This window comes from Rhinolophus ferrumequinum, chromosome 25, assembly GCF_004115265.2.
Source record: "Rhinolophus ferrumequinum isolate MPI-CBG mRhiFer1 chromosome 25, mRhiFer1_v1.p, whole genome shotgun sequence".
NCBI classification, from domain to species: Eukaryota; Metazoa; Chordata; class Mammalia; order Chiroptera; family Rhinolophidae; genus Rhinolophus; species Rhinolophus ferrumequinum.
The window spans coordinates 18,938,701-19,080,858 of record NC_046308.1 but is presented as its reverse complement, the minus strand read 5'-3'; the positions used below and the strand labels follow the sequence as shown (position 1 = coordinate 19,080,858).

Genomic DNA, 142,158 nt, shown 5'->3' with positions numbered 1-142,158 from the left:
TCTTGGGACTCATATTTTTTGTGTACATATATCAATATGTACCATTTTCCTGAAAATAAGACCTAGCCGGACAATCAGCTTTACTGCGTCTTTTGGAGCAAAAATTACTATAAGACCCGGTCTTATATTATAAAAATGGGATCAAACTAAACACACCATTTTGCAGCTTGACTTCTTTTTCACTTAATCTTTCTTTACCACTAACATTGAGTCACCTCAGTCATTTTAACATCAACAGAAATTTCTATGATTTCAATCCACCTGTTTAGTTAACCACTCCCCTATTTTTCTTCTTCTTTTAATTCCAAACAATGCTCCAATGACTTTGTGTGTGTGCGTGTGTACACGCGCGTGTGCACACCTGATTCTAGAGAGATTTTTCTAGAAGCAGTAGCTTGGCCATTTTGATAGCTATATTAATTTTCTAGGGCTGCTGTTAACAGATTAGCACAAACTGAGTAGCTGCAAACAACAGAAATCTATTTGCTCAAAATTCTGGAGACTAAAACTCTAACATCAAGGTTTCAGCAGGGCCCCCCTCCCTTTGAAGTCTTTAAGGAAGAATCCTTCTGTGCCTCTTTCCTTGCTTCTGTTGGTTGCTGGCAATCTGGCATTTCTTGGCCTGTGACAGCATAACTCCAATATCTGTCTTTGTCTTCATATGACTATGACTTCCCTGTGTCCTAACATTGCTTTCTTAAAAGGACAACAGTTATTGGATTAAGGCCCACCTCAATCCAGTATGACCTCATCTTAATTGAATTACATCCCCAAACACCCTATTTCCAAATAAGGTCACCTTCTGAGGTTCCAATGGACATGAAATTCAGTGAGATACTATTTAATCCCATACAATAAAAGAGGGTTATTATTATTTTAACCTTCAGCCCTTATTGAAACACACACATACACACACCCCACTAGCACAGAAATGCTGATGACAAATAATGGGACATCTTAACTATAGACTGGCTTATGGATACACTTGCTTGCTGGTTGGGCTGTCAGAATGTGTCCCGCCTGAGGCAGGTGACCAACTAAGCTCATCCTGATTTTAATGCCTTGAGCAGGTATTATAGAATAATATAGAATAACTGCAAAAATGTCCCTTGCTTTATTGTTTTTTACCAGCACATAGCTCTCGAATCATTGGGAAAAGTGTAATGTCAATGACGATCTTCAACCCCTGGGTTATCCTGTTTGACGCTGAAATCATTCCTAAAAGTCTTAGGATAGTCTCTACTTCGATTCAGGTGTTGATCTGACCCCTAGAGCTGTACCACCTTTGGCAGGTCATAATTTCCCTAGGCTTTGACTTAATCTTCATGAAAATATGCCTCAGGTAGGACAAACTGGGTAATTCCTAGGGTCCCTCCTTTCTCTGCATGGGTTTCCTGACCTGACTCTTCCCCATCAGTTCCCTCCAATCATGCCAGGGCTGTGGGTGAAAGATGGCGGATAGGTGAGTCACCTATCCTTCCCAAGCCGGTTACAGGACAGAACTGCTGTACGCCGGCTCAGCACTTCCCAGTGCTTTCCTCGGCTGCTTCCAACCACGTTGTGTGTTTCCCAAGGTCCCTTACAGCCATCAGCCCTAACAAGGAGCACATCAACAGCCTCCAAGCTCTTCTCCCTGCCTGCAATCTCATTGCCCAAGAGCTGCGAGAATGATGTTCTTGTAACAAGACAGGGAAAGGTTGTTGCTTCACAATTGTTCAGTAGCAACTCATTGTAATTTTGGTAAAATCCAAATTATTCACTGACTCACCAGGTCCCAAATGACCTGGTCCCCTTTACTTCCTACCTTCAAACCCCCTCCGCTACTCTGGCCTTTTAGTTCCTCAAACATCGCAAGTGCTTTCCCCACTTTGTGCCGTCAAACTTGATGCTTCCTTTGCTTTGCCTCCAACTCCCAACTTAAGTGACTCAACTTGATCACCAGTTACCTCTTCCAAGGCTTCCCCTGACTACCCTGTCACTCCCGGTTGTTCTCTCCTTGTGGTTTCCCCAGAACCCTTGGCCCAGTCTGTATGTCTGACGGCATTTAGTGTCACTGGGGGGAGTTCTAACCCCATGTTGTTTACCAGCACGTGCCCAGCACCTACCTAGCTCAGTCCTCACATAGTGGCCACCCATGTTTGTTGAATTAATGACCAGAATATGTCCGCACAACCCCTCTTCCTCACATTCCTCCTGTTCCACAGCCTTCTAGCAGAATCTTCTGGCTCTCTGGTTCCTTAACCATCCCCCACACCTCTGCCAGAAGTCACCTCCATGTGCCATGATCTGTGACTGTGTTCAATTTAACTCCTTTAATACTCACAAAACCCCCATCTTTATGGGGGTTCTATTATCACCATACTTCTATTATCACCATACTTCTATTATCACCATTTTACAGACCAGGAAACTGAGGCTCAGCAAGGTCAAGTGCCTCGCCGTTGGTTCCCACAGCGAGGGAATGAGGATTCAAACCCAAGTGAGCACCATGATAAGCCAGACTCATTAGACAGCAGAACTATAGCAGAAGACTCAGAGTTCTGGTCCAAATTAATCTCTGCAGCCCAGAGAGGTATGGCAGTTTTACCCAAAGACAGTAGGCAGCGTGGAGACTACACTCTGGGGCATGGTGTGGCCCAAGACCCTCAGGCCAGGGTTTTCCCCAGCTGAGGCCAAGCCACTGAGCTCCCCTCTGTGTGATTTAAGAATGGAAGTATCGGTTTAGAAGCCAAAGTTGAAGCTAACATCGCCAACTCTAGCAAATGTTTTGAAAACCAAAATTCTTTGGAAGTTAATGGAAAACCCCAAATCATAGAATCTGCCCTTCAGATGTTTGCAGAAGACTCTGAAATGGTCTCAAATAAGTCACATGTGAAGATCAGGTAGAGTTAACAAAGCACCCAACGCAGAAGCATGTCTCAAGGACAATTTACATTTATTTGCTGATGACTCTGACTAAACATACTTCAAACATAGCAGAAGTTAGAGTCTGTCAGGTGAAGCCATTTCTTGCCAACAGCTAAAGGTGGTCCATGGAGAGTGAGGTGGGCCTCATCTTCAAGCTGAGGCCCTGGCTCTGGGCAAACAGCTGGTGGGTGGACCTGGTCCTTCTGGCCTGGATGAGGGCCTCCGAGAAACTACTGGTTCTCATACTTATGCTTGATGTGTTTCCACAGCTTCTGCATGTTAAAGACATGAGCCACAAACTTTTAGTTTTGCCTCTCACATTTCACAACTATACCCCCATTGCCCTGGTCTCTAAAACAAGCTTGAGAGAAACGTATACCACATCCTGACAGTTGTGGTGGGTAAACTGCAAGCAACACGAGGCTTGACACACATTACTAACATTTATAAAATGCTTTGATCATCTTACTTTTACAGGAAATTGCGGGAATTGCCTAAAAGCACAAATTATTAAGGTACAGAGCCTTGAAATCTCTTCAACTCCCAGGTATTAATCAAGAGGTCCTAAATGCATAATCCCTAAACATTTCTCACTGAACCACTTTTTACTTCCTCAGACCTGATCCTTGGGTCAGGCACCAGCTGGATTCTCCTAAAAGCTGAGAAGATGGGAGGGTCATGACAATGTAAGTAGATGCCTTTCCCAAACACTGGGAATGGCCAATGGAAATGCTTGCAGGAGATGGAACAGTGGCAGCACTTTCCTAGGAGCAGCAAGTTGCCCTGGCACAGGAAGTAGTGCATTAGTAGAGACAGAGTCTGCCTGGGCTGTAGAGTCAGACGGCTATGATTAAAAACATGAGTGTGGGGCCCGCCCGGTGGCTTAGGCAGTCAGAACTCCATGCTCCTAACTCCAAAGGCTGCCGGTTCGATTCCCACGTGGGCCAGTGGGCTCTCAACCACAAGGTTGCCAGTTCAATTCCTCGAGTCCCGCAAGGGATGGTGGGCAGCGCCCCCTGCAACTAGTAGCAACGGCAACTGGACCTGGAGCTGAGCTGCGCCCTCCACAACTAAGACTGAAAGGACAACTTGAAGCTGAACAGCACCCTCCACAACTAAGACTGAAAGGACAACTTGAAGCTGAACAGCACCCTCCACAGCTAAGATTGAAGGGACAAACAACTTGACTTGGAAAAAAGTCCTGGAAGTACACACTGTTCCCCAATAAAATCCTGTTCCCTTTCCCCAATAAAATCTTAAAAAAAAAAAAAAAAATGAGTGAATGGTGGAACAGGGCTGTCTGTACAAGACCTTCCAGTATGAAACACAATTTAATGCTATAAAGCATGCACAGCACCTAGCACAGTGCTGTGCTAGGCTCACAACAGTCTAAAAGATGCTGTTATTCCTCCTTTATGCTTCCACTTTCTCCTAAGGAATGGAACAAATGCTATTTTCTGAGTACCACTTAGCAGGGACTGTGGTGTCTTAACTATACCACAAATAATCCTCACAATAACACCGAAGTGGTTACTATTATTGTCATCTCTCTTTCACAGGTCAAAGTGAAGCTCAGAGAGGTTAAGAAACTTGCCAACTTAATCTCACGGTTATTAAGCGACAAGGCCCAGTATCATGGCCGTGCTTCCTATTTCCCACTTCCCTGGGCTTCGCAGCAGCGGAGAACCCTAGCCTGCCAGGTGGGAGAACTGGGACCACTCATTCCTTCTTGGGAATCAAAGAGCAAGGGCTTTGGAGTACTGGTGCCATTCAATTTGGAGTACTGTATTCCCATCCAAGGCCGACTTCACAGCCCCCACGCTCACCCATAATTAATAGCATGCTCCCCGCGTGGAAAGCCTTGGGAATCGAAATTGCTAACTGAAAAGGCCAGCCACAATATGTAAGGAGATGTCCTTTTCGCGACCGTTGCCCGCTCAAATCTGCCCTTGAAACCCTCAGAAAGTGGGGGCCCCTGTTCCAGCCCTGACTTGTCACTGACTTCCTGGTGGCAAGGACTTACAGCCCTGGTTAAGTCCTCTGCTCTTACTAGGCTTTAGGTTTTGCTTCTGCAAATGGAAAAGTGAGTATGTGGGAGATTGCAAAATTTACAACCCCGGCAAAAATGGGATCTATTGACCTCGTTTAACGTTTTAGGATTCACACCCGGCGGAGAGGACAGATGGTAGTCCACAGACAGAAGACGCCCAGGGTTTACCCCCGCTTCCTGAAGGTATACTGAGTCCCGTCCCACCTCCACTCCCTCTGACACCCCTTTGGCGAGCCCAAGGTCAGGGATGGCCTAGGCCCTCACCCCCTGGTTGAGGTGTTCGTAGATCGCGTCCGCGCCTTGATCGAAGGCGCGCTCGAAGAACAGGGCGCCCACGGCGATGGTAAGGGCGAAGGTGGAGGTTCTGCGGAATAGCAGGGAGTACAACCTCCCAGTCAAAGTCGGGGCCACCATGTTTCTTCACTGCCAAAGTCGCGCCGCCGCGTCTGCGCCGCGGCCGCCCTTCTCCAAAGGCCCTTAACGCGCAACACTTTATGGGATTTGTAGTTCCCCTGAATTTCGGTGCTAGTCGTTTTGAATCACAGAGGTAACTGATGGTTTGCGCGAGAGCAAAGTCTCATAAGATTCAAATCAGGGCAGCCCAAATTGTTTGGTAAGATTTATTACACAGTTTTACTCGCTAATCATTTCTTGGTGCTGATTAAATATTTGGAACTACACCACCCAAAAGCCCTCGCGCTCCCCTGCGCCTCACTGCCGCGCCACCTCAGTTTTAATTCCCAAAGGTTTCTGGGAAGCGCGGACTGATGCCCAAGGTCGGACTACGAATCCCAGCGAGCAGTTCGCGACGCAAGGGTGCAGGAGGAGGAGCTCAGAGCCGTCGGGCCCCACGGAGCCAGGTACCGTCTTTGGCGGGATGTTGAGGGGCGAGTCTTAGTCTGCTTCCCCAACCACGGGAGGACTTGGGCTCTTCCTTCTAAGTACGCGCGCCCCTTGGCGTGCTGCATCATTTAACGGGATGGGGAGTGGATTGAGAGACGAGGTGGCCTGGGCGTCCGGGTCCCCAGCTTGTCTCTCCTTGTCTCCTCTGTCGGCCCCAAGTCCAGGCCTAGAGTTGGAGCCTGTAGCAAAAGTGGAGTCCTGGGGTCTGAACCCCTTAGCCGGGTTTCAAGGGAAAGGAAGTTCTGCCCGTGCTTCCTATTTCCCACTTCCCTGGGCTTCGCAGCCGAGAACCCTAGCCTGCGAGGTGGGAGAACTGGGACCACTCATTTCTTTTTGGGAATAGAAAGAGCAAGGGCTTTGGAGTACTGGTGCCATTCAACAAATGTTTTCTGAGCGCCTCCTCTGGGCTATGTGCTGGGGATCCAGCAGTGACCAAGTCCCTGCTCTCATGGAGCGCTCATTCTACTGTGTGGATGGATGGGGAAGTGCAGTAACGACAAATAAGTACTTAATGCTTTGATGAGCAGAAGACAGATTGATTGGGGAAGGGATGATGGTGCTATTTTAGCTAGTGCTTAGGGTGACACTTAACCAGAGACCTGAGTGAATAGTAACAGGTGAAACAGGAAAACGTTGGTGCAAACACCTCGAGGCCGCTGCAGTCCTGAGATGTTTGAGGGAAAGAAGTAGACTATGAAGAGGTGGGCTTGGATCAGCTCATATCTGGCCTTGTAACCTATGGTAAGGAGTCTTATTTATTTATTTCTCATTGCACTAGGAAGTCACTGAAGGGTTCTAGGCTGGGATGTGACATGCTCTAATTTACATTTTAATGTCACTCTGGCTGCTTTCTGGAAAACAGATTGAAGAGGGGAAGTTATTGTCGTGGGTCAGTAGAGGCAGGGTGGTAATTTAGATTAGGGTGTGGGTTAGAGTAGTGATCAGATTTGGGGGTATTTGGGGAGGTAGGACAGACAGAACAAGCTGACAGATGCATGTAGGGTGTGCAAAAAAGGGGAATCAAGCACTAAATTTTGACCTTAACAATTTAAAATCAATGGGGATGATACTAAGTTCAGTTTGGCCACTTTAAGCTTGAGCTGCCCTTTAGACATCAAGTGGAAGATGCCTGAAGGCAACTGGGGATTTGGATCTGGAGTTGGGAGGGGAGATCTGAGCCTGAGATAAAAGTCTTTGGCATAGGTGTGGCTTTGAAAACCAGGGACTGGATTCGAGACCTGGATCTGCTTCTGACTTGTAAAACTAACAGTAATGCCTGGTTAGGGAACTGGGAGAAAAAATGTGAAATGTTCTACAGGATGAGTTATCCTTACTGTGGTTATTTTCTATTTGCAAAGTATCCTAGAAGCCCCTTGGGGCAGTAAGTTGTGAAGCGCTTCTGGGAAAGAATACTTATGTCTTGCTAACAATAAATCTGGCTGATGGAAAGTTTAGAGGCAAGAGGAATTATGAAGTGTGATCAAACAATACAGTGAATGTTTAAATTAAAAAAAAATTATTACAGTAAAAGACACGTTGCCATTAATCCCCCTCAAAACACTCCCCTCGCTTTGAACACACTTATCCCATTGTTCCTGCCACTTTCTGAAGCAGTTCTGGAAGTCTTCCGTGGGTGTCTCTAGTTGTGCTGCTGTGGCCGCCTCCATGTCCTGAATCAATTCAAAACGTTTACCTTTCATGGTCATTTTGATTTTGGGGAAGAGCCAGAAGTCGCAAGGTGCCAGATCCGTTGAATAAGGTGGATGAGGACACACCGTAATGTTTTTATTTGGCAGAAATTGCCGTACCAGAAGCGATGTATGACCCAGAGCATTGTCATAATGGAGGATGACACCGTTGGCCCATTTTATGTTAATGCATTGTTCGTGATCCATGATTTAGGGCACGCTTCAAAACACCCCTTCTCTCAACTGTAGCTCACACCTGACTGACTGCACATAACAAGTTGAAACTTGTCACACACTGTTACTAAGGTTCCAGGCACCGCTGTGCTTCCTGTGTTAAAGATCCCTGCCTTTCTGTTGGATGGCACTCGGCAGCAGCATTCACCGTATTTGGTGATCACACCTTGTATTTTAGGTGGGTTGGGTGGGGAAGAACACAGGGAGTTAAGGTGTGGCTTGTTTTATTTGGTTTTATTTTTTGTCTTTTTAGTTCATTCTTTTTGGAGCAACAATTTTTGAAAACCTAACTTTTTGTAAGCTATCAAATTCAACTTAGAAATTATTTTATGCATAAATCTATAAAAATAAGAAAAATGACCTTACCTTTTCTTTTGATTAATGTTTGAACTCCAGTTGAACAAACAATTCCTACTCATTCAGCCCTATTTACAGCTTAATTACATTCCCTTACACATTTAATTCCACTTATGAATGTAATATATTTTATTTTCTTTTTAAGTACTTCAGACACATGACCTAATAAGCATAATTTCCCCAGAATAGTTAAACAGTTACTAGAAAATTTAATAAATTAAACCTATAAACATAATTAATTTTAATTTCTTGTAAACAGTTCGGTACTTTTAATAGACAGTCAGATTCTCTTATGTCACTGGTTCTCAGTCTGGTGAGCTAAAGAAATACATCTCTGATGTGAAATTAGGATGTAGGGGGCACCCTTAGTATCTCATAGCACCCCAGGTGATTCTAATATGTAGCCAGTGTTTCCAACCGTTGCTAACCTCTCAACTTAAAATCAGAAGTCAGTAATATCTATTACAGACATATATTTTATCAATTACCTAACCATATCTTTTAAGTTTTATATTTTAAATTAGAATCACAATGTTTATCTGTCATATTCTCAACATATTAAATTGTTCTCAATGTCACAGATACATTTTTTTTCCACAGATGCTTTTAAATACCAAGTATACACTGATGATTACTAAACTGAGGACAGGAACATGAATGCAATGAGTTTGATTTATTCTACCCCCTCTATTTTCGATTCTAAACTTTCCTGAAGTGTGACATGACACTGAGCCAGTAAGAAAACAGTTTTATTCACTCTAATGAATTGCATTTAGCTTTCCAATCAAGTTGGGGTCACCATTTCAGCAAGTTGAGGTTATTCATAATCAGACCAATTTGTGACTGGGACGCAAATCGGGGACTGTGTCTACCCAGAATGACTGTCCCCAGCAGAGGCTGCCGACGGGGTGCAGGGAATGGAGAGGTCGATGAGCAGAAGCTCATTCCCCCAGACTTTCATTTCTTAGCAGGTGCCTGCTAGCGGGTGCTAGATTCACTGGTTAAAATGCAGATTTCTGGGCCCCCGTCCTGATATGCTGGGTCAGAATCCTGAGATCTGACCCAGGAGACTTCATTGTTAATAAGCCTTGCACAGGGAATCATGGAAATTTTTGAGCAGGAGTTGTTTTAAGAGGGTTGCTGCCCAGCGTTGGGTGAACTGGGGAGGCTGGTCCAGGTGCGAGGGTGGTGGGGTCAGATGATATTTGAAGCCCAGACGGGTGGTGGGGAGAAGAAGGGGGAGGCACAGGCGGTTCTGAGTCTGGGTATCTGGTTCAGGAGCCTCCTTCAGACTATTTTTACCTTTCCTATTTGGAAACTCTAGCCTCCTGGGACCTGTAACTATCTGATCAGAAACTGTGTCTCTAGCCTGCAGCTCCCTGGAGCCCGATTCGGGTTCAGCCGACCTTCACTGGGCTGGGTCTGCTCCGAATCAGGGCACACCCTATCCACCTTCAGCCGGGGACTGAGGGAAACGTCTGCGTTACATACCTTTCAACACCAGCCCTAGCTGGTTCATCCTGGTGGAGCAGGTCACTGGAACCATCCGTGGCAGCTCCTAAGGGAGAAGGAATAGGATTTATCCCTACCCGACAAATTTCCCACTTTTTTGAAGGGAGTTTTTTGGAAAATTTAAAAACAATACATGCTAAATGTAGAAACTTGTGAAAATGTATGTTATTATGCAGACATAAGCACAGTAAATATTTTGTGTCTGCTCGTGTGTGTGTGTGTGTGTGTGTGTGTGTGTTGGGGCAGGAGGTTATTTCTCCTTAAAAAAGTGGTATCAAATTGTACATACTGTTGTGATAACAGGCTGTTTTTATTTAGCAATATGGAGTAGGAAGTGTTTCCTTTGACTTGATTTTTAATGGCAGTGTGGTACTCCATTAACCAGATATGGCTCACGCCCTCCCTCCTCGTGCTCCTGGCCAGCTGTGGGCTCCCACTGCCCATAGCTTTTTTTAGAGTAAGATGAGGATAACAGGCTTTGTGCAGCATGTCATTGAACCCCCACCGCCACCCAACTTGGGACCTTCAGCAGCCTGCAGGCGTGGGGGGAGTAATGGATACCTGTTCTTACCAGTGGGACATCTGGATTTCAGCTGTAGGACAAGCTACATTGCAGTGACCACCTTGGTACTTAGATCATCTCTGATCATTCCCTTGGATGCAGGTGCCCCTCCTGGGTGCTCCCTTCCACCGAGCTTGTTGCCTAGTACCGTCACTGGGGGCGCATCTGTCAGCCACCCCCAGCAAATCCTCAGGGCACCTTCTTGTGAGAGGAGGGACCCTGTGAGGTGTGAACCCTGGTCTGGCAGAGCGGAAGTGCTCAACAAATGCCTGGCTGATGAATGAATGAGTGAAATGTAGATTGTGAAACTCTAGGCTAGTGCATGGGTGAGTGGGGTAGGGGGTCCCCTTGATTTGACTCAGGAGCATGTTGGGATATGGGGCACTTTGTACCGGTGGCCATCACATACCGTAGTGATTGAGTTCTTTCGTGTGTTCCACTGTTAGCGAGTGTTCGTTAGCTATTGCTGTAACAAATTACCCCAAAACTTAGCAACTTCACACAATAAACATTTCATGTAGCTTCTGAAGTCGGGAATTTGGGAGTGGCTTAGCTGGGTGCTTCTGGCTCAGAACCTCCCACAAGGCTGCAGTCAAGCTGTCAGCCGGGGCTACACCCATCTGAAGGCTTGAGTGGGGCTGGAGGGTCCACTTCTAGCTTATTCACATGTCTGTCTGCAGGAGGTTTCCTTGCCCCCTGGGCCTCCCCACAGGGCTGCTCACAGTATGGCAGCTGGCTTCCCCCAGAGCAAGTGATTAGAGAAAGGGAGACACCAGGATGGAGGCCACTTGACCTTGGAAGTAATATACTGTCACCTCTGCTCTCTTCTCTTAGTCACACAGACCAACCCTATACAGCTTGGAAGGGAACGACACCAGGTACAAACTCAGGAGGTGGGATCCCTGAGGGCCGCAGAGGCTGGCTGCCACATCCACAAATTGAGCCCCATTGGCATGTCTGGCACTGTGCTAAGCACGTCACGTACGTGATTTAATCCTCACGGCAATCTTATGAATTAATATTACCCTCACCTTCCAATGAGGTTCAGAGGGTAGGTGGTTTGCTGAGAGTTTCACAGGCTGAAAGTGGCAGGGATGGGATTCAGACCTGGGTTGAATGACTCGAGTAGGGATTGGCTTGAGTGGTCTGTGTGACTTTGACTAGCTCTCACCCTCTCTGTTCTTCAGTCCATCATCTGGTTTAGACCGGTGTTTCTCCCAGTGTGGTCTGTGGACTGCATCAGAGCCTCCCTAGATCCGGGCCCTCTCCCAGACCTGCTGAGTTAGAAATCGCCGTGGATGGGGCCGCACTGCCTTATACTGCTAGGAGATTGATGTCTCTCATTGAAAGGGGTGGGGCATATGAACAAGGTCTGGCTGAGAAAGCTGGGTGGTTGCTGCCAAACACCGGGGCATCTGAGGGAGACCCCTAACATACTGGGTCTCCTACCAGGGAAAACATCTGACTCTTCTTGGCACTTCTGTTGGAGGTGGGTCCTGAGCGAGCAGTCTGTGGGCTACCCCCCCAGGGCAGACTTGATGCCACCGACTCCAGACGGCCTGCCTGTGTGGCACTGGGACAGTGCCATGCTCCTAGTGGGTGTGCAATAAAGCCGTTCTCTGAGTGTGCGGTTTGCTGTTTACCTGGGGTCTGGCGTTGCCATAATTAGAAGAAATGACAGGTGAGCTCGAGGGCAGCATGTGGTGAGCTCAAGTCCTGGATAATTACCGTGTGCATCCCAGCCCCCGGCCACAGCCAAGCTGTTGGCTTATTTTAGCCTTGTGCCAAAGCTAGCGCTGTACCAGAGATGCACACAACGAAAGAAACCAAGAATATCAAGGAAGCCCACATGTCTGCCCCACGATGGCCTCACCGCGGAGCAGTGGGGTGGGGAGGGAAAGGGTTCTGGGGTCAGCCGTGTCCCAGTGTGTGCCGGCTCTGGCCAGCCTTGGCTGCAAGACCTCGAACTCTCGTGGAGCCTGTGTTCTAGTGGGGAAGCAGGCACGTGTGACAGTAAATCAGCGTATGAGGAGGTAAGATAACCGTGGCAAACAGAGCTGGTTGTAAGGGGGTGGGAATGGCTGCAGTTTTAAATCAGGTGGTCAGGGGGTGCTCACGGGAGGGGGGGTGAGGGAGGGAGCCTCCTGGACAATAATAGGAACAGCAGTAACAGCCTCCGTTTGAGCACCGCCTGTTTTCTGGTACAGCTTCATGTACTGCTACCACCTTGGTAAAACCACAGCAGCTGCGAGACTCCTGTTTTATAGCTAAGGACAGACTCAGGGAGATGAAATAACTTTCCAGAGGTCATCCAGCTGTTCAGTGGCAGAGCTGGGATTTGAACCCAGATCTATGTGACCCCCAGAGGGTTGTCTCACTAGCCTCGCCCACTGCCCCTTGGCCCCAAGGAGTCACCCTGTCGCCTGGTGAAGCTCCAGGGAGCCAGCAGATGCTTTTGCAACCATGGACCTGGTCCCTGGGACTGGGTGGGGGGCACCACCTGTGCTCTGGACAGGACTTTGCTCACACGCTACCGAGTGCACCAGCCTCAAAGGATGAGGATAAATCACAGCAGAGAGCCCGCTTAGTCAGCAGCCCGGGCTGGTATCTGGGCATCATCGGAGATGTCCAGCTGTCCCCACCCCCCTTCCCTGACCTCCAACTGAGGCTGCCAAGTGCAGTGCAGTGGTGCAGGCTGTGCCTTGTGAAGGATGCCTGGCTGAGGGGTGAGGCTGAGTGAAATGTGCTCTGCTGCCAAGTTGTGTGTCTGGTGGGCGCTGTATCTGTCCAGAGGGTGCTGTACCTTGGCCTAATGTGCACTAAGGCACTGGAGCCGGAGGCCCAGAAGTTCACATGTGGGTGATGCCTGGGTGAGGGCACCTCGCTGAAGCCCAGCTCCTGCCCAGGAAGGGGCCTCTGCCTCCATGGGGAAGACCTGTGAGGTAGGCAGCAGGCGCTGGTCTCCTGGATTCCATGTGCTCCCCTAGCCCCATCCCTAGGCAGTGGGGGGCTCTGCAGAGCTGCTGTGCAGGGCAGGGGTCCTGGCCCACCGTGGGGGCGGAGGTTGCAGTCCCACCTCTGCCTTACGCTGTGTACTTCAGAAACTCACTTCCCTTCTCCTGGGCTCACTCTCCTCATCTGTCATACGGACCAGCTGACCCCAAAGGTCACTTGAGCCAGTGGCATTCTGGTCCTTGTTCTGAGCCTGTGTTTTGTGAAATGCGGGCTTTTCAAAAGCCAGTAACAGTGATGGAGATGATAGCCAACTCTTCTTGAGGGTCTCCTATGGGCCAGGCTCTGGCTACATAAAGTGAGTGCAGATGATCTGATTCTCGCTGCCACCCCTGAGGTGGACACTGCCGTTATCCCAGTTTGCATAGGAAGAAACTGAGGCCAGAAGTTAATCTCCCAAGATCTCAGCATTAGAAAGCAGGAACACCTGGATTTAAACCCACATGGTCTGGAGAGGCCCTTAGAGACCACCTGGTCCAGCTGCCTGCCTGCTGTTTCACACATGGGTAAACTGAGGCCTACAGAAGGCAAGTGACGGAGCCACAGCCTCACCTGGCAGAGTTGGGACTAGAATGCAGGGTCTCTTAACCCATCTTGGATGGCTGAGCACTTCTGTGCCAGTTGGGGGATGGCCGGGGTGGGCACAGGAAGGCATAGGTGGGCAGTACTGCCACTGTGGCCCTCAGCTAAGGTGGGTTTTCACGTTTGGGTGTGTGTTTTCATGTTTTCCCCTCCTGCACATGCACGTGGTGTGGAGGGGGAAAACGTGAAAACACACACACACCTTGTCACAGCATAGCCCCAAGGGGCTTGTCCCTTGGATCAGTGTTGCTGGGCGGGTCTTGATTTCCTGGTGGGTCGATGGGAGGCTTTCTCGGCAGACCTGAGCCCCAGGTACCATGAGACCTATTCTGCCCTTCCTAGATAGGTGACCTGGAGCACCTCACATCACCTCTCTGGGCTCAGTTTCCTCGTTCGTAAATAGTAAGCCCAGCTCAGCTGCTTTCTGGCAGTGTGACCTTGGCTAAGTCACTTCACTTCTTGGAGCCTGAATGCCCTCATCTGAAAAGATGTAATAGGTTCTACTTCACAGGTTATCCTGAGGATTAAATGAGATGATGCGTTATAAAGCTTTTAACCTAGTCGTAGTACATAGTGCACAATAAATCAAGTAATGGGTAGCATTCATTGAGCACTTGCTCAATGCCAGACATTATTAGTGTCATTTGTATTGTTATTACTCTTTTATTACTAATTCACTTGGATTAGCACAGTTCTGCCCAAACCATCGGGCAACCAGTGAGACCCACCACCTCATATTCCTACAGCGAAGGCAGATGCCTAAAGAGGGGAAGTGACTTGCCTAAGGCGACACAGCTGGCTGCTCAGTGCCCCGCGTGCTTTTGTCCAGCCACGGCTGCTGCAGCGCCACTGTTTCATCTCAGTCTCCCAGAAGGACGCCCCTCCTTTTGCCCCTCCCCTCACCATTACTCTCCAGAGCCAGCAGCTCCTCGGAGCTTCAAGCCTCGTGAATGGCTTGGTTAAGCTCTCAACCGTTAAACGTTCATCTCTTACAATTTCAGTCCAATTCCTATAAGTTTATTGGCAAGACAGGGTGTATTAGAGCTGCCAAATGTAATATATCAAGTCCGTGTGTCTGGGATGTGGTTTCTCAGCAGTAATGGGAGAAAAGAGAGGTTTTATATGTTTTCATTTTGAATGACTGTCTGTTCCTAATCCCATTATAGCCCTTGACTTAATGGCTGCTGTCCCCGTCTGCCGCAGGAGCGGCGGCTTTCTCCATCAGCCCGCATGGCTGCCTGATTGTCCGGGGGGCTTGTTTGTCTCCATGTCTGTTCCTAATCTCTTCTTTCCAAGATGCCTCCCCCCTCATCCGTCTGCCTCTGGGTCAGGTCCCAGGTTTATCTTTCTTTGCCACATCCTAGGAGCCTGGAGTTTGTGCTGCTCGCCTGGGCTGCTACCTCATGACCTTGGGGAAGTCACTTGTCTTTTTCCTCTGAGCCTCAGGAACCTGCTCTGTGAAGTAAAGGGGCAGTGTATAGGTCCAGAAGGGCGAGGTGCTGGTCTGGGCTCAGCCTTTGCTGAGATCCTACTTGATGGCCCCGAGCAGACCCGGTCCTGCTCGGTCTTGTGGCACCGAACTGGGAGACGCAAGCGTTAGCCATGAGAGTCATAGAATCACCACCCACCTTGGGCTACAGATCTTCTGGGTTTGGAGTGGCAGCTGGGGTCACCATGGCTGAAAGGTCTTAAGGTTCTTATGACCCTGAAACATTCTCATTTCCCTGTGATTAGCTGGGGATCTGCCACCTGAGAGTTTCGCTAATCTCCTTGGGAAGCTGTTTGCATTTCTACCTGGGTCTCTGGCTTCTCTAAGCATTGAGCTAGCTGTGGAAGCAAGGATACTCAGCAGCCGGATTTCAGGGCACCTGCATCTACCTTCTGCTTATCAGCTGTGTGACCTTGGGCAAGTCACTTCCTCTCTCTCAACCTCAGTCATCTCATAAGAAAAGTGGGAATTTATTTATTTATTCAACAAATATTTGGTTGCCTGCTATGTACCACACAACACTTTGGGCGCTAGAGCTTCAGCAATAAACAAAAATAACCTGGCCTCGTGGATTTATCTTTCTTTTGGGGAAAAGATAGTAAACATAACAAATAACTTACTATTTCCAAAGGTGATAAAAATGAAGCAGGGGAAGGCTAAGTGGAGGGTGGTGGATTCTGCAATTTAAAATAAAGAGGTCACAGTAGATTACTGAGGAGGTATTTATTTGAGCAAAGATCGAAGGAGTCAAGTGAGCAAGTGAGGCATGTATTGGGAAGGGCATCCAGGTAGAGGGAACAGCAGGGAAAGGCCAGGACGTGGGCATGTGCCTGGCGTGTGCGAAAGCAGAAAGGGGGCCTGTGGGGCCCGCATGGAGAGAACAGGAGAGGAGGGGGTCAGAGGTGTGGCGGAGGGTGGCGGCTGGCCAGGGGGTGTGACGTGGTGGTTCTCCAGCCTGGCTGCATATGAAAATTTCCTGGGGAGTTTTCAAAAATACTGATGGCTGGGCCTCACCCACTGGGGTTCTGCTTTAACTGGCTTGGGGTGGAGGCTGGGCATCAACATTGTTAAAAGATCCCCCTGAAATGAGGCCTCTTAGGCAATAATCATGAGCCAGGGTAGTTCCTCACAGGCTGTGACCTTTAAACGCGGTGGTGCGTGTACAGAAAGCCTTCCTCACACAGCACAGGCCTGGCCCTCAGGCAGCACTCAGTCGGGGAGCTGTGCCATGGGCTCTGGTGTGTGCTGTTTCCTCCATGCTCAGCCCGAGTGTTTTTGTGGCTTCCCAGGCATCGGCAGCACCCGGCGCACGTGGCCATGGGGAAGCGTTACTTCTGCGACTACTGTGACCGCTCCTTCCAGGACAACCTTCACAACCGCAAGAAGCACCTGAATGGGCTGCAGCACCTCAAAGCCAAGAAGTCCTGGTACGACATGTTCCGAGGTGGGTGCCCACCAGTTGAGCCCCCAGGCTGATGGAGAACTGCTCTCCAGTCTTATCATCAGACAAGGAAGCACCGTGGGCCGGCGACATCTCTGGTTGTGCTGGGCTCTTTGAGGAGCAAAAGAGAGGCAGCCTGGCCCCTAGGGCCAATGGGCCTTCAGAAGGTTAGGCTGGAATGGGAGCTCCTTTCCCCAGCAATCTTACTGAGGGCCCCGTTCTCAGACCCCCATGCCAGGTGCTGGGGATACCATGGCCAGGAAGAAGGCCTCTCCAAGGAGGTGACGTTTGAGCCCACAGCTGAAAGATAGGGAAAAGCCAGTCACACCATTCTGGGCAGAGAGCGTGTAAAAGACGGCAGCCACGAGCATAGCACCAGGTGCTCTCAGAGCAGAAGGGGGGGTATGGCTGGACACAGCGGGACAGGAGAATGGGAGGGGCTGAGGCTGGTGACAGGCAGGGGCCAGCTTGTGCAGGCCTGCCTGGGGAGGCCACAGTGAGGGGGGTGGGTTGTCCCAAGGGCAGAGCCGCCTGTGAAGGGCTTTAGGCAGTGGCCAGCATGACTAGAGCGACATTTGACAGTGATGACTGACGGTATCTGATGACTGACTGATGACTGACTGCGTGAGCAGTGGGGTGCAGTGCATGGCTGTTGAATGACTGGATGGATGGATGGACGAACAGATGGATGGATAGATGGCCAGCCAAATAACTGAACTTCCCGAAAGGCTTCTCAGTGAAGGTGCTACTGGAGCCAATGAGCTCAGGCCGTCAGCGTTTAGCCCAGGGCCTGGCACCCTGAGGCACTCACTACAGTGGCGCTCTCGGCAACGCTGTCATTAGACATACACACTGAGCAGTGGTGAGGGACGCCAGGAGGTGGCCAGCTAGGAGCCAGCTCAAATGGAGAGGGAGTATGGCAGCCGGGTGAGGGTGGACCAGGAGCTCCTGGGATGAGCCAGGGCAGGGCCCATGCTCCGTGAGTTGGGGAGCAGGATTCCAGGACAGGGCCCAAAGCCTGGAAGGAAGGAGCTGAGTCCCAGCTGAGAAGGAAGGAGAAGGGGAGACAAAGTTCCCTGGTCTGTGACTCAGAATTCACAGGAAGGGAGTGAGCATTTATTGAGTGCCTGCTGCATGCCAGGGGCCTTCCATGCTTTGTCATTTGCTTTTTGCAGTAATTCTCTAAGGCAGTGGATCTTGACCCTTGTTAGGATCAGCTGGAGACCTGAAAATAAAAAAACGTTGATCCCCTGGGGCTGGGGCCTCAGCATGGTATTTTCACAGCTCTCCCAGACTCCCCATTTCAGATGAGGAAGCTGAGGCTCAGAGGCTTGGGTGAGGGAGGGTGGCCAGGCTGCTCAGCAGGCCAGGCATGGCTGTGGTTGTGAGGGGCTGGGTGTGGGGGCAGCAGGGTCTCCTGGGGGCCTCAGAGGCCTCTGGCCCTTGGGTCAGCCAGAGGCGCCCTGTCCCCCAAATTCAGCATAGAACTTGGCCTCACGTTCACCCTGGTGTTTGCTCCTAGCCCCAGACTGTTAGCCCAGAGCAGCCGGGTCCTCGGCTCCAGGGCTGATGAGCAGAGGCTGTTGCGTTATTTGTAGAAAAGATGGAACAGGAGAGCCCCTTCTCAGGGCTCCTGTATTCCCAGTGTCTTCTCACATCCACAGGCACATCCAGCCCTTTGAACAGCTCTATGAGGGAACCTGGGCAGGCCAGGTGTCCCCACTTACAGGTGGTGAAATCCAAAGCAGTGAATCACCTCGCTCAGGGTGGCGTACGAGCTCTTTCCGCTTCCCCCAGGGCTCCCGCTTACCCAAGCAAACGCACACCACGGACTTTGGCGCGGCACATGGTACCTCAGCCTGAGCTAGGACTCAGCACTTGGTCTGCTCCCAGCTTCATGGCCTTGGAAAAGTCTGTTAGCCCTCAGAGGGGCTGCCCCTCCCTCTGCCATGGTCAGGACAAGTACAGGCCCTGGAGCTAAGCTGCCTGGGTGTCAGGCCCAAGGTGTCACTCACAGTGTGGCCCTAATTTCATCCTGTGTAAAACAGCCATAACAGCAGTACCCACCTCCTCTGCGTATGACAGGGGCTCAGTAATCTCATGATAACAATATGGCAGGTAAGTCTTCACTAAACAGGAATGATGCCTATGGGGCCGCAAAAGGATTGGCCTCAGGCCTTTTGTCTCATGGGCCTATTCATGCAACCAATGCTTAGTAAGCACTTCGCGTGTCCTCAGCTCCCAGATAGGCTCTGAAGATTTACAGGTGAATGAAAAGGGCCTCTCCTAAGGGACCTCACGCCCAGTGAGAGCAGTGTGTTCTGCTCTAGAACCGCTGTCCTGCCCAGGCCTTCATGCCCTCCCAGCTTAGGCTACACTGACCACGCAGGTTCTGTACCCTCTGCAGGCATGCCCTTCCTGCTGTCCTTCCCACCCTCGCCTGGCCCTCCCCTCTTAACTCAGCAGAGTCCTCTAGGATGCCCTCCCCACGCCCTGGGGCGGTCAGGTCATTTGGCCTCATGCTAGCTGTTTACCCCGTTTATATCCGCGTGGATTAGTGTGACTGTCGGACTGGAAGGAAGTACCAGGTCTGACTTGTTTTCCACTAAATCCTCATCCTGGCGTAGTGCCTGGCACCCAGGATGTGCTCAGTAAATGTTTGTTAGATGAATGTCTAAATGAATGAGCAAACAGACATAGGGCACCAGGGCAGCTGTTAATTTGGGGAGATGAAGCGAGAAGGACCAATGGGGTCAGCCCACAGGGAGCCTTGAACGCCAGGCAGAGGGCGTCTTTGTGCAGGGCCTGGGCCAGGGGCTCGGAGTCACTGAGGACCTGTGAACAATTCTCATGTTCTGCCTCGCAGGCAAATCACAGCGCAACCGGAGAAAGATGGGCTTGGGCATCCGTGTACTTTGAAAGCTTCCCGGGGATTCCGCCATGTATCTGTGGAGAACCACCGGCCAGATGCTGGGCAGCCTGAAACTCTTCTCCCACAGTGGGCCTCCCAGCCAGGGGCCCCTAGTGTAGGACTCATGCTCAGCCCCGCTGCCAGCCTCAGCTGGCCTACCCCCAAGGGGGCCCTGGGCGGTGTCTCCACCAGCTCACCTCCCCTGGGAAGATCTGTGCCATCAGCTGGCTGGGCTGAATGTGACAAGCCCAGTGCTGACAGATGAGCCCCTCCCCACCGTGCTGGCCCCACCCATACTGCCAGGCCCCCCTGGAGTGAGTCCTCTGATAACCACCTCCTGACCCCAGCAGCCCACCCCTACCCCATCTACCAGCTCCCCTGGGGAAGGGAGGAGTCCCCATTGGAATTGGCCACTTCACCACCAGGAAATCAGCAGCCACACAGGAAAGGGCGGGGGCCTTAGCCTCACATACCAGGGTTCAGACCTGGTCCTGTGCCGTTTCCTGACCGATGCCCTCTCCCCTGCCTGAACCTGTTTTCCCCTCTGCACAATGGGGATGTTAGCACTGTACAGTGGGTTTGTGAGGAGGAATTGAAAGCAGAACTGCTACCATTTCTTGAGTTTCCACTACAGAGGGTCTCAGTCCTGGTTGCATGGTAGCGTCACCTGGGAACATGATGCTGAGGTCACTCGCAACCCCACTTTCCCGGCAATTCTAATGTGCCATCAGCTCTAGGAACCACTGGCCTCCTCTACCCATTGCTCTCCAGCCATTATCTGTTTTCACAGCAGCCTTACTAGGTGACAGTTCTCCTCCCATTTTACACATGTGGAAACTGAGACTTAGAGAAATTCACTGCTAGCCTATGGTCATGTGTACGTGCACTCTGAAGCCCATGGTCTTTCCTGTACCCCAGTGGCCTCTAGCAAAGGCAGTAGATGAATGGGGAAAGTGCCCAGTCCAGGCCTGGCCTCTCCTTCCTCCAGTGTGACCTCAGGGTCTCTGGGTCAGGCCCTGCTTTCCTCATATGTCTTACTCACTTACAGATTTTGACTGATTAATTCCTTGTCCACCAAGAAACACAAAATTTACACCATAAATATATGATGAGAATAAAGGTAGAAAAAATCAGAGGAAACCAGGGTTAAGGTTCGTATCCAGAAAAGTTGTTGCCAAGTCCTGTTGAGGCCGGCTGCTGGTGTTGTGCTGAGAGCCCGGAGCTGGTATAAGGAGGGGAACGGAGAGCAGCATTTCACAACGTTGGCTGTGGAGCGATGCTTGGGCCCTGGGGTTTACTGGTGAGCTTCCTGGGCACCGGGAATTTTTTTTACAGCTTTTTGTTTTGAAATAATTATAGATTTATAGGAAGTTACAAAGACAGTGCAGAGAAGTCTTGTGGTACCAGGATTATTAAAATAAAAACAACAACAAAAAACTCTCTAGGTGATTCCATTGTGAGAAGTTCACAAGCTCTGACCTAAAAGCTGGTTCTTGCCTTTGACTGGGTCTGGGTGGGTGGGAGGGTTGAGATCCCCTGAAGCTTGGATCCCTCTGCCCAGCGTCCCTCTCTGTAGCCGTTCCCTCTTACCCCCCTTTATGGATGGGGAGCGCTTTCCTTCCTGATCTCAAGAAGTACCTGTGTGCAGCTCAAGTCTGAAGCCAGTCCCTCCTTCCTCTTACAGATGCAGCTGCCATCTTGCTAGATGAACAGAACAAGCGGCCCTGCAGGAAGTTTCTCCTGACAGGTAAAGTGTTCTCCTCAGTTCAGCACACACACACACACCCCCAACCCCCACCAGGGACCACCATGCCCAGTCCAGCCTGCCTGGACCACTCCAGAGGCTCTCCCCCACCTTTGCCACTATCCTGAACCCACTTTCTGGCTTTGGTGCATCAGCCAACCGAGCAGTTGGGGCCTTCCTGGGCTTGTGCCTTAGGACTTCCGGGGGCTGGTACTCAGCTCTGCAGACATAGAATGTAATTTTATCGGCTCACCCAGAACAGGGAAGCGCTGGGAGATTGCAAGTAAATCCAAAATAGTGCTGGGTGTAATAGACTGGCTGATTAAGTTAGCCTGAGAGCCGACCTTCGCTGCACCCTCCCTCCCAGCAGGCAGGGCTGGAGACAGTAACAGGTCTGACGATGGCAAGAAGGTTCAGATTTAGAACCAGGGATGCTGGAGGTTGTTTGACTGCTAATAAAGAGGCACGTAGTTCAAAGAGGTAAAACCTCAGTAAATGAAGAAACCAAAGGCAGATGAAAATAAGGGTAGGGAAAATAAGACAAAGCTCGGAGAATTAGTCTCCTCCATGCTCGCTTTGAGGTCCTATGTGCTTTCTAAGGGTTTGGCCCTAAGCTTCCTAGCAGCAAAGGCAAAAATAAAAACTAGGATGATTAGTGTGTAACACTCTTGTTGGCCTAGGGAGGCTGGGTGAATGGCTGCATTCCCCCAGGAGTTGGTGCTGCCCCTCGAATGGGCAGCAGGCCTGCGGATCAGGGCTTTTCCCAAGCACCTCGCCTTGATGTGAACACACCCCTGGTGGGTTACACTGGCTTCGGACACCTTTAGTCTCCCGTTATTTTGAGACACATTTTGGTCTCCTCGGTTGAGATTCAGAAAGTCACCCTGGACTTTGATACCCCCATGAATGGTACAAAACTGCCGTTAAAGCCATGTTGGGGAGCACTGTAAGCCAAGTGAGCAGACGAGCCACCAGGCAGAGGGCACGGCACGTGGAGAGAGGAAGCATGACCCTTTTGAAGACCCACTGGTAGCAGCTTGCTGAGGCTGGGGAATGGGGGCTGCGGCCGGGGGTGGGGGTGGTAACAGGAGTCGAGCCTGCAGAGGCCGTGTAACCCAGTCACGAAAGGCTTCAGTGGGATTTGGTCTCCAGCCAGGGAAGGGTTGTGAGCAGGCCGTGATGGACCAGACAGGTTGCTCGCGCCGCTCATGTGGGTGGGGCCAGAGAGAGTCAAGTTTTTCTCCAGGGAGGGGTTTGCTACTCTAGTCCCTAAAGCCCTGCCTCTAAAACTCCACGGACCCCTGCTCAGGGTGCCCCTTAGCCCACGGTGGGAGCCCTTCCAGACGGGCAAGTAACTCTGTCTTCCTATTGCAGGCCAGTGTGACTTTGGTCCCAACTGCAGATTTTCCCACATGTCAGAGCGAGACCTGCAGGAGTTGAGTATCCAGGTGGAAGGTGTGTTTTGGTGGGGACCCTGGGCTAGGGTCGGGGGTACTGTGGGGAGTGTGTGCAGGATCTGAGGCTGGGGAAGCTGTGCTGAGCCTCCTCCCCTCCTCGTCTTTCATGGCCACCCTGTGGGACAGGCTGAGGGCTGGCTGCCCAGGGTGATGGGGTGGGTGTCAGAAACTGCCTCCAAACCGCCCAGGCCTGAGTGGAGAAGGAGCAGGGGAGCGCCCATCTGAGTCCCCTGCTGAGTTTAAAGTGACATAGTGACATGCATGGGCTCCTGCCCAGAAATCCGGAGGGTGTACCCCAGCCCCACCTGGCCCCTGCTGCTAGCCTGGCATTCACTCACATTGCGCTGCCCCCCACCCTCAATCAGGCAATATATATTGAGCCCCTACTTGGCATCAGGCAGATCCCCTACTGTGCTCTGGGGACAAGGGTATGAAGAGAGCACCTTGCCTGCCCTGGGATTCGAGGGAAAAGCAAGTTCACCTTCCCCTGGAATCTGGCATGTCTGCCTTTGGGAAGTTCACTTCTCCCTTCTCCAATTAGAGAACAAGGCAGTTCCCACTTAAATGGTCTTTATTGGTCTTCTCATGCAGCCTCGCATTGAACAGATGGAGAAATTGAGGCTAGCAGTCAGGCAGAAGGGTTTCACGTGAGCCCTAGCAGGTTAGAGGCTGACTCCAGCCTCCCCGGGTGCTGGCTGCTCTCACTCTTCCCTCTGTCCAGCTCTTCACCAGCCTGGCTCTCAGGGAATGGTTGGTGTGTGGTGGCGAAAGCATCGGCCAATGGGCCCGGAGCTGGCGATGGCATGTAGTGCAGACAGGGATGGCAGAGGCCTGAGGGGGCTGGGAGCAGAGGCGTGCCCTCAGCTGGCAGCTCAGTCAGTTCTGCCACACCCCCGTGACCTTGCCACACAGCAGTGTTCTGACCTGTCCAACGTGACCACTTTTGAAGATGAAGCAAGATGATGCCGGTGCAGTGCTAGCCCAGGGCCTGCTCCAGAGTAAGCCCTGGTCCACGATTGTTTTCCTTGGGCCCTGGGCCACATCCTAACTGCCCCCTTCCAACAAGACTCTGACCCCTCTCACACCTAGCTTGTTTGAACTCCATCCGTTGCTCGGTTTTAGTTCAACGAGCAAAGATTTTTATAGAACATTTTATGAGAAGAAAAATCAGAAAAGCCGAGGCTTCTTCCCCTGCTCAGGGTCAGAGACCTGGCAAGTGGTAGAGCCAGGATTCAAATCCTGCTCTGCCCTCTTCTGCAGCCTACACAGCGCCCCTGTACCCCAGATTTGGACCCCTCCTGAGGACCAAGCTCTCTACAAGCATTCTTCTGTGTCCAGCTCCAAAAAGCTTGGGAGGCAGCCAGTGCTTTATCTCCATTTGATGGGGAAACAGAGTGAAGCCCAGAGGGCGGGCCTGGGGAGATGGCGGCATGGTGGGAACAGGCCCTCCCAGGAAGGTTTTAGCTGTGTTGTAGGGGACTTCAGGCGGGTGTGAACGTGCCCCTCACTTGCCTCTGTCTCCCTGTCCCCACAGAGGAGAGGCGGGCCAGGGAGTGGCCACTAGACATCCCTGAGCTCCCCGAGGGCCATCTGGAGGACTGGCTGGAGAAGAGAGCCAAGCGACTGAGCTCAGCCCCAAGCAGCAGGTACAGGCCCCATGGGTCCCCTCCTCTCGTGCCCTCTGGGAGCAAGACCCTAGCCAGCCTGCCCTGACCTGAGGCTGAACAGTCTCCATGAACTGCCCAGGCACCAGACAGAGACTCCTTGCTCCTCAGCAGAGCTCCCCAAGGGAGACTACATGGGGGGCTCTTGGGTATCCAGGTGCTGGCCAGAGGCTGAGGGGCACTCATTTGAGATTCGATTCCTAGGCCTCATCCCCCTGCCTAGTGACTCCTCCCTTATTGGAGTCTGTGCTGGCTGAAGGGGAGGCCCAGGCAACTTGACTCCACGTGACCAACTCCATTACCGGGGGAGGAGCCAGATGTGGTTATTTAGCCCCAGTGTACCAGTCATTGCTGTGTCCCCTTCTAGGGTCCTGCCAGGTGGGCAGAGTTACCTGACCCTGCTGAAAGGGAAATGAGGTTCAAAGAGGGTGTGACTTGCCCAAGGGCACATGGCTAGGAAGAGAGAGCTGGGATTTAACAGGGTTGTGAAAACTGGCCTGTTGTTGTTGTCCCACTGCCTCCTTGAGGAGGGGGTCTGCTGCCTGGACCCAGCACTCAGGTGCTCAGAAGTGGACAAGGCACCCTTCACTTCTTGTATGGGGTGCACCCTGGGTCGGGGGCCCTCAAGTATGTGCTACGTGCTATCCCAGGTCCTCCACTTCAGGCAGCGCTCCCGGACTCTTCTACCAGGTATTAGAGGAGAGAGGGGCCAGAGGATGTGCTTGTGAGCTGCCTGTGACTGTACAAGTTGGCCCACCCTGGGCTGCCTTGCTTCAGACCTGATTATGTTGCTGTGTGGCCTCATGGGACAGTGGCCTGGCCTGGGCTAAGGAGCACGGAGGGACAGTCTGGGGGGTGAAGCCTTCCCTCAGGTTCCCGCCAGAAGGGAAAGGCCAAGCTTCTTGCCTACTCTGCGCCCCTGTGAAGAGAGTTTGTTAAGCTATTTTACAATTAACTGTCATTGTTTTTTGACCTTCGTTTTAAATCTGTGCCCCATTTTTGTCCCCCCCACCTTGAAAATATATATAGTACAGAAATGACTCAAATATTGGAGTGTGACATCCTTTTCTCCCGGTCCTGTCTGACGTGGTTGTGGTTTTGGTCGTGGGGGCACCACTCCTTGGGGCCGGCCATCGTCATCCCAGGATCCATCTCATGCACCTCAGGCTTCTTCAGCTGGTTGGAGGCCACCCAGAGAGCTCTGGGGTTTTCTCCGCTTCCTGCTCCTCCCCACACTGTTCCTTGGAACAGCCACCTGTGGGTCCCAGCCGCGCTCTGCGCTCACTAAGCCATGCTGCCCGGGCCACTCACCTCCCCGCCGTTCCTGGAATAGAGCCTGCAGCTGGGGAGCACCCTAGGCCCTAGGGAATCTTCACTTTCCCCCATGCCCCTCTCCCTCTGGCCACCCAACTTGGCCCCTTCCTGGGGACCTACTTTCCTGGCAACCACTTGTTCTCTGTGCCCGCCCTCCATCCACCTGCTTCCTGAGGGCTCAGAGCCAAAATGAATTACTCTCTGGGAAGAGCAAGCCTGTCCAGCCCTGAGAAAAAGGGGTCGTTGGGAGGGAGGTGAACATTTAGTACTGCTTTTGCCATTGCTTCCATCTTCCTCAGCCCTCTCCCACAGGCTGGTCATGTGAAAAACGACACCCGTATCCCGAGCCCAAGAGCTTTGGGCTCTGCTGCAGGGTGGCGGAAGGTAGATTTGATCCCCTGGCTGCCTCACTCTGTTCCCCAAGTCTCCTACCCGGAGGCAGCCCTTGTGGTGACAGTCACTCTGCCCTTCCTTCCTCCGTCTGGCTCTCCTCAGTGGCCACAGCCGCCTGTCCTAGTCACCCACCTGCATTCCGCTCCCCCAGTTTGTCCACACAACAGCCACAACCAGCTTCTAAAACACACCCTGGCCTGGTCTTTGCTTAAACCCTCCTAGGCGTCCTCTGTCTCAGGTGGAACTTCCCTGCCACCTCCCCAGCCCATGGGGGTCACCTTCTCACCTCTGCCGTCTGGCCTCTGTGTCAGTCCCACTGGACCCTGGGGGGCTTCTTAGCTGTAGTGGGTATTTCAGAGTTTGGGGCACTTTGTGCATGTTATTTCCTCAGCCTAGCTGCCTGGCCCCTCTGCCTGGCAAAGTCACACTCATCCTTCAAGCTTAGCTAAGATCTTCTCTTCCAGCCCTCTGGCCTCCCCCTCACAGCCCTGAGCTCTCATTGTCATTTGGGCCGGGTGCCGGCCCAGGACATGTGGACTGCATGAGAGAACATTTGGGGGAGCAGCGTCTCTGGCCTGGAGAACTACTTCCTGGGTATTAGTGCTGTGGGCCGCTTGTGGGGGCCAGTCTAGTGGCCCCTCTTCCTCTCTGGGTATCTGTTTCCTCCCCTGGGAAGGGCGCAGGTGGCTGACTGGCCTGCCTGGGGCCACCCAGACCTGACGGCTCTAACCCCACAGGCTGAACAGAGCCCTCGAGGCGAGCCAGGCCACCCCTCCTGTAAGAAGGGAAATGGAGGCTTCGTGGGAGCCCAGCCTGGCACACTGTGCCATCCGCTTTAGCAGACTGACCCTGAGGGAGGTGCCAAGAGCAGCAGGTGGAAGGAGAGTGAGGCTGGCCTCAGCCCCACAACTAATCCCCCCATGAGGCCAGTGCTTGTCCCTGCTCTCCACTGTTGGCTCTTCAGATGGTGACTTTATCCCCTTAGTCTCCCCCTTTACAACCTTCTCTGGGCCGGCGCTGCCTTGCAGCCCGGGTGCCGCCCTAAGACTTTCCTCCTCATCAGGACCATGACTCGAAAAACAAGATTGCTTGGTGCTCCTGTCCTGTGTGGGGGGCAAACAGGCCATGAGAGAAGCCACAGGCAGAGTCATGCCACATGAGCAACGCAGTGTCCCTGTCTGCTCTGTACGGGGCGAGAGGGGTGTGGCCCCGCGTTTCTGGGGCCCAGGGAATGTGCCAGTGTCTATGAGCACATATGGGGGTACCCTTCTGGCAAGAGAGAGGCCTCGGGCGTGCAGGGGCTCTGAGTCCCAGACACCCAGGAATCTGCCCCGTCTTCTAGAGGAAGGGTCTGAGGCTCGTGGGAAGGGGCTCCCCAGGATCCTACAGTCTGGAGAGTTGCACTCACCCCGACACTGGGGAGCCCAGGCTTGGCTGACAGCCAGGGCTCTCCCAGCAACTGCGGAGCTTCCCCACTCCCACCCTTCTCTGCGGCTGGTGGAGTTTATGAAATCTCCCCAGCACCATAAATCAGCTGGGAGCTGCTTCCTGCGCTTTCCAGCGGGCAGCCAGCAGCCGAGCAGGGATTTCCCTGTCCTCTCGCAACAGGAGGCCCCAGAGGCTGTGCCTGGGGCTGCCTGAGTCCTCAAACAGGCTCTCTGTATCCAGTCGGGCCCTGAGAGGAGCAGACTGGGTAGGTTCAGGGAGGCAAACTCGGGGGACTCCTGCCTCCAGCCCCCCAGCCCCATCTCAGAGGCCTGAGGCCTTTCCAAACCTCTCACAGAGGGCTGGCCGCTGGACCCCTGAGCCTGCCAGGGGTTGCCAGGGCCTCACCTTCACTGAAAGCTGGGCCTGGGCGTGGGGTGGGCTGGGGTGCAGTGGGAACTGAAGCGGGGTGGGGGCTGTGTGTTTCTGGAGCCCATGTGTAGATTACATTCCAGCCCCTCATATCTCCTGTCCCCAGATTATGTCACTTGGGCATGTGATTGATTCCATACACCTCATCTATGAAATGGGGTTTGCATGGCTGGAGTCGGGGTCAAGTCCAGAAGGAGTGTAATATGGAGCAGTTGGTGGGGAGAGGCTGTCTCTGCACCTCAGCTCCCTTAGGACAGGGCGGCCCCAGGCTGGGCACCCACTTCATATAGGCCCTGGCTTCCCACCTGGGCTGGTGGACCTTAAGGGGAAGGAGAGTGAGTAGCATGAGAAATGAGGCTTTTAAAAAAATGTAGACAATGTTTCTTTCGGATTTCAAAGGCTTGCGTGCTTGTAAATCTTTTTGAAAAGTATAAAGAAGTAAAAAATCACCCATAATTGCACCACTCAAAATAGAACCACTGTTAACATTTTGCTGTGTCTTCCAGGTTTTTTTTATGCATTTTTATATGTTATATATCTTTAAACAAAAATAGTATCATGCTATATACATTATTTTATAAGCTGCTTTTTCTCCGTACTCACACAGTACATCATGACATCTTTCCTCATCAGTGCATATAAGTCTGCCTTAATTTTTACACAGGCTGCATAGCATTCCCTGCTGTGGACGTGCATATATAGTTAATCAATCCCCCACAGATGGACACTTAGGTTATTTCTATTTCTTGTAGCTCAATCTCTGCCCACAACCCCGCTATTTCCTTGGGCTCATTCCTAGAGGTGAGGTTGTTGGCTCAAAGGGTCTGCATGTTTTTGAGGCTCTGCCTTCCAGAAAGGTTGCTGACCCTCCCTACAGCTGGGTGGCAGGGAGGGTGAACTGGAGGAGTACCCCAGTCTGGGCCTGGGCTGGGCCTCACTCTAATTCTCTGCCCTTCTTCTCTCTAGGGCCGAACCAATCAGAGCCACTGTCTTCCAGTACCCTGTGGGCTGGCCACCAGTCCAGGAGCTGCCTCCATCTCTGCGAGCACCCCCACCTGGGGGGTGGTCCCTGCAACCCAGCGTCCAGTGGGGCTGAGCCTCTCGTCCCCACCTGACCCTGACCTGGTCAGCTCCCACATCAGCCACAGTAAAGTAAGGCCTTTACTGGGGATGCTGAGGCCTCCTCCTGCTGTGCCCCATGGAACCTCTGAAACTATCAGCTCAGCCTGGCCTGGCCTTCCTGAGGTCCAGGAATTCCTCCACCAGGTTCAGCCCTGGTCCTGGCTCTGTGCCAGTCAGCTCCACCCTCCCTCCCTCATTGGACATCTTGATAAGACCAGGGAGAAAACTTCCTTCTGGATGTTTATAAAGCAAGTCTGTCACTATGGTGGTATGGCTGCGTTTCCCCCTTGCTGGGCGCCCTCAGCTCTGTGCTCTGGCCCCTGGTCAGAGGACCGGCAGAACTGGAATAAGATGAGGTCTTCTCCAGGGCGACGCTGCTTGCTGCCCTTCTCCCTTGGGGATCGGCAAAGGGTGGCTGTGACCATCATCCAGGTGAGAAGTGGCTCCAGATCGGGGGCGAGGAGCTCAAGGACTTGGTCTGCCATCGCAGCCCCCATGTCTGCTCGTGCTGAGCTGGTGCCTACGCGTGAGATGGCACAGCTGGGACAGGGATGGGAGCTGGGTCTCCTGCCTGGATGGTACAGAGAAATGGGGGGGACCCAGGAGGACAGGCTCGGGCTTGAGAGAGTGGCCTGGCTGAGCCTTCTGGGACTGACACGAGCTCCTCCCAGGCTTTTGCCCTGGAAGAGGCCCTTGGGCAGTGGGAAGATCACATAGGCTGCTCAGGAGATTTGAGGTCTCCAGGCCCCAGCTTTGCATCCTTCAACTGTACTCGAGTTCTAGAGGCTATGCTGGGGTGGTAGTGGGTGGTGTGGCCCTCAGGCCACTGGGCCTCTGATGGAGAGGGGCCCAGAGGATGAGGGGACTGCAGGGCCACCTCAGTTGCTCCATCCACCATGAGCTTCTGCCCTTCCTGAAAATCCTATGATGGGGGAACTGAGGCCAAATCTGGGGGCACTTGGAGCCTCAAGCTCCTCATCTGTGAAATGGGCTGGTTCTCTGGCCCTAGCGGGTATGTAGAGGAGGGCTGGATTTGAGTCTAAGGAGCATCAGAGGACGGGACCCAGCAGAAGGCCAGGGGCCTTCTCAGGCCATGCCAGAGAGTAGTGCCCAGGGGACCCCAGCCTCATGCCCTTTACCACCCTGCCCACAGCCCAAACCTCAAGGAACAGGATCGAGCTGGCTGTGTGGCCCTGAGCACAGGGTACTCCTTCCTGCCTAAGGAATCACAGTAGCTACTGGACCCTGTACAAATTCCTCCTTAATTTCCCAGGAGCCCCCAGACAGCGGAAAGAGTTAGTGCTACATACAGACCAGGGTGGGCACGGGCAGGGTGCAGGTGGTGCTGGGGCTTGTCAGAGCCACCACCGGGCCCTCCATAGCCAGGCCACAGCTCCATGCAAGGCCAATGGGCAGGTGGGGAGCGGCCGCTGGACGTCCAGGTCCTGAAGTACACGCGGTGGTGACGGCCCCAGGAGCCGGCTGAGGGGGAGGACTGCAGGCAGTGGTGGGTGTGGAAGGGGCCCCCCACACAGCAGGCGCCTGACGAAGTGCCCAGGTGGTGCCTATTTCATGCCGCTGCGCAGCACCTGGTTGGCCGCGATGAGCATGACGCTAATGATGAAGGCGATGGCGAAGGCGCAAATCAGACTCTTGCGCACGCACGTCTGGCGGATCTGCTGGTTGGAGCAGGCTGTGGCCGCCCACCAGGGAGCACCAGAGAGAGAGACAGAAGGGGACAGCGGAGCGCTGGAATCAGGAGCCGCCTGCACTTCTGCACATGGGCTGTCCCCCGGGGCGCACAGGGATACTAGGCTTGGGGCAGGCAAGGAGGGCCCAGCCCCCCTCTGCAAACCCCTGGTTCCTCCCCTGCTCAAGCAGTTGGCCCTCCCGGGGGTCCCAGGGATCTGTCACTCACTCTCCACGTCCACGGGGCACTCCTCAGCCGTGCCCAGGTGGCTCTCCTCCTCGGTCATAATAATGTTCTCGATGTCCTTCATGGACAGGTGCTCACAGAAGGTGTCGTAGAGTAGCCGCTTCAACTCGTCCACCGTCAGCTTCTGCATGTCGCACTTGGGTTGGGGGAGGAGATACACTGCTCTGGCCACCCGCACCGGCACAGTCCTCGCCCTGCACCTGCAGCTACTCAAGCCAGCGACAGGCCTCCGGAAACCACTCGCTCCATTCCTCGAAAGCTTGGCCAACACCAGCCTCCCCCAGGGAGCCCATGGCCCTCTGAGAGACAAGACGTCCAGTGGGTCATCCCCCCTTTACAGACTGGGCCTGGCTATTCACTCGCCCCAGTACCGCCGTCCACAGTGTACACAGCCCTGGGGCCCAACAAGCCATGGCGTACCTTCCAGAAGACGGTGTCAAAGTCAGTGCCGAGGAACCTCTCTGGGATCCCCGAGGTGGAGAGCTTGGGTCCCAGGAGGGTGACAAACTCCTCAAAGTCCACTTGGCCATCACCTAGAGTGGGCACAGGTCCAGTCAGCAGGGTCGATCTGCAACTAGGCAGGGTCCTGGCCCATCTTGGGCCACTGTAACCTCAGGCACGTCCCCTCCCTCTCTGAGCCTTGAGTGAATTTCATGGGCACCAGGCATGTGCCATGCTCCAGGCTGACACTGACGCTACCAAGTGTGATGAGGCCCCACTGACAGGTGGAGGTGGAGTGCAGCAGGTGGGCGCTGAGCACGTGGGGGACCTGCACATTTCCCTCAGAACCCTCCATGGCTTTGGGAAGCCATGCTGGGCATTCTGCTGCCGTCTCAGAGCAGGTGTGGGGCCTAACGTCCATACCGCACAGACAGGAAACAGCTCAGGAGGGGAGACGACCTGTCCAGGCTGCCACCTGCTCCCTGGGTGGAGAGGAGACGGGGGCACGGGGCTGAGAGGAGGGGACTGGGCATCACTGGTCCTTCTTAGGAGTTTTTCCCTAATAAAATGCCAGGCAGCAAATACAACAGTGTTTTTTTCATTTGGGGTGGTGAGACCTGGGATAGTTAGTATATCCTTCTTTCTTACTTTTTTGTGCTTTAAAATTTTCTCAGAATACAGAGCAAGAGGGGCAAAGTCTCTGTGGCTCGGGCTGTCACATGCTGGCCTCGATTCTCCAGGCTGAGAAACTGGGCCAGACCTGGCTGCAAACTGGCATGGGCTTGGCGGTGGCTGGGACTGGGGGAGGAGAGGTCCCCAGTGGACTCAGCCTTAGTGGCTCAGGCCCCAGACCTGGCCCCCCCACCCGATGAAAGATGAGGAAACAAGCAGGGGGCACACTCACCATCCATGTCTAGCCGCTGGATGATAACTTCCAGCTCCACCTCGTTGGGCATGTAGCCCAGGGAGCGCATGGCCGTACCCAGCTCCTGCTTGGAGATGAAGCCATTGCCGTCGCGGTCAAAGACTTTGAAGGCCTCTCGGATCTCTGTGGGGGAAGAAGCGCAGGTTGGGACTTCACTCCTGTTCCCAACACCCTGCTTCCCAGACCCCCAGGATCACTGAACTCAGCCTGAGCCCAGCATTGAGAATCCACTAGAGCCTGCAGGTCTGGTCAGAAACAACTGGCAGATGGCCCAAGAGCCTGCCATCGGGCTGCATCTGGGAGCTCAGGGCAGAGTGGACAGCAGAGGTGTGCCCAGGCATGCGGCAGTGACGGGACCGTCCCCAGGGTCTCTGTCTCTGAGCTCCCGCGGCCTCTCCAGGATTACTCACAATGACCCCGTGTGGTGAGGACCATGGGTCCCACTGTGCAGGGGAGGACGCCAGGCAGCCGGTGGCCTCTGTGAGTTGCCAAAGGCTTCCCTGCCCACCCCACACTCCCAACCCCACTCTCCCTGGTCCCCATCCCTCGCTGCCTCCCCCGGCTCAGCTCTCAGCTCTCAGCTCTCAGCTCGTTAACACTGGCCAACATTCTAATGGCAGCCACGTGAGGCAGCCCTGCCCAGGCTAATGGGCTGACAGCTTAGCACAGACTGCTCTGGGAGCCCAAGGTTTCGGGCAAGACGGAGGCCTGACGGAAGGGCCCCAGCAAACCCAGCTGGCTCAGATGTGGGGGTTGCTCCCTCTGCCCCATTATATGGAGGGGGAGACAGGCCTGAAGATGTGGGTGACTCGGGTGGGGAGCCTGGAAACCAGCAACCCAATGAATGACCTTGGGCCAGCCTCAGACTTACCCAACAGGAAAGTGGGCAGTCATGATGTCAAGATAAGAAGGGTTTCACCAAGGACATCCAGGAACTATTGAGGGTTCTAACCTCTCCCAGCTCACCTGTGCTCTCCCTCTGTTTCTCTGCCTGCTGTCCCTTCATTTGTAGCCCATGAAGGGCCCTAAGGAGCGCTTTCCTTTGAGAGAGAGTGAATCTGAATCCCCTCAAACCCCCTGCTCCAGCTCGCTGGGGTCTCCTTGTTCAGTTCACCTGCCAGCCTCCTGGCCTTTGCCTGAGCTGTTTCTCTGAATGAGACTTCAGCAGGCAGAGGGGAGCTCATGGAAGTAGAGACAGATGAGATGTGCCCATGCTGCAGACCTGGAAAATGAGGCCCAGAGAGGCTAGGTGGCCAGCCCAGGGTCAGGGTAGGGTGAGGGCTATTTCTGGTGAGTGCAGGAGTTAGGTGAGGGCTATTTCTGGTGAGTGCAGGAGTTAGGTGAGGGCTATTTCTGGTGAGTGCAGGAGTTAGGCTGGCCTGGGACTGGCCTTAGGGGTCTGTGAACCCCTGAAACTGATTGTGGGATCCTGCACCTTGGAATCATTCCCTGGTCTTGCTGGTCCCATTATAGCCCAGAGTAGGTGGCCATGAGTCCCAGGCCACACAGCAAGATGGCTTGAGCTGAGGCCCCAAACTTCTTCAGATGCTTCCCACCTGGTATCTGCACTCAAGGCTTAGAGGTTAGACTAGCTGACACGCAGGCCAAGAAAGAGACAGCGGGCCACCCCTGAGTTGCCCCCAGACCCTCTGACTCTGGACCTTTCCTCTGCCCACCCCAGGCAGGACCTGAGAATCTGTAGGAGAGCACCTAGGATGGGCCATCTGGACCAGGCCCAGGGGCTTCTGAAATCTGAGAACTTCAGGAAAAAACCCACTCAGACTTTTCCTGGGCCACTGAGGAGTGGTGAGCTCCCCATCCCCAGAGGTGTGTAAGCAGAAGCCTGACAGTTATAGAGGCTGCTGAGGGACTTCCAGTCACCCAAGAGTTTCTGGTAGAGATGAAGGCACTGGCCATGCAACCAGGCACACCGCTGCCACCCCCACACTCACACAGGTCTCTGGCTGGCACTGCTGCCTTCCTGACCCAGCCACAGGCTCTGCCCACCTCGGATGTCCTAACTCCAGCCCTAGGATCCCTTTCAGTCCTGTGGGCACCGGGGTGGCTCCAGCTCCAGGCCTTTGAACATGTGGCTCCGTTGCCTGGAATGTCCTTCCTTCACGACTGCACACTGATCCACCCCCAGCTCCCAGCACGGACTCATCGCCTCCCTGGTACTCTCTGCGCCCCAGGCTGACTCTGGTCCTCCTCTGGGCTCCCACAGACCCCACTCTTCCCCTATCCTTGCACTGATGACACTGGATTGTGAACTACACGTGCCATGAGAGCAGGGACCCGGTCGGTCTTGTTCGTGGCTGTGTCCCCGTTACCTGGAACAGTGCCTGTCATTCAAGCGTAAACATTTGCTATAGAAATGGTTAAATGAATGACTGAATTGGGGAACCCACCCACCTGGCGCACACAGAGAAAGGAGCTGAGCAGAAGTTCATGCGCCACTTGGTCTGAGGTCATCACTCAGAGATCTCAAGGTGGGATGACAGGACCCCCAGTGGGGCTGCCGTGGGTGCTGGCCCCTCTCACCCTGGCAGGGGCCAAGTGTGGCTCCCAGAGCCCAGGGCTGCTTCAATTGGACGCCCTGACCCCTCTGGAAGCTCCAAGGAAACGCGCTGGGCTGGACTCAACCGAAGAGCAAGTGAATCTTAGGGTCTGAGGGCAGGCGACAGACCCGGAGGTAGCCCAGGGCGCCATGACCAGTTCTCAGCAATACTAACCTCCCAAGACCACTAGATAAATCTAAAGACTGCTACGTCCACCTCCCCGTGTCCCTTCAGCCACCTTCGCCAGCACAGCCAGATCACACCTCAGCCCGCCTCTGTGCCTTTGGCTGTGCCAAGAGCCCTGCTCCAGCCCCAGCTGACTCCTGGGGCCAAATTCAAGGACCACCTTCTTGGCAAGAGAGTCAGCTCTAAGAGTCACACAGACTCAGGTTCAAATCCCAGCTCTCCTACATCCTGCTTAGATGACCTTGAGCTGGTGTTTGCTCACCTGTACAATGGCCCTGCGGGGATGACTAAATACGAGAATCAAGGACGTAAGTGCTCGGCGGCGACGGGCTTGGCTCAGAGCAGGGCACTATAAATCAGAACATCACAACAGCAGAGCCGAAAGGAAAGAGGGGACAGGCTGAGCTCTGGACACCAGACCGGCCTTCCTGTTGGCTGGTGCCAGCCAGGACCTGGGGGCCAGGGCTTGGAGTCTGGCTCTGCCGCTCAGCAGCTGAATGAGCTGGACAAGGCAGTTCCCTCTCTGAGCCTCAAATGCCTATCTGTGAAATGGGAATGTGACTTCTGCCCCCATCCCTGAGGACTGGACCCTGCTGGGGGCTCCCTGAGGAGGATGGGTGTCAGACTTCCCTGTTGTCACTGCCGCCATCAGCACATCCCAGCTGGGTGCATTTCCCCGAAAGCCTTGCTCTGTTCCCGCTCCATGAGGCCGGGGGAAGCCTGCCGTGCTCCATCTTGGCATGGGGACTCCTGGCCCAAGAAAGGGCTGGCAGGGCTTCAGGATTTCCAGGCCGACACTGTCCCCCACCTGCCACATCCAGCTTGACACCCCTAATCCCCTCCCTCGCCTGTGGAGCTATGTCAGGGCCTGAGTCCCAACAGGCCCCAAGGGACGCCAGCACTATCTCAGGGAGCACGTGGGATGGAGGTCCCTGCGGGGGTTCGGCAGTGTCTTCCTGGCATTGGTCCCTTGCCTCATCACTTCAGCCTCCCTGAGTTTCTGGCCTGCACAGAGGCAGCTGCTGGGCTTGCAGGAAAGAGGGTCAGGAAGCGGAACTCCCCTGCCCCTCATAACCTGAATGCCCCTATTTGGCCATTCTCAATGCAGGCTCCAGTGGCCAACTGAGCAGGCCAGGTGCCAGCCCCAGAACCATATGCTGGTGGCTGTCTGTCTGTCTGGCTGTCTTATTCCTCCTTCTCTGGCCAGAGAGGGCAAAACTGGGGTTTGCGGCCGCCCCTATTCCCACCCTCAGGTGCTCACATCACCGATGTCACTGCGGACAGCCTGAGTGCTCCTGCAGGCCTGGGGGTCTCTGCTGGGTGTGTAGTATATATTGGGGAGGAGGTACAGAGAGAATCTGGGAGAGCATCTCATGGGGAGTTGGTGGTCCCAAGGCCCAGCCACGTTTACCCTACCAACTGCCTCCCAGGCACAGGATCCCAGCTGCCTCTGCTGGACCTTCAGGCCCCTTCCACCCAGCCCCTCCCCCAGCCTGCCTTTCTGGCCAGGCCCCCTTCACACCCTGCGTCCCTGCCTCGTGAGCCTTCACCGATCCCTCTACACTCCAGGCCCTTACCCCTGCAAGGCCCCCCACTTTGACCTCCCCTGCTGCTGTATAGGGTCTCTGAACCCCCACTGCGTGCCAGGCCCCGTAGTGAGAACTTACATTGAATCCTTGGTCACCAGCAGCCCTGGGGAGGGGCAATGCCAACCCCCTTTTACAGATGGAGAAACCAAGGCAAGAGACGCAAATGATTGCCCAAGGTTACTCCATGAAATGAGGGTGCAGATACTCTAACCCAGTGATGCCTGGCTGGGAAGCCCTCACCTTAACCCCAAGCTCTCCATCTCCCTTCCTGGTCCTCCCCCGCCTTGGACTAACCGCCCCCTGGATTTCTGCGTCAGGCACGTATTGTCTGCAGCATTTCATCCCAAGCTGCCAGGCTCCCTCTTCTCGGCACATGTGGCTCCCCCACTGATGGGCATCCTCCCAGCAAAGGGCCTGGGTGTTACCCAGACTTCCCCGGGGCAGAAGCACTAATGGGGCACTGGGGAGATGGAGGCGGCGAGGGGATATCTGTGCCAGGAATGGTCACTCTGTCCAAGCAGCCCTGGCATTCAGGGTTCACTGGGGCCTGCAGAGACTTGGTCTAGAAGGAGGGCTTTCAGGGTGCCTGCAGTCAAGGAGATCAGTCACAGAGGACTTTTTGCCCTCCTCTGTAGCTGTCCGCGGGCCAGGAGATGGGCCCGGGCCACTGAGGCATCTGCCTGCTCCATGACCCCCACCTGCCCATCCCAAGGAGGGCCCTGCCCTTCAGATGCCCCATGTGCCAGGCCCCTCTGCTCCTCAGGGCCCAGGAGAAGGGGACGGGAGAGAAACAGGGAATGCATTTAGTGTGGCTGGTGACTAACGCTCCTGGGCTCCTGCCAGTGTGTCTGCCGGGCAGCCCACAGGGAGCCTGCAGCCTCCTTGCCCCTGCACTGTCCACCCTGTGCCCCACTCACCCCTGCATCCTGAGTCCTCTCAGCTTCTCCCCTTCCTCGGGTCTGCATTTCAGGGCTGGGGGATGGGGAGAGGTGGGACCCAGTTAGGCCAGAAGCAGGGCTGCCAGGGTCATGGTGGGGTGCTGGGAGCAAAAGAAGGGAATGAGGTAGATGCTGCCTGTGATTTGGGGGACAATATTAACCCCTGCCTGAGTGGCCAGGAGGAAGGAATGAATGACACTGTGGAATGGGGCACTGGCAGGAGATGTGGGGTGGCCTGGGGCAGAAGGAACAACATTAGGGAAGAAAGCCTATGCCTCATCCCTGCCCTCTTAACTCCATCATACACCCTTTTTTCTTCCCAGGTCCTGGGTGAGGCTCCGGTTCCAGGGCTTCCGCCCAGACAGAGCAGGGGGTTGGATTTTGGAGTTCAAGGCCAGAGACCCGGAGGTAGCACCCATCCATCTGTTCTGCCCACATCAAACACCAGACCCCATCCCCAGGGCTCTCCAGGCCTCTGGGAGCTTTTGGGGGGATTTGGTGAGGAGCAGGTAGCTCAGAGCCTATGGCGCAGTGGAGAGGGATTAGCTGCCTTCTCCCTCTTCATGTTCCCCCTGACCCAGTCTGACTCCCCCAAGATCTGCCCCCTCCAGATCTTGAGTATAAGGAAGGACCTCTCTCCACGCCTTCCCCTGTGCTTCCACCATCATCCCTAACTGCGCTGGTGTCTCAGCTGCGTCCCCCCCAGGCCCTGATGAGCCCCAGATCTCAGAGGCTCCTGGACAAACGATACCAGAAAAGAGGCCCAGCTTCTGGGTGATCTCAGCCTCTCACCCAACAGCAGACAAACAGATCCCAGGGGGCCAAGACTCCCACCAGCCCAGAGCCCCCAAATCCACTCCATATGGGTCCCCAGGAGGTCTGGAGGGAAGCCTGAGCTTCTGCCCCCATTCCAGTATGGAAAGAGCTCCCAGGTCCCAGGGGGTCTCACTGTTCCCCAGAATCCTCCAACCAGCCCCTGCCCTCTGCTCCAACCGATCTTCCCTAGCCCACTGCCTAAGGTCCCCAGGTCCCCATTCGTGTGCAAAGGCAGACGGACTGGGGGTGGGGGCAGGTTTGGGTCTCTGCCTCTCTGCCTTTCCTTTCCAGGCTTGGCTACCACGACCAAGCCTCTGAATCTGGCCACTTGTTGTCGCCACCACCTCCCGGGCCGCCTTCGGGCGCTCTGGGCTGGGGGTCTCCGCAGGGCTGTGAGAGACTGTGAGGAAGGGGCTAAGGCCGCAAGAAGGGATGGGGGCAGCCCCGCAGGCGGCAAGAGCAGGGTAGTCGCCCTCTCCCCTTCTCCCGCTGCCCGAACAGATTGGATTTTAAAAGCGACACGAGCGGAATGTCAATGCGAGCGCAGAGCTGCTGGCGGGCGCCGCGGAGGGGATCAGGACGCGGATGCTCCGGCCGGTAGGCGCAGGGGCGCACCTCGGACCCCCACCCCAACCTGTCGCGTTGCCGCACCGTCACCGCGGACTGCGCGGCCCCGTGACCCCGCTGCGGGACCCAGCAAGTTTCCGCAGCGCTAGGGACCAGGCGGGCAGGGGCAGGGCCAGCCCCCGCCTTGGCGACCCCCACCGCGGCGCCCAGCGGTGCGAGCTGGTCCGGCCTGCCTACCAGCGGCTCGCTGGAGCGCCCACCTGGCAGCAGGCACCTGCGGACAGCCCCGCACCCCCCTGCGCCCCTAGCCCGCGCTTCACCTGGGCGCACAGGTAGGGCCAGCGGGCGGGGGTCTCGGCGGGGCACTCACCCTCTAGTTCATCCTCAGGGATGTCCACGGGGCGCTGCTCCGACAGCAGGTTGGGCACGGTGTAGATGCCCCGGTACATCAACGCCGCCGTCACCGGGTGGAACGGCATCTTGGAGGCTCCGCGCCCGCCCGCCCGCCGCAAACTTTGAGGTCGGTGCTCATGGGCCGGCGGCGGCCGGGGGGCGGCTGGAGCGGGTGGGGCGCGCGGCTGCGGAGGGCAGCCCGGCGGCGAGGCGGGTGGTACCCGTCCGGGGGCCTAGCGCCCCCGCGCCCCAGGCCGCGGGTCCATGCCGCCCCCTCCCTCGTCGGGCTCCCGGCCGGAGCCCCGCAGGGGTGGCGGGGGCGGCGCCACTCGGGCCTCTCCGCTCTGGCCGCTGTGCGCTGTGCCCGCTGCGCCCGCTCCTTGGTGCCCCGCGCGCTAATCGCTGCTCGCCGCCCGCTTGTCCGCTCGCCGGCGCGGCCCCCCGGCCCGCCGCTCCGGCTCTCGCCGCCTCCCCGGCTCGTTCGCTCGCTCGCTCTGTGCCGCGCTGGCTGCGCTCCCCGCCTCCCCCGCCCGCCCCCTCCGCGCTCCCCGCCCCCCCTCGCCCGCCCCTTCCCGCCGCCGGCCCCTACGGGGCCTCCCCAAGCCCGCCGGGGGCTCCTGCTCCCCTTAGCCCCAGGTTCCCCTTTCCCCCTGCTGAGGATCACTCGCCCTCCACCCAAGTCCGCAACCACCAGGACCAAGGTGGGGGTGGGGCCCTTTCTTTCTGCTTCTTAGCCCCCCCCAACAACCCTCGAACTGAGAGCAGGGAACTGAGAACCAGAGACCTGGCAGTGAGGTGAGGTCGGCCCTAGGCGTCTGGGTCTTCCAGGAGAATCACACGGTGTTGGTGCCAGGAGAGGCTCCAAGTTGGGGAAACTGAGGCTGAGAGAGGAGGGCGTTGACCAAGGTCATGAGGCAGGGGCGGCAGGCAGGAGCTGGGCCAGGGCTGGGGTAGTCCCCCCTGTCCTGTAACTGGGACCTTCTAGCTGACCTTGACTCCCAAAGTAGAGCTCCTGTCCTGTCTCCTTCCCAAGCCCCCACCCCTCAGCCTGTAGAGAGGAAGCCAGGGTCTGTCTCATGGCCCAGGGGGCATTGAGGGACAGTTGACTGGGTGTCTGCAGGGGCTCGTGCGAGGGCCTGTCGGTTCATATGGCTGGGCTACGTAGGTTAGACCTAATGTGTATGCAGGGCTCACCCAGGACCCAGAGCAGGCGTGCAGGTCTGAGTGAGGGGGCAGGTGTTTGTGGGAACAGCGTGTGTGTGCATATACGTAACTGTTATCCATGAGGGTGCGTACAAGTGTTTGCAAGTCTACGTGAAGATGGACGCAGGTCAAGAGTGTGTAGACACCTGTATGTGCCAAGGTTGTGAGCTGGCAAGGAAGAGGAGGTCAGGAGCTGGTTGGCAGAAGCCCGGGCGGGGGGCTGGGGGGAGCAGTGTGCAGACCTTGGGCTGGACGTGGCATGGGCATGTGTGCACAGATATGTATGCATATTTATGGAGGAGGGGATGACCCTCTGGCTTTGCTGTGGCCCCAGCTGTGGGCCCTGCCCCTGGAGGCCCCATTGGAAACACCTCCCTGTCCCCTTTGGTCCAATCAGTCAATGGCCCCAGCAGGAAAGCTGATTGCCACAGCTTTGCCCGTCCCTGCCCTTCCCAAACTGATTACATTTTTCTGCTTGTTTCTGCTTTTGTTGCTGATTAATCACAGCCCTGTCTTGGGGCCTGGGGAGAGGGGGCTCAGGGAGAGATGCCAGCCCTGGCTGAGCTGGGCCGGGCTGGCCCTGGGTCCCAGCACGTCTCAGGCATGTCTCTGGAAGCATCCAGAGGAGCCAGGAAGGATCCCAGCTATTTGTCTTCCCGGTCTCTGTGGGCCAGCTGGTGACCATTAGGACCTGGGCTGGCGTTATGAGAGACCTCAGGGAAGTCCAAACCTGAAGCCCTCCTCATCTACCTGTCCCCTTGTCTGACATTCCACCCGTGGAGCTGAACGCTTGGAGCTCCCTCAGATCTTCTGATGAAGCAGAGGACGGGGGATGAAAGCATTCAGAACTCGGAGCCAGGCCCACCTGGGGCTCCTGCATCTACCACCTCCTTGCAGTGGGACCCTAATCACCTCCCTTAATTTCTTGGGGCCTCATTTTCCCCGCTGTGAAGTGAGGATGGCAAAGCTACCTCCCAGACAGCGGTGAGGATGAAGTGATGTGACATATGAGAGGTGCCTGACAGTGCCTCCCTGTACCTCTTGGGAATTTCCTATTAGCATGAAAATCCCCCCGAGGAATATGAATTAATAATAATTAAGCCGCTGTGTATTGATTGAGAGCGTGAGCCACAGCAGCTCACTCCTGTGGCGTTCACTGAATGGCCAGGCTGCACCAGCGCAGGCCAGTTGGTTCTAAATCAGGACCCCCGCGCCGAGGGAGGGTGGGCTGGAGCCTGATGAGGGGCTGGTGGGAAACCTAGCTTCTGGGGACTCTCCACGAGGCTGCCACAAAGCACGGTGGTACTCGCCTGACGGAACGGCAGCTTCTACTACATCCTCTGCGACTCCCAGCCCAGGTGGGGAATTTTCAAAGGATGGGGCCGAAACAGTCCCTGAGATAAAATCAAACAAAAATCAAGTGGGTGAGTCTACCTTGCATGGCCAGACCCTGCACGTCTGACATGGGCCCACCCCCAGACCTGGGCCTTGGTCTGTGGCCAAAGGGTCAGGCTGCTCCCTGGGGCAGAATCCACTGGGCCAAAGGGACAGGACACTCTGGGGATTATAGCCCCAATGCTGCAGTGCACCCTGCTCCTTGTACCATCCCTGACGCCTCAGTCCCCTGGTGACTCAGGTCAGTCCCTCTCCCTTGGTGCAAAGCCAAGGCCCACAGAGCTGGCTGTGGGCCCAGGGGGCTTCCACTTGCCACCAGCTACACCTGCTCCCCTTCTCAGGTGGGTGCATGGGCTACACTTGAGCAGTGCATGTAACCTGCTGAGTTTCCCAAATCTCTGAAGGCAGTTTGGCCTTGCCCTCATTCATGGACAAGGGCACTGAAGGGATCAAGTTGAGTAATGCAGACGTATGAGGCAGAGCTGGACGTTCAAGCCCAAGGTGAGAAGTGGGTGGGGACAGGGGCAGGGGCTCCAGGGGCCAAGCTCTGAGCCATGCTGATCTCTCCCTGCCCTTCCAGGCTCAGAGGAATGCTGCCTCCTCTGGGAACTATTGTCAACCTCCTTGGCCCTCCACTGCTGTGCACCTAAGGTCACTGAGCAGCCCTGAGGGCCAGGTCCTGGGAACAAGCCAGGTCAGGAGTCAAAGGATGAGGTGGAGCTGCTCAAATCTGGGTCTCACAGAATAAGCACCAGAGAGCTGGGCAGCATGGCTGAGGCTGCAGCTCACTGTCGGCTGAAGGGCGATGGAGGCCAGGCTTGAAAAGTCTCTGACATGGGTGTGTGGGGGGGGGCAGTGCCATGTGCAATAAGCGTTCTGCATGGAGAACCCATGTGACCTTGGATGGCTAAGCTCACCTTTCTGAGCCTCAGCTTACTTACTAAATAGGAACACATCAGATTTTGCATCTGAGTGCTCAGTGCATGGAACATGGTGGCTCTTACTACAAGTAAAGAGAACTTCAGGAGGATGAGGAGCCACGTGGGCATAAGCTCAGAAGTGAGAGGCCCACCCTCAGCTCTGGAGGGCAGGGTCTAGATCTGCATTCCCTCAGATCCTGTACCTGGCACAGGGCTGGGCTGAGCTTGGGAAGGGGACCGGGGCTGGATGAGCATCTGCTTGATGAATGAATGAGAAAAGGAATGAATGAACTGATGAACGATGCCCACCTGCCCACCCTCCCTTCGGCATTGCGGCCCCATCCTCTTCTCTGCACTTCACAGGGGAGCAGATGGCATGATCGCAGGGTGTGAATTATGTCTATCGCTCCCCCATCTGGGGAAGGGGCTGCCACCATCACACTGCACTCCACGGGGTGTCACTGGGAGATTTGTAGGCCCCTCCCCAGAAAGGTCTCCACGGACCTCACCCACTAGTACTTGGTTCAGGGTACTGGAGACACCGGGGGAGGTAACCCACCTGTGACTCTGGGAGAATCCACCAAGTGGCAGCGAAGCAGGGGGAAAGAAGTAGGGACCACCCTATGCAGAGGCTGGACTCCTCTCTCCCAGAGACTGGAGCCCTCTCCTGTCAAAACCAATATGCTTCCCACCACCCTCCTTGGCGGAGGAGACCGCTCCTCAGAGGCCAGCATTCTCTCCCAACTCGTGTTCAGCACCAGGGAGAGCTCCTGGCAGAACCCAGGGTCCTGCAGAGTAGGGTGAAGTTATTGGGGACCCAGAGAGCCTGACAAGGCAATTAATGAACCCATTATCCAGAGGAGAAAATCAAAGTGAAGGGAGGGCAAGCACCAAGTTCAAGGTCATGCCAGGATTGTTGACCACAGCCCCGCCCAAGCTGGGGGTGCTGCTGAGGAAGCAGGAGGTGCATGGGATGGGGGAGGGGGACCCCGAGAGGGCAGAGGCTCTGGCCTCTACTCCTTGGCTAGGGAACAATATTGTTCCAAGAACCCACTGGGGACAGTGTCTGGAGGTGAATAAAATATTCATCGTCTGGGCAAACTCACACAGTCACTTGATGAATAATGGAATTTATAGACTTGCAGAAGCAGACCCAGCCGGGCTGGTGTGTGGGCCGGAACCCAGAGGCCACTGTCTGCTCTGATCACACCCTGCCCTGGGGACCCCTTCTGAGCCTTCAGATACCCAGCTGTCACAGTGACGGGGTACACAGAACAGAGCAGAATGAGAATCCATGAGAGGGAAATGGGATGAAGGGGACAGGTCCTTGGATTTGTTGCTCCTTGAGAAGCAACTTGGTGATGGAGAAAGAGCACTGGACTTGTAGTCCAGTATGGCTGGGATGAACCCTGACTTGTTACCAGCTCTGTGTCCTTAGGGTGGCACCTGTCTTGCCTCAGTTTCCTCCCCTGTAAAATGGGGTTGATGCTGCTACCACACAGCCAGGGTTGCCGCGAGGATCTGATGAGATGACGAAGGTGACAGTGCCAGGTGCGACTGTTCCTGGCTCACACACACAGTGCTGACACATGTTGCTGAGACTGGACCTTCACAGTCTCTGTCTCTGGCCCCCAGACTCCGCGGAGCCCAGGAATGGTCTAGAAGGCAGAGAGAGGGAGGCATGGCCACAGGAGCAGAGAAGCTTCTAATCTTCAGGGTAGGGTTTGTCAACAAGTGCAAAAACCTGGCCTAGGAGAGACAGATACAGGCACTCACCCAGGCCTTCCCACCCCAGACAGTCTGCTCCCACTGTGCTGGGCTGGAGCCTAGGCAGGGGCATTTTTCAAAAGCATCCCAGGAGCTTCCAAGATGCAGCCAGTGTTAGAACCACTGCTTCAGAGGAAGAAAGTCTGGTGGGGGAAACTGAGTCTGGCCAGGATGAGAGGAATTTAGGTATGTCCCACCCAGAAAATGACAGAGATCCCTGTGCCTGGTTCCCTCTGGGCCTCAGTCTGCCCCTCTGGGAAGTGGGCGCCTACCCCGGGTCATGGCCAGGCTGCTGGCTGGGAGGGAGATCATGGGTACTGCGGGCCCAGCCCCTGCTCCAGTCTCACTTGCTGAGTGACAGCTGTGACAGCTGGCAGGAGAAAAGGTGCAAGGCAGCTCCTAATTGCTCTGGGATCCCAGATCCCTACCTCAGTCTGTTGCCTCTGACTAGACGCTCCACCAACCTGCCTGGGGCAGCTGCTCCCCCAGAAAAGGCCCCATCTCCAGGCAGCCTCTGGTGGTAGTGGTGAGGGGGGAGTTGCCTCTCCCTGCAGGTTCTCTCCACCTTGGGAGCAGGCTGAGGCTGGGACCCTGAAGACCCGCAGGGGCCGGCCCCCCATGCCCCCATCTCTCTGTGTGACACACCGGGCTGTGTGTAAGCTTCCCCTTGAACAAGGCGCTGCACAGGTGCTGAAATGTACAGACCCTGCTGGCACGAGCGTGTCCCCTGGGGTCAGATCCAAGCAAGAAACCATATGACCTCGAGCAAGTCATTGGACTCAGAATTGTGGTGCCTCACCTGGGAATAAGGGCACCTGTTTCTCAGGGTGAGCACGGAAAGAGAAAGGCATAGAAGGTGATGACCCCTGAGTCCAGGGCAGAACACAAACGTTCACTGTCTCTGTTCTAGCTGTGCCTCAAAGGGGCTACAGACCTCGAAGCCCTTTGCACACCCCTTGGGCTGAATTTTCAGGTTGGTGCCTGCTTCTGTCTCCAGTTGCCCTGACCCCTCCTGCCAACACTCAAATTCTCTCAGGAGAACCAAATGATTTACCTGGCTTCTGTTATCTAGCCCAACACTTACCCTTTCCCATATGTGAGCTGATGCTTTCACCTGCTGCCACGTGGCCTGGGTGCAACCTGTGTTTGCACACCTCCAGAGACGGGGAGCTCACCACCCCTCCAGAGGCAGAGCCAGCATTTGCCTATTCTCTGGGTTCTGGCTTTGTGCTCCAATATCTCCCCTGCTCTGAGACAAGGCACTGAGGGCCCCCAAAAGGGGCCCCTACATGTCACCTGGGATATAGACAATACTGACCATTGATGAGCAGCTCGTCAGAGTGGCACCCCCTCTTCCACATTGTGTAAATATGGCACCTCGAGCCTATGGGCAGAGAATGCTGTGGTGGTAGAGAGAGGGGGTTGGGGAAGTGGAGGCCAGCCTTTCGGATGAGGGCCTATGGCCCCTTGTCTCAGGGCTCATCTGCACAGATTAGCCTGGCACTGAGAGACTGGGACGTGGGATGGGTGCGTCTTGACGAGGGGACCGTGGGGGAGGCCCAGACTAGAGGTGCTGCCCAGGGAAGGACTGGTCTTGCAGGAGCTCCTCCTTCCCCGGCTGCCACCAGTTCTGTAGGGACCTGGGCTATGATCCTTTGGTGTCCCCATGTTGGGGCACGGGGCTGGGGCAGAGCATTAGGATGCCAGGAGGGGTAGGTGGAGGGTCTTCCTTCGGAGGCTCTGTCCTCCAGGGCTGCGCTCGGCCTGCAGCCCTTGCCTCGGCCGGCCCCCAACCCCAGGGCCTGCTAATGGGCCCCTTTGGCCCACAGTGTCCCAGTTGTGTCGAGCCTAAGTGATGATAAAATCGACAGCAGTTTAATTGGTAATTTTAATCCTGGACAGAGCAGTAATGGCGTTACTAATTGGATCGTTAGAGATTTGTGCTTTATGGCTGTGTAATTAGAGGAGCTGTGGGGGGCCGGGGTGAACTGGGGGGCCATGTGGGGCCAGGGGCAGGGAGCAGGAGGCAGGGTCCCTTCCATGCTGGGGCTGGGTCACCACTGGGACCTCCTGCACTTCTGCCGCTCCTGCCAAGCAGAGCCCTGGGGGCAACTGAATGAGGGGGTCGCTGCCAGGGATCTACACGTGCCCATCCCAGACCTGGGGTCCCATCATGCCAGAAGGAGGAGGCCTTGAGAGCACTCTTTGAAGGGACCCTAACACCCAGTTTTCTGTAGAACAGGGTGGAGGGGCTCCCACAAGCCCAGCGCCTCCGTGTCCTCGTAGCACGTCCCCTGTGCTCACATGGACTCACACGGCCCTGTGCACCCTCACCTGTGAGCTCACTGTGTGCAGTGATGCCCGACCTGTACAAGCAGAAACAAAACCCTGTGCCCTGCAACTCCTGGCCCCCAGGACTCTGGATAACCACAGAGTGTCCTCATTTTAGAACAGGAAGGGGTCTTAGGTCCTCTCAACCTGCTCACTTCTCAGAGGGGGAAACTGAAGCCCAAGGAGAGGAGGGCACATTTTTGTGTGTGCTCCATGCTGGTCTCGTGTGTGTGAGGCTCACCGGCCCTGAACACCAGCATTTGGTGGCTTCTCTTCACACACACAGCTGCCATTCTGAACCCATGAGAAGGGTGCATGGGCTGTCCAACTGGAGCACGGCCAGGGCTGAGGTGGGCCCAGCCCCCACCCCAGGTATGCAGGGCAGACGTTGGTGCCTTGGGGAGGGGAGGCAGGTCGAGCGTCTTTTGGATTGAATTCACAAAAGGCAGGAAGTAAGCTTGGCACTCGACAAAATATTTGCTGGATTAATTAATGAAGGAAAGAAAGGAAGAAAAAGCACGGGGGTTGGGGGTACAGACCATGGACATTGGGCCTCTGTCACATGTCGCGCCCATTGGTCCCCCTAACCTACCTCTAGTTGCTCTCCTAAACTCAAGCATGGCCCCCTCACAGCCTTCCGATGGCATCTACCTTATCTAAGGGAGAGCCAAAGTCAAGGGGCCCAAAACACTGCCCTTCTTACCTCTCTACTCTCATCTTTCCCCCTTGCCCACCTGCACTGTCTACCTCATTTGGCCCCCTCCTACTCTTGGCAGAGACCCAGACACACTCCTGCCTCAGGGCCTTTGCACTTTCTGTGTGTCTGCCAGAAAATCTCTCCCCCTAAACATCTTAGGTCTTTACTCAAAAGTGACCTTCCCAATGGGCCTTTCCTGGCTACCCTAGCTTAAAAAATAAAAAAATAAAAAATCCCACAAAAAGACAAACGCTGCCTATTCTCTTACTGCCATGCTTTATTGTCCTGGCTTGCACTTAACCACAACCTAACGCATTGTGGAATCTTCTTTCTTGCCTGGTGCTGGATTTTGTTTATTGCTGCACCCCTATGTTGTGACATACAGTAGATGTTCATATATAGTTGTTGAATGAATGAATGAATGAATGAATGAATGAATGAACGAATGAACGAACGAACGAACGAACTGGAGGCTCCCTACAGAGGTTCCCATGGCAGGTGAGAGCAAGTTGTGGGATGGAGGGGGCAGGGGGATAATGTGGGGCTGGGACTCCCCTGGCTATGAGCCCTTCCCTCTGGCCAATCAGGCGCCTGCCCCCCAGGAGTAGCTCAGTCAGGAGACAGTTCCCCAGTGACTTACATCAGCAAATAACAGACAGGTAGGGATGAGGAGATAAAAATCTCTGTCCTCCTGCCAAATGCTCATCTTGGGTGCCCTCCACCTGTGGGGCCATCACCTGACCTACACTCCCCTTTAGCCAGGTCACCCTGTAGCCTGAACGGCCTCTGTCATGCCCCTCCCACAAGAAGTGGCTACTGGGGACAGGGCTTTGGGACTTCAAGGAGACCCTTGCACTGCTGGTCCCAGCTCCCAGTTCACAGGCAGGAGACAGTGCTTGAAATCCCACAATCAGCTCTGAGGTGGGTCGCACGCAGGGTCCAGAGTTCTCAGCAATGCCCTGTCCACCCACCTGGCCGCCTGCCTCAGTCTTGTCAGGTGATGTATGGCCCACTGGCCCTGCCAGGAAGCAGCAGATGGATGGGCAGTACTGAGGGGTGGGCTCAGAGCCAGAAGCCAGGAACAGGGAGGGGGAGGTGCCTGGCTCTGGAGAAAGCCATTCCCGGAAGGCCGCCCTCCCTGACCGAAGGCAGGACAGGGAGTACTGGAGTTGTCTCAGGCATGGCTCCCACACGGTGGCCCGTAGTGTGCGGAAGTACAAGGAGCTGGAGGGCTCTGGCTCCTCATGGCATCTCCCCAGGCTTTAGTTTCCTCATCTGTAAAATGGCAATGAAGCACCCACTGGGAGGGGGCAGAAAGGATCAACTGCGAGAATGCCCGCCAAGCACAGCCCCAACTCTGGGGTGCTCCAACCACCAACACTTTGAGGCCTGATACTGAGCTAGGGAAGGGCTTCCCCTAAAACCCTGCTTCCTCTCCCTGCATCTCCCCACTCGACCTCCTCCTTCATCTTCCCTCTCTTGGCCTTTGGGAGAATCGCACAGCCAGAGATGGACAAAACCTTGGCAAATTCCTAGTTTGACCTCCCTCCCATTTTCCAGATGGGAACACGGAGGTCTTGGTAGAGGAAGGAGCTGCCGAAAGTCAGGGGGCAGGGTTTGGGAGACCCCTTTTGGTGATTCCTGAAGGAAGCCCTCTCCCCATCATGGACCCAAGTGGGTGGGGGATGAGGGGCTGGTCAGCTGCCCAGAAGGTGGGGAAGGACAGGCAGGACAGCGTGGGTACAGGGAAGGGGCCAGGCGGGGGGGGGGGGGTGAGGCAGTTCCTGTGACCGAGTCAGGATGCGCCAGACGCCTCCGTGAGCTCTGTCTGCGTCCAAGGAGACCAGGACACTGGGCGGATGGGACGGCGTGTCCTTGCTGGCTGGGCCTGGAGGAGGAATGGGGAGTGGGGGGAAGTCATTATGGAAACCAGGGCTGCCTGCAGGGCTGGGAGGCATCTCCCAGCATCTGTTCACCTGCCCCGCTTCCCAGAAAAGCCCAGACCCCACGTGGGGCTCCCAATGGCTGTGGGCTCATGACACAGATATATGCAGACAGGTCTGATGGACCCATGGGGGTATGCGGGTGTGCAAGGATGCACGTGGGCATGTCAGTGCAGGCGTGCACCTGTGGCCAGGTGTGCATGCACACATATGTGCCGGGGTGCAAATGCACATGCAGGGGTCTGAACACCTGAGACCCAAGAACCCAGGGCCCAGGTAGAGCTGGTGCCCAGTCGGGGCAGATGCGTTGTGGACACATACATTTTGTGTGTGCAGTGCACTTTGTATGTGTGGGCCTCTCCACACACACAGGGGTAGATGAGATGTGCACATATATGGGGGCGTGTGGGGAGAGACACGTACTCACTGAGCACCCACCAAACCCTGCACAAACTTGGCCTCAGCTTCAGTTAAAAAAACCAGGGTCAGCCCCACATTGTCAGAGGGGGAAACCGAGGGCGGAAGCCTGCCTAGGCTGCCGGGGTTCATGCCTGGAAATTCAGGAGAAAGACCCCTGCCTTCACAGGGTGGGGCTCAGAACAAGAAAATGTCCCACCAAGCGGGGAGACGTGTCTGACCCTGTTGAAAGGCTCTGGATCACGGGCTGGGAACTACTCTGGAGGGTAAGTCTTGCTTTGGACTTGTTCTGAATAGAAGCAGGGCATAGCCCTGGCATCCCAGGATTGAATGGGCCTTTGGGGTCACTTGGCGCAGCCCCCACTTCATATGGCCCTCCTGCTAACTCAGGGCGGATGTCTAGGACCCTTGCAGAGAAGGGAGAGTCTCACACCCTCCCTGAGCCTCTGTTTCCTCAGCTGTAGAATAGAGCCCCGACCCCACCCCGACTCCTCTCAGGTCCCTGTTGAACGGCTGGGGACCCAAGGTCACCTCAGGGACAAGGCTGTGGTCTCTGCCATGCTCTCTGGCGAGTCTGGGAGGGAACGTGAGCCCGGGGGTGGGGGAAAGAGGGGACTGAAGGGATCTGAGGCAGGGAGACAGGCCTTCTAGTTCAGTTAGTGAAGGGATTTGTCATTTTAATGATGTGATATTTCTTGCCTGGCTCCTGTCCGTGGCAGCACGAAGGGACAGCTGCCTCCCTGAATGAGACAGTGCCTGTGCAGACTCCCATGCCCAGCCAGGCTGAGGCTGGGGACATGGCCTGGATGCCGGGGTCCCAGGGACCCTTGGCTCTCACACAACCTTACCTCCAGCCCAGCTCTGCCTCTCCCTCCCTGCGTGACCTTGGGCAAGTCCTTTCTCATTGCCAGGGCTCGGTTTCCTCATCTATAATGTGGGCCTAACATACCCCCTGGCTTCCGGTACTGACCATGGTCGGTTCCAGTCTTTCTCACCCCTCCCTTTCACTGCCTCTTCCAGTGTCACCCCAACACGGCCCTCTCTTCTGCTCCTCAATTTCTGCAGAGCCTCAGCAGGCCACCCTCTTCTGGCAGCTGCAGGGTCTTTTGGAAGTGCCAAGTTGGCGCCTCAATCCACTCACCCAAACTGGCCTCGCCCCACTCCTCAGCCTCCCATCCTGCCCCCTGCCCCCTCCTGTCTCCATGCCTCAGTCATCCTGACTTGTCTCAGCTTGCAGCTTCGTGAGCGTTCCTTGCCCTTTCTCACGTCTAAACCTTTGTATAAGCTGCTCCTCTGAACTTACTTAGACCCATCACTTGGGTCCCTCGGATCTGGTTGGAGGCCTCCTCTGGCTCTCAGAGCCACCCTCTATTCGCCCTGTGACCACATTTGTCACACTGGGGGAGGAGGTGGGGGTGACAGCTGGTTTCCTAGTCTGTCTTGCTTGATCTGTGTTCCAGTACGTAGTAGGCCCTTGACGTGTTTGTTGAATGACTGAATGAGGGACTGCAGAGCCGACCCTACAGCGGAGCAGCGAGGATGTGGGTGGCGATTGCAGCGAGGGTGGCCCAGCAGGCTGCCCATCCATCAGCCTGGCACTGCGCCTGACCAGATGGAGCTGAGCCCCCAGGGAGGGCAGAAGAGGAAAAGATCCATCACCCAACAGTGGGCCCGCATGTGTGTGGGCGTGTCGCACCTGCCCCCCATGGGATTCTCATCCATCATGCTGTCCGTGGGACACTGAGATGGGGTGAGCAGGCGACAGCCCCTCTGCCAGACTCTGTGAGGCTGGAACCTTCAGGAAGTCTGCAGCTCTCTAATGCGCAGGGGAAATTGCGGCCTGCAGGCGGGTGGCAGAAGTTAAAAGAGAGGATGCGGGGACCAGACCAAGCAGCATTTGAGTAACTGTTCTGGGACTCACTTGTGTGACCCTGGGTGAGTCTCTCGCCTCTGGGAGACAATGTCTTCATCTGAGGGGACACTGCTGTGTCCCCTCACCCAGAAGAGGAGAAGATTCACAGATTTGAGGCTCATGCCTGCCTCGCACCCTCGCGCGGCTCCTCAGGCTGGCGTAGGAGGAGGAGACAGCGGTGGCTTCAAGTGGCAGGACCAGCAGATTCAGGCAGGACTGGCTAATTGTCTGGGTCGTCATGGGGGAAGGAGACATTGATGGACGCTCCTCCCAGCCAGAGGAGATGAGGAAGATGGCGGCTGAGTGATGACCAGGCACTGCTGTGATTACAGCTCAGCTGTCCCAACCATCTGGCCAGGGGGACATCATGCCCCAGACTCTCTCCCAGCCCCCACGCTGTTTGCTGGGAAGTCACCGCCTCCCTTCTCCTCCGCCTCAGCATTTTAATTATAAAAACAAATGCATTCTGAGCCATCATTTCACCTGAATTGCACCACAGCCTAGCAAGGGGGGTAAGATTCTCAGGCACAGATGGGGAAACTGAGACCCATTAATTCACTCAGTAAATCGGTACTGAGCACCTACTCTGTGCCAAGCTCTGTGCCGGGCACGGAAGAATTCAACAAGAAGGCTTTGGCCACCTGCTTGCCCAGGTATTCTGGGAGTTACAGGGAGTTACGGGGCGTTACAGGACTGAGTTTTACAGCCAACATGCTACATAAAGGAGACGTGACGGGACATCATCCCCTTGGGTGGTCCGTGCTCCCTGGCAGTTAGGGACACTCGGTGCCGGGCACAGTGCCGAGTACTTTAAGTGCATTGTCTCATCTACTCATCCAAAGCAGACATCAGTGACCCCCATTTTCGGTTTCAAACACTAGAGCCAAAAGGTGATGTGACTTGCTTGGGGATCCCCAGCTGGGAAGAGGCAGAGCCCACACCTGTACCCAGGACATGTGCTCTTGCCATCCTGCCAGGGCCACACGGCCCCACCAGGCACACATTGCCCTGCCAGGAACAGGCTCAATGAGGAGCTGCCAAGGAGTGGGGGCGTGTGAATGAAGGAGCACTTCACCCCAACAGCACCAAGCCCAACCCAATGTCCCTAATCCCTCCCCTGCTGGGGATGGAGGCCAGGCCTGGAAGCCACCCCGCCAGCCCCTCCCACACCTGCCATGCCCAGGGGCTTGTTCCCACTGCTGAGCCCCCACAGAGGGCCCATGGCCACACCCCGGTAACGTGAGGGCAGGACTTCTGTCCAGACTGCTTTGAGCTGCTCTTTTCTGAAGCCGAGGAGCAGAATGAGCCCAGGCTGAGGGGTAGGATGGGGTTTAAACCCCAACTCCGAGAAGTCACTTGGCCTTTCTGAGCCTCAGTCTCCATCTGCCTCACGTGGGAGCAATGGTGACTGCACAGGGTTCTCATGGGGCCTCATGATGCCATTGAATAACGACCTAAGTGGGAGCCGTGGCCGTGAACTGGGGCTGGTGTGAACAGTGGTGAATGTGGCCCTCCTGGGACTGCTGAGGATTAATGAGACAGACTCAGCACGCAAGGCCAGTACGGATCACCATTGTTCGTGTTTTCATCCTCCTTGGTGCCTGGCCGGAGCAGGTGCTCAGCAGATGTAGTGGCCGTGACCCCAGGCAGACAGGATCGGTGCTGGGGTAAAGGGTCGGGACCTGCCCTCCTGAGCCAGGCAGTTCGGCTGGATGGGCCGGGAGGAGCTGGAGAGCTCAGGGTGGCGGCTGTGGGTGGCCTATGCTGACCTACTCAGTGGAGCAGAGCCGGCTCTAATGAAGTGGGCTATCCTCAGGCTGGCACTGATTTCACGTCTGGGTGGCCACCTCCCAGCCAGTAAATGTCACTGGAGAGAGCAGCTGTGGCACCTCGAATGGACCCAGTTTTGGGTAAGGCAGGCAGCCTGCCAGAGAGACCAGAATGCCTGTGGAATGCTGATGCCGGCCTCGGACTCCAGACACCCTAGACTCCCCACCAAGTCCAGAGGGGCTGTGCCCAGCCAGCTGCAGCTGTCTCCCACTTGGGAGCATTTGCAACCATTTGTGCCCAGCCCTTCTCTTGCTGTCAATCCACAAGCGTCCAAACACCAAACCCCAGTACTGGGAGGGTTCCCCTGCGATGGCCACATCCTGCCTCTCTCTTCATGGTGTGGGGCGAGGGGGGCAGGGGTGCACTTCAGGGTGGTCTAGAGAGGGGCCCAGAGGCCCAGGGTGCAAGAGTGGGAGGTAGAGCTGTGGGAGAACCCCTTCTGGTCTACGATGGCCCCTCCTTCCCTGAGCTGTCTCCTCTGATAACCGAGTTAGGATAAGTTAAGAGTAAATAGCTATAACCGCACAGCGGCAGGCCTCATTTAATAAACTCTCGCTGCAGTGCGCACTGTCTCAGAACCTGGAATCCGTGATCCCATTCAACCCCTATGATGACCCTGCGGTCAGTGGGAAGTGAGTCCATCGTGCAAGAGAGTAATGTGAGAGTCGAGTGCAGGCTCTTTCCCCTGAGCAGCACTGCGGGTGGCCCCCACTCATTCCAGCTGTGCTGTGCCACTCACAATCCTCAGGGGACCCTCTCTCTGCCCAGCTCCCCACCCCTGAGGAGATGGGTGCCCTGCATTTTCCTCCCCTTCCCTGTCCCGTGGGATTATCAGGAGGTGGGAGGTGGGGTGGCAGGTGGTGGTGGGGGTATCACTCTCCCACGGCTCATCTTGGACTCTCGGCTCCCCTCAGCTTCCAGGCGATGGGATTGGGAGGGAGGGAGAGGCACTTGTGTCCATTTCGGGTCTGCACTTGGGGCGAGCTAAGCCTCTTCAAGTGCATTGAGAGACTAGAAGGCAAGTGGGGCAGAGGGCAGGAGTGACTGCTCACTCTTCCCTCCATTACCCCCACTTTCTCTCCTAGGACCTCAGTCTCCAGATCCAAGACCTGAAAACCAAGACCTGCCCAACCCACACTCGTGCTAAACAATATTTCCTGGGTGCGATCACCCTAAGTGGCATTGATTAGCTACTGCCCCACAGGAGGTAAGGTGGCTGATGCCAGTCCAGCTGCCAGAGGGTTGGGAGCAGTGCCCTTGGGGCAGGCACACAGCAGCCACTGAGTCAGGCCCACCTGTAACGCTGTGACTTCCACATGGTGACTTTGGGGGCCCTCCAGCCCTCCAGCCCCATGGGAGCCATCTCTGAGTTTCTGTATCTCCCGGCCCCTTTCCTTCCTCAAAGTGGGCTGTCTCCCCAACCCCCACCCCACAGCTGCCTTCCTGGGCCTCTCCACCCCACACCCAGCATGAATCGGTCACAGCAGAACTTGGCAAACTTGGCAAACCGGGCCCTGGGTTTGAGCTGAGGTGAGGGCTGTCCCTGAAACCTGGTGGCTTCCCGGAGTTGGGGGAAGCTCACAAGCCGGCCTTGTGAGGGGAAGATGCTTGACCCACCTGGGAGCTGGCCCTGCTTTCCCTTCTCAGAGTTTCCGGGACCTTCCTACGTGGGGCGGGGAGCCCTGGAATCCCCAGCCACTCTCCCCCTTCGATGGGAAAGAGGAGGGAGGAGAGAGAAGCCGTATTAGTAAAATAATAGGGTACTGCAGCGAACTCCTCTCCTAGGCGTGTGCAGCTCGGAATAGCAATGTGCTTTCTCAAGGCAAACGGAACTCCCCAGGTGTTGATGCAAATTCACTCCAGTTAAGATGAAAGAAGGCTCTTTCTCTCCTTGCTGGCTAATGTGAAGGACTTAATAGATTCAGCCTCAGGAACTATTGTTGGGAGGGGACGGCCGGGGACAATGGGGAGTGGGCAACGAAGGGAAGTCTCCTGTGGGTTTTAGGGCAGGACAACTGTCACAGCAAGCCTGACGACGGTGCAGCACATGCCATCCCATCCTCCACCTGGGCTGACAGGAGCCGGGCCTGATACTCGGAGGAGGCAGCGGGAAGCCCAGGGTGGTCATGCTAACCCCCTGCCCTGTTGCCCACTGCCCTTCACATCAACTTGGGGGCTGGCACCACAATTGCCACTCCACAATTTGTGCCAGAGGCATGTGGGACTAGAAGGGACAGGGTGAAGCTAGCTGTCTGTGCTGGCACCTGTTGTGTCTGGCCACCCCTGTGGGATACTGGGTGAGTCACTCCCCTTTCAGTTCCCGGGAGGGTGAAACTGGTTTTACAGGCCCTGGGAGACCAGCCTGAGGAATTTCTTTAGAAACATGACATTCAAAGACTGTTGGAACCGGAAGGTCCCCTCAGAGGTCCTCTGGTCCAAACCTTACCCTTTACAGCTGAGGACATGGAAGCCCAGAGTGAAGGTACTTCCTCAAGGCCACACAGCTTCAGCGAGCTGCAGGCAGAGAGCTGGAGGGACAGGAACCCATGCCTGAGCGTCTCTCTGCGGGACAGAGTCCAGGTGGCTCTGCTAGCCACAGAGGCCCTTCCTCCCACGGCGGTGGGAGCCTTTCTCTAGCCTGGGACCCCTGCCCTTCCCAGAATTATCCTCCACTGAAAATTACACAGGGCGCAAGCTGGGCCATTGCCGGGTAGAGTGGGGGGACCCCATGCATGGGCTGCAGCAAGTGTGTGCTGGGGGCCCTAGGAAGCTGTCTCGGGGCTCAGCTGGGGACAAAGGCAGACATCAGGGAGATCCAGGGGAAGGGTGGGTAGCAATGAGGCTGTCCCCACTGGTCCACTTCACTAGTCTGAATTTAACTCCTCTCTCCCAGGGCAAATGGCACAGCAGGTGCCTGAAAGGAGCTGCCTCCGCAGCCTTCTTCACTTTTGTTTACTGACTTAATTCCTTCAGATCAAAGGCTGCCCCTTCCTCCCCTAGCAGGCAGGCAGGGGAATTACATTATTTATATTGGAAATGGGCAAGACTCCACGGGGACTTCTTCCTTATGCCTGATAAAAGAAAATTAGGTCACTGCTGTGCCGCCCTGGTATCTGCAGGTTGGGAACGTACAGCCCAGATACCCACGGGCTGGGGAAGAGCTCCAGGTGCAGAGCTGAGCGCCGTCCCCCCTATCCCTCTCCCACCCTGAGCCTCCAGTAAATTATTGACCGGAGCCGCGAGTATTAATGTGACAAACCTGAACATCCTTTCCAGGCAGCCCCAGCCAGGGTTATCTATCATCTCCCGGGCTTTGCCACTGGCACTGGGCAAACACAGCAAGGACAAACAGGCCAGATGCAGGTTCATTAAGCGCCTGTGCAGGTGGAGGGATGGGGCCCACATGGGGGCTGGCGGTGGGCTTGGTCCCTCTGACCAGGGCTTCCTTTGGGTCGCCACTGCTTTTCTCTCTGCCTCCTCCTGCAACCCCCACCCACACCCTGAGGAAGCATCCGGAAAAAGAGCCACCCTGCCTGAGTGGCAGGGTGCTTAGAGCTTTCCCGGTATTATTAATCCCCACAAAACCCTCTGAAACTTCCCTTGTAGAGGAAGAAGTTGCTTTGCCCAAAGCTTAAGTAACCTGCCTGGGATCACACGGATGGCAAGTGGCTCGGCAGGGGTTTGAACCCACAGCTTTCTGAGTTCCAAGTCGGAAGGGTCCTGAGCCCCTCAGACCTCCCACGGCTGGGTGTAAAGAAAAGATTTCATGTTTCTTCGTGCACGCTGCTTCTATTACTTGTAAATAATGGTAATACTTGTTACCCATCCTCACCCTTTTTCTTAGAAATTTGTGTACTTTTTGCATGTTCTTCATGTCGTCCTGACAATGTCCCAGAGGCCCCCAGAGGCATCATTGTCAACCCTCTTTACAGAGGAGGAATCAGGTTTGGGGAAGCAAAGCGTCTGGCCCTGTAGGGAAGGGCTGGCACAGAGCTACCGTGTGGCTTAGCAGACTGGCCAGGCGGGCTCTTGCTGCTGACTGCAGAGCTCTTCAGGAGATGTCTTCATTTCCTTGGCTCAGAGGCAACATGCCAGGAGCTACCATCCCAGTGAGAGATGGGCTTAAAGTGGGAACCGGGAGAGGACACCGTGAGGGTTCCTCTAGGTCAGCTCGGGTCCTCGCGGTGCTGATGAATGGGCCCGAGCTACCTCCCTATAAACGAGTTCTGGACTCCCTATCCGGGCTGGGCCTGCGGCCGCAGCATCCTGCCATAATGCAGCAATGACAGGCTGCCAGGGAGCCCCAGGAGGAAAGAGGAGCCCGTGGCCTCGCTCAGCTGCCTGGGCTGTCTGAGAGGGAGACAGAGAGTATGTGGATGGCTCGACTTTCTCTTCCCCAGACGTGCAAGAAATTGGATTAGACACGGTTGCAGCAATTTTCTCACCAATACCTTCCCCCCGCCCCGAGTCCTGCTGCCAACTCGTCATTATACGTGGGTGGCTCCCTACCCGCTCCTCCAAAGCGAAGGCTTCTGGGGTGGGCAGCCCTGGGAACAGCTGCCAGGAACTCAGCTCTCAGGCGAGGACCAAAGGCAAAGGACCAAGTGCTGGCAGGAAAGTTGGAAGGAGCCACTGAGGGATCCCATGGGACCAGGCTGCAAACGCCAGAATTAAGCACCGAGGGCCGGCCAGCAGCTTTGGGTTACAGCATGGTCAAAACAAACTAAAAACAAAAGCAGGGTAGAAATCCACTGGTCTCCCCCATACCAAAATACCAGTCAGTATTATTCATTCTCACCCCACTTAATGGAGACCTTGGGCTCTGTGCGAGCACATTACTGTCTTTTGGGGGTCAGAGGTTGGCTTTAAAAATATATCAGGTTAAAGTATTGTCTGGACAGCTTCAAATGATGAGTATTTATGAGGTACTTTCTCTGACTCACCCTATGTAGGAAATCAAACTATTTCCAATCACTGAAAATAACAATCCACATTTAAGAAATGAGGAAATTTCATATTATTACTTATCTGATAAAGTGGTCTAATTAGTTACTAATTCTATAGATTTAAAACTAACAAAGCATTATTTATCAATTTTACAAATTTCTAATTTTATAACTTCAAACGTATCTTTGGAATATATACAAAAAACTAGTTATATTTAACTCAGGTTCCTGGAAAGTTTAATGTATTTGGTAGGTCATTTTCCTTATTGGCGTGTATAATGGAGACCTGAAGTGCATTCTGAAACGTGCAGGCAGCACTGTGTTCCCTCAGAAGTCCTGATAACACATGTGCCACCTGAATCTCTGATTTTAAGATGTGTGATTTGGGAAAGTGTTATCCTACAGTAGGTTTGGTCTTAACGAAGGACTTTTACTGATTGAAAAAATAGAAACAAAAGAAAAAAACGGTAAGCTCTACAGCGGTAGTTCCCAACTTCAAGTGTTAATGTCGTGTGGTCCGGTGACAATAGCAGGGCTTCATTTGTCCTGCCCACAGTGCCTGGGCCCCCAGTGGCTCTGCATGCCCGCCCGCCCCTCTCTTCCAGAGCCCAGAGGGGGAAACCAGGAAGCAAAAGCACCTGGAGGGATCACCCAGTCCAGCACCCTAGTTTTCAGGTCTGGAATTGAAGACAGATGGGGGTGTGGAAGGGAAACACAGACACTGGGACCTGATCCAGGACCCCTTCCACGACCCCAGTGCCCCACAGAAAGAGGGAAGGGAGTTCCCAGGTGAAGGTATAGTAAGGGGTGCTGTCATCCGCCCGGAAAAGGTGATCCCTTTACTGCCAAAGACATGGGGCTGAAGGTGAAGTGCAGGCAGGGAGGGCAGAGGGCCCGTTTCCTCAAAACCCACAAGAGGTGGCCTTGCCACCATGCCCGTCTTCCCACCTCAATGGTCTGAGCAACAAGCTGAGGAAGCCCAAGATAAACTGTTTACGGCTTAGAATTTTTATTAAAACAATCATTTAAATTACAGCAATCCCCAGAACAGAACAGAGCCTTCCAGGGTCTGGCCCTGATAGGAGGTGACACTCAGGCCCCACAGGAAAAAGGGCGGTTTGACATCTTTGCTAGCGTTTGGAGCTTTCCTGGAAGCCTCCCCGCCAAGGCCGCCTCCCTCCAGGGGCTGAGGCTCCAGGCCTGTCAGCGAACAACGCTTAGTTACCTTCGCTAGGTGTCAGCTGCTGGACTTGCCGTTTGGACTTGAAAGAAAGGGTGAGAGAGAAACCTGCCCCCAAGATTACACAACACAGTCACTTAAGAAGTGTTATGTAATGCCACGGGGTGTTGTCTGGCGGGCCTGGCGGGTACGTGAATAATTGAGTGGATACCACAGGTCAGAAGGCCGCTATGGCTGAGGCGGGGCCTCTATCGGGATGAAGGAGGCAGTCGGTGTGGAACAGCTCAGGGTGACAGCGCAGCCTCACAGACTGTCACTAGCTGGGCAGTGACTTCGTGAATGGTTCTTCTGACCAAGAACCCTCAGAAGTGCTTGTCATGAAATAGCCATGGCCAGGCCCCTGCTCTCAATGGAGTTTAGAGGCTTCCTTGCCTGATAATTCCCCCGCCCTAAAAATGTTCACTTAAAAAGAACAGTCCCCTGAGCCGCAGGCACAATTTGCTGAAAACCAAGCTCCTTTCATTCTTTCTCCTTCCACTGGGGCTCAAGACCTTTCTGAGGGCCACCACTGTCTCTGCGCACCCACGTTTGGGAGGTACCCACGAGCTCTCCCCTCCGAGAGCTGGTGTTCCTGGCTGAGCGAGGCTCTGCCAGCCTCCCAGGTCTGCTCCCCAAGCCCGAGAGGGCTCCTGCCACAGCTCAGACGCCAGCTGGCTCCCTGGTGGCCACATGGCTTGGCATTTCCTGGACTCCAGACATACACATGGCAATTAAATAATAATTTTAAAAAGCCTGACAATGCTTTTATAAACCACCACCATGCTCCTGTGCCCACAGCCACTGTTACAGATTAAATGTACATGTCAGGAGGAAAGTGACTGCCATGGAAATGCAGGGGTGGGTGGAGAGCCTGAGGACATAGCCTCAACCACGAACCAGACCTTTACTTACAAATGCGTGAGGCTCCCCCCCCACGTCAGGGGAGGAGGCCGTGGAGAGGCAGGGACACACAGAGGAACTCTTTCTGCCACAGCCGTCCGTCCATGCTTAGGATCCAGACGTGAAGTCCCACCCTGCATGTCTTAAAGGGCTGGGGTGACAGGGCTGGCTTCCACGGGGCAATGTGGCCCAAGAAGGTGGCGGCCAGCCCAGGACACCATTAGGTCAACCTGACTGTGCAAAAAGGCAGGATTTCTGTGAACTTGTTTCTCAAACCACAGAGGATTGCAACAGACCACCTTTGCTCTCGGGAAATCTCCAGGCCCTCACACATCTTCATTTAAGAAGCATCTTTTCACTGGTCAAGTCTTATCACCTGCTCTGCATAACAGCCCCATTGGAAGGATTGGAATGGCAGTGTCACGCCATGGGTACAGAAAGGGCAAGACAGTGGTCCCAAACCAAGGAGCCAGTGTGGTCATAGGGGTGGTCTATGACCTGCTGTCTGGCATAGTGGGTACTCGTGCAGCAATGGGGACGGCACACCAACTGTGAGTGACACCTGCGTCCAGCTCAAGCTGGGAGGGGCACAAAGGGACCCCACACCGCCTACAAGGGAATATAAAATAAAGGACCCTCTGGGGGACGAGGGCAACAGCAAAAGGAGGCCCGGGTATAATAACGGGTTAAGAGGGGCTTGCTGGCACGTGATCAGGAGAAAAGGTGATTCAGATCAACGACGTAGGCTGGGACCATGGAACTCGTGTTTGGGGCAGCAAGAAGTACCTGTGGGGCCTCAGAGCCCTGCAGAGTTCCCCAGTCACAGCTGGGCTACCAGGTGCTGACTAGAGCATGACCAGGGAGCCCCCCAGCCCGCCACAGGCAGGAGAGGCTAAGGCTGAAGGGAGGTGGGAAAGACCTGTGGCTCCCACCTGCCTCTGGGGCTCTGGTTTGGGGGGGCAGGAGGACAGTGAGTGTTCTCACGGCTCTACTGGCCTCCCAGCCCTTCTGCTGGCAGCCAGCCCTTTACCACAGCTTCTGCCTAGACTCCCCCGAGTCACGGCAGCCTTTCATACTCCCTACACCTGGCAGCCAGAGCACTGCCTCAGGGCTGCTTGGGCCGCGGACCCATCCCTTGGCTCATCAGGGCCTGTGGGCAAGCCCACCGATGATGTGTAACAGGCAGGCCGGAGGGCAGGCCGCTCTGGGCCTGGGCTCAAGGGGGCCATGCTTCTTCGCATGCCAGTTCCTCGCCAGGGGAGGAAATGAACGCTCTAGAAACCTGGGGGTAGGGTGGTGGCGCCAGCCTCGTGGTAGCCAGGGGACCTATGTACTTCACTCCCCATAAACACTTCCTGGCCTGGGCTGGGAGGCCAGCATTGGAAGGTAAGACACACAACCCAGGTGACACCAACAAAGGAAGTACAGGATCACACATTAGACGAGGAAAGACAAAAACTTCTTAAGAAATTTAAAGACTCAGGAGAACTAGAACCCGAGAGAAATCTCTGCAGGGTCATCGTTCCAGGCAATTGCACATGAAGGGGGTTGGGTTCTCCACTCAGCTGGAGGAAGGTCCAGAGTTCCATGGAAGCTCCCAGCCAGCCCACCTATGGGTGGCTCCCACGGTGTCTGACCCATCCTGCTGGTGTAGGGAGCAGCAGAAGTGGCAGATCCAGGGGTGGCTGAGTCACCTGCTAGAGCTCTTCAAAGAAGGCCACTCGGGATTTGGCGCTCTGCAAGGTGAGCTGCAAGGAAGCAGAGAAGAAGGTGAAAGGGGGACTAGATTTCTGCTCTTTCACAACAGGATGCCAGCCTGGTGGACTGACCTCCAACATGGTTTGGAGTGAAAGGGAAGATGGTTCAAATAGATGTTCAAGAAGCTGGTGGTCAAACCCAAATAAGTTTGCAGATTTGCTGAAGAACTCAAATTAGGAGATGACAAATGAGGACATGACAGGAGAGATGGCTAGAGGGCAGAAGCATGTCGGCAGGAAAATGTCATCCACATCGCGTTTTCACAGAGGGCAGATCCCTAGCCATTTTAATAGGTTCAGCTTCCAAGGAGCCTCTGTGGGGTGCTGTCTGTGGTGGTGCAGCTTGGGATGCTCAACTTCCTCAGGGCTCAGAAGACCAACTTGGCAGAGCAAGTGGCTCAGTCCTCAAGCCCTGGGGACACCTCTGGGGCAAGGCAACGTGGCCTTAGGCAAGACAGGCCTGCGTCAGATGAGGAAGTCCCTTCCACTTCCGGTTTCCCAGGTAGCTCCAAAGCAGACTTGCCCATGACCTGGCAGCTGAGAGGGGTTTCCATCCACAACCTGGAGGCAGTGAGCTTTCGCGGTTTGGGCAGGGAGACAGTGCACGGGAGGCAATCCTCTGCCCAGAAACTATAAGGCCTTCCCAGTGTCAAGCTCTCGACATGGCAGATAAGGCATTAGAATTTACGAACTCCTGCAGTGCTGAACCCCAATTCCCCGACTCTGCAGGCCACTTCCCAGGATCTCCCCACACAGAAGCATCTGGCACAGGCACCCTCCCCCAGTGCCCCACTCCCTGCTCTGCTCCTGAAATCAACTACTTGGGCAAAGCTGTCTGTTCCATATCCAGCTATGGGACCTCAGAGAGTTTTCAGGGAGGGGGACACAGTACATGCTGTTCCATCTTCATATCCCCAAACCACTCACATTACATTGGTGCTTTGCACCTACCAGGAGCTCAAACAATGTTTGTTGAATGAATAAGGTACAGGGTTATAATGACAGTGAAATGGTGCGAAGTGTGGGAAAGGTGAGATGTGCACACGGGCGGAGGAGGCCGAGGTGCTTGTTCACTTCTATCACCACCAGCTCACTGTGTGGCCTCGATGGACATCCTTGAGCTCTCTGAGCCTCTTTCCTTGGAAGTTACAGCACAGGGGCAGGCTTGACAGTCTGGCCCATTCCCTCGCCCTCTGGCAGTCTCTGAATCCGAAAAGTCCTTAGTACCATTCGTGGCTCTCCGATGGGAGGGGGAGGAAGACGTCAAACCGAGCATTTCACCATCAAAGACACGCGGCATCAGTGTGCGCAAAATGAAACAGCTTGAGAGCCGGCTCTTTAAATTGTGCCAAATCTTTTGGCCTTGAAGTTCCCGACTAACAAGCTGAATGTGGGGAGGCATCTGAGCTGTTTTCTTCAGTGGAACCCATTTCAGAAGCACTTTGGAAAGGCCAGCTCTTGATGGGAATGGAGAAAGCTTTCATTTCTTTGCTGAAACTGAACTCCCTCTAGAAGGGAGTTGAGTTTGGATGCGTTTCTCCCTAAATGCAATTCGAGGAGAAGGGCCAGGAGTTATGGGCTCTGTGATCGTGGGAAGCAGGATGATAACTGGGAAAGCAAGAGAACCAGAGCACCACTGGAACAGAAATCCTCTTGGGGGAAGAGTTTAAATCAAAAGATGTAAAACCCAGTGTCTCCGTTCAGGTTTCTCCCACCCTCTCAAGAAGACCTCAGGCGGGCTCCTCAGAGGACAGGGGACCTGCAGGGGACAGGGCCCTACCCCCAGCCCTTCCACCCACCAAGTTTCACACGGCACAGCCAGACTACCTGACCCAAAGCTGCCTGAGCCACTGACCAGCTGGGTGGCCCCGGGCTCGTTACCTGCTCTGGCCTCAGTTCCCCACCATGAAGTGGTGGTGGTGGCAGCCCCTTCCTCACAGGGTAAGGTGAGGAGTAACTGGGAAACGCTGTGAAGCACTCAGCACCAGGCCTGGCGAACAGTGAGAACTAACTCAACAGCTGTTATTACTAACAGCAGCGTCACGTTTCTTCCCTTTCCCCCAGTTTCTTCCCCTTCCCCGATGCTGGCTCCTCTCCTTCCAGCAGGAGAGAGTGCAGAGTGCATGTTAGAAGGGGCTGCAGGTAAAGGCAGGGTCCCGTGCTGCGCTGGCCTTTGTGGCCTCTGAGGCAGGCCAAGTGGATGCCCCCAAGAGTCCTGGCCACTTCCCCAGGCAGGAAGCCCAGGCTGTGGGGGCCTCCGCGAGCCTCCTGCCCATTTGTACATTGTTGGCTCCAAGAATTCCTGGATCCTCTACCCAAGTAGCGTGCTGGCTGTCCCCTCGAAGTGCCAGGGGAGGGTTTTGGCAGCTCTGGCAGTGCCAGATTCCAGTTACTTGAGCGTGTGTTCGCTGGGATGCAAAGCCCTCTTCGGATGGGCAGGCTGCTCCCCCAAGCCCTCTCCTCAAACTACACGGCAGCAGCCCAGCCCGACCTCTTATCTTGCAAGAGCAGAAGTTGCACCCCAGGCCAAGGAAGGTCCCGCGCGAAGTCAGGTACGCTGGTCCTGTACCAATAGGAAAGCACCGCAGACACACGGCCTTGGCAAGAGGAGAGAGTACAGTCTTCCAGAATGCACTTGACGGTTAGAGGGACAGGCAGAGCCACCGGGCAGAGGCAGCCGATGTGGCAGCTGACACTGAGGGTACTGGGAGGCCGGGCCTCAGCCCCCAGCAGACCTGACTGCCTCTGCTCCCGCCTTTTACCCTTACTGTACAATTCGCGGCAGTTCCAATTCCATCAGGAATCCTGCTGTGAGAGAAAATTACCACATGAGCCCCCTGCCCACTGCTGAAACCCTTCTGGTTACCACCGCGGTCACCGCCTGCTTCCACCTCAGCAGTGTCCTTTATCTTGGACATCCCTCCTGAGCCAGCCAGCACTCCAAGTCTGACACAGGAGGGCACGGTGGGTGCTGGTGGTGGGGGTGGGGGGACAGGCAGTAAGAGGAGGGTCTGCAAGGACAAGCCTGGGGTGTCTTTCCCCCAGGTGGGGATGCAGTGGCCCAGGGACAGGGAGGTTTTCTAAAAAGAGCTCAGGAGACGTCCCCTCAGGCACCTGCCAGCTGCGCTCTGGCCTCCGCTCAGCCTCCCACCGCCTACCGCCCACTTCCGCTGGGCAAGCGTTGCTCACCTGTGGGATCCTTCACCACCTGCTCTTTCTAGAAAACTCACTGTCATATTTACAGTACAGCGACAGGCAGGCGGTATTCATAAAAGAGAAGGGGAAGGCTCAGAGGAAATGGCACAAAATTAGCTCTTCATAAAATAAACGTTCTCTGTGGGCCTTCTTTGTATACTCAGGAAAATCGGCTAACAAGTGTTCTGGTTTCCCCACCATCCCTCCACCCAGAGGTGGAGCCCACGTCAGTGTGTGGTCCATCTTTCTGCTTAGTGCCCAGCCTGGCTCTCTCCACGCAGCACACAGGGGTACCGCCGAGACAACCCAGCTAAGGCCCTGGTCTCCAGTATGTCATACTGGGAGAACGGCAGCCAGTCCTGTGAGACCCCCCACCCCCTGCATTCCCTTTCACGACCCAACAACACCCCTCTGCACCCCGCAGCCAGACCTACTGGTGCGGGGGAGGGCAGGCAGTGTGTCCAGGAGGGAGGCGAATTCCCCCAGTTCGATGGCGTGTGGGCTACAAGCCCACTGTTGTGGCCAATCTCCAAGGTTGTCTGAATTTCACAGGAGGAGAAAAGCCTAAGTAAGTAAGCGAGGAGAGAAACGGCCTCACGGACAATGGCTGTGTCATTCCGAGACCTGCTGCATCTGGTCCACCTTCTTGGATCCTTCTGCGGACAAGTGGGTGACAATGTCTGCCACGCACTGCCCAAAACTCACACGGCATCCTGACAAGGGCCAACCACAGGAGTCCTGGGGGTCGTACCCAGTGCCTTCGGGAAGCGACAAGCCACCACAGTGCTCTTGCCAGCTCCCCAACAATGACTAAAAGGACATGAAGTTTCCTCACCAGGCACTGGGCTGACCCAGTGCTTCTCTCTTCCAGCTGTCTCTTCACATCTGATTAAAATCAGCCGTGTGAATAATACAGGAGGAATTAAGTTCTTTCTTGACTGAACCGGCTGTTCAAGTCTGTCACTAATCCAATTCCATTCTGAGACAAGTTTCCTTTTCTTTCTCTGCTGCAGCTCTACACGGCTTGGCTTTTATCTTACGGGGGCTCAGCTCCACCTGTTGAGCCTGCCCCTTGCTTCCTGCCCAGTATCGACAGACACAAGTCTGGCAGTCACCTCTCCTCCTGTTCATTTCTCCATCAAAGTGCCAATTGTTTGTGACAGCCACCAGGCTGTGAAAGGGCAGGAGAGGGAGCCACTTGGCAGAGCCAGACCTCCTAACGCTACCCAAACTTTGTGTGGTGTGACCAGAGGGACACGTCCACCCAATCCAAGCAAGTTCAGCTTCAGGAGTCATGTCTGTCTCCTTAAAAAGACAGGAGGCTGGCTCCTCTGAACCCTAGGAAGGACCTGGTACCCAGCAGATTCTCCCTAACCCAGGCATGCAGGAAATATGCAGACTCACTAGTGCTCGCTGGGGGAGGATTTCAGGCAGCCCATCAAGATACAAGGATCTGGCACCTGCGTACTCCTAAGTAATGGCCCCAGGGTCTAGAGACAGCAAGCCTGGAAGGCACCTGTGACAAGCACCAGGCTCACAAGTCCCTCTTAGCCTGCCCCTCTCCCCACCCCCGCAGGGGAGGGCTTCCAGCTGCAAAGGCTCTTCCAGCATCCGTCCCAAGAGTGCCCCCTGCTGGAAAAACACAGCGGGGGCAGGGGCCGCACTGCCAACTCTCCCCCCAGCTCTCCTCTAAAAATCCTTTTGGGGGTAACTAAATGTATCTGGGCACGGAGCCTGCAGCAGCAAGGCTGCTTGATTAAGAATGAATTACACTTTTCATCAGCACATAGAGAAAATTGATTCACAAGGCTGCATTGTGATCATCTGATTCCTAAAGCAAAAGGGGGTGACATGGGGGGTAGGCAGGACAAGCGTCACTATGGCTATCCATGATGAGGGAAAGGAAGCTCTACAAGTAAGCTGGGAGAACAAAACTAATCAGAGTGCCAGGATTCCTCCAACTAGTCTCTGGAGCCCTGGCCTCAATCCACTCATCCCGAGGGAGAAGGGAAAGGGAGAGGGAGAAGGGAAGGTGGGAGGGGGCCATCCAATTCATGTTAAACAATAAGACCCACAACGCTGAACCCATTTTAGATACTAACCTACTAACTCCAGGTGCTGAGACTCTGCTTGACCCATAAAAATGCAGTGAAATTGAAATGCACACCCTAAAATCATGTGCTACTTCCCCTCCGCTACTACATATGTATTGAAAAGGAAGGAGGGGGGAGGGCGCAGATACCAAAGGAAACGCAGATCCACCAGGGGAAAGCCAGCTCTGGAGCAGAAAGGTGACAGGCAAACCCAGCAGCAACAAATTCCCACACAATCTTTGGCTTGGAGCTTGATAAACATTCCCCTTTCCAAACCTGAAATGAGGGCAGGGCCAGTGAAGGGGGACAGCTGCTGTAAGCGGGCCAGAAAGCTTTTCTGCCATCTTGCTAGTGACAGCTTGCACCCAAAAGCCATCTGGGGATGTGCATGCGGAGAGAGCTATTCACACACTTATCCCTAAACAGAGGTGGGATGAAAGGCCAAGTCTATCCCAGTTAACAAACCAATTTGTGCGCTAGAGAGAAATCTGCCAGGGAGAACCCACAGAGTCCCTTTTGTGTTATTAATCCTGCAGGGACCTAAAGCAGAAGATGGCTGGAAACTGGTGTCTGCCCCTGTGATGCTGGCAGGACCTTTTGCTACTCCATTCTTCCACCTGGAAAATGGACTAACCTGCACGATTCACCTCACTGGGCAGGTGGAGGCTGATAGCTCTGAGCACTCTGAGTGAGCGCCTTAGGGAAAAGGTGCAGATCTACTGATGTCATTCTCAAATTGCCACTATCAGGAGGGAAATCACGGAAAGATCATAACAGAACCTAAGCCCGCAGAATGAGTTTGCATCCTATCTCTTCCCTCCCACTGTTGCAGTAACAAATCAGGTGCCGGAGGAAAGCTGCACTGAAACATATCTTCAGTGCTGAGGGACCAAATGGGATGTTTTACTGCATCAAATAAGGCCCAGTAATGTCCTCAGGCACTTCCAAATGGCTATAATAGATGCCAGGAGGGCAAGGCAGGCTTTACAGACTCCTCCATACCCCCGAAAGGGCAACTGCTTGACAGGCAAAGTCTCCCAACCAAAAAAGGCACTGGGTCGTGGTCTTTTGGAAAAGAGGCTGGTAGAATTTTCTATCTGGAGAGCTTCCAGAAACAAGCAGGAAAACCGTAAGCCCTCAACTGTGAAGAGGTGCCGGATTCTGGGACATTTCGCACGTGCGTGCATGCGTGCGCGTGTGTGTGCGCGTCTGTGTGTGTGTGCGCATGTGCATGTGTGTGTGTGTGAGAGAGAGCCCCCTTTCGGGCTGGGCCCTGGCATCACACCCAGGAGGGGCGCACTCCCTGAGACAGCCCAGACCTCCAGCACCTTCCCTGTGCTTCCCAGAGCCGGAAGAGTCCAGATAGCCACTGCTCTCTCTTCTACATGTTCTGCGTCCACAGCTGGTGCAGCCCTGCTCCTTGCTAATCCTTGCTCCCCACCCCACTCCCACTCCCATTCCCCTTTCTTCTCCCCTTCCCTCCCCCCTCTGTGGGGTTCCAACAACAACAAAGACAAGGTCCTGGAGCCAGGCAGCCAGTGCACTGCCTTTTATGTCGGGGCAGAGGATGGTCCACGAAACAATGCCGTTTCCAAAGTAGGCAGAGCTGCTGGGCTCCCATGATTGGGGTCAGGAGAATGCTGACCACATATTAAGCACACACCAACATGAACTGTGCAGCAGCGCTCTTTGAGGCAGGCGATGCAGCCCAGAGGTCACCAGGGAGGCTCTGGCAGTTTGCTTTAATTGCAGGCGACGCCTTTCACGCGTATTCGATCTTGCCCTGTGATTTATCACTTCCTCGGGTGTGTTAAGTGTTCTACTTCACTTCGCCAGCCCTGCATCTCCAAGGGAAGTCTGCACAAATTGAAGATGACATTGGACTTTTATGTCTTCCTGTTCCAAGAGAGGTGGCTAGAGCTTCAGATAAATGTCACGGCTCCTCATTCCTGTTCCTCCACTGGCGGAAACCACAGCTGGACCTCGATGGTACAAACCACTTACTAATAAAATAAGCTTTCTAAGTTCTACGACCCCTGTGATTTCTCATCTGTCGATTTCCTTTCAAATTCTGTGCTCCCTCGGAGGCTACGGGTGCAGACATGATGATAAATCTGCTGCCACTCAGGACCATGGAGTGAAACCTGTCCCTTGAGAGGGGATGAAAGCAGGGCCCTGAAGTGTGTATGCTCCAGGACTGCATTTTCACCTCCGAAGTGTGTTGCACAGCTCACTCACACCTGGCCACTGCTCACCTCATCAGCACGGTGGCTCTGCAGGCAACAAGATCGAGCCATGACACCTGTGTCCCCGTCCCCAGCCTCACTGCCAGACCTCACTCCCTCCTCCAAAAGACACAGATGCCAGGAATACGTGTTGCTGCCACTCCCCCTGAGAATGAAACAAATCTAAATTCCCAAGGGTGGCTTTCGATTCCTGGTGACTCTCTAACTCAGATGCAAATGCTAAACCAGTTGCACAGATTATCAATCGGGGAAAAGTGGAAATGTGGGGGGTTAGCAGAAGGAGAAAAATATACCCTTGCAAACCCAAATCAGATAGTAACCAGGGAAGTTAATTCTGGCTTTTTAAAGGTTTCTACCTTCAGATACGTGGAAATTAATACAATGAGCGGATACACGTATCACAAGTGGCTATGGAAACGTGGCGCACTCCTCACCACAGGCTCAACGAGCAGATTTGTTTCTTATATATTTTTAAGCCCTGGCTGAGCTCTTATGTGTATTATCTCATTCAATCCTCACAACAATCCTGGGGGGTAAGGACCAGATGACAACACTGAGCCTTAAAAGAAAGAATTACAGAGAAAGAAAGTGGCAGAGCAGCGGTCGCCCCAGTTAAGTGGATGGAACTATCTCGCAGCATCCCCAAGGGAACATGGCAACCCCCTAGTAACCCAAGGGTAAACCCTTGGCATTAGCTTAAGTGTTCCCCAGCCCCCAGAGGTCCCACTGGGGCAGGTGAGACACTGAGACCTCTTGGTGAGGCAAAAGATTACTGAAAGCAAGGAGGAGCCTGGATCATGGTAGATGGGAAAACCATTCCATCCTTATAGAAATCTATGATCAAAAAACATTAAAAACACAACAAAAATCAATGCAGGCTGGTTTGAACCAAGATTAATGAGTGTTCAGAATATTGGAAACTCTCCAGTTCACCACCAGCCTTTGCAGTTCTCATCCCAGACTTTCTCGATGGAGCTCTGCCCTTGACATTCTAGGTACCTACACTTCCAAAGCCTGCAGTGGTGTTTCTCTCCAGCTTGGCTCACTTCAGCCCAGACTGCAGCAGCCACAACCCCAGAGCCACCCCAGCACAGGCAGGTGGCGGGTTGTCAGTCCTGGCCACAGGGACCACCAAAGTCTAAACAAATGGAAAATGCATCAAACTTGACGTAGAGCAAAAACTACCACTATTGAATCCAGTGATGCTGAGACAACTCCAGTTGTATTGAAAGCCAAGTCCGTGAGTTTATTAACCCTTGATTCATCAGAATTCTTGATTAATTGGAGGCTGGCAGCCTGCTTTGAAAACAAGTTCATATGAAGACATTAAAAGAAAAGCCTTCTGTATGTCCTAGTAGCAGGACAAATCTGACTACAAATCAAACCTCGTTTGTCTATAATAATAGCTCAGTGAGAACTGATAGTCAGAATCAGGCCCCTCGAAGCATTTAAGAGCTCTGAATCATTACAGAGAGAGGAAAGATGAAATCGTACCAAGGTGAACAGGGCAGTCACATATGGGAACTATCTGACAGCACAGGCTGAAATAAAAAGGGACTTTATGCTTGCCCCTGTGCTAGCCACCAAGCCCAGGAAACCAAAGTGGGCCCTCTGGGTGCCCTGGGGTCACGACTGAGCAGATGATCCCCCTGGCCTGCCCATTCCGGTGCTGGTCGCCCCTGCTCAGCGCATGCACTGTTTGGTATTGGGGTGTTTCAACACCAACGTGTGGTAGGAAAGCTGAAGAAATAGGAGCTCGCTAAATAAAACCGGGGTTCATGCCATGGGTTCTTGGAACCACTGACAGTTCGAATCCATCTGATAATGAGATCCATCTGGGACTTTAATAGCTAACCTCTCTTGCTTGGATAACAACCACAAACAGTATCTATTTATGCCAGATCTTATTTTTTGGTAGAAAGCTTCCCATGAGCTTATTTTACTCTAGTAGCAAAAACCACGGCGAGGACTCCAAAGGACACATCCTACATAAACTGTCAGATGTTCTGGGCCTCATTGGCTTGGGTACTTCTGGGGATTAGGTGAGGAGCAGAGGCAGGATATTATTTTATTACCGGGCATACTAACGCCTCTCCCCTGCCTAGGCATGTTTTTAGAATAACGAACTGTTGCGGAAGGCGAGCAGCCATCATTCAATTAATTCCCTCAGCAACCACTGACTGCCCATCTACACTGGGTGCCCGCAAGTGCACTGTCCCAATATGCGTTCACTCCGATGACAGCTCCGCCCCAGGCTGTGGAGGAATTGAAGCAGAGACGGCCTTTTGAGCGCTGACGGACAGACGGTCCACTGAGACTGACTACACATCAGACCTCTGTGCTATTGGTTTGCTTTACTTGACAAGGAAAATGGATGTATACAGAAAGGGGAGGCTATAATGGAAATGAGCGAGCAGGGGCAGCCTGTTCATTCCATGACCAGAAGCTGTCAGGTATGACCACGGGTCTTCAGAGGCTGTCACCACATGAAAGGTCTTGATCCTGAGTTAAAGACACCGCTCTTAAAAACACCCAAATTTACCCCATTTCCATGCTAGGGTTATTATCTAAGAAATATGCCACCAAGACAAAGGACTTTTAGACAGACCTGACTGGACAAGAAGCAGTGACCTTCTCCAGCCCAACAGTGACACAACATGGGAAGGACAACCGGTCCTACAGCCCCATGACATGCTCTTCAGAATGAGGCTCTTCTGGGCGCCTGGAGGCTGATCTGGCCCCATAGGGCGGACGCCTGCTCTCAGACTCAAAGCATGCTTCGGCCAGTACCCAGGCACCACCTGTCCTCGGGAGGGCGCGGCATGGCCCGGGGACAGAGACAGGCAAGCTCATGCATGGGTTAGTATCACAGAGGGCAGTACCATCACCACATACAGAGTACCTGGGAATAACCTACTTTGAGGGCTCAAATGCAGATAGGTCTTCTGCCTTGGGCTTGAGGCTAAACCAGCAAAATAAAATGAAGAAAAACAAAAACATACCCTGTGATATCAACAATGCCACATGTGCCATTTGCAAAAAATGCTCAGACAGGCCTGAAATTGTGACAAGAGAGTTCATGTGTTTGTTTTTATGCCTTGGAAACGGGTCTCTCCAGCTTTCAGCACCCTAGGTTCCTGTGGCTGAGGCCGGCTCACCGCAGCAGCCGCAAAGCTGAGACCACTCCGGGTGCCCAGATGAGTAAGTGGGGGGTGGGGAGGGGTCTGGGGCAGCTCCTCTGCGGCCTGACAGGCTCACGGGCTCAGTCATCATTTTACTTTTCTGCTCGCGGGCTGAAGACTCAGTTCATCTTCCCTTTTGCTAATTGTTTAATAATTTGGTTTTTGGAAGGGAAATGCAGCAAATGACAGAAGCCAGAGGAAAGAAGAGTGTGGAACATGGAAAGGTCTTTCCTTCTAGGTTACACTATTAAAAGGAATTCTCTATCCGCTGTCAATACTAACTGCAGTCAAGAGAATTCAGGGCTCCCAACTGTACCTCTGAATGATGGCAAGTAGATGCAGATACCTTAGCGTTTTCAGACACAGCTTAACCACTGAAAACAGATATTCCTGAAACTGGGAGACCATTTTAAGGGCTAAGGTAAAGAGGAAAACAATGAAACATATCTAAATTCAGAGTTTCGTTTTTAAATCAAGAACAGAATTTTATAATCCTTGCCACTTAAAAAACACAAAAAGGCTAGCGGGAGAGTCCATTCTCAATAGCCTCCATCTCATTTCGCTTTCTCATTAATTAAGGCAGCTCCCTAGGCATAACTCCCCTAGGCTTAAAAGACAGAATTGGTTTACTGCTAAATGATGGATCAAACCCCATCCAGTAACAGTGATTCATTTCATCATGAAATGCTTGTGTTAAAAGCTCCCCTTCCATCAAGCCAAAGGGTTCACAGTCACTGGCAGATTAAATTCCCTTTTTGGCACGCATCAAAAACTTTCCTCAACTAAGTGCATATAAAAAATGACAACAGTCGAATGACTTGGCTACCGAGGAAACCAGACACCAACCTCACATTTCATTAATGACTGTCCTGATCAGCGAAAGGCAAGAGACTTGGTACCTTTTTAATAGTGTTGTGCTTGCTGCTGGTACCACCCCGGTCCGAGTTCTCGTTATGCAGAATGTCCAAGGCCGTCTCCCTCTCTTTGAGTTTCAGCGCCTCGATCTCAGTCTTGAGTTCATTGAGCTGCTCCTGCAGGTGCTTGCTCTTCTCCATATACTCCACTCTGCCGGCAAGAGGACATGGTGCGTCACGGCTTTGGCCCCAGTGAGACACATCAGGGGTGAGATGCTCTCGACCTACAAGCCACTCGGCACAGGATCCAGGCTCTGAAGCCTGGGGTTCATGTCTCTACTGGGCCACTCACGGGCCGTGGGAGCTTGGGCCAGTCACTTAACTGGTCTGAATCTGTTTCCTCATCCATAAAATTGGGATAATGATCACAGGGCTGTGGTCAGAATTAAATAAAGTATGGGAAAACCTTCTTCTATTCTACTGTAAACTCTCATAAAGTGCTCTACAAATCTCAGTTGTAATAGCTCGTTTTTCGTCTGTACAAAAACCAACACATGAAACAAGCCTCCTGACATTCAAAACCATCTCCTTGTTTCAACCCTTCTCGGAGAAATAATTCCATTCAAGTGACCTTTTCTGACTGGCTGTGGCCACATCGCTATATCCCTACTTGTTTGGGGATGTCATCTCCTAAAGATGATGGACACTCACTCAGCCAATACCAGGAAGAAAAAAATCCCCACCATCACTTGCAGGCAGAGGCACGGTGTCTATGATGGTGAAAATCTGGAAAGCGTCCTCAAAGGGTCCAACTACAAGGGTATGGCCAGACAAACCATGCAACACAAACACCAAGGAATATTCTGTAGTGATTCCCATGTGAGTATATGGATTCTGTCAACGTGTGCACAGGTAGCTAATAAGTAAGGAAATAGAAACTAGAAGGTATCAGGACACGGGACAGGATGTAGCCTCCCACTAATCACAACCACGTGACACTTAGCATGCCTAGACAATGGCGGATGGCTGGAAGGGGAACTCTGACAGCAGACACCACAGGTAGAGGCTCTGGTTCTCAGTGTGAGAACCCGAAGAGTCACAGCCCGGCTCATGGTTGCCCACCCTGAGATCCAAGGAGATGCGGTCCCAAGAGGCCTGTCCCGAGATTCCGTACAAAATGAAAGCCCAGAGGATCAGACGGGCTCAAAGCTGAATCCGGTGATGCAGGGTGAGTGCATTAAATGCTCCCAATCTGCGTTCTCATTTACAAATGAGAACACTTAAACCTAACTTTGATGTCAGTTTGATGTTAGTTAATGGGAGTGAAATGAGACAAAAGCTAAAACACCCTGACACCCAGGCACTCAGTACACGGCAGTTATCATGATTGTTCTCTGGCTAGCAGTTGGCAGAGTCAGCCAGTTTATCTGCGGCTGGGAACTAGGGGGTCCTCGGTTAGATCTCCCCTGCAGTGGGACTCCTTGCCATCTCGGATCCACTTCCACTGACCAACGCAGCAGGAGCTACTGTGAACTGGGTATGCAGGGCTGTGCTCAATGCTGCCCCACACAGCAGGGGGGGCCCGACCCAAACGTTCCTTTTCCTTGGCCTCATGCCTGAGTTTCTTCTCTCTCCCCCTCATTGTAGACATGGGAGGCTGCAGATCTCAGCCGCCAGAGAACACAACCAGGAAACGTGTTCTGTTACTATGCTAGAACATTAGCACGTGCTCTGTTACCAACAGAGCACAGCAGTCTGACCAACTCAGAGATCCCAACAGCCAGTCCTATACTTGAGGTGAGGTTTTTGAGCCACTGTCATCTCCAGGTCACCAATCAAGTGTCATTTTTATCCTGGAAGATTGAATGCTCGTCTGTAGGCCTTCACTTCTGATTAGGACATTCTTCCTCCAGTGGGTGAGAACAGAGCAAACCTTTGCAGGAGCTGGCGGCAGGCTGTGGCAGTGACCCTCCACTTTCCCCAGGTCCCGACCCACTCACTACAGCTCAATGGCTGCCCAAGCAGGGCACAGGGCTGGGGAGACTACATACGTACTTCTCTTTCTCAATCTCCATGGAAAGCCGCTTCATGTCCGTATCCTTGAAGTCGAACGACAGGCTGTCGCCAATGAGGTTGAAGCTTGGCGTGTCAGGAGGCAAAGGTGCTGGAATTGGGTTCATGGGCTATGAATAAGAAATCGCCAATTAGGAGGTTCACGTTCTACAATAACAGAGGGGCACTGCTGGGTTAACCACCGACCCTCCAGTAGCCACAAAAGCAGTGGGCACGGCACAGGCCCTGCCCCCCAGCACCACCCTGGCCTCCCATCACAACTGTCTTCTTTGACCCCAAGTCCTATTGATGAGAATTTATTCTACCAATACAGCTGCACGTACATGCAAAGATTTATGTTCAGGGATGTTCAGTGCAGTGTTTTTCATAATTGCAAAAGAAAACAGACTAAATACACAGCCATAGGGGACTGGTTAGATGAAATACAATCCATCCATACGATGATATATGATTAAAAACACGATATGGACGATCTCCTCCGGGTTCGTTTATTTATGTATTGTTAGAGCAGTGTATAAAGTTAGCTCCAACGCGTGTTTTAAAATCACACACATCCGGGTGTCAGGCCCAGGGTAGCCCTCAGAAAACTCCAGTCCCAGCTGCCATCTGCCTGCAGCTGCCTCAGAGATCCCAAGGAAGGACCACTGGTGCAGTCGACCCACAGAGCCATGAGAGAGAAGGTCGTTGGAGCCACGTGGCTGGCTTCGGATGGCTTGCTGCATGGTGACCAGAACAGATGACAATAGCAAACTGCTTACATTTCTCTCCACCTCCAACCCTGGGCAGCTCATGCCCCCGTGCCCTGTGCCGCCTGCCTCTCTGCCGCATGCATGTCTGTGCTGTGTGTGACTGTGCAGTGCACTTGCCCAGAATACCCTATTGTCTCTTCCCCACCTGACCCTTCAAGAGTCAGCCCAGGCACCTCCTGCCCCTCCAGGCTAGGCTAAGCTCTCCTCTAGGCACCTGTGCACCCTGTCTGTATACAAACTCAATTCATGTTGCCTCCAAATTGAGTTTGGAAGCTGGCTCTTGCACAGCAGATCATGTGAGGTATACAGAGTATCCCTGCCCAGAGCTACGATTATGGTATACAATATATACTGGTAGTTGAAGATTATATTCAGCTTGGCACTAAGAGGTTAGAGATCAAGTTCTCTTGCCTGTTATCTAGGCAACCAGAGAGGTGACTGACTAGCCCAAGGCCAAGTGGCAGACCAGGTATTCTACTCCGGCCCTAACTGCAGGCTCTCTGCTTCACTCATTCTGCCATGGGTTTGCTTGAACGGTCACCCTGAAGGCACTGCCAGGTGAAGTGAAGGGCTGGGAAGGAAGGGAAAGTGACCAGGTCTTGGTGGCCCCCACCCAGGCTCACCGGGTATGTGGGCTTGGTGGTGATTTCCAGGAGCTTTTGCTTGGCTCTTCGCTCTGCCTCGCGAGCTTCCTGCAGGTCCTGCTTCAGCTGATCAGCCTCCTTGGCCCTGCTCGGAAAGGAGCAGCCATCAGCTCCATAGAAGATGACAGGTGGAGGAAAGAGACCCCTCCTCCCTCTTATTCCCCTGGAGAGGAAGGACCTGCGTGAATCCCAAGGATGGCACCAGACCAGCAAACAAGGATGGTGAAGGGGGGGACAGTTACATGAAATCAGAACTTCCAAAGCAAGGACAACATCCCCAGGTATTATTCACTTCAACTGGAAAAGCAGGGAAGCTGGTGCGAAGAGTCAAGTAGGAACCTTTGAAATTAGGGGAGGGGGAGGGGAGGTGGGGGAGGGCACCTAGGCTTTCTCTGCTTCTGGGTGAGTAGGATGGGCAAAGGAAGAGTCTGGTGGATCAAAGGTCTGATATTGGATCACAGAGGGCCGGAAGTGAAAGAATTGATTCTTCCCAAGCCCCAAGTAAAACAACTACAGGTGAGGGCCAACTTCCTCAGGCGCCATCACTGGGGCCTCGTGCTTTGGTGCAGGTCCTTGCCCTTCAGGACACAGCACCCAACCCAACATGCCTCACTCACGGGGGAAGTGACCTGAACACAGAAAGAAAGCAGCCCGGGAAAGGGCAGGAAATGAGGAACCATATTTGCATAATGACATGAAAAAGTGGGGAGGACAACTGTAGTGAATGCACCCTGGTGGCGAAAAGCCAGATTCAGGTATTCTAAATGAAGAGTCAAATGCTGTGGAGAATGTGCCAGTGTTTATCTGAAGGCTGCTGGACCAGAACAGTCCAGAGCCTAGAATAGTCTTAGAACAGTACAGGCGACAGTTCCATCCTTCAACCTGGTCGTGAGTTGGAGCATCCTGGCCAGAGAGGATCCTGGAGCTCCCCTCGCATTTACCTCAGGAGCCTTAGCACCAAGGAAGGGCTGCAGGGAAGTGGTGCCTAGTTGCTACATTAAATAGCTGCTGTCACCCCATGTGCCCCCTAAATAAAAAGGGAAAAGAACCACATTTTTTAAATATAAGAAGAGCCTCCTTACAGCTCCTCAGCTAAAAGTTGAGTCTGTGGACATGCTCAATAGTTTTCCTGCAAACACAGCTATCAGAGGAACAGGGGCTTATCACAAAGGCAAAAGCATGACCAGAGGTCCACTCAACAAAAGAACTGTGTTCCTGTATCCCTTCCCCTAGCTGCAGTTGCAAAACTAGATTAAGCACCAGTCCCCACCAACCTGTCAAAAGAGGAACCGTTCGTTCCCCTGCCCCAGAGATGGAGAAGCAGCTTGAGCACCGCTGCAGTCAGGCTCCGTCTCGGGGCAGGGTTAGGGGTGAGCAGCCCCTCACCGGGGCCCATTGCCCAGGATCGCCGGCCCCCCGACCTCTGACCTCCTCTCTGACTCCTCAGCCATCTTCAGTGCCAGCACCTCGGCCTCTAGCACCTTCTGCTCCATCAGGCGTTTCTCTTCCTCGGTCCGAATGGCCGTGGCCTTGATGCGCTGCATTTCCTGTTCGGCCTCTGCAGCCTTCTGTGCCAGGAGTTTTGCCTCCTCCTCAGTGATTTGGGCCTTTTCCGCCAACAGGTCAGCCGTCTCCTCAGACCGCATCTGGAGAGAAGAGCACCGCCCGCTGGAGTGGGGATCACGTGCCTGTTGTCCCACCAGATCTGACCTCAGACCCTCAGATCAGCAAGCACCAGTCTCGGATTCCTGAGAGTGTCCTCTCAGATGACACTCTGCAACAGATGATAAGCCACCCCCCCTCCACTTATCAGAAGGGCCCTTCAGGTTCCATCCATAGGGCACTATAAGAAAACACCTTTTTGGAGTACCCACTTGAACAGAGGCTTGTGCTTTATGAGAGAGAAAACCAACTTAACTCCGTTCTTCTTTCCCTTTAAATCAGTGGTTCCAAACCAGTGGAGATTTTGCCACCTGGGGGGCATGTAACGATGTTTGGAGACATTTTTGATTGTCACAAATGGGGGGTGAGGTTGTGCTACTGGCATCTAGTAGACAGAGGCCAGGGACACTGCTAAACATCCTTCAATGACAGCTCCCACCACAAAGAACAATCTGGCCCCAATGTGAGTAGTGCTGAGTCTGAGAGGCCCAGCTTTAAAGGCAACCCACAGTGAAAGTGGAGTTTGGCTGCACAGAACTCAACCTAAATCTGCTTCTGCCAGCACAGGTGGAAAGCAAAGGCACTGATTTTTTTTTTTTAATCTGAAATGTCAAAGCAAATGTCACTAATTTGTGATCCTGGGGAGGTCTAACTCCAGCAAACCAAGCAAGTCCCCGTGTAGCCTCCTGGGACCCAGACCCCTTGGAAATCACCAGTGCTTCGTTGGCCATTGTCGCTTCTTCTTTCATCTGCAACAGCCTCCTCTCTAACTCGTCCCTCGTGCGTTCAGCCTCCTCCCTCATCTGCTTCTCTCGAGCGAGGCGCTGCCGCTCCATCTGGGGAGTGGGGGATGAGAGCAGTCACTGAGTCACGGGGCTCATGACCTAGGATGCCACAGGGACCTGAGAACACCCAGTGTCCAGAGTCTCCCCTTTGGGGACATTTTTCTTCCGGTAACCAGTGTCATTCTTGTCGCCCACCACCCTCTGTCCTTCTAAGGCAGCTGCAGAGTTGAAAGCTGTGTTCATTAAAAAACATCTAGTGGTGAATGAACAAATAAACAAAGCACAAAAACCCAAGCCCAGTCTCTACCTGGATCGAAGGAGGCATTCTGACATACACGCTGTGTGCTGACACAGCCACCTTGCCAAAATCCCTTTTTGTTGGGAGACCTCACATGGCTCTGCCCTATGGCTGACAGGACACAATGCAGGTTCCTTCTCCCTGAGATGGAGCCCCAGAAATGGTTTTCTCATCTGGTTGGATGAGCCACCTCGCCATTTCTAATCTACATGCACCCCTCCCACACTGCTTCTAATTTCATCAACAATAGCTCCACTCTTGCCTCTGACCCGCGGAGAAGATGGAATCATTCTGTGTGATGCATCAATAGCTCACACATTGTATTTCACAGCAGGAAGCTGCAGCAGCCATACCACAGACTCTCCCAGCCTCACGCAGAGGCAACTCCTGAGCCAGGCCTGCTACAGGAGGGAGCCAGGCAGGGAGCAGAGCCCCCATTCTTAAGGCACCAGTACAAAGCCGCCACCACCACCCTTGCCTTCTGGATCACTGTATTAATTGGGCCACACGCCGAGCTTCATAAGGCAAACAAGCATAGGACAAGTGCTCCTCCCTGTGATCCTTCCCTACTCACTGAATTCAGAAAGGACAAGCCAGCAGTGACCACTGCACTAGTTTCTTCCTTAAATAATTAAAGCACATTTAATTACTTCTTGCTTCGATCTTCTCCCAAACACAAGATTTCTAAGACTGCTGCTTTTTCTAAATACGAAGCCAAAAAAAAAAGCATTGGACTTCGAAGGAATAATGCAAAGACAAGCAGTAAAATACTGTAAATTCTTCTCCAATTTTCCTCCTGCAGGTCAATGAAAAGCTTGGCCAATTTGTTCTCTAATTTCCATCGTCTTACGATTTCCATTAGGTGGATAACTATATTTCCATTATTCTCCACTTGAAAAAAGCGCAGGCCATCCCCTTCCATTCCCAGCACTGCGCTCTCCCTGAGACCTCCACCTCCATAATAAGGGACCTCCTGTTTGCAAAGCAGTTTAAGCTACAAAGATTTTCAGGTTCAATACGTCCTTTGATCTGAGACGGAGAACAGGTATCAATAGCACCACATGACAGATGAGAAAACAGGTCCAGAAGGTAAGTCATTTACTAGCATCAGATACTAAGTTTCACATCTGGCTCCAAGCTCAGTGTCTGTACAGGGGACATGGCGCCCCTGACCTGCAGTTGCCAGGTGCCAGGGATGTGCCTCTGCTGTTCTACAGCCAGTGCAGGGCTGCTGGGGTGTGTTCATGCTCTTCTCTGCCACAGCCCAAAGGCCTACACTCAACTTGCCATTTTCAGATCTCTTACTTCTAAGCATTGCTCGGCCGCAAAAGAAGTCGGGGGGTGGGGGGGGGCTCTTCTGAGAGTTGCCACTATGACCCTGTGCTGGCTCAGGAGCATTTCTTTGTGCAACAACAAAACCCATTCTACCATCCTCAAAGCATCCCAAAGAGTACATGTACGGCCTGCCGTCTCAGAAAGCAAAACAATGGCGAGCTGCAGGCACACTGCACCACACTGGGCATTTCACTCTGATTCTCAGGCCTGGGAGCCTGCCTGGCCGAAGCACCCAGATCGGAGAGAGCTGCACACAAACTAACTATTAGACCTCCGGGCCTGCAAGGCCTGAGGGTAGCCGACTGCAGCTGCTGCTCCTCTCTCTAATAGCTCGTCCAAAACCACAATTAATATTCTCAGCAGCGAGGCTCAGATTAGTTGAGTAGATTTCGGTGAGTCGAAAAGATCTATGAGTAGAAAACAATGATGTAGATCATCCAGTCTGCTGATGGGCACTCCTGGCACCTCCCGTGGCGGGCGATGCGCCGCCTGGGCTGATCCACAGTGAGGAAGTGCGGCCGGAGTCTAATTAGCATTCCAGCAGCAGGCACGGAATGCTGCCACGCATTCTAGCACCATCTAATTAGAAAAGGAGACGTCCAGGAAAAGGAGACAGGCAGGCGAAAAGAAAGCTTAGCTAGACTGGACAAGAGATGGATGGATGGATGAGTGGATGGATGGATGGATGGATGGATACATGCAGGCTATCTAGTCACACTTTACTTACTTCACTTTAGTGGAAAATAACTAAAGACATTTCTTTTAGATATGCTATTAGAGTTTATTCCTCATTTCCAGAGCTGATACCCCCACCAGCTGGGCATCAGCCAAGAAAGACCCAAAAGGGATAAAATAAGAGTAGGCACATCCGTGACCAAATGACTCCAGTCCGCCCACCACCACTCCTTACCTCCCAGGCCAAGACCACCCCGCAGCGACAACAGCCATCCAAACCTGGTCTTGCTCACCTGCTTTCTAGCTTTCTCCTCCCTGGCCTGGGCTTTCATCTGCTGAACTTCCAAAGAATCAGCCTTCCTTCTCCTCATGAAAAGATCATGGTTCCCGATACAGAGCTGAAGAATCTGTGGCCATGGAAGCAGGAGAAATGTCAAACCCACAAATTAACTTGGCTGCCTATAGCTCACCGGGGCTACAGCATCTTGTCTGAGGGCTCTGTGAGCAGCAGAAAGCCTGAAGAGGAAAGTGTGGAGTGAAACACCAGAGTTCTACTTACTAAAGACCTCTAGTGCTCTCAGCTCTGCACACAGCAAAATAAAGGTGCCTCAGGTACCGCAGGGGACAAAAAGTACCAAAAAAATCGAAGAGAGGAATAGAAGAAACTTTAGCATATCTTCTGGATGTGCCTCACTCTGCTAAGTCAAGATGTGGTTCTGTAGATCAGGGAGGATGCGAAAGGTCACTCAATAGGCTGGCCTGGGACAACAGGTTGTTTATTCATACGGAAAAAAATAAGTTAGAGCCCTCCCTTACACTGCATGCAAAAATCAACTCCAGAATTATTAAAAACTTAAAGGCGAACATCAAGCCCTTGAAACTTTATTTTAAAAAAGGAAAAATAAGTCACAAACTGAGAGAAGACATAACCAACAAAGAAAACGATGTCCAAAGAGAAAAATGTCCAAAAGACACAAAACAAGTATTTGATAGAAGAGACAAAAAGATTGGCCAATAAATACACAGAAAGATGTTCAACCTCATGAGTAAATATAAAGATGCAAATTAATATGACACCGAGATACCACTGTATATGCACAAGATTGGCAAAAATTTTAAAAGACTGATAATATAACTGTTGAGGACATAAAGCAAAAAGAAGTGTCACCCACCACTGTTGGATTTGTAACTTAATTCACCTTCTTTGGAAAAGAATATGGCATGATCTTGAACGTGGACATACACTACAGCCCTGCAGGTTTAGGGCTACATGTACATATTCTCTAGATCCTAGAGAAAATATGATCACCCTTGGAGAAGAGAGAGGGGGATCTAGCTAACGTGAGTGGTTTCAACAGTGTTGGGGGTGTGCTATTTCTTAAAGCTAGGCAGTATTTCTGCCATTCTTTATACCTCATATGTATACTTATCCTTTTATATTTATGAAGTGCTTCAATAAAAGTAATTTTTAAAAATCCTTCATCATAAAATTAAGGTTTAACCCTTTAGATGAATCTAAAGAGAAGAGTATTTCAGGCGCATCAGAAAAGCATGTCCAAGTGAACCATATTCTATATCTCGTAAGATATCACTCTGATACTTTTTCAAAAAAGGCATTTGATTTCTCACAAAAACTACAGTTATCAGTAATGAAAACTGGGATTTCAACTTACCAGCTTATTAACACGAAGCTTTGAGGAGTTAAACTTGAAGACATCGATTTTCTTATCCAATGGTTTAATAGTAAACTGAAAGGTGGAAGGAGAAAACAGTTTCAGTCTGACAGCCTAGAATGTGAGCACCAATTGGGACATTCCACAAAAGCAGCCAGCATACTGGCAAAGATGCAGCACAAGGCTGTGCCTTCTCCTGGCTTCCTGGTGCCCGGGCACGAAACCGCGGTGAACGACAAGCATTTGAGGGCACCGAGTCTGGTGCTGGGGAAGCTCAGGATCCTGGGAGGTGTGCTCCCGGCACCAACTTAGGCATCATCTAAACCTGAAATAGGAACCCTTGATGGGCCCAACCTTCAGGCCAACACTGAGAGAGCCACCCAGAGTCTAAGGCACAGCCCTGACTTTAGGAGGCTCACAACCTAGCTTGAACTGGACCAGCAACAGTCAATTACTCAAGAAATTACATCCTATATGAGTGCCTCATTGGGTAGCACAAATCACAAATGTCCTGGGGGGTTCAGAGTAGATCTGGCTTAAGTAGGAGGGGACGTAAGCTGGTCTTAGATGAAAAATATGAGAAGCTAAAAGGTAGGATGGAAGGGCATTTTGGACAGGGCAAGCAATAGAAATAAGGAGATGGAGAAATGAGCAGAGAGTGTGTGTGTGTGTGTGTGTGTGTGTGTGTGTGTGTACGCCATTATTTGCTCTTTGATGACAAGGTGATATGAGCTTAGATCGAGAGGAAGGCAGGGGTGGTGAGGTGGGCTGAGAGTAGCCAGTCAGAGGGGATTAAATTTGATGTGACAGCTACAGGGAGTCACTCCAGGTTTCTGAACATGGGGATTATTAGATGAAAGCTGAAGGAATACAGTAAAGTGTGAAGATGAATGGACTGTAGTGGAAGCGGAAAACATAGTTCCTGAAATCAAAGGGGAGAGAAAGATGAGTGATAAGGATATGGTGGTAGCTTCGTGTGAGAACCCAGGGCCTGAACACTAGGCAGGGCAGCGCATATAAAGAACAAATGGCAATTGCTGTTCCCAATCATTCCTGATGAGACCAGACAGATCCTCGATTTCAACGATGCACTTAAGAAATGGATATTCATTCCCAGGAAAGACTTGCTAAGCAGATAAATACATTTGGAAGCTATATTCTTGGGTGTTTCTTTTGCATGTTATATTGTCCAACAGGGGGTTAGCACAATGAGGAGAGAAAATGATCCTTTGTTTAGCTTTCGGTCAAGTTAACTTAGAAGCGGCGTTGCTTGTGTAGGCTGCAATTTGTGAATTTCGTGAGCTTATTTTTGGCCCTGCTGTCAAATCCCAGAGCTGTCAGCGGGAAACCACAAGTAATGGGGAAACCGCAGGCCCTGCGCCATGCCAGGGTGCACTCAAAGAATCAATGGATCACTTAAAATAAACCAACATTTCTGTTTTGACAGCATGGCTGTCATACTTAACTACTAAGATTACTTCCTATTATGTCAAACCAGCTTGGAGTCTTCTCACTGTGCGAGTTATTGACATGATAGAACATGATGGCGCCTTGCCCCTGGAGAGCGTATATTAGACTTTCTTGTGTCAGGCCATTCTAGGGGAGACTTTAATCCTTAGGTTTGGCGAAGAACGAGTGTGTCGGGAACCTTTAGCACAAATGTGTGGCTGCGCCGGAAACAGACTTTATAAAATTAGAGATGAAAAACGACCATACCATGGCACACCTACTACTACTTTAAGTCATGTGGAGCTTTCAATTTAAGGACTTTCAAAAATAAACACCTAAATGCTCATCTCCTGGGCTATTTACAAAACTTTGAAAGCCAGAATGTTTTAAGAAGCTCAGTCTGTCTCACAGAGCGTGGCTGAGTTGATCTCAACCATGTATTAGAAACAAGGGGCTGGTGTTCCTTTCCCCGAGTTGTTACAAGGAAAGAGAAAACAGGAAATCTGCTCCGGGGTGGGGGCTGTGCAGGCAGTAACATGAGCCGCCACACACGTCCTCAGCGTCCTGACTGTGCAGGCTCCATCCGCCGCTGAGCACTGCCTGGGCCTGCTCTCCCCTGCCTGGTGCCGTGCTCTCAGGGCTTGTCCTCTGTGCCCCCCAGCAAAGCAGGGGATGTGGCTTCAGGGAACCTGGAGCTCAGCCCCTATAATTCCACTCACCAGACACAGGTCACTTGATCCCTCTGTATCTCTGCTTCCTGATGTGACCCAGATAACCAAAACTTGGCCCCTACTCTTCGAGCAGCAGCATTCTTGTGAGGACTGAAGCAGAAGAGTAGGGGTGAGTGCTTGTAAGCAAAGGGGCGCTACAGCACCGTCACCTTCGCGGTCAGTCCCTCACTCTGCAGTTACAGCCGCCCAATCGGTGCTTGACTATAACTTCCTTGAGGGCTGGATTTTCTACATGTGTGTTTCCCCTACAAAACCCAACACAAAGCAGATGCTCAATAATCCCTTTAAAATGAACAAAGAAGGACTGAATGAACAAACAAACGAATGTAGGATTACAGTGGTTGGGGAAAGGTCACCATCCTATTTAGAAATATTTGAATTCTAACTTAGAGTGTTCATCTATGTTATTTAAACTTATTCTTAAATTTTTATAAGCAGGTTAACCTGATACCATTATTTATATCATTGCTAAGATACACACACACGTATGGACACACACACACACCACGTGTCAAGCACTGGACACAGAGAGAGGGTTTAATATATAGCACACTTAAAATACAAAGAGAATTTCTCACCAGCAATAGAAAGCCAAGTAATAAGAAAAGTTACTTTTTATTTACTGTTCTTTGGGGTTTAGTCCTGACAGGCTGAGCTTCCCAGCCTCTTGTTAGTCAGCGGGGAAGGGTTAGTGATGCTATCTGAAAACAGGATGCCAATACTGTGCTGTAAATACGACAAAAACCAACAACTAAAACCGCGAAGCCTGGAAATGAAAGGATTTTCCTGAGACAGGAGAAGTCTGGCTGGGGATGCTACAGCAAGGAGGAGAGATGGGGAAAGACCTTCTGCTGGGCCACTGGTGCACTTGCAGTACAGACATGTCCTACCTCTTTGTCACTGTACGAGATGTTTCGGATTTCATTCCACGGGAAGGAGATCTTGGGGGTCAGCCTGTTCTCGGGGTCATAGATGTGAAGCCCCAGAGCATCCACTCCAAGCAGCAGCTCTGTGCCCTTTTTATTCTGTAGAGTCGACAAAGAACAGCCACTGTCAGCTCCTGCTGAGGCTCGAGATTTTATTCAACTTCCCAAAAGACCTGGCACACACTGTTATATATGACAAGTTTCAACAGGGCCCAACAGAAGTCACAGCTGTCTTGTAACCCAGGGGGCCTCCAACTTCCTGAATCCGGGCAGGCAGAGGCAAAACTATGCCATTCTTGTGACTCATGTGTTCCACAGAGGGACCACTAAGGCTCCTGTCACTGGCTCAATGTCTCAAGTGGTGGCTATCTGAGTATTGTTAACCTCTAACTAAATAATCAGGTTATAACAGACGTAAAATAAAAATCTGTAGAAGTAATCATTTTTTTATAGTAAAAGAAAAGGTTGTTGGACTACCTTGAAAGAAAATTCTAAGTGTTGGGATCAGAAGGTCTTATTACATGTTAAAACGTAGTCTTAATGGGATAAAGCAAGTATAGTATAATAAAATGTTAACTATAGAATCTAGGCAGAGGGTATATATGGGTATTTGCTATAAAATTCTTTCAAAAATTATTTGAAATCTTTTTATAATAAAATGATGGAAAACTATATCAAAATGAGTTATATATAAATTATACCTCAAGAAAGCTGTTTAAAAATTTGATTGACTGTACACATGCTCTATCGCTGATGGCGGTCCTGGTCAGTCGTCAGAGCAGCCAGAGGGCAAGCACCCTGGGGCCCCAGGTCCCTGACCCAGCTGTGGACCCGGAGGCCACATCCTTGTGCTGCAGGTCCATCCACCTGACATCAGGGTGTTAGAAGGAGGAAAACAATGCCTCTTGGAGCACTCACCTGCACTGTGGTCTGTGCACCTGACCCTCTTGCTGACAACAGAGATTGAACCCAGACTCAAGGGCAGGAAAACAGATTTGCAAACAAGGCACTTGGACTGTGAGGAGAAGTACCAACCTAACAGCAGGTGCCCGATGGAGAAGTGAGTGCTCCAAGATAAATTGTTTTCCTCCTTCTAACACCCTGATGGCAGGTGTTAGGACCAAACCACGAGAGAGATTCCTGGGCTCATCTGCAAAGCTCTTAAAACTATGACCATGTTAACACAAGTGAGGCTTTGTACTTTTAAAATCTATGCTACATTTTGGAAAATGAGATGTTTCATTATGTTTCTAACTAACTTTTTTTTTTTTTTTTTTAAAAAAGGATTCCACCCTCTGCCTCCTGTCATTATCACTCCACCATTTCAAACAGAGAGACGAGGACTCAAGCAGCTGCTTTTAAATTGTTTTAAGCACGTATGTCCCCTAGTTGATGGTGAGATTTCAGGACCTTTAACACAAAAGACACTAAAATATCCATTAACTTTGTCTATTTGTCTAGCATAACACAAGAAACACATACAAAACACTATCTGACTGCTACAGAAATATTCCCTAATAAGAAACTGTTTTTTAAGGATTGTAAAACACTAGCTTTCTAGCATCTAGGGGTTGGGCATATCAGGCCAGAGGACTTGTGTTGATAAAACCACAAACATGTGTTAAAGTAGCCTAACCTTAAAGAAACCAAACAATCGGTAAACACAAATTAATAAAAATTTAAAAAATAACCTTCTGCATTATTATAGAAAATCTTTTAGGCACCTTTTTACTATATGAAATAACATAACTTTTCAGTGTGTCTTATTTTAAGCAAAATAATCCATTTAAAAAAAAATCTGTATTTAGAAAACAAATAAATCATGTAGACAGCTATCCTGGAATATTTAAAATGTGTTTCAATTTACCCAAATTTAATATAGAATTTATAGGGACCCAAAAAGGAAAGCAAACTATACTGCGATTATAAAGGTGGACCACTGTGGACAGCTGTTTTAACGTCTACTCATCTCTAGTCTGGAGCCAGCAATGAAACACTTCAGCAAATTCACAGGAATTCCTTTGGAAGGAGCTGCCTACACTCTGCATCTAGGAGGGGACCCTCAGGAGAAAGACGGGAAAGGCCAGACCTCCACTGAAAACAAATGCCTATTTGATGGCCGAAGCAATGGGTTCCCAGAGGACGGTGGACTAATGATGGTCTGAATAGAAAACCAATTAGCCTGCTAGCGAGAACAAGAGTCCCCACCCAAACAAATCAGTAATCTATAAAAGCAGCTTTACTCTCCTTGTGCCCTGTGGGGGAAGAAAATACTTACCGGTGCCCCCTGGAGATCTTACAGAGCCAGAAATAATCAAATGTTAACACTGGGAGCATTCAAACAGGTTTCTGCTGAGAGCAGGGACCAGTGCCAAGTCCCCCCAAGGCTCAAGTGACACTTAATTACCTAGGATCTAATTGAAGTCTAAAAATAGAACACGAGGCTATAAGACCCTCTTCCCTTCCTCACTATTGAACCATTAAAGAGTCTACCACCCTAGAATGAGGAAGTAACCCGTTTGAACAGTCTGTCCCAGGTTCAACCTCTGTTTATATACAGGGAATTCAGAAAGGCTTCAACACACCCGGATTGCAAAGTAGTTCACGCCATACATCTCCAGGTCCTGAGCTATCTTCAAATATTCCATTTCAGCTTCGTCCCTGTGAGGAAAACGAAAGATACTGTTACTGGAGCTAAGCGAGAAAACTGGAGGGTGGTGCATGCCAAGCTGAGCGTTCAAACCTGCTGGAAGATGCAAGCCAGAGCAGATACCAGTGAAGCTCTTCCCAACGCTGAGTCTGTTACACACAATGAGGTCAAGCAGAATTTCCCATCCCCACAAAGACAAGAGAACAAATTCATTACAGCATCTCTTGGCTTCAATTTCACACTTTGCCCTTGATAAACAGTGACAACCGTTTCAAGTAATTCAAGAAAAGCACGTGGTATGTTATCTTCTCCCCTCAAATGGATTTGAATGTTCAAATTTTATTTAAGGTGTTGCTTTATCTAGTTGTGTATCTTCTTCACCTAGAAGGTTTTTAATAATGAAACAACTCTTTCTGCAGAGCCACCTTCTACTCTCGCTCTCGAATGAATTTTAAAAATTCAATCTGAGAGAATGTCAAGTGTTAGAAAGCAGGTGGACAGCTAGAAATCACACACACTGCTGATGTAAATTGGTATAATTACTTTGGAAAATTTTCTGACATTATGTGTAATAGCAAAAGACGGGAGGCAACCTGACAAGCTAAACGTTCTTCGATAGTAGAATGGATAAATAATTTGTGGTTTTTTAATACAGTGGAATTCTACATAGCTATGAAAATGAAAAAAACCACTGTCACATGTCAAAAACCCAAATCTCATAATATGATGCTGAACAAAAGAAATGAGACACAAAAAACAGAAACTGTCTGACTGCATTTATATAAAGTTTAAAACAAGCAACGCTAATCTAGGGAGTTAGAAAGAGAGGTTCCCTTTGGGAAGGAAGGAGGGGGAGTGAAGGGGAGGCTGTGTGCTCACCTGTCACCTGGTGTTACAGGGTGTTTTCACTTTGTGATAATTCATCACACGGTATGTTTAGAACTTGTCTACTTTTTGGTATGCATGTTATACTTTTTGAAAAGTTAAAAAAAAAAGCGTGACAGGAAGTTGATTTGAAGAAGAGTAAAGAATTTTGAAAGACTAAAGAAAAGATGATCAATTCCTAAAGCGATCAGAGAAATGCTAATGAATGTTTAAGATTCATTTTTTTACCTTTTAGATTATAAAAATTACATTGATAAAAACAGGTGTTGGGGAGAGAAGGGAGGGCGGAGACACCCATACATTGTCGATGGGCACGTAAACAAGTACAGCCTTTGGTGGCACCTGTCAAAAGGCAAAATGCTCACATCCTTTGACTCAGCAATTCTTCTAAAGAATCTATGGGCAGAACTACTCATGCAATTATACTATAACAATATAAGATTGTATATACCGCAGAACATTTTGTAAAAGTGAAAAACCTATAGCTATTCCAAATGCCATCAGTAGAGGAACGGACGCAAAAGCTATGGGATATCCATACAATAGAATTCTTAAAATGAAACGAAATGACTAATGAATGCAATAGGGTCTGTACATCCTGACAGGCCATCGGTACCCACGCCCACTTCATACCACCAGAAAAAGGACACACAAAACAAGACGACCAGCATTACTCCCAGTTCTCTCTTTTCTTTTATACACTCACTTTGTTCAACAAGCATGTCCCAGTTTTACAGTTCGTAAAAAAACAAACAAACAAAAAGCCCATAAAGAAATTGAAACCAAAAATGAAGTAGCCTCACCTGGCTCGGCCTCGGTGCTCTGCGTACCAGGCTGTAATCCTTTCCTCCCACATTTCTGGAGTCATTTGATACAGATTTATCACCTATCAAAAAACAGAGCAAAATAAAAAGCCCACACACACAGAAAGCTTTGGTATTGTTTGCCATTTTACAATTGTGCATCCGGTTTACAAAGCAGCACAGCTATTTTCAAAAAGCCACACACAGGGAGCCAGTCACAGGCAGGGGTGGGCGTGTAAACAAGCACCATTCAGTGTGAGTCACAACTGGGAAAGCTGCACCATTACTGAGGCCTAGGGGTACCCCTCGCCGGGCAGTGGCCCCACTTTCCTGGGCTGTACATCCCAGAGGGAGGACCTCGGTGAGAGCAGTGCTCACTAATCTTGGGCCAGCCAGGCCAGGCTGTGTGTGCTGCTGCCTTCGCCTGCACAGAAGCCATCAAAGGGGCAGATAAAGCCAGAAAGGTGAGGCGCAAGCCTTTATTACACATGATGGATGAGTGGAGCTATAAAATCAGAAGCAGCAAAACGGAGGGAGGGCCTGCTTCTGTGGCTAATGAACAAGATGAACAACACCAAGGATTAAAAACTACAATGCCCACCCCCATCTCATCTCCTCTATTCACCCCGAGAGCTGCTAGCAGCTCAACTCCCAGGCCTGAACACATGCTGCTCCACACTCCTTCCTGGAAATCAATGATGCAAACCCACCTTTAAAGAAAGGACCATTTGCAGGCCATGATGGTCCTGGCCACCCCAAGCTGATTCCATGAACCTTTGCTTTTTAGTATTTTTAACAGAGATTTCACACTCTTTACTCAAGACTGATTACAAAATATTTATAGTAATGTTCTTGTTACAAACTTCTTTATTCCTTCAAGTCCTTCAAGTTGGGTTTCTTGTAAACCACATATCTGCTACGTTCTCCCAAACAGGGAATTTGATTTCTTACCCTTTTGGGAAGCAATTCCTCTTGGGCCAAAAATCCCCGCTTGTGAACAGAGGGGTCGTAGTCACCGTACTGGAAGGAGAAGAAAGGGAGAGCAAGCGATTGAGATTTGAAAGACAACTGTCATTTCTGAACAGCTGGACTCAGTTGCATTCCCTCCCAACTCCAGGGAGCAATTCAATCCCGATGACAAGTCAAGATTTCAACCTTGCTAGTTTGTTATCCTTGAATGAAAATACAAAGCTGATTATATCTATGAACAGAGCTGCATAATCCCTACGGGTGATGTGCTAATAAGAACGTGACATTTGTATGGCAACGGAGCTGGAGATGTGTTGTGCTTTCTAACCCACAAAGAAAGCAGTCACTGCCAAAACATTAGCGTTTGAAATGACACAACAAAACACAACTGTGAAAATTGTGATTAACAAAGTGTGGTAAGAGCCTTACCTACAAATGCTTCTAAGTGGCTGGTAATTAGAGCCAATTGTTAGGTGGGAGCTGGGAATAACGCTGGCAATATTTTTAATATCTTTCATTGAAGGCTCTGAAAAATGCTTTGGAAAAATGTGCTGCCAACATTGTCATTTGTATTGTATGGACAAAGAAATGAGTAAAAGGTTAACTGGCTTTCCTAAAGCTGCAGAGCAAGTCACTAGTGGGACCAGAAATGGGCCCTGCATCTTAATGTTTTCATCCAGGAGAATAACTTGATTTATTTTTCTGGTTTAAGAAAAAAAAAAAGGAAAAAAGATCCCTTTCTTTCCTAGGAAACTTTAGTCTGACCAGGAAATAATCAAAAAGGAAGGAATTTGTCAAAAGAAACTCACCATAAAACAAACAGAATATAAAATCAAAGCCCGTCTCTTGTCAGTCCGCATTTGGTAACTTTTCTTTTGACTACAACCAACAAAGCTCAGTATTTTCGTAGAATCTTCTATAAACATTTAGCCTTTTAGCCACCAACATTGTTAAAACAAAAGAAAGGTCAGGCACGAGGCTGCTGACTCTATATCCCACTAAACTGGGTCAGGATGTGCCCACCCTGTCATTCCCAAAGAGCCTCAAATTGTACTCCTGATGTGTTTTCCAAATGAAGTCATACACCGAACAGACACGCGTGGAGTTGAAAGGAGATGTTTGTCAGCAACTTGAAGTCATGCTTCATTCCCATACCACCCTACAAAAGCCCCACAAATTAACATTTCTTATGAATCTCATAATTGTCTTGTAAATCGCAGAATGGTATTTCATTGTTTTTTGAGTGTTAGAGGAATCTGTCAAATTTGAACATTTAAAATATGTCACAGATCGGGTAACCCTCTCTAGGCATTACTCCATTTAAAAAACTTGAAGGAACCTGGTTTGTCTTGATCTCTGAAAGGCCTGGGGAAATAGTAAGTCAGTAACTGTATGAGCTTTCACGGTGCTCTCTTGTGAGGCAGCTGCAGAGTGCAGGTATGATCCCGGCTCTGGAGGCAGGCTGCTTCAAGTTCAATCCTAACTCTTTCACTTATTAGCTGTGACCTTGAAAACCTGTGTCTCATCTGTAAAATGGGGATAATAACAATATTTATCTTATAGGACTCTTGTAGGCATTAAATAATACCCATAAAATTTTTAAAAGTATGCTTGATACATAGCACTCAATACAACCTGGTGTCAAACAATAAAAAACTCAGGTTGTATCACCTCTCTGAGTCTGTTTTCTAATTTATCAAACGCAAATGAGAGAGTTGGTCTTAGAGGATTTTGAAGTGGGGACTCCGGAGTAGGCCCCTGAGGTCTTGAGTGAAGCACCCTCTCGCTAAACCTCAGCTTTCTCATCTGGAAAGCAAGAGTCATAACACTGCCTACCTCGCAGGAGGTGATGAGGATGAAGTAAGACAATCCAGGGAAGCATTTTGCACAGTGCTTAGGTCTTAGTGATGTCTCTGCATTGTTTATAATGACACTGATCACTGGTTGCCTCTCTAATTTTTAAAGGGGTAGGAGGCTAAAGAAAGCCCTATTCTTTGCACTTCCAAGCCTCTTAAAGAGTGCTGACCAAACTCTAATGCAAAAGTAAGCAGATATGCAAAGTTAAAGTTGTAAATTCAGGTTCCAAAGGCTTATAAGATTAACGATCCACATTATTATACTGAGTTTCCAGCTACTCCACAGATCAAATAGGTTACATCTGAGCAATGCAGAGGCAGCAAAGATTCTTCTGAAAGAACTTCTCCATTGGACTAACTCCACTTACATTAAAGCCACCTAGATGTATGTGTCTGCTCTTAAATAACTCTTTAAAAAACAAAAGAAGAAAAAATTATCAAGTTGTGGCAGTTGGTAAATATAAAAGGAAGTCATACCACTGCATAGATGGAGATGGCTGTTCCTCATCCTTTTATGTATGGAAGCATTCTGATAATATAACCAGGATTGAATTTACTGTAAAGCTAATGAAGCTGGGGTTTCTGCACCTGAATTTTTACATTCGTAATTTGTATTCTTGCATTGAAAAGAACCCCTTAAGTCATATAAACTTCAGGCCCCAAAAACCCTTGATTCATTCCTGATATAAATCAATTGAATTTAAATTCAAGAGAGGAGTTCATCATTTACAGGATTCTCAGAGTGAATTCTTAGGTTAAACAGAGGCTCCTTCTGGATATTAAATATTTTCCTTTGCCTGTATGTATGGAAAATTAGACCAAGTGCTCTGACCAGGATTTCACAAAACATAAAGATTTGATCAATACATACATATACAGTATAAATAATAAAATCCCTATCACGTACCAGTTATTAAAATCCAGATGGATTAAAGACTTAAACCATAAATGAAAATTCATCAAAAGACTAGAACAAAATATAGAAGAACACGTGTATAATAATGGTGGGTGAAGTCATTCTAAAAGTCACTCAAAACATAAAAAGATTGACAAGTCTGACATGTGAAAAAAAGATAAAGGCCAGCCTGGTGGCTCAGGTGGTTGGAGCGCAGTGCTCCTAACCCTGAGGTCATCGGTTCGATTCCGACATGGGCCAGTGAGCTGCACCTTCTACAGCTAAGATTGTGAACAATGGCTCTCCCTGAAGCTGGGCTGCGGTGAGCAGCCAGAGGTCAGTGTGGGCTGCCGTGGGCTTCCGTGTGCTGCCAGGAGCGGCTGGCAAGAGCTGCCGTGAGTGGCCAACCAACGACCGGCGACTGACTGACTGCCTGGGGGTGGGGGGCAGAGGCTTATAATACCAACATGGGCCAGGGAGCTGTGTCCTACACAACTAGACTGAGAAACAATGGCTTGAACCAAAGTGGGGGGAAGGCAAAAGGAGGGAAAAAACAAAAAGATAAAAAGATGGGTTACCAAAACAAAACAAAAAGATAAAAAGATGGGTTACCAAAGGTAAGGGGGGAAAAGGATAGTAGAAGAGGGTAAAGGGGATTAAATATATGGTAATAGAAGGAGAACTGCGACTGAGTGGTAAATAGATTACAGAAATGTACACTTGAAACTTACATAATTTTACTAATCAATGCCACTCCAATAAATAAAGATAAAAAAAATAAAAGGTTAATACCCATCACATACGGAGCTCCTATAACTCAATTAGAAAAAGATAAAACAATACAGTGGATAAATGGGCAAGTCATAAACACTTGACTGACAGAGGAAAGAAATACAATGGCTAGTAAATCTATGAAAAGATACTCAGCCCCAATGGTAATCAAGGAAATGAAAACTTAAAAAAAAACCCTCTATTTTCTCTGTTGGATTAGCAAAAATGTAAAAGACTGATAGCATCCACTGTTGATGAGGATGTGGAAAAACAGGTATTGTCACACACTGTTCTTAGAAGTTAAATTAGGACAACAGTTTTGGAGGGCAATTTGGCCATATCTATTTAATTTTTTTTATTGAGATAAAATTTACATACATAACATTCATCATTTTGAGCTTGTAATTTAGTAGTTTCCAGTATATTCACAATGTTGTGCAACCATCACCACTTTAATTCCAGAATATTCCCATCACCCCAAAAAGAAATCCCATATCCATTAGCAGTAACTCCTAATATCGTTCTTCCATCCCCTCCTTTCTGTCTCTATGGATTTGCCTGTTGTGGACATTTCATATAAATGGAATCACACAATATGCGGCCTTTTATGTCCAGCCTCTTTCACTTAGCATTATTTAAGTTTTAGATGTTCTTATGCTTCAACCCAGTTATGCCATCTCTTGGTATTTATCATAGAGAATCCTGTTCATATGTTTATATTCGAGAATGTTGATTGTATCTGTCTAAATAACAGAAAAATAATAAAGAAAACCAAACCTAAATACCCACCAATAGAGATGTTTAAATAATCCATAGTCCCTCCTTTTTATGAAATACTGTTCAGTGTTTAAAAAAATGAGATGAGTCTATCCGTTCTGACAGTTTTAAGTGAAAAGGGTGCATCGTGCAGGAGTTTCTCTGGAGTAACCACCTAGAAGTAGACTTTCAGGGACTTGGGGGGGGTTGTCTTCTCACCTGACCAGCCCCCACCTCCTCCGTCACAGAGGTTATGCCAACTCACAGTCCCTTCCAGCTCCTATTGATTTATTAATCCTTGTCAATCTTACAGGTTTGAAATGTTACCTCATTGTTGCTCTAATTTTTCTTTTTCTTGATTACTAGTGAGACTGAGCATTTTTTTGTCTCCTATCAAGTGCCTGTTGTTCATACCCTTTGTGCCCATTGTTCTGCTGTCTTTTTATATACATACTTAGGAGTTCTTCATATATCTTTGGATATTTCTGCAATTCTACTTCTAGAAATCTACCTTAAGGGGAAAAAGCTTTTGCACATGTATATAAGGAATCATATAAAAGGATTTTCAGTAAAGCACTGTTTACAACAGGGGAAAAGTAGAAACTAAATCTACCTTTCCCTCATAACGGGAATGAATAAATAAACTGGGTTTATTCATCAATGGCTACTATACAGCAGTTAGAATCAATGAGCTATAACTACACATAGAACACAGATACATCTCAAAATCAATGTTGAGCGGGAAAAAAAATACCATTTTGTAAAGGGATATGCAAAAAAAGAAAAATATGCAGAGTATAGCACCATTTATATTAACTTTTACCTCCTGGATATTTTTAAGTCAGCTTCCTCCCATCCAACTGACTTCTGCCCAAGGTGTGAACCTCACAGTCACCAGGATGACCAACAGAGCCTGCTAAAAGGTCCTCCTGTTTCCAAACTTGTGTCTCACTCCAATCTGTCCTTCATACAGCTACCAAAGGATCTGTCTAAAATATAAACCCTTCACTGGCTCTGTATCACCCACAGGATAAAGTTAAGACCCTTTCTGATCTGGCCTCTGCAGACCTCTCCAGCCTCAACTCTTGCCACTTTTCAATTGCCTTTTGGTACTCTGTCCCTAATTTGTATCAAAGAGCACTTAACTAAGAAACACAAAGCCCTCTTTCCCACCACTCTTTTCTCTCTGAACACTAGGAGTTTGCAGGCCATTACTGCAAGACTGATAAATTACGTACCATTCTCTCTCAAAGTCATTTTTAATAAGAACACATTTCAAACAGCAAAATGTCAATATAAATCCAACAGGTGGCTTAAAACATTGCAAGATGGTTTGCTATACCATGTGACTGGACCAAAAAAATACCCAGCCCATACTTTTGATTCAAATGTAACTCAAACTCCAACTAAGAAATGTGGTTCTTGTTAACTGAACCATGTGATTTATATTTGTATTTATACTTTGAGGGTAATTGTTTCTTTATGCTTCAGAATTAACTGTGTCTATATCAAACAGCTCAAACACTTTAATGAATACATTTGTGCATAATTACATTTCATGTGTTAATGAGCTCCATTCGCTTTCCCCTCCACACTTCTAAAAGTTCCTTTCTGTTTCAGAAAGGTTGTGGAAGAAAACAAACTGAACATAATGGAAGGAACCAATACAATTTATTGAAAAGTCTGGACTAATGTGACCACATAAATGAATCTGGGATTTAGCAAAAGGCGGCATATGCTAGGCAGTGAGAGGCAAGAGTAAAGAGCCGAGTTAGGCAAACAGACACCAGGGTTCTCATCCCGGCTCCACTCTATAGTTCCGTTCTGCTTCAAATCCTGTCCATCAACAAATGGGCTATAAATTCCATCAAAAAAAAAAAAAAGAATTAACATAAAGTATTGTGACTTTAGACAAAGTATTACCCTTTTCTGAGCCTTAAATTCCTCATCTATAAAACAAGCATAAGACTCTCAAGCCTTGGCTTACAGAAAAGACTACACTGGGTATCACACAAAATATTCATGTTATAACACTTTGTAAAACTGTAAAACACTATAGGCATGTAAAATCTTATTAATATCGTAATCAGAGATATCCTTTTAATATTAACCAGCAGTCCTGGAAACTGGAAGCATGTTATAATAATCCTTAGTTTCCCAAATGCAGACGTGAAGCCACAGATTAGCTTTATTTGTGAGATCCTGAAATTTTACACCGGAAATAACAGAACATCCTCCTCCATATGAACCGCATATGCTGTCTGTGAATCACTTTCATCTCTAAATTAGTCAGATTCAAATTAGTAGGGCTTTCCTACAGTGAAATATGTTTAAGCAAACATCTGCTGGAGCCCAGAAAAGTTATTTTTTTCCACAGGTGGCCTTTGAATTTGTGACCCAAAATCCATGCAAAAAAACTGTAGCCTTTGAGATGGAAGCCCTTCAAAGAGAGGTAGTGTCCTTGAGAGCTTGGGTCTCCTCTCAGCAGGAGGGAAAGTGTGCTAAAAAGGAACTCGGTTCCGGGCCAGGAAGTGCTCGGATTTAACGAGAGTGACAACGACTGTTTCATCACTGTCAGGGTGATACTGATTGAAAGGACACATTTTTCCTGTTATTAATATTCTTAATCAAAGCATAAAAGGGAGCATATGTTTTAGTTGAATCAAGGCCCATTTTCTGTTTTTTTTCAATTACTCATTTTTCTGGGCAGTCGAATAGGGGAGGCACAAAATATAATCCCACAGCTATGAATTCTGCCCTTAGCTTTACCCCAAGATTGCCCGAATGACCTTGGGCAAATTGCTGAGGGCAGACACTTGCTTTAGCATCTGTAGTGTGACAGAGTCAACAACTCCTTCCCCTCAGGCCAGTGAATACTCAGCAAATATTAGACCAGTCAGCAAATGATTGAGTCATCTGGTGCTTCTGTTAGTCTGACTAGCATGTACAGATTTTTTTTTTCCCTCCAAATGACAGGCCAGTTACTTCCTGGCTTTGATCTGAAACTGTATTAAGCTATCCAAAACAAAAAAAGTAGGCTAGGAAGTAAAGAGAGTCTTACTAATTTTTGTACACTACAGTGAAATGACTTTATGGACATCTTCAACTAAAAAAGGAAAATAACAAAAAATTATGCAAAATCACAGAAGTAATCAGGTGTCCTAATTCTAGGGACATCTTCTAATACTGCGGTGAAAGGTGGTGTGCACAGGGACCAAGAAAAAGTGGCATGTGGGGTGGCCGGTTAGCTCAGTTGGTTAGAGTGTGGTGCTAATAACACCAACATTGCCAGTTCGATCCACGCATGGGCCGCTGTGAGCTGCACCCTCAGGAAAAAAAATAAAGAAAAAGTGGCATGTGATTGAAGTGGAAATCTGAGGGACACGAAGCTCCCTGGCCTGACCACGTACGGGTCTTATAAAAACAGAGCGGACAAAAACACAAGACCACTGGTCTCCCTTTCCAACTACTCTCAATCCATAGCGATGTCTCTGGGAATGCCTTTTCAGCAACCAGAAAGCTCAACTTAGCTCAGCGGGCCAAACAGCCTGCAGTGAACAGCCATAAGCAAGCCGGCGTGCCCATCAGGGGTGGATGAAGCAGGGCACTCTCTAGGGTTTGGTGAGGTCCCCACACATAGGGCCACAGGGCCTCAGAAGATGAGTTTGGAATGAGGACCTGGGCCTTTCTGACTTAAATGAACTCATGGTCTCCAGTTTGGGCCAAACAACTGGAGACCCTAGTTCATTTTTCCCGGTTAATAAAAAGCGAGGTTGGTCCAGTGCATGTAAGTAACCACATGTGCCCAATGAGATTACAAAGGAAATTCACCAAGCTGTACATTTACCGGTATACACATACACACTCTCACAAGATTATACAGAAGTGAGATGGTGACAGTTGGTTCCTCTAGTCCACAAGTTCCATAACCTCTTGCTTTCTGAGGGAAGTCTCTCTGAAGTCTAGAAAACCCCAAGAAACAGACAACCTGGAGCGGCCCCGTGACACACGTAAATGTCCAGAAGAATTAATTTTTCTTCTTTGAGCCTACCTTAGCCTGGACGGCGTAAGAAGCCAGGAGCACAGAGGCCTCGGGAGGGCAGTAGATCTTTTCATCTAAAATCTGCTTCTTTACCTGAAAGGGGCAACAAGGGAGAAATGATACCGTGTGTGCGGAAGTGAGCTGTGCAGGCCAGTTGCACAGAAAATGACTGCAGAGTGTTCTAATGAGGGCTGCCAAACCAGCCTGCTAATGATTTTCTGAAAAGGGGTACAATATTTTTACTGCCGCAGACAGGTTGGGAGTTCAGTCACTGAGAAGCTATTGGTAAGATGGCCATGCATAAAAGCCCCTTATCTCTTCTGTTCACGATCAAACGCTGAAGAGGAAAAAACAGTCTTCATGGTTAAAAGAGACTAACATCTGGGCTGTGACAGAGGAGAGTCGTGAACTTGAGAAGTGTCAGGAACAGCTCTGGTGGTGATTGCCGCCTCAGCCCCTGCTGAGCACACGCAGCACTAGAGGAAATGGAGTCTACTTTTAAGTCTTAACACAAGTCAGCAAGGCCACTGAGTTATGACTGCAGAAAAAAACCATCACTTTCAATATGCCTGCTCTAAGGAAAAAGGAAGCAATAAAGTGTGATCGATTAAACTTTTAAGTACATGTGAGGTCCAGGAAATATAATTCTTAAGCCATAATGTTGAATTAACATATCTCATTGCATTTAATTTTGTAGAATGGTGCAGCGTGTGATGTTCCAGACCTAGAGGCAAGAGAGCCACATAAAGTGGGGGTGGGGGGAGGCACACCGAAATAAACACAACAGGAAAAACCAACTCTTTTCTCAGATTCATCAAAGCGGTCAATTTTGTCTTGTTCAGCCATGAAAACACTCCAACATTGCAGCATGAGGGGAAATTAAGCCAAAGTCACACGTGGGGTGAGCACTGCTTCCAAGAAAGCCATCTCTATGACACTAGGACATTCTGGGGCCTGCGAGATCATTATGCGGTTTCATTCAAAGCAGTGCAACTTTCCAATCCCTTGGTTTCTTTTCAAAGGGAAAAAGAGACACACTACAGAAAAACTGAAAGGGCTTCCCTTTGACCGGAAAATGTTAGGGATGGGGGAATGTGTGTATACATGTATACACACACACACGCACACTTTTTCTGCAAATTTTTTTGGTAAAACAAATTATTTGAGGATTTTTATAACATTTAACTTATTATTTACTGAACATAATAATCTGAGGCTCAAACTAATTATCAGAAGACTATGTGATAGACTATACATAGCCTTCTGGGAAATCATGTAATTAACACCCCGGCTGCAATCTTTTCTGTTACTGACAATGGGTACCTCTGGGCATACAGGCAGCTGCAGTGCCAACCACTGTAACTAACCATGAACCTAGTGAAGTGCTCTGATCAACCGGGAAGAACACCAAGCCCTCGCCCACTGTGCCCCCAGAGAGTCAACGAGCTATCTTTGAACCTAAAATCATGGCTCACCTCATTTCTTCAGTTCGGTTGAGTGATTACTTGTGGAATGCCTACTGTGCACTCAGCGAGCCTTGCCTGTAAGGGGCTTACAATCTATGATGGAATAAGGGAGAAATAAGGCAAGTATAGACAGAGTAGCATGAAATATGATGTTTGAAGTTCTGTCTGAATGGGAGTAACCAAGTGTCACTGGAGTTCTGAAGTCCTGCCTTAATGACAACAGATTTTAAACTTTTGGAAGAACTGCTCTTTCTGACTCTCTTTAGACTTCCTTTGCAACTACTGAGTACTTTCAAGGTAATGAGAGGAAAACAGGATCTGTCTTCAAAGAGGTTGCAAATTAGGTAGCTACTTATACCCATTCTTCCACCATCACACTTTTGCAATTTCATCTGACACCAATTCTTATCACTCAAGTGTAGTTCTATTCTGAAGATTTTTTCCATTACAGAACCAAAAGGACTGACTTTCCAAAGGTGGAACGTTTTTGCAATATGAAGCATTTGTGGTCAGCTCCGAGGGGTTTGTCCAGGCTGCCTCTGTAACCCTGCCTGGGTGAGTCTCCCCATAATTAGGGCAGTAGCATGGACTGGTGTACCTGCAAGAAGAATAAATGTTGCGTGATCTCCTGAACCAGCTCCTCCTCGGCATTCTCAGGATAAAATTTGGCCAGGAAGTGAAAGGTGACCGGCTCTTCCTTTGAAACATCATGATCCAGCACCTGAAGAATTGAAGAGCAAAAGACAAACAAGCTATATTGGCATCTCTTCCTCCCATGCAACCATCAAAGAACCTTTTGAAAGGAGTATGTATGTGTTATTTCCCTTCTAAATTCATCACATTCCCCAAAAGATTGTGATTCTTCAATTTGAGGCATTCACAAAGTCATCTACAAGAGAAGGTAATATTTACTTCACATGGCATTTTTGAACCAAGTTAATTAATATCCCCAAGGGGTGAGTGGAGCTAAGATTAAGGCACAAATGTTCTCAAGGCCACAGAGATAGTTGAAAAGTAGAAATTTATAACTCAAAGGTCTTGGGCACAATCCCTTATGGTAGGCTGAAGGTTTTAAACTTTCTGAAGGCTTTAAATCTTCCTTTATTCTTTTTTCTGGTTGTCCCCCACCCCCATCATTTAGGTCCATATTGGAATGGAGCTTAGAGATGATGAACTAGGTCTCTGTGAAATCATCTAAACGTTAACTGAGCAACAGAAGTGAAATGTGTCCATTGTGCAACCCTTTGTTTCAAGGAACCTCTAGAGATGCCCCACAAAATACTTGAGCACAATCAGTAAACCACACTGCCTTTAATCTTCTAACAATTTCATCCACCCACTGAAAAGCTCGAACCATCTGCTCTCCAGAGTGAATTTCATTTCAGGCCGTAAACATGCCATGTGACAGGCTCGAAGCTTCCACTAACATGTGTCATAATTTATATCCTTTGAGCAGCAGGTATCATGGCTCCCAATGCCCCCAATCTAACATCCATTTGGCCAACACTCAGGTATGATTTAAAATTTACTTTGCTGAGAGTCACAAAAAGATACAGAAGTTCTGCTTGTCTTTGATAAGTAACTCTCCAGGCCCCTGACAAAATTACAGTTGGCGGTGCCCAGGAGATTCAAAATACACCCCATCCAGGATAGTCTTGCTGACACAGACACACTGTGGCACTGTGATGTCCATATTCATGGGGATTTACCATATATATATATATATATATATATATATATATATATATGTATATATATATATATATATATATATATTTTGTTTGTTTGTTTGTTTTTGTTTTTTGGGTAACTGTGTTTTTTCCAGGGCCCATCAGCTCCAAGTCAAATTGTTGTCCTTCAATCTACTTGTGGAGGGCGCAGCTCAGCTCCAAGTCCAGTCGCCATTTTCAATCCAGTTGCAGGGGGCACAGCCCACCATCCCATGTGGGAATCGAACCGGCAACCTTGTTGTTGAGAGCTCGTGCTCTAACCAACTGAGCTAACTGGCCGCCCCGGGAATTACCATATTAAATTTACAACCAGCAGGGATTCTAATGTGAAGATTCAGATTAGTGTGTACATATGTAAACACAATTTGAACATTTGGGTTTAGAGTCAAACTGCTGAAGGACAGGAGGCTTTCACTGTTTATCATGCCATGTAGTAGATGATAAAATCAGGTGGGCAATTAATTATAGGGGATTTCATTGAGGATAAGAATTAGACATTGACTTACTTTGCGATTCAGGCATCTTTTAGGAGTTACTGACAAAAGTACATGGCCCTACCCTCATCCATTTTCACGGTTAGGTAGGCAGGTAAGTAGGTAAGCATGTCTGTGTGTGTACATATGAACCCACGCAGAGGGCAGTTTCCCTAGGCAACATCCATTTCTAAGCCACGTGAAAACTGCTGGGAGCCCAGACTTGTCCACCTCTGGGCTTCAGAAGCCCCAGAAAATCATGAGGACAAAACAGATAGTCTTCCTTTACCACAAGGACCAGGACACTCTATTCCTTAGCTCACGTCACGTTCATGATTAAATTGAATTGGGCCATGGTGTTCTTCAAACAGACTTTAAAAATTCCATAAAGTACATGAGCCCCAAGAAAAGCTTTCAAAGACATAATTGTAAAATGTGTGTGTGTGTCTAATCTTTATTCACAAAGCCTGACTAGTAGTTCAATAAATTGAACAGCATAAAGCCAGAAGCAATCAGCCGGGTGACAATGAGTAAAGAAGCCAGGGATCGCAACAGTTCAATCCTGGTTGGTTCTGCTTGCCTAGGAGAGCCTGTGAGGAGTAGAAAGCCTGTGGCATCTCCAGGACCGGCTTATTGCATGACTGACCTCAGGACTTGCCCCTTTCTCTAGTAGGTATCCGTCATGCCCCGTGATGAGCAAACAAACGGGGCACAGGCTCAGGGCAGAACAGCAGAGCTCACTCCAGCCATACCCGCTTTCATTCAGTTCCAGCCCCACCTTCTTGTCCATTTTGAGCCAGGCCACGGTGTCCTTGATTGTGTACTGCAGTCCAAAGAACCAGGTTTCCCGAAGCCCCAGGGTCCGGCACACCAAATCAAATAGGTCCTTCCCTTTCCATTTCATCTGCAATATAACAAACGAAGACGGAGACACATTATAAGCGAAAGTCATCATCTGCTCTCACAAAAACCTGTTCTCCACACACTCTACTCTCAGATTCCAAAAAGTGGGGATGACACTAAGATGGCTGATGGGCATAGAATTCCTAAATAACTTTATAGCTTCCTCCACAAAACCATGAGTTGGAAAATACCAATTAGAGCTTAATGGCTTAATCATTGCAAAGCATACACAATCCCTCCCTTGGTCAGTTCCTTACAGACCTTAATATCGCCAAAGCTAATTTAGGAAAGCTGGTAAATAAGCATCCTCATTTGGTAGTCTAGCCTCCTGAGTTAACCGAGGGAGATGGCTAGCCTCTAGGGACATTAATTCCCTTGAGATTTTGTTGTTGATTTTTTTAAAAAAATCATGACCCTGCCCTCTGATAAAAGGCTAGTGTTTCTTTTTAATTTAAAGGCTAGTTTTACTATCAGTTTTCCTAAAAAGGAATATAGGGTTGGAAGTTGTAACCCAAATCATAAATCATGCAGAAAAAGAACCATTAGAAACTCATCAGTACGATCCCAGGTCTCCCCTCTCACGACGCGTAACTGAGGCCATGGGGAGGCGACCGGCCCACAGCCACACAGAGTAATCTCAAACTCTCAGTATCTAAACAAGGGCATGAACAGATACTAACAGACTATAGTGTGCTTAGCCTAGTGCCCTTTTCTCAGCTATTCAATCTTGTAGCTGGAAAAGCAAGCTCAACATCTATTTGATATAGGGGAAGAAAATGCCCAGCAGCTTAGTAAATGTTGCCACCTTGTGGCTTTCAAGTTAAATAACCCAGGAAGTTCCCATTTGACCCTTTAGCTGCAGGAAGCCCCCTTCCCCCAAAGACCCCCAAGTATCAGGTGGACATTCAAATGGACACCCAGTACTGTTATGAGCACATGAGATACATCCCAGTGTCAGTGGTCACAGTAAGAACAATCTTGGGGTTCAAATACAAGGTTGCCAGACACCGAAGAACATGACCATTCGACTGCAGCAGCAGCTGTCCTGCCCTCATTAAAACTCTCCACCCAGTTCCTGGCACAGTGAAGATGCATAATGAAAAGGAATGGGGAAAAAAAAATTAGAGACTTGTTATTAAAGCAAGAAGGAAAACATGAGTTCGACCGCTAATATCTCATTGGCTTTTGCTAAAACCCGATTCTACAGAAGATTTTTCAAGCAGGCCTTCCATTTTTAATATCAGTGAATGAACAGTGTGTTCTCTACGAGCTACTTAACAGGAGAGCCCATCCCTCAACCTAGACGGCAGGACGCCAAAACGACAGCAGACAAGTGGTTATGTATTGGCTTTTGTCCTTTGCCAGGGCGATTTCTCCTGTCTGTCCTTCTAGCTCTGTTCCTGTCCCCTCTCTGAGTCTTTAGTGAGGCCCCTGGAACACTACAAAGATTGAGGTCTTTGGAAGTTATTTTGCGTAGAATAAAATAAAATGACAAGTTTTTTTTTTGTTGTTGTTGTTGTTTTTAAATGATCTCCTTCCCCCTTTTTAAAGCTTAACAATGCTTGTTGGTACACCCATTTCCCAGTCTGACAAGAGGACAAAAGGTTTTTTAATTCACCCCAGGTTTTCATTCCTACAGGCAGACTTCACTGAAGAAATGTTATTTTGGAAAACTAGAAGCTTCAGCGTGCTGATTATCCTCTTATCTCTATTTTAAGTCAGTACACAGAATATAAATTATAAATGACTGCCTTGCTACAAGATAACGTAAAGCTAAAGAACAGACATTAACTTAGAGAAGATAAACACCCAAAGGCCAAGATCAAGGTAACCATCCCCAATCCACCTTAACTCACGGCCATGGCCAGGCGGAGCTTTGGCACAATAGGGCTGTCTGTAAATGGGATGTGCAGGGCATCAAAACAAAAGCTGCCAAGAGAATGATGAGGGAATTTCCTGACTTGGGAGTTTAAATTCTCAAACATAATATTGTATTAATGCAATTTTCCTGTATTCCTTCATACTTCTTTGTTTTTAAAATGCAAAACTATCTCTGTTGAATGCAAAGAGATAACGTCTTTGTTCCCAAGGAGCTGGCAATAAAGTGAGAAGGGAGGGGGAAAATTCTCACACCAATTCGTAATGCCCTACTTACATTTTTCACTTTGACTCTAAGAATCATAGAATGTCAGACCCCTACCTGCTGGGTCTACCTACTGTAGACCCATGCCCTTTTTGTATAAATAAGGAAACTGAGTCACAGATTCTTCAGCAGCCTGCTAAAGCAGACACTAGCCTTTTTCACTAGTTCCTCAATTGTCGTTTTTTCCTGTTTTGGGGGTTCCTCTCCACTAGCACTACCCAGCTTCCTTTCCCAGTAATTAACTGGTGTCTTAACACTGTTCTCCCACCCTGAAATAAAACCCATTCTCGGAAGAGCCAGATATTGCTCCTTTACAGCTCAATGTGAAGTAACACCCCTGCTACCTTTCATTTATTCTTTCAACAAGCATTATAGAGCACATCCTATGTGCCAAGCAATGTTAGGACGCAAAATGGTGGAGGCATGGTCCGTGGAGAAGACTCAAGCAAGGATTCAAGTCAGAAAAGGATTTAGAGAACAAGTGACAGATAAAAGAGGGGAAATAATAAGTCTGGGGGAAAAAAAAAATCATGGTCACTGGTAGAGCTGAAACCGACAGCCTGACCTAGGAGGGAGCGTGGTGGGAATGGCGCATCACATGGGGCCGTGACTCGCCACGGAGTCTCTGAACACTTCAGGGCAGAGGAGAGATGGGATCATATCTGCATTCGGGAATGTGCTGACAACAGAGGGTAGAATGACTTGGAGGAAAAGAGCCCAGACTCAAGAAGGGCAGAAAGGAGGCCAGCTCCTGTCTTACCGAAGGCAGTGGGACAGAGAGAGAAAAGCATGAGAAGCAGAAAGGAGGCAGTCACCGCCCTGCCTGACTGCCAGTGGGGACTGAAGGAGAAAAAATCCAGAGGGACACCCTCGTTTCTGACTTGAGCACTAGGTGGATCCCTCTAAAGGAGAGACGGAATACAGGAGAAGCAGCAATTTCTGGGGAAAGAGATGAGCAATTAAGTTTTAGACAAGATAAGTTAAGGTGCCTCAGGAAACCAGGTAGAGATGTCCTAAAAAAACATTTGCTTTAAAGTCTTAGCTCTATTTATACAATTAAATGTTCTGTCTTTAAGTAATCAAGTTTTTCTTTTGGGTTAAATCTAACCACCACCATGTCGTTTACCTACCTGAGGTTGTACTTTTGCAACGTGCCCCTCCCCAAATGTATGAGGCTTGCTTAGTCCTAATTTGGGTTTCTACCTCTTTACAAACAAGAACCATTGAGCACAGTCGCTCCGCGCGGTTCTCAGGACATCCAGGAAAGGGAGGTCTTGGGTTATGAACGGGGCTTCCTACTCCCCACACTGCCCAACCCAGTACGTACATACAGGACACAGCAAACGATGCCTGTCCCACGGAAGACTTGACTACTCCCAAAACCCGAGGCTCGAAAACTTAAAGCAAAATGACCCCTTATCCATCCACTCCTTCAACAAATATTTGGTGAACACACATTTTGTCCAAGCACCAGCTGAGGTACAGGGGAACAAAAGAGACAGTCTCTGCTCTCACAGAACAGGTCTAGAGCGTGAACCAGTCAGGGACAGATAATCACCTCCCTCATCCCACATACAAAAATCAACTCCCGGTGTAGTTTTCAGCACTACAACACTTGTGAGTACTACAACAGGGACCCCCAGGGGCCGTAGGGACCCTCAGGAAGGGACCCTCTATCTTGGATGGGTGGGAAATGGCATCTAAACTGACTCTCATGGTGGGAAAGAGGAGCCAAGTAAAGACTTGGGGAAGGAGGAGTGAGCAGGGAAGTATGTTCCCGACAGAGGGAATAACATATGCAAAGGTCTTGAGGCAAAGACGCTTAGATGGTCCTTATTGGAAATGAAAGTATTGCAGTTCAGTTTGATTGGAGAATGGGCTGTGCTTCCAAAAGGACCAAAACTACAGTCTAAAACTCATTTTTTGTCAACCATCTAACTCTGCCTCTCTCGTGTGAACTACAGAACACAGAAAGTTATCCAAGCGACTGTTTTCTCCTTTCTCCCAAAGATGAATCATAACCAGTACCACTCTAGATATACAGGAGACAAGTTAAACCATTACATAAGATGGATACCTCACGACATTAGCGCTTAATTCTTTCCAGGAACCAGTCTAAAAGGCATAGATAAGGCCTGGTTATTAAACTCTCTTATGCTACGCAATGGGGATAATAAACAGAACCTGTCTTAGCAGATTGATCTAAGGATTAAGCACGTTAAAACAATTAAAAAGCCTAAGACAATGCCCTGCCCATAGTAAATACTCAGTAAAGGGTAGTTGTTATTCATTCTAACCCTGCCTCCTCTCCTTAAATTCTCAAGTGACACGGTTTAAAGCCTCCCAGTCCTGTTTCACTCCATGGATGATGGATGACAGCTCAGAAAGGGCACCATCAATTCTCATCGAGCTAACCACGCTATCACTCATTAAAACATTTACTGAGCATCCACTATGTCCTAGTCACTGGGCTTGGCACAAGAGAGAAATGATGAATTCAGGACAAGACACTGCCCCTATTCATGTATAACAGGGAAGACAAGTAAATGGATAATGAAGACACAACCCGGAAAATGCTAACAGAAGAGAGTGTTGTGCGAGCACGACAGGGGCCTGGGGGGTGCGGGGCTTCGCTGGCACTGTTGGAGCTGGGTCTTGACAGCCCGGCGGTAGTTGGGCCTCTGGTGAAGGGGCTGAAGAAAGGGAGGTCATGCCAGCTGGAGGGAACAGCCAGCATGTCTGCCGCTTGGGTCCAAGCTGTTGCAAAGTAAAGGAATGTTTTTTGCTCTTTCCTAGTCTCTGACAAGCAGCATAATTATCCTGTCTGCAGTACTGAATGTTCAATGCAGTCCTGAATATGCAGCTTCAGCCCGATGCATGTGACGGCTCAGACTCTCCACAGCTGATTAGGAACCAGGTTGTTCAGCCACTGGTTCGGAGCAGTCATGTAACCCATGACAGGACCTGCTGGGTCTGTAAGAAGCCACGACCTACAGGATGAGTCACATGTTTATTTTTTTTTTGGTTAAAATATTTTCTTTTCTGACACCTGATCGCATATAAGCCTTTCGGGCTTTGTACTTATACCACCTAAAGGCCATTTTGTTTGTCCTAGGGTTTGTCATTTTTCCTGAATAGATTGTCAAAAATAGAATTCTATTTGCTCGTGGTTTGATTAAACGTTCATTTAAACCGATGTCTTTCCACCTGGCCAAAGTGTCCAAACTGTTCCACATACACCCCTGAAACTTCTTGTCTCATCTCAACCAAGTGAAGAACAGGGAGGCTAAGAGGCAGACGCTCCCTTTGCAAAAAGAGGTGGAGGGAGTGAGAAAGGTGATTGGCAAGAAGACAGGCAGGAAGGAACACAAATCTGGGCTCCAGGGCATGTAGCTCCCAGTCCGCAGGCCTCGTCCTCAAGATGCCCTTCAGGAGTAGGGGCTAACGGTGATGAGTCTAGAAGTACGATGCTTCGTGCTTTCTGGCTGTGCTCTCTATTACTTTAACAGTCTGCAGTGCTATTTCATAGATATATACTTGTGCCTGTATCAAAGACAGATGTGTATGAACTTTATAAACAGGGCTAAGTGCTGTCGGCTTGTTATTTTTTGTAGGAGCTGAATTTATGAGCTTTACCCAGAGTGAAGTGCTTGTAATTTATCAACCTAGAATGTTTTAAGTAAATAGCACTAAGCACTTACCCTCCGCAGCAGGAACGTAGCTGGAATGCAGCACTTGCCTGTTATAGAAAGCAACTGGCACCTGTAACCTACAGGGCTGATTGGGGTCTATTAACCAGGGAAGAATTATATATAACGCCCATCACAACCATCTTACCATGGGCCAGGTTTAGACTCACAACCCTAAAACTACCATTTGTTTTTTGCTTCGGCAGCCTTCGCATTGTATTTCCCGCTGCTTTCTTTGAGCCATGCAGCCATTGAATCCCTTGCACTTGCTGATACAACTATGTAGGATGAGTAGGAAACCAGCCACCTGATAGTAAAAGGCCATAGCTAGAAAAGGACAACTTTCTTGAAGAAAGAGAACCGAATCTGGCTGCCATATGTGAAAGGCCTAAGAATGAGGACTCACAGAGAAACTTCAGCTTTACAGAGAAGACTCAAATCTGGGAAAAGCAACCAGAGAAGCAACCTTCCACTTCGTAGAGGTCAGGGGGAACCGGATTATCAGCCACACAGGGAACGCTATTTGACTGGCTATCTACATCACAGCAGGTGAAAGAGAACTGATACACCCAGCATTCGGTTATCAGGATTTCTCCTAACTAGTTCACAAGCTGCCCTAACGTTAGCCACAAAAATTGACAAAAGGTTAGCTCCCTTATAGATAGGGCAACAGAAGGAACTGCACTCCCCAGGCATAGGACATGCGCCACGTATTTACAATTATTTCAGAAACGGAAAATCAAGGATGATCCCCTCTCAATGTTTATCCCTAACTGACATTTGCAGTCACGGCTGGCCCACAAGAACTGATCTACTACTGTGTTTCCCCAAAAATAAGACGTAGCTGGACAATCAACTCTAATGCGTCTTTTGGAGCAAAAATTAAGATACGACCTGGTCTTATTTTACTATAAGACCGGGTCTTATATAATATGATAGAAGACCAGGTCGTATATTAATTTTTGCTCCGGCTAGGTCTATTTTTGGGGAAACATGGTATAGAAGACGTGAGAATTTAAGATGCTCATGTACCAGATCCAAACCTAAATACAACTTTTCTTTGTCCATTTTGAAAAAATAGATGCCAAATACCTCAATTTACAAGATCAACACAATGGAAAGAGTTATAAAAAATGATTTTGCTGTATAGCAAGTGAATAATGAGTTCCATTAAAATATATTTAATCAAAGAGGATAAAAAAGTGCAGTAATGCAGGTGTGAAACCAACGCTTCCCAACTCGGTGTGGTATCACCATACCACAGAAGCACGTTCTTGTATCTCATGAGCTTAAACTACAAAATGATTGTGCCATTTCCTGTCACAGTGAAAGAATACACCTCTCCTTCTCAACATGAGGGAAAAGGGGATCCTTCAAATATAAACAGATTAATTTCTCTGCCCAGCAATCATGACCTCTATGTCATTCATCTAAATCTGAGCAAAATCTCACAAACCTGAAACCTCCTCTTTGCAAAAATAATCCCAACTCCAATCTTGTCCTGTCAATTTCTGCCATAATCAACCACAGCAAGTAATTCTCCTCTCCCAGTCCTGTTAATATCATCTGTTAGTATGTAAAATCTAGTTAAATTATTGATTTCAAGGTCCTCCACCTTGAAATGACTTCCTCCTTCAACCAATTGCCCTACCACAACCCAGTTTGTGCCCTCCCAAGTCAGCAAAATTATGTGCTTCCATTTATCCATAACCAGACCTTTCTAAGATCCATTCCTTTATCTCACCACTGTCCTCCCCACAAACGATACTGGGTACACGAGTCAGTTTGGACTTTACAAATACAAAAAAATGACGGGTCTGCTTTTCCCCGATTCCTGTCTTTCCTCCAATTCTACAGATCACAAACTTCTTGAAAGCAAGGGCCACCACACACACACACACTTCACTTGAAGTCTCCCAGAACCCAAGCAAATGCTGCACAATCTGTGGCCACTCCATAAATGCTTGTGGTTGGCTGACAATATTGATTATGATGATGAGAACTAGATGAGGCTTCTGAGTAGAACAGTCTAAGTAATGATTGCAACGAAGCAAGAATTTATGACACTCCTTATTAAAATTCTAATTGCATAATTGGGCCCTAAGGTATATATTTTCCCCCTTTGGTGACATGTACTGATTTCTTCTCTCTAAAAATACCTTAGCAAGGAAATCTAAATCTCAAAGAACTAACCAAGAAAAATTTCCACAGAACAAAAGAGACTAGAAAGAAACAAATCACAACACCTCAAGAAGTCAAAAAATGGAGGTTTTAAACTCTGATAAGTCTTTCAAAACAAAATGAATTACTGTTTTTCAGGGGGGAAAATTCCTTATGTTTGCAGCTTCTGGCATGTTTCCTGCTGAAGTGGAGAGAGGTTATGGCAGCAGCAGTGCATCCAGAGAGAGCTCCGCATCCTAACTCCCTCCGTCTACCACACACAAGCCTGTAACCTTGGGTGAACTATGCAGCTCCACTGGGCCTCAGTTTCTTCATCTGTCAATCTCTTATGGCCTGCGCAATGCCCAGATTTTATGATACTATGAAAAAAAGATGAGGCGCTTCAAAGTTGGTTGACAGATGACAAAGCAAAAAGAAACAATATGGTTATGGTACTATAAAAGCATTACAATCCCCCCAAAGCAAAGAAGACAATTTCTGTCTTTGGAATTTAGCTCACAACATGAAAGCAATCACAGCCTTGTCAAATCGCTATAAAACACCCAAACCCGCTGTGTTGGGAAAGTCACTTAACCTCTTTGAGTCTCAGCTTTCACAATCACCAAGTGGTCTTTCAGGATTAACACCCTCTGAGTTTATGAGCTTGAGCTGGTTTTATATAAACCATGTAGTACTTTTTTCATTGCTATAATAATTTTCTTTTAATCCTTTAACATCCCATTCTATATCTTAAAATCAATTTCAGAGATGTAAATGAAACTTAACATTTAATGTATGTGTGTTTTCTACAGTCTTTTCCCTTACTCAGGTTCTTCGATTGCTATCATGTTCCTTTCTCTTAATAATCAAGAGTTGACTTATAATAATGAACTCTCTGATGTAACAAGAATGATCACTATAATGCTGCTGGAAAACAGAGGTTTATTAGCACAAAGCATGCTGCTGATATTCAGCAATTGTCAATGATTACAATATTTGAAACACTGAGAATAAAAATTCTGCAGAGTTGCAAATTGGAAGCAACAGTAAATTCAGTGCAAATAGACAAAGCTAAATTTCAAATACCTAGTCATGAGGTACAATTAACACACTATTAAATACAACCCACAATTAAGTATTATCCAACTGATTAATTCCTCCTGCCCTTCACAAAAACTGTCCTTTGTATTTAAAAGTGCATTCCTTCAAAAAAAGCTCCCAACACAACAGAGCTGGAGCATAACCCATTTGTGTAAATCAACTCATGTAGAACCTAGATTCTAGCCTGGAAAGAAATTTTAAGCATTGTTTCGGTTTCTAGCTTGACCTTTTGATTTTTAAGTTTCAAGGTCATTCATGATAATAACACTGCTTTTAACAACACTGGAAGGTATAGGTTTGAGTGGGTAGGCCTGGTAAAAATGCCTGCACATAGATGAGAACTACTGTAGGCTAAAGACCTTTTAAACATATTTATGAGACTGATTTAATCTCAAATCAATATGAGTAGGACACTAGATAAAAACACCGTTGGTGAATTTAGAACGACAGATCAATTAAGTTTAGTAATTAGTCCGGGCTTCAGTTTTAAGTTTTATCTGAAAATCAAATTACCAAAATTACTAAGACTAGGAAACTAAAATTGGCAAGGTAGATAGGAAAACCATAAATAACCTAATTCACTAACAGAAAGGTTTTGTAAATTTTCCAAAGCTAGGTCCAAATTTGGCAAAGAAGCAAAAAGAACAGTAATGGGAGCAGGAAGAGGAAAAGGACCTTTAGAAATGATGTGCTCTGACCCCACCTAGTGGTGCCAGAGTGATTCCTAAACTGGGACAAGCATCTTGAATGACTGAAGATTTGATTAAAGATCTTTTTTCCCCCCTGAAGTCAGCACTTGTTTGGTAATAAATTTTTTACTTGCTAAAAATGTACTAAAACATGGATTTAGAATTTAAATTGGACAAAACACAGATAGGAGAATGGAACACAGCATCCTGTAACAAACCAGAGACGCCTCATCACACCAGCTGGCTAAAAAGATTAGCAGCTCTGAGAAAATTCAATTCCAGGTTTTTAAGACCTCAAATGCTTTAACTTCTGAAATTAAACAAGAAGCAAAAATGTTCTTGGACAAGAATGCAAAACTAGCAGGAATAATTGGAGAAGCCAGTCAAAAACAAAGAAAAGAGGAAATTTTCAAAATGACACACTGTAGACAAAAGAATGAAGAATAATTAACTACGGCAGAAATCAGAAAAGAATCCTGCTGTCACAGTGGACATCAAGCTAAATAGAGATCAATTATATAGCACATTATAAAAAAAAAAATCCTTAAACAGGGATAAGGCATAAGGTAAAGCTCATCATATTTAGACTAATTATAGAGTCTAAAGGGTCTACAATTACAAAGGCATGGATAACCTGAAGAAGGTTCAAAGAAAATGAAGGAGATTATTAAAGGAAAAAATTCACAGTGCCTCTAGCATGAGACCCTTTCTCTTTGTTCCCACACTTCCAACTCATGATAACACAGGAAACTAATAGTTACCAAGTGCTTCTGAAGGTCAGGCTCTGGGCTTAGTGCTTATAAAGGTCCTCTTCGGGGGGCGGCCAGATGTCTTAGTTGGTCAGAGAGCGAGCTCTGAACAACAAGGCTGCCAGTTCAATTCCCACATGGGATGGTGGGCTGCGCCCCCTGCAACTAAAGATTGAAAACAGCGACTGGACTTGGAGCTGAGCTGTGCCCTCCACCAACTAGATGGAAGGATAATGACTTGGAGCTGATGGGCCCTGGAGAAACACACTGTTCCCCAATATTCCCCAATAAAATTTATTAGGGAAAAAAAAAGGTCCTCTTCATTCATGCTGTAAAACAATCCTATAAGAAAAATACTACATTCTCCTCATTACAGATGTGGCAACTGAGGTGTAGAGATCTAAGTCCAAGTTCACTTGGGGAGCAGGTAGCAGTGATAGGACTTTACCCGGGCCAATTTACCCCTTCTATCAGGACACCAGCTCTTGTTCCCTAGCAATATCCTTTCTGTCTTCTAGAAGATTTCTCTCATAGGTACATACTGAAATCCTGAGTTGACTTCCTACCTAAGAAGGAAATCTAAAAGAGGGAATTGTGCAATGAGCTTCTTCTGCCCAGATCACCTAAAATAGGATGTTAAAGCCAAGGGCTTTTGAAATCAAGTTCTTCTCCCTCATTTTTCAGATGAATAACTGAGGCCTGGGGGAAGAAGAGATGTGCCTAAAGTCACACAGAGGAGCTCTGCCTAGAAGCCAGGGCTTCAGTGCTATTGATGGTTTTACACAAGTAGCACCCTGACTGTGCAGGGGGACCAGACAGGAAAGTGAGCTGACCTCCTGGGCCCAAGAACTGCCCCTGCCTGGCTGGCCTCGGGGCCTGAGGACTGGCTCTGGGCCTTGGTACCTCCTGAATCTTGGGCCTACTAGGCCTTCTGCTCCTTCTTGGCCACATAAGACCCCGATCCCTGACCTCATCCTTCTAGTGCCCAGGCCATCAGGTTCACTAGACCTTTAACTTTCCGAGTTCTGTCCCAGCCCCCAGCTAGCTAAGGTTTCAGTGTGACACCCGGCCCAAAGCAGTTGCCTTCTAATTGGGCTCCTTGTTTCCAACCTCTCTCCGCCCCCACTTCCAAACATTCCAAATCATTCTGCATGCTGACCACTTTAAATCATGCTCCTAGGAAAAACCTCAACGCTCCCATTGCATCTGAATACAAGCGCCTTCATCCGGCCCTCAAGGGCCTCCAATATCTGGCCTGAACGTACCAATGCAAACACATCTCTCCTCTCTCCCTCCTCAAACCACCTACTTCCCATCTACTGCCTTTGCTCAGGCCACATCCTCTGATCCACTGACAGGAACGTTCTTCCCCCTGCATCTGTGGACATAAACCTGCCCTCAAAGCCAGAGGTGAGGGGGATGGGGGAGTGCTCCCCATTCACCCCATGCACCCCTCTCAATAGTAACACGCCCTCACTTGACATATATAGGCTCCTTTGTTATCTTTTTATTGTGTCCTGTTTCTCTAACTTGATTATAAGCACCTTGGAGGCTGGAACTTTCCCTCTTAATATCTTCCTGTGTGCTCTCATGCCTTAAATACTGGCTGTTCCAAAACTGAACTACAGGGGTGTTGCCACGCAGCAGCCTACCCGTCTGTCTCCTCGTACCTGCCCCTAAAGAAAGGAGAGTCTGTAAGATGGATCCTTTCAGGGACTTTGCTTCACCTTTGTGCTTACACCTTACGTCTCTCTGTTTGGCCCCAAAAAGATGTCTGGTCAGCCAATGACGAGTAAGATTCCCCACGGAGGGGACAACTCAAGCCAGGCGCAGTCTAGTGGGGACCAACAGGAGAACCCACGGGGTTCACAGAGGTGGCCACAGCCCCCCACCTTCCCCTGGCTAAGGAAAGCCTCTGCCTCTGTGGCTGCATTCCTTCCCACAACCTGCAGGGGAAGTGATTCAATGGTGTGCTCTCCATCTATTCAGATGCATAAAGGTTTTGTCCCGTGGGGAAGTACATACATCCTGAGACTTAGGGTTCTGCTGCCTGCAGGCAAGGGTGATGGGCTTGAATCAGTTTCCTATTATGATGTGTGGGATTCACAGATCTTGAGATTGACAAGCTTTACCTCCTTTGCTTCCCCACCTAACTAATAAAAGCTATGCTAGGCCCGATTCGGGGCTCAGTCCTTGAGGCTGCAGTCCCTTGGCCCCGCTTCACTCTATTCATGGCTACTGTCTTTTCTTAATCCTGTGCTGCCCTCGCTCCCCACAACCCATGTCGCGCGACACAGGGGAAGTAGGGACTGGAGAGGGAGGTGAACTTTAAAGAAGTTCGATAACTAACTTTTCAAGGTACATGTAAAGGTCTCAGAACAGAGAGGTTAACCAATTGCTCTGTGTAGAGCACAAAATATGAAAAGACACCAGGTTGAATACAGTGAAGAACAGTCTGAGCATAAAGCATGTTAAATAGCAACTAGAAAATAATTAACTGTTACAAAATGTTTCATTTTAAGCCAAAAGAAAGGAAGTTGAAATAGATCCTGGCAAGTGAAAGGATTCACTTTCGGAAAATGGCCGTTTGATTCACAAAGACAAGCTAAACACGAAGGTGATGTAAGGCTGTCAATCACATCACTCACCAACCAAAAATTTTAAGCCCACTCGCAAGCTCGCAAAACGGTTCTAAAACGGTGTCGGACACCACATGCAATAAGTAATGTCATAGAGAAATAGTTGTTGAGTTAGGAAGTTCTTTGAAAAATCTCCTTTCTTTCTCCTTTCTACTTTCTTTTTCCGGTTTATCAAATACAGTAGTACCTCGGTTTTTGAACATCTCTGTTGATGAACATTTTGGTTTATGAATGCCGTAAACCGGAAATAAATGCTTCGGTTTTCGAACACGACTCAGAAGTCGAACATGTCACACAGCTTCCCCTGAGTGCGAGATCCTGAGGCCTAGCTGTCGGCTGTTTTCGAATGTTTCAGAGCTCGTGGATTACGTTAGAAAACCGAGGTCCCACTGTACTTAACTTCTCCCCAGGTTTCTAAACTTTTCTCTCCTTTTTCTACTTGGAGCTTCCTATTTGGGTAGCACAGTTAAGTAGAAAGAAGGCTGGCTGGAAGACAGATGACCTGGCCTAAAACGTTGAACCCGCCACTCAGAACTGTGTGGTGGTCTTGGACACAAAGAGTGGGGAACACTTGAGCAGAGCCGAGGAGAATAAGAACATCTATGCCAGGAGCCAAGTGAGGAGGGCATTCTGGGCAAAGGGAAGAGCCAATACAAAAGCGTGGCAGTGTGGAGAAAGCTTTCAGGAAAGAGCAAACAGCACAATGGGCCCAGAGCAAAGAGAGCATGTGAGGAAGTGCAGGAGAGGCTGGGAAAGGGAGCCAAATGATGAGAGGCCCTGCACATGCTTCCCTTCATATAACAGCCCTGGTATGGAACTTACCTGTGCCGGTGCTAGTCTAAGTACCTTACCAATAATAACTCAATTTTAAATCCCTGTAACAACCCTCTGCAGGAAGAATGGCTACAACCCGCATTTTACAGAGAAGGAAACAAAGGCATGTGAGAAGATTAGGGAACTGGTCTAAGGTCACGCAGCTGGTTAGGGGCAGGGCCAGGAGCAGGCTCCTGAGACCATGGTTGTAACCTCTAGGCTGTGCTGCTTCACAGCCCCAACGAGGAAACTAGAGCTTGAGCTAAGACCTCTTCAACTTACTTGAAAGCCTCGTACTGAGGTTCAAATTGGTCGACCAACGGCCTCATTGGTCGTTCCCGAGTTACACGGTGTGCCCATCTATTTTCCCATTACTTACCTGCCCCTGTCCTCTTCTTTCTTGTGCAGAACAGACAATGGCTCCACTGGGACTTTAAGCAGCCTGTTTCCCCTGTCTGAGCCTCCATTTCCGCCTCTGAAAATGAAGCCCCTGGCAGCATCTGCATCCTAAGTGGGTCTTGATCACTGCTAGGTCATGTTCACTGCCTAGCCCATGAGGGTACTCAGTAAATATCTGTCGAATTAATAAATAAACGAGTCTCCATTATATCAAATGAGGTAGTGTGTTTAAAGCACTGAGCATGGCACCTGGCACAAGTAACTGCTGTACCTTAGCCCTTTCTCCCACAAAAGGGCAGACGTGGGGTCCAGCAGACAGCAGCACTAGCCAGTGTATGCCCTGCTTCCTCCTCTCCTCTTCACCAGCAGGACTGCATTCAGCAATCACCCTTGACTGTCCATGTCCTACATCTGGGGCACCCATGCCATCCACAGGCACTGCTTAAACCCCATGGGAGAGCCCAACGAGGAGGTAGAGACAATCTTTCTTCTGAAACAAGAAGGCAAGTTTCTCAGTGCCCTCGCGTAGAATACGATTACTATATACTACAACTGAGCGATGAAATAACCACCACTGCCCCCTGGAGTTTACCATTCCAGAAGGGAATTGTTGGCCTGAATCTTGTGGTGTCTAAACTTTAACATCTTACTAAAAACACCAGCGTCGTTCTTTTCGTTTTCCCCTTTCACAAGTTCCTTCTGTCATGGACAATTTTATGTTGGAATAACCTGTATCGTTGGTGTTTAATCCAACCATAATCCCCCTTGGGTATGTGAAAACATTTGGAGTACCAACCAACACGAGAAGGCGGCTTCGTTTTCAATATAAGATAGTATCAGAATCATAACTCAATTTTGAGAAATTTTTCATACTTGGCTCTTCTTACTGATAGACTGAATTATTAGAGTAAAATTCCAGCCTAGATAAGAAATAACATAACCATTTAGCCTCCTGGCAAATTACATTCAGCACCTACTTTCTCAAAATGACAAATATCGAGTCTTTCAAGTGGAAAAATCCTCCAAAGCATTGAGCCAATGCAGCACGTAGTGCAAGGAAGAGATTTTCTTTTCCCCTCTCTCTGCAGCAAAAAAAGTCTGAATTTACTAACACAAGGTAACATGATTCCTTTTAACAACCACTGGTTCTGAAATTGAGTCCTTAGGAAACCACGTACATTTGATCTCAGTAAAGCCGAGAATTCCTCCAGAACCATCTCTCTTTTTTTCCAAATGCACTGGCCATCTCCTCGCATTAGTACCTTGCTCAGTTAATGTACAACATAAAAATAGGACAGGAGAATAAGACTGATCGCTTCTCAGAAGCAGAGTTCTCTCTTATCATCCTAAATGAAATTAGTTACTTTCAAAAGAATATTTGGACATTGCTTAAAAACAGGTGTTTTCACTGGAAACTTGAGGTTCAATGAGATGCAACAGCTTGACAAATCACACATGGCAGCACCTATGGTGACCTAAGCCTTCTACTTTAGGCCAATTATAGTACCTTTCTTTCTGCCCAGCACTACGCAGTCTACGAATCCTTATAAGAACCTTGAGAGGTCAGTGGTATTAGTTCCATTTTACAGATGTGGAAACTGAAATCCAGAGAGCTTAAGTATCTTACCTAAACTTTAAGCAGTTTAGCTGGAATTCAAGCCCCGGTCCACCTTATTTTAAAGCCTATGCACTTCCTCCTACTGCTTTGTTGCTCAGTGTGGTCCCTGGGTCAGTGGCATAGACATCACTTAAGAGTTTGTTAGAAATGCAGAATTTTCAGTCCCACCGAAAAACGACAGAATCAGAACCCACATTTTACCAACATCCTCAGGTCATTTATTCGAATCCTTTAAGATCTAAAGTTTGACAGATTCTACACTATATGAGGTGTGGTCAAACAATACAGTGAATGTTTAAATCTAAAAAATTATTACAGTAGTAAAAGATATATTGCCATTAATCTGCCTCAAGATACTTCACTTCGAACACACGTATCCCATCGTTCTTGCCACTTTCTGAAGCAGTTCTGGAAGTCGTCTTTCGTGACTGTCTTTAGTTGCGCAGTCATGGCTGCCTCGATGTCCTGAATCAATTCAAAATGTTTTCCTTTCATGGTAATTTTGACTTTGGGGAAGAGCCAGAAGTTGCACAGTGCCAGATCCGGTGAATAAGGTGGATGAGGACACACTGTAATGTTTTTATTTGACAGAAATTGCCGTATACCAAAAGCGATGTGTGACACGGAGCGTGGAAGATGATTTACAGCACACTTTAAAACACACCTTCTCTCAACCGCAGCTCACACCCGACTGACTGCACGAAACAAGTTGAAACTTGTCACACACTGTTACTAAAGTTTGACACACCACTTCCCGTTGGATGGCACTCAGCAGCAGCATTCACCATACTGTTTGATCACAACGGAAAGGCTCCGTGTCACACATGGCTTCTGGTATGGCCATTTCTGTCAAAAAACATTACAGTGTGTCCTCATCTACCTTATTCACCGGATCTGGCACTGTGCAACTTCTCCCTCTTCCCCAAAGTCAAAATGACCATGAAAGGTAAACGTTTTGACTCAATTTAGGTCATGGAGGCAGCCACAACAGTGCAACTAAAGACACTCATGAAAGAGGACTTCCAGAACTGCTTCAGAAAGTGGCAGGAACAATGGGATAAGTGTGCTCAAAGTGAGGGGGAGTATTTTGAGGGGGACTAACGGCAATGTGCGAATGTGTCTTTTACTGTAATAAATTTTTTTATTTAAACATTCACCGTATTTTTTGATCATACCTCACAACATTCTGCCTCTCTGAATGTCACTACTATTAGCCCTTTCTATAGATCGTGGTTCCCAATGTGGGGGCGGGGGGACAGGAAAAAGGGAGGGTGTTTATCCCCTAGGGACACTGGACAAAGTCTGAAGACATTTGAGATTGTCACAACTGGGGTTGGATGGAGGGTGCTACTGCTATCTTGTGGGTAGAGGCCAGAGATGCTGCGGAACATCCTCCAGCACAGGACAATGCCCTTCACAGAGCATCATCCAGACAAATGTCAAGAGCGCCGAGGTTGAGAAACCCTGCCATTGCTGATAATATTGTCCATCCTCTTTGGGTCTGGGGTCTGTTTACAGAAAAATAAGAGATTTTCATGGCAAAACTATGGCTAAAGAAAGGTCATACAAAATCCCTTTCCCTGTGGGTGTCCCTCACCATCTCTCACAACATATCAAATAGTGACTTAGATCAGGGGTTGGTAAACTATGGCCCACAAGACAAAGCCACCATCTCCCTGTTTTTGTGCAGTTTGAGAGCTAAGAATTAATTTTACATTTTTAAATGGTTGGAAAAAAATTTTAATAACATTTCGTCACTTGTGAAGATTATAAAAAATTCAAATTTCAGTGTCCATAATTAAAGTTTTATTGGAACAGAGTCATGCCTCTTATTTTTAATTTTATCAAAGGCTGCTTTTTTATAAACAACCTTATTGAGATATAATTCACCTATTCATATATTCACCTATTCAAGTATACAATTCAATGGTTTTTAGCATATTCAGTGTTGTGCAACTGTAACTACATTCAATTTTACATTTTCATCACCTCAAAAAGAAATCTTAAACACCTGTTATCATTCCCCTATCCCCACACCTCTTTTTTCCCCCCGCCCTAAGTAACCACAAATCTATATAGATATCCCTATTCTAGATTTGCATATGAAAGGAATCATATATGTGGTCTTTGTGATCAGCTTCCTTCACTTCTCATAATGTTTGTAAGGATCATCTATGTTGTACCATGTATTGGTACTCCATTCATTTTTATTGCCAAATAACATCCCGTTGTACTGATATACCACATTTTGTTTCTATAGTCATCTGCTGATTGACATTTGGGTTGTTTCCACCTTTGGTTCTGTGATCAAAATATCTAAAACAAATATGGAGGGGGGAGCCCCAAAATGGAGTCAGGGGTCATTAGGGAAGTCAGACTTATTCATGTCCGCACCCTGATGAGGTTTGAACTTTTGGACTTTCCTGCTTACTGTAGAAGTACATCCTGGAACTTAACCCCCCTTGTTTCCACGCCAATGCTTACCTTAGAATCTCACCACCTGGACCTGACCAATCCTTTTTGAATTAGCCATGCACACCGTGTTCAGTAGCCAATAGGAGAAGTTTCTTTTGTTCTAGATTGTGGTTTTTGCCTTTAAAAGCTTCAGCTTTTTCTGTCTTCCCCAGAGCACATTTCAGGTCTTTCCCTGAATCTGTCTCTCCCAGATTCGAATCCTTTAAGACCTCAAACTTTTAATTTGTTTTACAGCCTCAGATCTTTATTGGGCAATAGCTCTTTAGAATAATGCCGCTACAAATATTTGTGTACAAGTTTCTCTGTAGACATGTTTTCACTTCTCCTGAGTGGATGCCTATGAATGGAATTGCTAGGTCATATGGTAACTCCATGTTTAACAGAGGAACTGCCAGACTGCTTTCCAAAGTGGCTGCACCATTTTATATTACCACCAGTGGTGTATGAGGATTCCAATTTCTCCACATTCTTGCCAACACTGTTGTCATATGCATTTTCATTTCCAGTCACTAGTGGTCAGCTCTCATTGTGGTCAAGTCGTATCTCATTGTGTTTTTGATTTGCATTTCCCTGATGATTAATGATGTTGACCATCTTTTCATGTACTTATTAACATGTCTATATCTTCCTTGGAAAATGTCTATTCAGATCCTTTGGCCCATTTTTAAATTGGGTTATTTGCCTGTTTATTACTGAGCTGTAAGAGTTCTTTATATATTTTAGATATAAGACCCTTATGAGATACGTGATTTGCTAACATTTTTTCTTTTCACTTTCTTCGTGTCTTTTGGAGCACAGATGAAGTCCAGTTTATCTGTTTTCTTTTGTTCTTCATGTTTTTGGTGTCAAATCTAAGAATCCTATGCCAAATCCAAAGTCATAAAGTTTTATCCCTCTGTTTTCTTCTATTACAGTTTTAGTTCTTACATTTAGGGCTTGATCCATTTTGAGTTAACTTTTGTATGTGATGTGAAGGGTTCAACTTGATTCTTTTGCATGTGGCTATATTGTTGTCTCAGCACCATTTGTTGAAAAGCTTATTCATTGCAATAAGGGGTCTTGGCAACTGTCAAAATCAGTTAACCAAAGATAACATGGATTTCTGGACTCTCAATTCTAGTCCATTGATCTATATGACTACCTTTAGGCCAGTACCACACTATCTTAATTATGGCTGTTTTGTAGTAAGTTTTGAAATGAGGAAGTGTGAGTCTTTGTACTTTTTTCTTTTTCAAAATTGTTTTAGCTATTCTAGGATCCTAGCAATTTAATATGAATTTTAGAATCAGTTTGCCAATTTCTGCAAAGAAGTAAACTGGGGGATTGCACTGAATGTGTACATCAACTTGGGAAATATTACCATCTTAACAATATTAAGTCTTATGATCCATGAACAAGAAATGTTTTTCCACTTTAGATCATCTTTAATTTCTTTCAACAGTTTTATAATTTTCAGAATATAAGTTTTGCACTTATTTTGTTAATTTTATTCCTAAGTATTGTATACTTTTTGATGCTATTGTTAATAGAATTTTCTTAATTTCATGTTTAGATTGTTCATTGCAGGTATATACAGAGGGTGCCAACAAAATGTGTACACATTTTAAGAAACGAAAAAACTGTATTAAAATTGTAATACTCAATATACAGAGGGTGCCAAAAAAATGTATACAAGTGGACACTTTGGTCAATGTTGCTCAAGCAGTAGTTCACCATTATCAGAAGTGTCTGGACGCTGATGGTAACCACTTTGAGCACCTCTTGTAATTGTAGAAGTCAAACGTGACTTGTATTCATCTTTTGTTATTGGCATATATTGAATATTACAATATTAATACTGTTTTCCTTTCTTAAAATGTGTATACATTTTTTTGGCATCCTCTGTATACCAATAACAAAAGATGAATACAACTCATGTATATACATTTTTTTTGGCATCCCTGGTATAATTACAATTAATTTTTGTATATTGATCTTGTAACCTGCAACCTTGCTCAACTTGTTTATTAATTCTAATAGTTTTTTTAGAGGATTCTTTAGAATCTGTATACAAGATCATGTAGTCAGTGAATACAGAAAGCTTAACTTCTTCCTTTCCAATACGGATGTCTATTATTTCATTTTCTTGCCTACTTGTCCTGGCTAGAATCTCCGGTACAATGTTGAACAGAAGTGGTAATAGTGGACATTCTTGCTTGTTCCTAATCTTAGGGGGTAAGCATCCAGTGTTTCACTATAAAGTATATTAGCTGTGGGTTTTTCACAGATGTTCTTTATCAGGTTAAGGAAGTTCCCTTGTATTCTTATTTTGTTGAGTGTTTTTATCATGAAATGCTGTTGGATTTTGTCAAGTGCTTCTTCTCCATCTATTGAGATCATGTGATTTTTGTTTTTTATTCTGTTGGTAAGGTGTAATACCCATTAATTGATTTGGGAATGTTAAATCAACCTTGTACTCCTGGAATAAATGCCACTTGGTTATGGCATATAATTATTTTCATATGTTGCTGGATTCAGTTTGATAGCATTTTTGTTACAGATTTTTGCTTCACTATTTATGAGAGATTGGTGTCTAGTTTTCTTGTGTTATCTGTGTCTGGTTTTGGTATCAGGGTAATGCCGGCCTCATAAACTGAGCTGGAAAATGGTCCCTCGACTTCTATTTTTCTTAGAATAGCTTGTTAAAAGTTGGCTTTAATTGTTCTTGAAATGTTTGGTAGAATTCAGTGGTGAAGCCATCTGGGCTTCTAGTAAGTAGAGCTTGAGCTTTTCATCATGGGTAGTATTTTTATAGCTAATTTACTTTCTTCAGTTTGTAGAGGTCTATTCAGATTGTCTCTTCTTGAATAAATTTTGATAGTGGTATCTTTCTAGGAATTTGTCCAATTCATTTAAGTTACCTAATAATTTGGTGTATAACTGCCATTTTTCTTTTTGTTTCCTATGTTTTTTTGTTTCTCTATTCCTCCTTTATAAATTAATGCAATTAACTTGCATTAATTGAATATTTGCTAATGAAGCATTTAAATTTCTTTAATGATTTTTTCCACTATATTTTTACTTTTTTCCACTATATTTTTAAAGATTTCTTTTTTTAGTGGTTACTCTAGGATTCACCATATAATCCTGATTTATCAGAATCAGCTTCAGACTTATATTAGCTTAATTCCAGTGCTATATAGAAATGTTACTCCTATATAGTTCCATTCCCTTCTCCCTTTTTATAGTATTAGTGTTAATATATATTACACCTATTAAAGTTACAAACCTGACAATACATTGTTATAGTTATTACTTTGCAACTTTACCACCTGCAGTCATTTCCTTAGCTCATTACAGCTACCAGTATGCTCCCACCCACCTCCTTTGTGCTGTTATTGGCTAGTACATTACACATATATTACATTTCTATGTTATATTCCCAACAGTATTATGTGTGTGTGTGTGTGTGTGTGTGTGTGTGTGTGTGTGTGTATGTGTGGACACAATTGCTGTTAAATCTGTTAAGAGAAAGGAGAAAAATATTCATTTATATTCTCTTTTATGATTATATAATTACCTTTATTGGTGCTTTTTTTTTTTAATGCAGATTTAAATTACTAACTGAAGTCACTTGCTTCTAGCCTGAAGAACTTCCTTTAGTATTTCTTGTAAGGTGGGTCTTTGAGCAACAAATTTTCTCAGGTTTTGTTTATCTGAGAAAAATCTTTATTTCACCTTCATTTTTGAAATATCCTTTTCATTTATATCCAGCTATTCTAGATATAGGATTCTTAGTTGACAAGTTTTTTCTTTCAGTACTTTGAAGAAGTCAGCTGTTAATCTTATTGGGGTTCCCTTGTAAGTGTGGAGTCATTTTTCTCTTGCTGCTTTCAAGATTTTCTAATCTTTGACTTTCAGCATTTTTAGTATATCTGTTTGTGAATCTCTTTGTATTTATCCTCCTTGGAGTTCACTAAGCTTCCTGAATGTTTAGGCTATTGTTTTTCAATAAATTTAGAGAGTTTCAGTCATTATTTTAAAAATATTTTTTCCCTCTCCTCTCCTTCTGGTATTACCACTGTGCATGTTGCTGCACCTATCACATTTTTCTGCAGCTCTGTACATTTTTCTTCATTTTTTTTCCTCTCTACTTTTCAGCTTGTATAATCTCTACCAATCTATCTTCAAGTATGCAAATGCTTTCTTCTGCCAGTTCGAATCTACTTTGAGCCCCTCTGAATTTTTTATTTCAGTCACAGTACTTTCCAACTCCAGAGTTTTAATTTGGTTCTTTTTAATAATTCATCTCTCTCTATTTATATTCTCTATCTGATACAAAAATATCATTATCCCTTCCTTAACTTCCTTAATCATGCTTTCCTTTAGTTCTGTGAACATATTTATAATGGCTACTTTGAAACCTTTTCATTAAATCTGACATCTGGTCGCTCTCACAAGCAATTTCTGTTGCTAGCCTTTATCAATTGTATGGGTCATATTTCCCTGTTTCTTTGCATACCTCATAATGTTTTGTTGGAAACTAGACATTTTAGATAATATAGCAATCCTGGGAACTGGTGCCCCCTCTTCTGGGCTTGTTATTGTTATTTGCTTATTTATTTAAAGACTGGCTGAAATCTATTTCCCTCACAGTGTTAAGGCCTATGATGTTTGTCCTCAGGAAGGCCATCTTTGCTTATGACCATAGGTTTTAGTAGGGCTCTCTTTCCCTAATCGTACCCAGCTGTTAAACTCCACTAATTGTGGTATATTGTTCTATTATTTTCAACAATGCTCAGGGGCATAACTTGCTCTACAGTAATCCAATCAAAAGGTGTCTCTTTTGAGGGAACAGTTCCTGAGATCCATGTTTGATATTTGTTCTGACCCCAGCAGGGCTTTTCCCTAGCTATCTTATTGCCCCATTCTCTCCTGCAAACAAGCTGGCCTACAATCTAGGTCGCATCTTCATTCAATCCACAAATCCCCTACCAATTGCCTTTCACCAAGACCTCCACTGTTCTTGAGTACCCTTAGGCATAAACTTCTCCATAATATGTAGCCAATGAAGTTCCAACCTTTGGAAAGAGATTAGTAGCTAAGGTTTTTAAGGCTGCTTCTCCCTCCTGGCAAAATTTCTGAGCCCTTGGTGGAAGTGGGGAGGGAGGACATACCACCCTGAGGTCTTCTCAGTTTGCCTCTCTGGGCTGGAACCACCTTCTCCCAGGCTGAGCGTGGGCCAAGAGTAAATGGGGCCTAGTATTTTCAGTGTGCCACACCCAGGGCACAGCCTCCATTCCACAAGTAGGAGCTGGGTGGAAGAAAGAAGCTCCCATCTTTCAACTCCACTCAGTTTCAGCAACAAATAACCTTGGGCAGCTGAGAAGCACTGAAGTTCTGCTCCTCTTAGGAAGACAGCCTTCTGACTAGGAGCTAGGGGAGAGGGAGCCCTGTGTTTTGAGTTGCAGCAGTCCGAAGCAGAATCTCTGCCTTGCTGAGCTGGGAACAGGGAGGGTGGTAGTGGTCTTGGTTCAAATGCCACAAACCCTTGCCTTCCTTACCAAATTTTTATGTATTTTCTTGAATAGATGTTTCTTCACTTAATGTTTGCCTTTAGGACCATTCCTAGAGGATTTGAATTTTTTTTTAAATAATTTTTACCAGTTTTATAAAGAACCATGTCAGTGGAGCTCTTCACACTGGAAGTCATGCTAGAAGTTAATCCTGTCTACAGTGGCTTTTGGGCTACAATGGTGCTACAATAGTACATCTGAAGAGTTAAGTAGTTGCAACTGAGACCTTATAGCCTTCAAAGCTGAAAATATTTACTATGTGGCCCTTGACAGAAAAAGTTTGCCAATCCCTGACTTAGGTCACTGCTGCCAATACTGCTGGTCCACAGACCACACTTTGAATAGCAAGAGCTTAAATTACTTGAGAAGGCAGTACTGTATGGGCTAAGAGCTTGATTCAAAACCCCACTTCGCCATTTACTATATATATGATTTGGGGTATGTATCTCATTGGGTTGTTGTAAGAATTAAATGTATGAATGTCCGGCACTTAGAAAGTATTCAACAAATAGTAACTGTTATCATCATGATAGAAACTATGGAAAATGTAAGACACCACCTCTTTCCTCAAAGTTTTTTTCCAGAAAATTTAAGTTTTGGAAAAAGGAAACAAGTATAGACTTCCCAATAACACAAGATGCTTTTTAATACCTGGTGTACATAATATTGTCTAATGGAGTAAAAACTCTGTAGCGCTGGAGCCTAAGCCTGACACTGAAAACTAGAATTTGCTACCACAGATGCTTCCAGCCTTTAGCAGTAACAATGAATGAAAACACGAAGGAAGTGCTTCCAAACCCAAAGCCCTACTGAAAAGGGCAGCAATTTATCTTTAATATGAGGATTTGGGCCTAGATGGTTCCTTCCGGTTCTAGCCATCCCTATCTATGCCCAGAGATGATATAAGCAGAATCCCTCAAGTCTCCACCTCGACTGTCACCGCGACAGGGGCGCCCCGATAAGTGCCAAACCCGCACGAGGGCCAGGAGAGCAGAGATTCCGCCAGGCTCCGCTCACAGCAGCCCATTCGGGCTGCCAGTTGGTTACCTCGCAATTGAACTCCATCTCGGCGTCCATGGTGACGATCCGCACGGTGAACGTCTTGGGCTGCTTCCTCTTGAGCGAGCTGAAGCTCATGCGGGAAGCGATGGCCCCGGCCATGGTGCGGGGCTCAGGCCCGGGACCCTCGCGTCCCGAGACCTGCGCTTTGGGACTGTTAGCCCCCCTGGAGGAGCTGCACAGGCCTCAGGGCCACCATGGTGGCCGGGTGGCCAGCCTGGGAGCTGTCTGAGCCGCGCGGGCCCCAAGCGGCCAGCATGGGCCGCGAGGACCCTGCCCCGGGAGCGGAAAGGTGGAGTTGCGGGGCGAGCCCTTACGGCCGTAGGAAGGGAACGCGAGCGAGGACCGACGGGGCGGACTCGGCCCGGAGCTCCGGGACTCGAGCCGAGGACGCTGGGGTCACCCGGGGACGGGGCCCCTAGACGGCAGCGGCCCAGATCCCGCGCGCCTCTCAGCGGCTGACGGAGGTCTCGGGGCCGCGCCGCAGCCAGGCGCGCACGTGCGCGCGTGGCTGTCACCGTCCTCGCTCCGCGCGCCCGCGGGAAGTGTCCCCTCCCCGCAGCCCCCGGCCTGCTCCCTGCCCCGCCCTCAGGCCCCCGAGATCACAACTCACAGCTCAACCTAACAGGCGACCACCCCTTAGACGCAGCAATTGGCTTAAAACTCCGAAGAAGGCGGGACTTTCACTCTCCGTCCCGCCTTCCTCACAAGGACTCCACCAATTGGAAGTTCCGCTCCAACTGGAGGCGTGGGCCTGGGTTCGGAGTTGACTGGCTATAGACGCCGTCGCTCCGATCGCTTTGTTAGCAAGGGGTACGCCTACTCTAACAAGACTGGTTGAGGCGGCGGATCCCGGCGCGCCTTTCCTGGGAAACCACGTTGAGGCTGGCCCCAGGGTACGGGAGTCGGGTTTCTCCCAGGTCCAGTAAAGGACTGCCCTTCAGATCAAGTACGCGCCGAGTATGACGCCCCAAGGCATCGTGTTTCGGACACCCGGCGGATAATCCTGTTTAGCACTTAGTAATTACATATACTGACCTATGTTTCTCAAAACTTTTAAATTACTTGTGGAGGCCGCCTAGGTTCCCGGCACTCTCCCACAGATCCTTCTGCTTCTCTTTAGAAGTATTCATTATTACCGAGGAGGGGATAATTGTACCTACTTCATGGAGGTTTTGAGGAATTTAAGCGAGTTAACATAAAGTTTTAGAACGGTGGCTGGCACATACTAGATTGAATCCTAGGAAATTGCTGTTTTTGTAGATACAAAATGGTCAAAACGAAAGCATTTCTCACTTTGTACTCTGATTTCTGTTTCGAACCATATACGTGTATTATTTATTTTTTAAATGTCATCAAAGCTTATAACGAGTGTATATGAGGCGAGGAAGTAAAACTTGCTGTATTTAAAAAATAAATCCTATTTTTAAATACCTCGTAAGTGTTGAAAGGAGACAATGTCCTGTGTTTTAATTCAACGGTAAGCACTCCATAAATGTTAACCATCACCTCTTCTCTACAGAGGAGGAAGCAGGCTCAACATGACAGAACCACTAGCTGGCTATCAACCAGATAGCGAAAGGTGAAGCTGGGACTGGAACCCAGGTCTATCCCATCCAAAGCCTGCCAGTATTACCACTGCACTGCCTGTTTCTCTGGTTGTGTTTGCCAAATTGCTCCCTGGTGTAGCCCCAAGAACTACAGTTCTGGAGGACTCAGCAGACACTGTTGCTAAAATGATAACTAGTAGCATAAATCGAGCTCTTCCTCATGGGCCCCTGCAGTGCCATGAAGCACCAGCCAGGCCCCAGACATCATCTGTTGGCACACTCAGAGAGGCTGCTGTGGGGGAACATTATGTCCTGTCTACTGCTAGCAAATTCTCCCCACCAAACTGATGGGGGAGGGAGGAGAAGTGTCTTCATTTTCATTGCTTCAGTTCTTCCCCGGGGGGTGGGAGAACCAGGTTGGATTCTCCTGATGTCCCCATCAGGACATAAATCAGGGCTTTCTTTAACCCAGGGCCAAGACTGCTGACAGAAAATACCCAAGTGATCTGGGAACCCACTGAGGAGTAGCAAGTGGAGGTGGATCAGAAATCAGGGGCTAAAAAGACACTGATGGCCAATAATAGCTTGTTTTTATGGAAGGCTTACTAGGTGTTAGGCTCTGGGCTAATTGGTCAAACATGCCAAATTTAAATGTTCCTAGGGAAACATCCAGGTAGATACATAGCTCTGGATGTCCCAAGGGAGGCCAATGCCAGGAATAAAAATAGACGTGATGGAATAGTATGCTGGCATTAAAATTGCCATTCATAAAGAATAAACACAGATGGTAATAATACCTACAAGGTAAGGATTTGAGAAGGAATGGTTCAGGTAGAACTCATTAAAAAAGATCTGGCACATAGACACCAGGTAATAAATATCTGTTGAATGAATAAGTACTCACGGTCTCAATTATGGGAAGAATATTAATAGCTACCATATATTAAGTGCTTGCCATATGAAGCCCTCTGCAAAGTGTTTTGCATGCTTTATTTCCTTGGATCTTTATCAAAATCCTATTTGGTAAATATTATATCCCTAGTTTACACATGAGGAAATTAGCTAAGGCTGAAATCAGGTATTTTACCCAAGATCATGACTGGTAGAGATGTAATTTTCATCCAGGACTGTTTTAATCCAGATCTCACCTGACTTATATTTTGTTCGTCCATTCTTCAGAAGATCAGAGGTTTTCAAAGTTAGGTCACTTCTCTCCAGCAGATATATGGCAATGTCTCGAGATTTTATTGGTTGTCACAACTAAGGGGTGCTCCTGTCTTCTATGGGTAAAGCCTAAGGATGCTATTAAACCTCTCACAATGCATAGGACAACCTCCCACAACAAAGAATTATCCAGCCCAACGTATCCATAATTCCAAGATAAATAAATTTCTTTAAATTTTTTGAGTCGAAAATACTCTATAAGAGAATCTGATGAAACCAGCAAACCCACTCTTCAAAAGAATGCATACATGCACAAAATTTTCCATATGGTTTTAGGAGGTACATGGAAAGACTTGTCCAAAGCACATCTATGAACTCCAGATTAAATCAACTCATCCCACTGATTAAATCAACTTATCCTAGACACACATGTGAATTCTAGATTGTGATAACTCTGCCAAAAACTGTACTCTGTCATTTTTGGCCACTTGCGGAATTACTTTACTGCATGTTGGCACGAAGCCATTGTCCTGTACTGAGGATGTTATAAGGAATGGCCTCGAGGAACTCTGACTATCTTTATAGTAGATATTTAGCTGGCAAAGCTTCACACAGTATCTTTTCTATGGAGACCCACGAGAGAAATCTCATACTCCAGCACTCATGCGAGACTGGTTTGCTTTTTATTTTCTAAATAACTTTTTATTGTGTTTTTCCTTATTTTACAAGTAATCCATATGTATTATAAAAAAAGAAATCGAAAACCAGCAGTGTGGTAGGCATAATTCTAAAATGTCCCCCAATGTCCACAGCCTTGTATAATTCTTCCCTTTGGGTGTGAGCAAGACCTATGGATATGATGGGATATTATTCTGTGACTATGTTACTTTGTATGGCAAAAGGAATTTAGGCAAATGTAATCCCTAATCCGTTTTATTCATCAAAAGGGAGATTATCATGAGTGGGACTGACCTAATCAGGTGAATCTTAAAAGGGGAACAAGAACACAGAGGTGGAGAGAGTCAGAGAGATGAGCTCCTGCTGGCTTAGAAGAAAGCAAACGTCCTTGTTGTGAACTGCCTATGAGGCCACATAGCAAGGAACTCTGGGTAGCCTCTGGGAGCAAAGAGTAGTCCGCATCTGACAGCAAGAAAACAGACTTCAATCCTACTACCACAAGCAGCTGGATTCTGCCAATAACCTGAATGAGCTAGGAAAAGTTTCCTGAGCTTCCAATGAGAACTGTGGTATGGTGGATACCTTGACTTCAGTCCTTTGAAACCCTGAGCAGAAGATAATGCTAGGCCATCCCTGGAATCCAGACCCTGGATTCCAGACTGATTCTAGACCCATGAGATAAATGTAATTACCACTGAAATTGTGATAATTTGTTACATAGCAATAGAAACCTGTACAAGCAGAAAGAAAAAACAATTTTAATTTTCATCATCCACAGGCCCACTGCTTTTATATAGTACATATTGTTTTGTGATTTGCTAACTTTTCATTCATTAATATGTTATGAATATTTTTCCATATCATTAAATATTCTATAATATAATTTTCTCAGGGCTGCATGGGCTCTCATGTAAATGTTTGGGTTTGTTTTTTTCTCTCTCTCTTAACATGCTGTAAACCATATAACCAATCTTGTTGCCTTCTTGGAGTTTTCTGTTAGAAAGCCCAGAACCAAATTTGAATTCAGCCTCTGGCAATTTTACTTGCTTTTGCTTTATCTTTGGCTTCATCTTATTTTTCCTGCCCTTATTCCTCACTTTGTAATAACTTTCCCCCCACTCACTTACTGTTTATTTGTTGCACTAGCTGTATTTCTTTTTATATACTTATGGACCCCTTACTTAAAGGCTTTTTTGTTTATTTGTTTTACTTAGATCAATACTTTATATAACAAAGTATTTCTTACATATGTATAATTTTTAAACTTTTATTTTGAACTAATATCAGACTTAAAGTTTGCAGAAATAGTAGTTTCTCTATATCCTTCACTCAGCTTCCCCAAATGTTAACATCTTACTTAATCATAACAGAATTATCAGAATCAAGAAATTAACATTGATACACAACTATTAGCTAAAGTAAAGCCCTTATTGAAATTTCACCAGTGTTTCCACTACTGTCCTTTTCTGTTCCAAGATCCTGTCAGGGTTCCCACATAACATTGGGTTCTTTCTCTTTAGTCTTCTGCAGTCTGTAATAAATCTTCAGTCTTTCCTTATTTTTCACCTTGACACTTCTAATGAATATCGGCCAAATACTTGTTCAGTTCAGGTTTGTCTTATAAATTTTCCCATGATGGGAATGATGTTTTAGATGTATTTTCCTAAGCTGCATTACATCCTTTTGAGAGTAGGATGGAGATAGAAACCAGGCAAACTAAGCGGTTCTAGCCTGTCTGCAGCCTCAGGCTCAGGAAGGTGACTTGATTCATTCAACATTACCTGGCCCAGGTGACCTGACACCTAAGACTTCTGAGGCCTTGGCCAGGATGCTTTCCAAGGTGCTATCCTGAGGCAGGGAGCCTGAATGAAAGTAGGCTGCAGGCAACAACTCTTATCTGAAATAACAATGGGAAAGAACCTAGAACATCTTAGGAAATCACTAGTACTCATCCTGTTCCATTCAGCCCTGGAATTGAAGATCTTTCAATTTGCCCAGGATGTCAGTTGCAGCGCTAGGGGCAGGCAGACCTGAGTTGGAATTTCTACTTTTCTGTGACCTTGGGCAACTTAGCTTCTCTGAGCCTCAGTTACTTCATCTGTAAAAATGGGCATAATAATAAATGATATGACATGTTTAAGAGCCCCTCTTAAAAAGGAATTAATGTTTATTGAGCACACTCTATGTCCAAGGTGCTGTGTGACTTGGAAAAGGTTTTTACCATCTCTGGGCCTCCATTTCATCATCACTTAAAATGGAGAGAACAGGAAATGGAATTGCAAATAGCAAAGCCTAAAAGCACGCATTTATTCAACTTTTACTGAGTGCTCGTTTTCATACGTATGCATTCTCATTTAATTCTCATGATTAAGTAGGTTATCATGTTCATCTGACAGTTAAGAAAACTGAGGGGCCCAAAACTAGTTATGGGCCAAAGACCGCACAGCCTAATAGAGATAGAGTCTGGATCTTAAACCTCCATCTCTGGCTCTGGGCCCATGGTTTCCAAGGACAGTGTGAAGGTAACAAAGGGCCTTGTCTACAGTAGGCACTGAAAAATGACTATTTTCTGGCCTAAAATTCATGCTCATGCCTAATTTGCAATTTGATGCTGTTTCTGTATTCCTTATTGTGGTGGATACTTTAGGTCTTGAGCTGACATTCTGTATTAGTTTCCAAGGCTGACGTAACAAAATACCATCAACTAGGTGGCTTAAAACAACAGAAATGTAGTGTCTCACAGCTCTGGAGACTAGAAATCTGAGATCAAGGTGTCCGCAGGGCCATGCTCCCTCTGAAACCTGTAGGGGAGGATATTTCTTTGCTTCTTCCTGCTTCTGGTATCCCTAGATGTTCATTGGCTTGTGGCAGCATCACTCCAACCTTCACATGGCTTTCTCCCTCCTCCCTGTGTGTCTTCACATCATCTTCCCTCTGTACATATTTCTCTTTGTGTCCAGATTTCCCTTCTTCAAAAGGACATCAGTCATGTTGGAGATTAGGGCCCATACTAATGACCTCATTTTAACTTGGTTACCTCTATAAAGACCCTATTTCCAAACAAGGTCCCACATTCAGAGATACTGGGGTTAGGACTTCAACATCTTTCTTTTAGGGGACATGTATGGAAAAACCACTCCTGTGTTTCTCCTTTACTCTTGCACTCACAAAACTCCTGACACCAAATGCATGGGTTTTCCACACCAAGCAATTCTCTGAGACACCAGCGAGGTGTCCTAAAATACAATTCAATTCTGACACTAACTCAAGTTAGTGTGGACCCCACAGGTTAAGGGCTCAGTTCCACGAGACTGCCCCACCCCCTTCAGATGCCAATTGCAGGTCCAGGTTGTCATCTGTACTTCTGACCAACTGGCTATAAATTAGGGTTCCCGTGACCTCCCCCTGGAATTTGATAATTTACTCAAATGGCTGGTAGAACTCAGGGAAACACTTGGGTTTATGGGTTTATTATATAATAAAGGATACAGATGAACAGCCAGATGAAGAGATACGTAGAACAAGACCTGGAACGATCTGGAGAGCAGGAGCTTCTCCCTGGGGAGTGGCCGTGCACCACTTTCCAAGCATGTGGTTGTGTTTACCAACCTGGAAGCTCTCTGAACCTCATACTTTTGGGATTTTTAGGGAGACTTCATCATGTAGGCATAATCAATTATTAACTCAATTTCCAGTCAACCTCCCCTTTCAGGAGGATGGGGGATGGGGCTAAAAGTTCCAAGCTTCTAATGTTGGCTTGGAAGCCCAGCAAGCATTGCCTCATTTGAACAAAAGATGTTCCTATCACCCGGGAAATTCCAAGTGATTTAGGAGTTCTGTGTCAGGAACCAGGGTCAAAGACCAAATATTTAAACAAAAAGTGCTCCTAGTGCTCTTATCACTTAGGAAATTACAAGGGTTTTAGGAACTCTGTGCCAGAACCAGAGGCAGGCACTAAATATATGTTTTCTATTATTTCACAGAACACAATTCAACCCACAACACTCCCCTTCCAGGAGCAGGTTCCAGGAGCTATATTTATGCGAGGATACTGGAAAGGTCCAAGAAAGTACTATTTTTCAGGAGGGATGCCTTCTGTAAACTTCCTATGATTCAAAAGTTTGTATTCCGAAACCCTATTTCCCCCACAGGAATGAATGTAAAGTAGGTGATAAAATGCATTCGCACAGCTCATAAATCCACAACCATTTTGCCATAGTTTTGCTTTTGATGTTGCTTTGTATCTTTGCGGCATTATCTCTACCCGCCGGCACTCTTCTAGATTAACAGCACCACCTGTCGCGGAGGGGGTTCAGTCTTCTTCATGGTGTTTTATTACATCCACTATCCACTCAAAAGGGGGCGTGTTTTTCAGCACTAGCATCTCTACTTCGTGCATGCGTGAATGATGAAGTTGTTATAGCTTTTTAAAGTCGTTTATAACGATAGCGAATGGCAAAATAACAGCTCAATAGCCACAAGAAGCGGTTGCAAGAGACCATAGCAACAGCATGATTTGCTCCATAAAGACGCACTGTGGTCATTCGTTTCCCTGTTACAGTGGCGCCGCCTTGTGGCAGTAGCATAAACACAGTTCATAATTCATCCCGACGGCTTTGAAATTGTTCCATACCTAACGAGTTAAAATGTTTTCCATTTGTATGATTTCCAATTTATACGTGGAATGGCACTTCGTTAATGTTTTTATGTGGCACTGCGTCAAAGTTCCATAATTCATATCTGCATATGAATGCGTACCACATAAAAGGCTGGGACTTGGCAGTGTGGCTCATGTCCCAGCTGAGACAAAAAGCTTTCTTGTCCCTGTCACTCCTATTTGGGCCCCATTGGAGCTGGGGATGCAATTCTGAGAGCAGTTTGGCCCTAGCATAAAAGCCCATCAATAAGGAACGGGTGACACTGCCACAGCTGGGTAATCTGTCTCTTTGCTCCTCTGCAGCCCATTCGGTGATGATCTATTTGTCCCAGAGAATAGATGATGGCAGGTTTGTCCATATTTCACACTTATGAACCTGCCTGCTCCTCTCCGCCTAGTGCTGCCCATCTGTCTTTGTCCCTGGCTCCTCTCATTTCATTTCACAAATTGGGCAACAGGCCTTGGCAATGAGTTATGAAGGCAGATTCCATAAGGGCAGCTTCCGGGAGGAAGGCAGGGAGGAGAAGAGATGGGTTAGCTCTCTGCAGAGAGGGGAGGGATGGACAGGTTCAGGAGAAAGAGATGTCACAGACTCAGTGGTGGATGGGAAGGGACCCCAGAGAGGAAGGGGAGAGAGAAATCGTAGGGCAGAAGACAGTGTGCTGGGGAGGGCTACTCGTTAAAGATTGCTTGAAGAGCTGAGCCCAAACCCTATCATTAAGTTGGGCCTAGTGCAAAGCCCAATTATGGTAGCCGGCCTCCAGGACCGCCCCCATGACGCTTGCACGTTGGTATTCACACCCTTGTAAAGCCCCCTTCCATACGGAGCAGGGCTGACAATGTGTAACCAAGGAGATAGGCAGACATGACAAGCATGACTTCCAAGGCCAGGTTATAAAAGTTCTTGAAGTTTCTACCTTACTCTCTCTTGGATCACTCATTCTGGGGGAAGCCAGCTGCTATGTGGTGAAGTCACCCAAGCAGTGCCTGGTGGCAAGGAACTGAGGCCCCTGGGCGACATCCAGCACTCTCTTACCAGGTATGTGAGCACCCTACCTTGGAAGCAAATCCCACAGCTCCTGTCAAGCCTTCATAGCCCTGGCCAATGTCTTGACTGCGACGTTGTGAGAGACCCTAAGCCAGAAGCAGCCCAGCTAACCTGAAGTCCTGACCCATTTGAAACTGTATGAAATAATAAGTGCTTATTGTTTCAAGCTGCTAAATTTGGGGGTAATTTGTTCCACAGTAATTGGAAATGGTCTAATTCCTTATTTGTGAAATTGTTGTCCAACATCTATCGGATTTGCTACCCAGAATGCATAGTCCATATGGCAGGAACCCATTCATACCAGCTGCTCAGTTAACTGGCATTACATGTCGCTGAGTGCCACAAAGAGATCCCCCTGGCCTACTCTTTCAAGCAGGGTATATAAGTTAGTTAAGCAAGGACAAGATTCTGGGATAGAGTGGCTCTGTGTCCTAGGAAGAGGGATAGGGCCAAACCTGATTTCCCCGGGACAGAGGGATTTCCTTGGATGAGCGACTTTCAGTTCTAAAACTGAGACAAGCTGGGGTAAGCTGGAATGAGTTGGTCACCCTAGCTGGAGTGGGGCTGGGATTCTGAAAGCTGTACTTCCAGGCGCTGCCACACCATGGTTCACATGGCATGGGGAGGGAGACCTAGCTCCCATCTCTCCAGGTCACAGGTGGAAGTGTACTTCTGGAACCGCCTATTTGATCCTCCTGCCTCACTTAAGTGGGAGGAGATGGGAGAACCCTCTTTGGAAATGCATAGACAAGCACGAGAAGGCCGCAGGTCAGCCTTCCCTTATTCTCCTGACAGAGACAGCCAGAAACACCAAGAATTTGGTGATGACTCTCAACTTAGACCTGGAGGGCTGGCCCCTCCTTGTCCATGGGCCCTAGTTTCCTGTGGTTTCAATGCCAAATGCCCTCTATCACATGGCCAATGAGTTGCCAAGGAGTTGCTATCCAGTCTCTGTTGGCATACCCAGTGACAGGTCATCAAGGCTGCCCACGCCATTGTTAGAAAAGTATTCCTTGTACCGATTATGCCTCCACATCATCTCTGCCCTTTAATTATATTCGATGGTGCTGAACAATTTGAACCCATTTCTTCCTGGCAGCCCGTTTACATACTGTGCACACGTTGCTTCCCTCTGCCTACGGTTCTCCCTGCCCTGCTCCCGTCTTCTGGCAAAATCTCCCTACTTATCCTTTTTTTTTTTTTTTTTAAGGAATGGAATTTGTTACTTCATTCATTTATTTATTTTTTAAAGATTTTATTGGGGAAGGGGAACAGGACTTTATCGGGGAACAGTGTGTACTTCCAGGACTTTTTCCAAGTCAAGTTGTTGTCCTTTCAATCTTAGTTGTGGAGGGTGCCATTCAGCTGTAAGTTGTTGTCCTTTCAGTCTTAGTTGTGGAAGGCGCAGCTCAGCTCCAGGTCCAGTCGCTGTTGTTAGTTGCAGGGGCACAGCCCACCATCCCTTGAGGGAGTCGAACCAGCAACCTTGTGGTTGAAAGCCCATTCTCCAACCAACTAAGCCAGCCGGGAGGCAGCTCAGCTCAAGGTGCCGTGTTCAATCTTAGTTGCAGGGGGTGCAGCCCACCATCCCTTGCGGGAGTCGAGGAGTCAAACTGGCAACCTTGTGGTTGAGAGCCCACTGGCCCATGTGGGAATCGAACAGGCAGCCTTTGGAGTTAGGAGCACAGAGCTCGAACCACCTGAGCCACCAGGCCGGCCCCCCTACTAATCCTTTAATGCTTAGGTTCAAGGTCTCAGGCCTCTGGTAAGACCCAGTGGAGGCGGTCACTTCCACCTCTCCACACCTGCCTCACTCAGATGCTAAGAGAAGGGCAGCTCCACTGCATGACATCAGTGCGCCTCCATCTACCTATCTGGGTTTTTCCTGAGTAGCTGTGCCTGGGAACCCTCTGATCACACTGACTTCCAGAATGAGGAGCTCACTCCGTTTTGGTCCCTCTGATAAACCCAAGGAGCCACTGGGCCCAGCTGTGTCTCTAACCCCTCTCTGTGCTTTTCTTTGTTAACACAGAGAACAGGCCTCAGGCTCACAGCCTTCTGCCTGAGCTTCAAGGCAACAGCCACACTGTTGTTTTCATTGCATTTATTTTGATGAATCTACCTGTTCACGCAAGTGATTCAGGTTTCCCATTTATCATAATGACATAGTTTCCTTTTTAAATATATCACACATATAATACATGTTCATTGTGTCAACTTTAGAAAACACAGGAAAAAAATCATAGTTCGAGCCTCATTTTCTTATAGGAGTCATTACTGACCCTCAAAGTCTACATACGACCTCCCTTTTTCTCTTCCTCCCCATTATAAGTCCTCATAGCTCCCCATACTTCTTCATAGCCTCTATTGCAATTGGCGAAAATATCTTTGTGTATATTTTTCACTTACTCAGCAAAT

The 142,158-nt window shown here is 49.1% G+C and overlaps 4 protein-coding genes across 7 annotated transcripts; 1 reads left to right on the top strand and 3 right to left on the bottom strand.

Annotated features, from left to right (window-relative positions):
* Nucleotides 1-2,918: 2,918 nt before the first annotated feature.
* Nucleotides 2,919-5,433, bottom strand: LOC117017273 (cytochrome b-c1 complex subunit 9). Its single transcript, XM_033097265.1, has 2 exons — nt 5,222-5,433; nt 2,919-3,179 (listed from the first exon to the last, which is right to left on the bottom strand). Exons 1-2 carry the CDS (start codon nt 5,369-5,371, stop codon nt 3,138-3,140), a joined length of 192 nt encoding a protein of 63 aa, XP_032953156.1. The 5' UTR covers nt 5,372-5,433; the 3' UTR covers nt 2,919-3,137.
* A 258-nt stretch (nt 5,434-5,691) lies between these two features.
* On the top strand, nt 5,692-29,462 carry ZMAT5 (zinc finger matrin-type 5). The gene is made up of 6 exons (XM_033097263.1): nt 5,692-5,817; nt 16,586-16,740; nt 21,333-21,395; nt 22,767-22,847; nt 24,384-24,495; nt 29,044-29,462. Exons 2-6 carry the CDS (start codon nt 16,614-16,616, stop codon nt 29,171-29,173), a joined length of 513 nt encoding a protein of 170 aa, XP_032953154.1. The 5' UTR covers nt 5,692-5,817; nt 16,586-16,613; the 3' UTR covers nt 29,174-29,462.
* Nucleotides 29,463-29,612: 150 nt separating this feature from the next.
* On the bottom strand, nt 29,613-39,939 carry CABP7 (calcium binding protein 7). Its single transcript, XM_033097262.1, has 5 exons — nt 39,526-39,939; nt 32,481-32,624; nt 31,556-31,668; nt 31,118-31,271; nt 29,613-30,892 (listed from the first exon to the last, which is right to left on the bottom strand). The coding sequence occupies exons 1-5, from the start codon at nt 39,632-39,634 to the stop codon at nt 30,765-30,767; spliced, it is 648 nt and encodes a 215-aa protein (XP_032953153.1). The 5' UTR covers nt 39,635-39,939; the 3' UTR covers nt 29,613-30,764.
* A 22,530-nt stretch (nt 39,940-62,469) lies between these two features.
* Nucleotides 62,470-131,261, bottom strand: NF2 (NF2, moesin-ezrin-radixin like (MERLIN) tumor suppressor). Of its 4 annotated transcripts, none has more exons than XM_033097573.1 (17): nt 130,632-131,261; nt 105,430-105,555; nt 103,047-103,169; nt 100,992-101,075; nt 92,645-92,713; nt 91,694-91,776; nt 89,941-90,016; nt 87,320-87,454; nt 84,250-84,324; nt 82,870-82,983; nt 80,197-80,319; nt 79,250-79,467; nt 77,801-77,906; nt 76,411-76,538; nt 74,401-74,566; nt 73,237-73,281; nt 62,470-62,776 (listed from the first exon to the last, which is right to left on the bottom strand). In XM_033097573.1, exons 1-16 carry the CDS (start codon nt 130,743-130,745, stop codon nt 73,246-73,248), a joined length of 1,776 nt encoding a protein of 591 aa, XP_032953464.1. In that variant the 5' UTR covers nt 130,746-131,261; the 3' UTR covers nt 62,470-62,776; nt 73,237-73,245. The 4 variants fall into 4 exon arrangements, with proteins under 4 accessions (XP_032953464.1, XP_032953463.1, XP_032953465.1 ...); XM_033097574.1 differs by lacking the exon at nt 62,470-62,776 and adding an exon at nt 72,638-72,821; XM_033097572.1 differs by lacking the exon at nt 73,237-73,281.
* Nucleotides 131,262-142,158: the final 10,897 nt, after the last annotated feature.

Bases quoted from the DNA above. Each gene is read 5' to 3' on its own strand.
- LOC117017273 (XM_033097265.1), bottom strand. From the start codon at position 5,371: ATGGTGGCCCCGACTTTGACTGGGAGGTTGTACTCCCTGCTATTCCGC. The intron at 3,180-5,221 runs GTGAGGGCCTAG...TTTAACATGCAG, and splicing joins ACGAACACCTCAACCAGGGG to AAGCTGTGGAAACACATCAA.
- ZMAT5 (XM_033097263.1), top strand. From the start codon at position 16,614: ATGGGGAAGCGTTACTTCTGCGACTACTGTGACCGCTCCTTCCAGGAC. The intron at 16,741-21,332 runs GTGGGTGCCCAC...TTCCTCTTACAG, and splicing joins CTGGTACGACATGTTCCGAG to ATGCAGCTGCCATCTTGCTA. The intron at 22,848-24,383 runs GTGTGTTTTGGT...CTGTCCCCACAG, and splicing joins GTTGAGTATCCAGGTGGAAG to AGGAGAGGCGGGCCAGGGAG.
- CABP7 (XM_033097262.1), bottom strand. From the start codon at position 39,634: ATGCCGTTCCACCCGGTGACGGCGGCGTTGATGTACCGGGGCATCTAC. The intron at 32,625-39,525 runs GTGAGTGCCCCG...CTTCCCCCACAG, and splicing joins CCCTGAGGATGAACTAGAGG to AGATCCGAGAGGCCTTCAAA. The intron at 31,272-31,555 runs GTACGCCATGGC...CCCCAACCCAAG, and splicing joins TTGACACCGTCTTCTGGAAG to TGCGACATGCAGAAGCTGAC.
- NF2 (XM_033097575.1), bottom strand. From the start codon at position 130,745: ATGGCCGGGGCCATCGCTTCCCGCATGAGCTTCAGCTCGCTCAAGAGG. The intron at 105,556-130,631 runs GTAACCAACTGG...GTTATATTGCAG, and splicing joins AGATGGAGTTCAATTGCGAG to ATGAAATGGAAAGGGAAGGA. The intron at 87,455-89,940 runs GTGTGTTGAAGC...TCGACTCTACAG, and splicing joins TGAACTACTTTGCAATCCGG to AATAAAAAGGGCACAGAGCT.